This window comes from Cyprinus carpio, chromosome A14, assembly GCF_018340385.1.
Source record: "Cyprinus carpio isolate SPL01 chromosome A14, ASM1834038v1, whole genome shotgun sequence".
In the NCBI taxonomy this organism is placed as follows: domain Eukaryota; kingdom Metazoa; phylum Chordata; class Actinopteri; order Cypriniformes; family Cyprinidae; genus Cyprinus; species Cyprinus carpio.
Genome location: NC_056585.1, coordinates 8,622,422 through 8,730,065, shown reverse-complemented (window position 1 = coordinate 8,730,065; position 107,644 = coordinate 8,622,422). Strand labels below are relative to the sequence as shown.

The 107,644-nt window shown below is 36.7% G+C and overlaps 6 protein-coding genes and 1 pseudogene across 6 annotated transcripts; 4 read left to right on the top strand and 3 right to left on the bottom strand.

The window, feature by feature from the left end:
• The first annotated feature begins 8,367 nt into the window (after nucleotides 1–8,367).
• maea (macrophage erythroblast attacher, E3 ubiquitin ligase) lies at nucleotides 8,368–14,779 on the top strand. The gene is given in 9 exon segments (XM_042769845.1): nucleotides 8,368–8,517; nucleotides 11,138–11,320; nucleotides 11,409–11,612; nucleotides 11,686–11,808; nucleotides 12,032–12,108; nucleotides 12,254–12,362; nucleotides 12,511–12,644; nucleotides 12,831–13,047; nucleotides 13,174–14,779. Coding segments are annotated over 9 exon segments (1,212 nt in total). The 5' UTR covers nucleotides 8,368–8,448; the 3' UTR covers nucleotides 13,270–14,779.
• Nucleotides 14,780–15,713: 934 nt separating this feature from the next.
• Nucleotides 15,714–18,852, bottom strand: aldob (aldolase b, fructose-bisphosphate). Its single transcript, XM_042769846.1, has 9 exons — nucleotides 18,696–18,852; nucleotides 17,908–18,020; nucleotides 17,448–17,659; nucleotides 17,184–17,238; nucleotides 16,936–17,096; nucleotides 16,695–16,778; nucleotides 16,440–16,614; nucleotides 16,137–16,350; nucleotides 15,714–15,949 (listed from the first exon to the last, which is right to left on the bottom strand). The coding sequence occupies exons 2-9, from the start codon at nucleotides 18,017–18,019 to the stop codon at nucleotides 15,862–15,864; spliced, it is 1,101 nt and encodes a 366-aa protein (XP_042625780.1). The 5' UTR covers nucleotide 18,020; nucleotides 18,696–18,852; the 3' UTR covers nucleotides 15,714–15,861.
• Nucleotides 18,853–20,927: 2,075 nt separating this feature from the next.
• On the top strand, nucleotides 20,928–35,978 carry rnf20 (ring finger protein 20, E3 ubiquitin protein ligase). The gene is given in 23 exon segments (XM_042770523.1): nucleotides 20,928–21,068; nucleotides 21,904–22,051; nucleotides 22,328–22,396; nucleotides 22,931–23,029; nucleotides 23,137–23,284; nucleotides 24,119–24,304; nucleotides 24,382–24,497; nucleotides 24,575–24,721; nucleotides 27,197–27,271; nucleotides 27,872–27,991; nucleotides 28,913–29,060; nucleotides 29,063–29,091; nucleotides 30,341–30,476; nucleotides 30,563–30,684; nucleotides 30,763–30,919; nucleotides 32,265–32,541; nucleotides 32,648–32,765; nucleotides 32,898–33,047; nucleotides 33,130–33,363; nucleotides 34,567–34,670; nucleotides 34,672–34,693; nucleotides 35,084–35,188; nucleotides 35,271–35,978. Coding segments are annotated over 22 exon segments (2,880 nt in total). The 5' UTR covers nucleotides 20,928–21,068; nucleotides 21,904–21,910; the 3' UTR covers nucleotides 35,448–35,978.
• A 1,831-nt stretch (nucleotides 35,979–37,809) lies between these two features.
• On the top strand, nucleotides 37,810–44,816 carry si:dkey-74k8.3 (transmembrane protein 109). The gene is made up of 4 exons (XM_019107839.2): nucleotides 37,810–38,022; nucleotides 38,680–38,739; nucleotides 40,690–40,792; nucleotides 44,186–44,816. Exons 1-4 carry the CDS (start codon nucleotides 37,810–37,812, stop codon nucleotides 44,545–44,547), a joined length of 738 nt encoding a protein of 245 aa, XP_018963384.2. The 3' UTR covers nucleotides 44,548–44,816.
• Nucleotides 44,817–47,562: 2,746 nt separating this feature from the next.
• Nucleotides 47,563–82,739, bottom strand: zgc:66433 (uncharacterized protein LOC321250 homolog). The gene is made up of 14 exons (XM_042770522.1): nucleotides 82,635–82,739; nucleotides 71,686–71,742; nucleotides 66,682–66,761; nucleotides 61,239–61,407; nucleotides 59,832–59,964; nucleotides 58,329–58,463; nucleotides 56,989–57,048; nucleotides 53,457–53,615; nucleotides 53,217–53,300; nucleotides 52,386–52,685; nucleotides 50,062–51,325; nucleotides 49,031–49,209; nucleotides 47,814–47,826; nucleotides 47,563–47,731 (listed from the first exon to the last, which is right to left on the bottom strand). The coding sequence occupies exons 2-14, from the start codon at nucleotides 71,733–71,735 to the stop codon at nucleotides 47,568–47,570; spliced, it is 2,790 nt and encodes a 929-aa protein (XP_042626456.1). The 5' UTR covers nucleotides 71,736–71,742; nucleotides 82,635–82,739; the 3' UTR covers nucleotides 47,563–47,567.
• Nucleotides 82,740–93,236: 10,497 nt separating this feature from the next.
• On the bottom strand, nucleotides 93,237–97,592 carry LOC109050554 (annotated as a pseudogene).
• Nucleotides 97,593–98,643: 1,051 nt separating this feature from the next.
• ids (iduronate 2-sulfatase) lies at nucleotides 98,644–105,429 on the top strand. Its single transcript, XM_042769843.1, has 8 exons — nucleotides 98,644–98,965; nucleotides 99,075–99,252; nucleotides 99,451–99,539; nucleotides 101,160–101,360; nucleotides 101,443–101,613; nucleotides 101,802–101,928; nucleotides 103,093–103,266; nucleotides 104,847–105,429. Exons 1-8 carry the CDS (start codon nucleotides 98,741–98,743, stop codon nucleotides 105,371–105,373), a joined length of 1,692 nt encoding a protein of 563 aa, XP_042625777.1. The 5' UTR covers nucleotides 98,644–98,740; the 3' UTR covers nucleotides 105,374–105,429.
• The last annotated feature ends 2,215 nt before the right edge of the window (nucleotides 105,430–107,644 follow it).

Below are 107,644 nucleotides of genomic sequence, written 5' to 3'. Positions count from 1 at the left end.
ATGGATTTTAGTTTTGTGTTATTAAAAATGCATGATACTCTTTTAGAATGGAAAGAGAAAAATACAAATAAAATGCCTGGAAATTATTACGCGACAAACAAACTGGGTGTTTTTTTGGTCACTTCCCACTGTAGACGAATGAGTTAATTAAACGCCTCTGACAGCGATGGTTCTGGGTTATTTAGCTCTCAGAAAACCAATTACTGAACCCTACAGTCTTGATGGGCAGCTCAGAGACGTCTCCTAAAATAAATAGGTACAAAATAAGTACGAACAGGGTTAGGGGCCGCTCACACAGGCCACGCTTTGTTCAAAACAGCAGACAAAACGTAGCTGTCTTGAGACACATTTTTTAAGTAAATTAATAATCGGCACAAATGTGTGAAAATTCAGTTTGAAACCTCTTTTCTCACATTTTTCAAAAGTCATTTTGGCCTATTTCCTTAATGAGTCATCTGCGTTCAGTGGTAGAACAGAAACTGTTTAGCGTCTTTTACTGCTGCAGCATTCATCAGTAACTGGCAAATTCAGCTGATTCATCTGATAAACGCACAAATCAAAAGCATCCATTGACACAGGCCACATAAGTCATGATGCAATCTTCTGCAAATGTGCTCAAATACCATTTGTCAAAGGATGCTATGGCATTGATACAGCTGATAAGCGCTACTGACACCATCACCATGCTGCTGATTACCACAAACCTCAGTAAAACAAACAAATTACATTTACAACAATGCTGTGAAAGTCTAGACATCTTGGAGGCTTAAAAGCAGAAATGAAATTAGATATATATATATATAGCAATATATAACAGACATGGACAGTAAGCAATTTTATCACATTAGTCTCATTTTACAAGCAACATGCTTGATAGGAGTGGGCGCATTGACTCTATCATAATAATTATTTACTGGAAATTCAATCCCAAAATGTGCGTGTAGTAATAACTATGTTAAAAATACTCATATACTATTATTCATAATAATATTGAATCATTATTTTAGCATCAGTGCAAAAAACACTTTAATCAATCCCAAAAGAGTAACACATTATAAATAGGACTAAACGAGTGGTGTTGGAGGCTGTTGTAAATAAATGCGCACACGTGATGCTGTGACCACTCATCTGCTGAATGCAACGTGGAGCTGCTCGGCAACTGTAACCAACCATTACATCATCATTACTCTGGAAATGTGTGGCACAGCTCCTCAAAACTACACCACTCCCATTCAAATCAACAAAGCTGTCTACACTGGAAGTAGCCACCTGCTTTTGCAGAGTAGTTTAATTATTAATTAATTACAGCACACGAAAACAGCAGTATAAACTGCTGTAAACTGCCATTCACTTCTGTAGAATGGAAAAAAAAAATACTATGGAAGTCAATGGCTACCACCAATTATTTGGTTATCTACAATCTTCAATTTTTTTCACTTTTTGGTGAACTATCCCTTTAAGGTACAATTGCTTCAATTTATTATTAATTTGTAATTATTTTAAAATGGACTTAAAGTCGGTAAACTCATTAAAGTGATACTCCATCCCAAAATGAAAATTTTGTCATTAATCACTTACCCCCATGTCTTCCAAACCCGTAAAAGCTTTGTTCGTCTACGGAACACAGTTTAAGATATTTTGGATGAAAACCGGGAGGCCTGTGACTGTCCCATAGAATGCCAAGTAAATTGTATGAAAAGTATGAAAAGCATACATTCTGACGATGTCTTTCACACTTTTCTGGACCTCGATAGTGTAATTTACTTGGCTGTCAATGGGACAGTCACAAGCCTCCCGGTTTTCATCCAAAATATCTTAAATTGTGTTCCGAAGAGGAACGAAGCTTTTACGGGTTTGGAATGACATGGGGGTAAGTAATTTTCATTTTGGGGTGGAGTAACCCTTTAATTAATAATAATAAAAAAAAATACATTAAGAATCATTTCAGAATAAGATTGTGAGGTGTCTACATGTATTTAATGAATTGCTGAGTTTTCACACAGCATTTGTCAGTTAACTCACTCTACATCCAAAGGCTGAAGGCTACATACTGTATGTTGTGTGACGTACTGTATGCTGCATTACTGCTACTACAGTATGTGAATGACAAGTCAATCTGGAAACACATACTGTATCTTGCGTGTGTGCTCTCCAGTGGAGAAGTCAGATGGATTGGCTCTCAAGCAGAAGTGCCCCGTTCTTTATGAATTCATTAGCGCTGGTCAGGACCTCCGGGGAGCGCTGGTTTTGGCAAGTGAAGCGCACAGTATGCGTTACGTATGTGATCCGAGTTCTTCAGCCACATTTAATAAGCTGGCTAATCACGCCAGTGCCGTAAAACGGACGCTCATGCATTGATCCAAAAGGAAAATTACTAGAAAAAAATCCATGATTTGTTCAGAAAAAGTCTAGCTTTCACCTAATTATTATTAAACCTAAAGTAACTAGTTTTATTACTTAATATAACATTCCAGATGACAGAAAATGGCATCTAACGAGTTACAATAATCAACAATAATCGTCACACCACACAAACTTGATGTACAACTTGTTCCCTAAAGCATTCTTTCATGTGATTCAGAAAGCCAAAATAGTCTTGAAACTAATGTTCATAAACAGAGGGTCAGTTTTGCTACTGCAAAATCCTAGTAGGAGTATCTTCTCTAAAACCAACCAGGCATGTTTCCTCCTTGTAAAACAGCGCAAGGACATAAGAAGGTGAAAACCATCTCAACACCAAACCGCACATCCACCAGTCAAATCAATTCTGAGCCGTGGTGAGAGGACAGCTGGGAAAAGAGCCCGTCAGAGGACACAATCTAAGATGAATGAGGAATATCTCAAATGACACCAGTGAAAACCTCAAAAACCCATTGAAAAAGACAATGAAAGAGGGAGAAAATAGAAGTGGGGAGAGGCAAAGAGCATAAGAAAGATGCCTCTGAGAAAGATTATGCTGCCTCACACACACACTGCTGCTGCTGCCGCCTCCCTTCCAGCACACACACACACACACACACACTGCAGTGTGGCGAATGGGTAAACTCCCTCACATCGCCTATCCTGAAGGGAAGGGGGTGCATGGATAACATTTCCCTAAATAAATTCAGTGTGACTGAACGGATCCTATTAAACTTGGCTGCAAACGGGGTGTACTCAGAAGTGAGGGAGTTTGATTATTTAATTGAGATGAGAGCTGAGAGTTAATAGTTAGTTTTTAGTTCATTGTCAGACTGTATCTAAGGAATATCTGGATGGTGAATGCCAGAGAACAGGCAGTGATTCGATCGAGATTATTATAATATCAGCTCGTGCTGTGATTCCAGTCAACCATGTTCTCAACAACAGACAACATTCTACAGGATCCTATAAAAGCACTTCTGCTCAACTACACACCAAACAGACACTAAAAATAGGACCAAAGTAAATTGCACACATTATATCACTGAGTATACAAACATATATAAGACAACTGACTAACAGTGAAAGTAGACTAGACTACTAGGTTAGGTGGCATTAAATACTTGAAGACCCTGACATGTCCTGGTGTAACATGCTAGATTTTCTAACTCTTGTATTATTATTATTATTATTCATGACATTAGAATGACCTCATTAATACAGAATATTTGTAATTTTTAATCATTTGTCACACCACTGGACTTATAGAATGATATATGTAACCCTGGACCACAAAACCAGTCTTAAATCGCTGGGGTATATTTGTAGCAATAGCCAAAAAACATTGCGTGGGTCAAAATTATAGATTTTTCTTTTATGCCAAAAATCATTAGTATATTAATAAAAGATCATGTCCAATGAAGATATTTTGTAAATTTCCTACTGTAAATATGTCAAAACTTAATTTTTGATTAGTAATATGCATTGCTAAGAACTTAATTTGGACAACTTTAAAGGTGATTTTCTCAATATTTATATTTTTGCACCCTCAGATTCCAGATTTTCAAATAGATCCTAATAAACCATATATCAATGGAAAGCTTATTTTTTTCAGCTTTCATATGATGCATAAATCTCAATAACGAAAAATTGACACTTAAGACTTGGGTCACATATGATAAATAGATTTGCGAGAACACTTTTATTCACACACTTTAATATTTTGTATCATTTTGACTTGATGTTGAATTAAAAGTTCACAAACGTTATTTGTTAACTACACTTCAGATTGCACGAAAAACACAAAGAAACAGTAACGTATTTCTGAAAACAATGTTTTTATGAATTTATTCAAATAAGCTAACATGTAACTATTTAGGTATAAAATACATGTAATGTGTTATGAATGAGCTGCAGTTAGGCTTTCGTTAATGCAAATCTCAAGCTCATTCGCAGTCCAATCCGATTTTTATATATTAATCCTCAATCCTTATTAATAATAAACATACAGACAGATTCAATAGCAAAATCAGGAATCATATATTTAATGCATCCTTAAACTTTTAAAGCTATTGTCCGGGTTTAAACTTAATATCTAACGTAAGTGACTGGGAACGCACTTACTCATAGTAACCCTATTACTGCCAGAGAGTTGACAACTAAGTGCCCTTAAATGCAAGTGTGTTAGCTTAGAAAGCCAGCCGCCTTCATCTGCCTGACAGACATAAAAAGAGCAAATGAAGACAGGGCTCTGTCAGCGTCTACTGGCGAGCACACCCGCAGCCCGAAGAGAGAAGCAAAGCAGTCACAAACCTTGCATCGCCCGGTGTGTGTGAAGCCTGAAGTAATTGAATGTGTTGGATCATAGGGTTTGAAGTGCGACGAAAATGTGACCAATCAGGGCCGTGTGACCGGTGAGGCAGCCAATCAGGACAGGCTACGCTTGGACGAAAGCCAATCATATCAAGGCTCAATGCTCCTGCGGACACAGAGGGGTGGGGGAGGGTCCACTCGCGTGCTCGCGCAGAAAACAGAAATGTGAGCGCGATGCGGGGCAAAAGTGAGTGTGGAGGAGGAGGTGCTGAGGAGGAGAAAACAAACTTTGTCTTTATAAAATAGCGACCCGCACTGAAAGCCATGATTGAGACAATGAGCAATACACGACCCACACCTTCACCTTAGTTTATAAAAACAGCAGCATTTCTATTTGGAAATAACTGAGTGAAGATCACTAGAATATATTCTACTGATAAAGACATTATTAAAGGGATAGTTTACCCGAGAAGCATGTGGGTAATTAAACAGTTGCCCCATTGACTTATAAATTATACAGAAAAAATACTGGGACCAGAAACTGATTACATTCTACACATTCTTCAAAATATATTCTTTTGTGTTCGGCAGAAGAAAGAAGTTCATACAGAAGTTTGGATAAACCTGTAATAATAATAATTATTATTATTATTATTATTATGTAATTATAATATATTGTGCTACATTTACCACACCTCACATTTTCTTTAGATGTTGCTTATACTGACGAAAGCCCATGGTCAATTGTTCCTTACTTAAAGGGATACTAAATGCTTAGACTTTTTCTTCAGATGAACACAAAACGAAGTTTTTAGAAAATATCCATCTCTGGAAGTGCATGATTCAAGTGAACAGTAACCTTACAGAATTGGTATGTCTCACTTATAGTTTTGCCTTTAAGAACATGTTTCATCCAATGCTTGTCATATGGGTTACAGTCTTGATCATATGGCTTTTGAATCAACCGTTTTGAGTTTGTAATCAACATGCATTGTATACACTCCCAGAGTGTGGAGAAAATTCCTTTTTGTGGGTAGGTCACACAAAAAAATAAAAAAAAAAAAATAATTCGTAGCCATTTGAAATCTTAAAAGCAACCGCCGCTGCATTTTGGAATGGAAATGCTACACACATGTAACATTAGCTGTTGTTTTTGATTTAAAGTTCGTTCACTACCAGTCAAAAGTTTTGAACAGTAAGATTTTTAACATTTTTTTTTTTTTTAAGAATTCTCTTCTGCTCACCAAGAGTGACCATCGGGTTCTTGGTCCACCTCCCTACCTAGGGCCCTTCTCCCCTGATCGCTCAGTTTGTGGCCGGGCGGCCCCACTCTAGGACAGAGTCCCGTTCCTTAGGAAGAGTTCGTTTTTTACTTTTTAATAAATTTAACAAAGATGTCAAAACAAACTTCTTTCACATTGTCATTAAGGGGTATTGTCCCTGTAGAATTTTAAGGGAAAAATAATCTGTTCTTGCAGTTGTAGTAGCAGAGAAACGAGAAGTTCATACAGAATTTTGGATCAACCCATGTATAATCATAATAATTTTATTCTATGCATTTATTGCGGATTATAAAATATCATCACTGTGCTACATTTACCACACCTCACATTTTCTTTAGATGTTGCTTATACTGACGAAAGCCCATGGTCAATTGTTCCTTACTTAAAGGGATACTAAATGCTTAGACTTTTTCTTCAGATGAACACAAACAAAGTTTTTAGAAAATAATCCATCTCTGGAAGTGCATGATTCAAGTGAACAGTAACCTTACAGAATTGGTATGTCTCACTTATAGTTTTGCCATGAACATGTTTCATCCAATGCGGTCATATGGGTTACAGTCTTGATCATATGGCTTTTGAATCAACGTTTGAGTTGTAATCAACATGCATTGTATACACTCCCAGAGATGGAGAAAATTCCTTTTTGTTGGAGTGTCACAAAAAAAAAAAAAAAAAAAAAAATATTCGTAGCCATTTGAAATTAAAAGCAACCGCTGCATTTTAATCATGGAAATGCTACACACATGTAACATTAGCTGTTGTTTTTGATTTAAAGATCGTTCACTACCAGTCAAAAGTTTTGAACAGTAAGATTTTTAACATTTTTTTTTTTTTTTAAGAATTCTCTTCTGCTCACCAAGAGTGACCATCGGGTTCTTGGTCACCTCCCTAGCTAGGGCCCTTCTCCCCTGATCGCTCAGTTTGGCCGGGCGGCCCACTCTAGGAAGAGTCCCGTTCCTCTAGGAAGAGTTCGTTTTTTATTTTTAATAAATTTACAAAGATGTCAAACAAACTTCTTTCACATTGTCATTAAGGGGTATTGTCTGTAGAATTTTAAGGGAAAATAATGAATTGAATCAGTTTGGAATAAGGGTGTAACATGTGGAAAAAGTGAAGCACTCTGAATACTTTCCAGATGAACTGTGTATATACACATGTAGGAATAATAGCTCTAGTCTAGTTGCTCAAAATAGTATTGCTGACCACAATTACTTACATTTTTTTTAGGTTTTGCATTTGAATGTATATTTAGACATTGTCAAACACTCAATTTTTTTTAGGTATAGTTTTTTAAATGTAACATTTCTAAAGGTGAATTACTCACATCCCAGTGTTATTTTATGATTCTCACATAAGCATACAACACAAGTGAATGTTATAAAGGAAAGCAAATATGGAATTTAACCCAATAAAGAAGTATAAAATAATGTTTAAAAACACAACCAATTGCATTCAGTGAAACTCTTGATTGAGCAGTCTTCACTGAAACTCATTCAACCTACAGTGAGGACGTTAAAGAGTTAGTTCACCCAAAAATTAAAATTATGTCATTAATGACTCACCCTCATGTCACACCACTGTTGATGTACGACGCTGCTGACGTGTTTTCTTTGTTATTGGGCACACCAGAAAACACGTCAGCAGTGTCGTACGTCAACAGTCACAAAAAGACCCCGAAGAGAAGACAATGCTGAATAAAGTCATAATTTTTGTTATTTTTGGACCAAAATGTATATTCGATGCTTCAACAAATTCTAACTGACCCTCTGATGTCACATGGACTACTTTGATGATGTTTTATTACCTTTCTGTACATGGACAGTATACAGTTCATACATTTTCAATGGAGGGTCAGAAAGCTCTCGGACTAAATCTAAAATACTGTGTTCCGAAGATGAACGGAGGTCTTACGGGTTTGGAACGACATGAGGGTGAGTCATTAATGACATAATTTAAATTTTTGGGTGAACTAACCCTTTAAATTAAATTAAATGTGGAGAATGTTAACTGTGACAAGATGATTAACAGGCCAGTTTACAGTGTGACAGAGCAGTGCGTTAAAGACGCAACTGTATGACGTAATATGTCACAAAGCTTCTACACACTCAAAAGTGTGTACATTTTCTTCTCCAAAAAAGTGGCGTAGTATAAGTAGGCACATTGGGACACAGCAGCGGCTCTGGGATCAAATAAATGTAGGCTTGGTGAGCAGAATAGAATTCTTAAAAAAAAAAAAAAAAAAAAAAAAAAAAACATAAATCTTACTCTTCAACCCCTGGTAGTGTATATTTTCAATATTCAAGCAAAACCAGACCGTCTGGCTCCGTGACGCTTGAGAACCGCGCCGTCCGTCACACTAGGAGGCAGTAATGAGCAGTGCGTCACAGCCGCACGAAGACCGAAGCCGCGAAGAAGACGAACAAACGCTCCACAGTTTCCCCAAAGCAAGATGGCGGTGCAGGAGACGGCAGCTCAACTCTCTATGGCCCTAAAGGTGCAGGAATACCCAACTTTAAAGGTCTGTCAAGCCTTTCCTCTCCATACTCTAAACACACAGCTGAACAGATTCAGTCTGCGTTATAAAACCCTCACAACAGATCATCTAAGGGAGTCTATCGGTAAGGTTGGATGTGTTTGAATGTATTTGGATGGTTTTCTGGTTAGCTCTAGGGCTAGATAACTTAGCAAAACAAGTCCCACACAAACAGATCTTAGCGAGGTGATCGCAAACTGTACAGTTATACATCGACGGATCTATAAACGAGAGCAATAAAGATGAATAATGTCAGTGTGATGCCTGTCACCTCGCGTTCCGACAGTCTTAGTTTATTAGGCGCTGTTTATCCCAACACAGGTTTGTACACTAGTGTAACCAGCGAGCAGTGCCGTTGACGAGAATCGTTAGTAACACGAATCGTATCGGATTTATGGCTACTTTGTAACCGAGTACTGGTCAGTCTCGTAAATGCGTTTGATTTGGAGTTGAACGCTGTCGTCGAAGGTTGTGATCCAGACAGCACGATGTTCGTGTGTCTAGATAAATGCTGAAGGAACACACACACACTGGTAAGTCTCGATCGGTATGTATGTGATTTGTGCGATTTGTTAGGTTTGTTTTGTTTGTGTTGTGTAGATCGGTGTTAGTTTGTATAGAGTTTATAGCTCAGGTGTGGGCTCTCGATGAGGGGCTTATTATTTAATAGCTGGCACGCAGCACCTTTGTTCTCTGCGTCACAGATTTTTTCCTGATTGATAGCGTCGAGTTGGATGAATGCTCACGGGAGTCGTTTGATGATGAGTTGAATGCTTTGTAACCCGATTAGCTCATGCATCTCCTTTAAAATGACGCCTGGTTATGTGCACGCGCACTGAATGTCAATAATATATGGTCTTCACTGCTGTGTCAAGGGCATGTTGCATTCTGAGCTGGTCTTGCAGCTTTGGGAATGATTTCTTGATCACTGCATCACGATGAACTAATCACTTTATTCTTTGTGTGCAAAATCTTAAGGGGTTATGGAATTATGAATAAAATGTAAATGTATGGGCCAGTTCTTTGTTGGAAGGCACTGATTCTTGTAATATTTTACAGAGTCATAATGCATTAAAATTGGCATTTATTTATACAAGCAAATTGTGTAATAGTGTACAGCTGTAAAGCAATACATTTTTCTTTTTGACAGTGAGGTGTTGACGTTTGAAAGGTTAAGTTATGCGTAGATTAACAGTAGTTTATCTTCTATTGTTTGATAATGAAAGAAATTAATATCTTACGATTAAAATGAAATATTTGATACGGTATAATTTGATTTGGTTCGGCTTAGTTGTCTGCTTATTTATGCATCATCGCTTTTTTCAGTCTTTTGCATATATTCTGGTTGCATTCACTTCTCGCTGCCAAATTAGGTTGCACCTTGTAATCCCACAAAGGTTAAAGCTGCAATAATAGCACTGACTGATGTAGAGCGTTTATCTACTCTAAAACATCTGTACATGAATAGAGCATTGCAAATGTTGATACTACTTATCTGCCCTGGATGCAAGGTGACAGATGGCCTGATCAAAATAAACGGGCGGATGCTGAGAGATAAGATTGAAGGTTTATGCATCTCGTACAGCCGCTCATCCTGGCCTAATGGTCATGTCCACCTTTATGACCTTTTCTCTCAAACGGACAGCTGAAAGAACACAGTGCACCATTGTTAGACATCTGGAACTAACTTTTTTATGTGTTTGTGTCATTATTTACTTTTTCTTTTGATGTGTTGCTTTATTTAATTGTTGGGTGTTGTTGATAATGATGATTTTTTTATTTTAGAATTTTTGCTTTTTTTAACCTAAACTTTCATGCATTAAAAAGTACCAAAGGTTATGGTAAAAGTAATCCTTATGGTTATAGTAGTCTTATGTGTATATAGCAGTCTTTTGATTTGATTAAGTGATTTGATTTGGTTTTGTATTATTTAATTTAGGCTTTGATTATTGCACGTATATGGAGCAAATCAAATATGATCATTGGAGGCTCAGCTGTACTTGCTTGACACGCAAGAACAAACCTCATTGGTTCTCGTGCATCAAGCAAATACAAGAAAAGGTTTTAGAATTTTTATCATATATTGATGTAAAAAATCTTGTGTAATATAGCTTGTTTCTGGTTTTTATTGTTTTTGTTATACTTGTATTTTTTGAATGGTTTTTGCCATGAAAATAGCTTACATAGCATTAAATAAAAATATACTATTACTAATACTCAAGCATGTACATTTCCATGTTTACCATATTTGATGAGCTCTGTGTATTGCCATTGATCACTGTTTTTACATGAATAATCGGTTTATCATTTAACCTGATCATGTCTCTTCAGAAGACTTTTTGTGAAAGGATGGAAATCTCTGGTTTCATTCAAAATATTTTCATTCGTGTTTGGAAGTTGAACAAAAGTCTTAAGAGTTTGGAACAACATGAGAGGGAGTAAATAACAGGATTTTTATTTTCGGGTGAACTGTCAATAATGGTTCCCTCACGAGAGAATGTAATGATGGATGAAGTGCTTTGTGAACTCACACCATGAAGAATGATATTACTGAGCTTCCTGAAAACTGTGCCTGGTAATGAAATGCAATTGTTTATCTCAACAGGTTCCTTATGAAACCTTGAACAAGCGCTTCCGAGCAGCTCAGAAGAATATAGACCGGGAGACCAGTCACGTGACGATGGTGGTGGCGGAGCTGGAGAAGACGCTCGGTAGCTTTCCGGTGGTGGATACCGTAGTCTCTCTCCTGGATGGAGTGGTTGAGAAGCTCAGCGCCCTCAAGAGGAAGGTATGCTGAGGCATCATGTTGAATAGATTCAATTTTACTGCATTTGTACCATTTACACTAAAGAGTGAAATGGTTTCGCATCTGATAGGCAGCTGAGTCTATCCAAGCAGAAGATGAGAGCGCCAAGTTATGCAAGCGGCGCATAGAGCACCTGAAGGAGCACAGCAGTGATCAGCCAGCCAGCGTCAACGTTTGGAAGAAGAAGCGCATGGACCGCATGATGGTGGAGCACTTACTACGCTGTGGCTACTACAACACCGCAGTCAAGCTAGCCAGACAAAGTGGGATTGAGGTGCGTCTCCACTTTTTCTGTGCAGCGAGTAAGATGCCTGCACTGTTTCTCATGTGATGTTTTGTCTTTGTAGGATTTGGTCAACATAGAAATGTTTCTTACTGCAAAAGAAGTTGAAGAATCTCTCGAGCATCAGGAAACGGCTACCTGTCTGGCTTGGTGCCACGATAACAAGTCTCGCTTACGGAAAATGAAAGTAAGAAACTGGGTTCAGCTGGGTTTGTTTTTCTCTCACTTGCTGTTTTTAAATATGTACTTGTGTTTTAACTGTCATTATGGAGCCACATTGTGGTTATATTTCTCACAGTCTGGGTTTTCACTGGCTCGCTTTTCCTTTTTAATTTTGCCGTTGCCTGAAAACGATGCAATTTAAAAGGTAAAGTTTATTCAGTTTTGTTGAAATATGTCCCTGTTTCCAGAGCTGTTTGGAGTTCAGTTTAAGGATCCAGGAATTTATTGAACTCATTCGACAAAATAAACGGATGGACGCGGTAAGGTATGAGATGTTTTTTTTTTTTTTAATACTGGGTCTTCATGGCTGGACATGACATGACTGCCGTTCCAAGTTTCTCTGAATTACTTGAATTTATTTTTAAACAAAGTATAGTTGGTGTTATTAAATCAAAATGAATGTCCTTTAGACATGCACGCAAACACTTCAGCCAAGCAGAAGGAGGGCAGTTGGACGAGGTACGGCAAGTGATGGGCATGCTGGCGTTTCCCTCAGATACACACATTTCACCGTATAAGGTAAATTACCTTTCTTTTTCATTATTATCTGAAATGTATCTGCCACTCCGGGGAATTGTTTCGATATTGATCATTAATTGTTTTTGAATATGCTTAGATGCAGGTATTTGTCTATTTGATGTGTATTATCTCTTATCTTTCCGCGCAGGATCTTTTGGATCCAGCTCGCTGGAAAATGCTGATCCAGCAGTTCAGATATGACAATTACAGATTACACCAGCTGGGGAACAACTCCGTGTTTACCATTACCCTGCAGGCAGGGCTGTCTGCCATCAAAACCCCGTATCCTCTCTGCAGAAAAACCTTCTAAGACTTTCCAGTTTGCACGTCCAGCAGATCATTCATTAAACTCAGGATTTTGAGTAATATTGGGCGATTTCAACATGCAGTGCTTTGACAGTAGAAGTAGGGTTCATTATTTTAATTGACTGTAAATGATCCTTAAATCAAGTTGTTGAATTGTTGTAGAATTTTATTTTTAGTTTGATGGTATTGTTATTTTGATGGTTGTTTTTTCAAGTTGTTGGGTTGTTGTGTCTGCAGTAAGTCGCTGAACAAATTGGCTCAACATCTTCCCATGGCCCACTGTGCAAACTCAAGGCTGGTATGCAAAATCTCTGGCGAGGTCATGAATGAGAACAACCCACCCATGATGCTGCCTAATGGCTATGTTTATGGATACAATGTGAGTTTTGAAGCTAGTTTTGTGTTCTGCTCTTCAGTATATATACTACCAGAGTACGCCGTTTTGAATTCTATATATTTGCTGTGTAAATATAGTGATTAATGCTCCCTTGCCTCTGCTTTTCAGTCTCTCTTGTCTATTCGTCAAGATGACAAGGTGGTTTGCCCCAGGACCAAAGAGGTTTTCAACTTTTCCCAGGCTGAGAAGGTTTACATTATGTGATGGGAGCTACACATAAGTTTTGGGACGCCTTTGTAGGCTGGGCGAATCTCACATTGACCATTTGTCAAAGGGCGTCAATCCTTCAGCCCTTGTTCCATGCAAGTGAATCTCATTGACAGTATGTCCTCGTCCTCAGCTGGCCTGCAAGACCTTCTCTGAACTGATGGTTCAAAATAACAATGCAGTCGTCCTGCACCAGACGGACTATTGTGACGAGGGATTTTTTTGGGTGTTTTTAAAAAGGTTGATAGTTTGGCATTTATTGAACTGGTTTCATTTCAGTAGTGTAAAACAAACCAATACGACTCCATATCAATCTCAAAGGAGCTTCTTCTTTGTAGTGTGTTAACAAAATGAATTATTCATTGTTGTTGTTTTTTTTTAACAAGGGCACCCATTTAGGTCATAATTTTTAGATGGGTTGTGAGTAGGTAGTTGTAGAGAACAGTCTCCGATGCCTTGCTTTTGCACCTGTGAAATCTGCGACAACTTGCATTTATGTCAATGTGGTATTTTTTTTTGACTGACATCCTCACTTTGGGGCAACATGTTAAAAAAAGTTGTAGCATTTATAGCAATACTGCTCTTTGTCCCATTTCTGTGGGTTCTATAGACTTAGAAAGAAATGGCGGTGTTCTTTGGTGTCAAAAATCACATTAGTTTACACTTTAACTGTAAATACTATACTGACGACTTATGGACTTTTATATAATCATCATTCATCAAATAAAACATCCTGTGTATGACCAAAGTCCTTTTAGGACAAGTATGCAAGATTGGATTTTGATGGATATGCCTAAATTTGGAGCAATTTTTTTAACTAATGGTATGTTGTGTTATATAAACAATATCATATGTTGTAATTAATAACTTCATGCTGCATTTAGTGCTGTTTTATGACTAAAGGTTTCAATGGCAAACCTAAACCTAACCCTAGTTTTTGTGGTTTTGGGTTTCAGGGTAGATTCAAATCTCACACAGTTTTATTACATGGACTGGAGTTTTGTTTTTTGTCCTCCAACGTTAGAATTTGTTATTATCCAGCCTTGATTTTGTGATGTAAATGTCTTGTGTGAGTTTCCTTCTGCTGCAAAATGGATTCAAATGGATCTTTTCATAAATACAGGCTAGTTTTACAGAAGTCTTACATTATTAGAATTTGCAAATTCATTGTAAGTCGTGTATAGACTCGTTTTGAGCACAATTTTCAAAACAGGAAGTTGTTAAGCACGGTTTGATCATGTTCACCCTTGCACACATGCCTAGAAAGTCTCAGGTTTCACAGGATCAACAGCAGGTAATCAGTGAGTGGGATCTTTGAAAGGCCCTCTGGTCTTTTAGTTTCACTTTGAAGTGCACCAACATCTGTTCCTGTTGGAAGTTATTCTCCAAGTATATGTTTAATTGTAACTGTGGAAAGACTTGCTTAGAAACTGCGCATGCATGTGTATTTTGGTAGGGTAGATGGGTTGTTTGTGTCCAATTGCCAATAAAGATTGTTTTGATTATGTATTGTCATTGCCTTAAAAACATGGTTAAACTCCCAGTCCCAATGGAGAAAAACAAATATTTCTTACAAATTTACATTTAGGTGAAAGAGAAGCACTGCTATTACTTATAACGTATCCTAAACTAGGAGCTTTGTGGTTTTGCAGGTATAACTAGTGTGACCATTTAGCTAATATATTCGAATAATAGCGAAAATATAATTTAGTTCAGACTAAAGACTGTCAGCTTTTGCATGCATGGTACTTAGCTGGTGCAAACATGAACCAAGGTGATTATAATGGACAGACTGCTTTACCCACAGCAGTGGAGAAGAGGGACAAGAACATGGTGTCCACATCACCCCAGAGGTATAAGTAGACTTTTGTCAACATATTGTTCATTATGAAAACATATTTTGCTTTATAGTGTTCTGGGGTGCGTTTCCCAAATCATTGTGAACTAACTGGTCGCAGGTTCCATTGAACTCTATTGGTACTGAAGGAACATGTGACCATAGTTGCTTTTGGGAAAAGCATCCCCTGATTGATTGCACTAACACGTTGAATGCCTTATAAGCAATAACTGGCAACCTGTAACATGTATGGTTTGTCTTTTCCCCTATCAGAATAGGAATATGTGGGGAAGGACAGCAGAAGATGAAGCAAGACAGAAAAATCTTCATGACATTGTGGTGCTCTTCAATCAATCTTCATTTTTGTTATTTGTAATTCAGCTTTTTTTGTGTGTTGGATGTTATGTTTTCTGAGTTTGTATGAGGTAAGAATGAATATTTGATTTTGAGTTTTATACGTTTATTACTTTATTTTCATATTAAAGAGAAGCACTATAAAATGGTTGGGAATGATCTTTAAAAGTGGGATTTTTTTAATTTTTTTCATTTTGTAATTTATTCAGTTATTCACATGTATGAAAACTGAAATTAATTTTGGTTACCGTTTCTACTTGAGTCATTTTTGTTAGAACTGCATGAACATATTTAATTTGTACTATTAACATGTGTACACATAAACATGTCATCTGGAATATCCTTTGCCTGTAAATTTTGTACTGTCCAGAACAAGCTGCTGTCGTTTGTTGTTGATCTTAGTAGACGTAGCTGGCAGTAAAGAGGGACTGTGTAGATGCTTGGTCAGCCTGACCTGAGGGTTTGTATTCACCTTTTGATGCAAGACTATTGATCTGAAGGGGAAAAAACAAAAATCATCAATATGTGCAGCTTTGATCAATATGGTAGGCCTATTAACTGACAGTATAATAAAGCACAATATCATTTAGAAGTTTTGAAAAGTTGCACTATCGTTGTAACTTGACTGCCCACATGCGGTATTTTAAGATTAAATCATATTTTCATTGATTACCTTTGATTGTTTGACTTGGGAATTGTGTGGAGGGTTTTTTGTTTGGTATTCTTGTTTGCTGCTTGTCCCTTCCATGCAGCAAGAGCCGAGGCCTGGAGAGCACGGCCATAAGAGAAGCTCAGCTTCCAGGGTCTGTGCAGAGGAAGCTGGTTCATGGCGTTCAGATTCAGAGAGGCCTCCTCCTCACTTTGACCACCAGAGAGGAAGCAGATGCCTGAGAATCAGAAGAGAGATGATTGATCTGGTTTGTGGCGTTCATATTATGGGGAGCATCCTCTTAGGTTCATCGTGTGACTGTCTTACCCGGTACAGCAGCTGGCACTGTGCGTCTGAGCGCAGTGACTGTTGCCATGGCAACCTCCTGAGGGGTGTACTTCTTAGTACAGGATTGTCCAGCGGTGACCATGTTTGGTTTGAGCAGAGTTCCCTCCAGATAAACATGGTGGTCAGAGAGAGCCTTGTACACAGCCGCCAGGACCTTTGGATGCAGTTCGTTAGGAATTATTTTTGACTGATAATTTGGCTTTGCTCAGCTTGTTATTCTGGGAGGAAGTTTACCTTCTCAGTGGCATACTGGCACCGTTGCAGATCATGGTCTCCGTCTGGGAGGATCTCAGGCTCTACAATAGGCACTAGGCCATTCTACAGGAACGAGGACGGGTTAATGAGAAAATAGGACAGTTTGTAAAGAATCTTAAACAAATTACTGACATGCTATCAGTTGTTTAGAGTCGTGTGAATGGCTGCTTATGGACAATTAATAGGATTCCATGAACTAAGCACATTCTTTTAGAAATACCTGTTGGCAAATGCTGGCATATCTGGCAAGAACATTGGCGTTTTCAGCAATTGCAAGAGCAGAGGGGCAGCTGTCAGAGATCTTAAGCACACAACGCCACTTGGCAAAGTCACAGCCATCCTTTTTGTATTGGGCACAGCGTTCAGACAGACCGTCCAATCCTGAGTGAAACGGATCAAGCACAAATAGCTTCCTTTAAAATGGATACAAGTCAGGATAGATTAATATGCATTTAAGTAAAAATGTACCCTGTGTGGTTGTCTCTCCATCGGTACCAGCCAGTCCTGCTGTGCCTTTGTCCACCTTTAGGCATAAAATCACAATTAATACTTTTATTTATAACATTGCATTCCAAAACTAATGAGATGACCTTGTGTATGTATACAGAAAAGCAGAGAGAAGGCTTCTACCAGTCCTTTGGTCTTCTATATGGCTGTCGCAAGCATAGAAATGCATAAACACGTTCACACTATGTTAGAGAAAACATCTTAAAAAGAGCATTGAAATCTCACCTTGATACCAACTACGATGCCCTTGTCCTTGATGACTTTTGGAAATGGAACTCCCTGGTTTGATTTCTGGTACAGTGTTTCATGGAAAAGGATGACACCACCAATATATTCAGAGACTGAATTGTCTACAGAGAAGAGTATGTCGCGAAAGCTGCGACGGTTCTCTTCAGTGTTCTCCACGTTTATCTTCTGAAAATGCTTTGCCATGCTGCCTAAAATATGAAACGCACATCTAAGAACATCTGAAAATGCAAGCTTACCATTATGTCTTCAAAAATACAATTCATTATTACTACAACCATAAAGCTGATAGAGGAAATGCAATCACAACACTGTTAAAAAACAATTATTGTACCTATTCAGCAACATCGGAAGTATTTTCATTGCTTATTGTTGATCACTTAAAATATATAGCATAGAGTTGGTACTCTATCCCATGCAATACTCCACAAATTCTTACCTGTGGACTCATCTGCAGCCAGAATGCCTTTTCCAGTAGCCACAATGCGCTGGGCAATTGTGGAAAGCTCCTTCTTCTGCTCCGTAGAGAGAGCTGGAAACTGATGTGTCATGCTGGGAAAAGAGCAGAAGAAAAATTATTTGCAAAATATTACCAAATTTAAGGAACTTCTATTATTCAGATCACTGGGTTATTCACAGCTGTCTGTAAATATTTGCCCTAACTGCTGAACTTTAGCCCAGAGAAACACACTGGCTCCTCTCACTGAACAAACAAGTCCAGGGTTCAGTCATGTTTTCCTTTTTATTAGGTGCAAAAAAAGTGCAAAACGTTTCACACATTCGTGCAATATCGTTAAGAACTGTACAAAAGTGTCTTTCATACACTGTGTATTTATGAAAGAAGATAAACCTCCTTTTTCGCAGTAAACTAACATGACATTTGCCTGCATTCGTCCCGTAGATAATTTGCATACTGCACAATCTAACCATCATACAACCAAGACAGTTCTGCAATTTCAAAGAAATATTTGGAATATTCTTACAGTGATTTATGACTTGCATTAAAGAGCAGAACCTGAATATTTAGCGATTTCATTGCACTGACACATCTGCAGTGTGTGCATTCGATTCTAAGTGTTCACATTTTAAAACAAGTTTATGCATTAGCTACTCTACCCTTCTAAAATACTACACTGACATATAAAATAAATATTAATACTTTTTTCGTAAATGCGATGATAATGACACACACACACAAAGAGCTAAAACTTAAAAAGCCATGCTTACTTGATTGGTCTGAAGGCGAGCAGCACTATGTATGAACTACAGATGAAGCGGCCTCTCCTCGAAGGGTTTTAGTGAATCGGGACCGAGCGATTCGAGCGAGTCTCTATTTATTCGAGAGCAGAGGGAGGACAAAAGTGATGCAAACGGGCGTGCTCAACCTCCAAGAACGCCATTGGTTGGGATATTGGACGGGTGTGTGAGAATATGTGCGTAATATGTGGATTTTGGAAGAAGAGTTTTAACCTGACCTTAGTGTTACACATATTTAAAATGACTTTACAAAATCTTTTTAAAACAATGAATCAAGTGTGAAGCACAGGGCTGGAAACGTGAGATCTGAGATAACAGAGATGATTTTCAGGTTTCTTGTTTGTCATAGGGATGTAATCTTGAGATTTTATGTGAAAGTTGATTTTTTGTTTTATTTTGTTTCTAAAAGTGTCATGTCCCACTGCAATATGATATTGCATACAATGCATAAACTATAGTGTATGCGAAAGAAAACACAGTGGCAATAATTCTCCTTATAAAAAAAAAAAAAAAAACCAAGGCTATTATGGATCCTGACGACAGAGATATGACATCATACAAGGCCAGCAGTAGTGTGAGGTTTACACAGGGTGTACTATTAACTGTTTAGACGTGCAGAGGTGCCTGCAGTGGGGAATCAATCCAGATGAAATCAGTCATTTGATGCTTTTAAACTATAAAATACATGCTGTGCAAATCAATTCAGTTGAACTTCACAAACATTTCTAGTACGAATCATCTTGAGTTGTGGCACTTTATGTAAAGTATGCACTAAAAGTAAAACACCATATCCAAACAATTACTTTCTGTTGACTTGTGTGTGTGTGTGTGTGTGTGTGTGTGTGTGTGTGTGTGTGTGTGTGTGTGTGTGTTTGTGTGTGTGTGTGCATGCCAGAAGAGTGTGGTTAACAGACTTGTCTGATTGCTATTGACATCAGTCACAAACAGAAATTGAGTGTTGGTTGGGGCGAATTACATCAACAGCAGTTGATATAATCTTTTTGGCAGACAGGCAAGATGTGGTCTGATGAAAGGGTATGAGCAGTCAGGCCATTGATAAACTTGCTGCATGATGAAGACAAAGACGTGTACTGATGCACAGACACTTTGAACCAAGAGAACAAAAATCAAGGGATTTCACAACATGAACTCTGCATTCAAAAGCAAGAGAATCAAATGCATGCTCAAGGACAGAGTCCAAATAGTAGTTTGTGCACAGAGCGTGACATTTAATAAGAACTGCAATGAAGTAAGTCTTTGAGTCAAAGTACACACACACACACACACACACACACACACACACACACACACACACACACACACACACACACACACACACACACACATACCTACCTAGAGGTTGGACTCAATAATGTAAATATTTAAATAATTATTAAAATAATGTAAACACACAGTAAATAGCGTTTAAATTCCTCCATTTGAATGTTGTTTATAAGAACATCTTCTGCAGTTTCTTTTTTGGTTTTTTTGAAGTTTTTTTGTTGTGAATGCTTTTATTCATCAGTTTTAATGCTGTTATTTTTACAGCTCCTGCTAAAAAGGCTAATTTGATTTTGAAAATGATTGTATTGGAAGTCTAACAAGTCACCCGTTAACACCAAGTGCTTGTAAACACCGCTGAACACAACGTATACTACACTTATGTTACAAACGAGAGAATACTGACACCGTAAAGATAAGTAAAAGGTAATGGCAATTTTTTTTTTTTTTTTTTTTTTTACTGTAGTTTAAATGTAATAAACTCCAATGGGTAAATGATAAGCTCAAGCTAATTATAACAGCATCATTACTTCAGTCTTCAGTGTCACATGATCCTTCAGAAATCATTCTAATATGCTGATTTGAAAATACTTAATGCTTAATGTTTTTGTGGAAACCCTGATATATATTATATTTAGATTCTATATATTTAGTTTATTCGATGTTTAGAAAAGTGATGAATAAAAAATACAGCCTTTTTTTTTTTTTTACAAAAATAGCCTAATTAATTTGCTTGAATATTTCATAATGTTTATGCTGAACTCATTAAAGCCATGTCTTCTTTTTAAGACCATTTTGATCCATTTTCTATGCCCCAAAATTAATGCAATAACAAGAGCATACAGAGTTGAGTTGTGTTGTATTGTGAGGAGTTGTTAAGCGCTAGACCTGCAATCAGTCGTACCGCCGAGCGGCGGCGCTGCAGTCCTCGTGTCTCCAGCAGCAGCAGCAGCAGCAGAAGAAGAAGAGAAGCAGCGCTGCTGTGTTTCCGGAGGAGGCTCGGATGAAGCGCAACAGTTACATCCACAAAACCATTTCACAATCAATAGAAATCTAAATTAGGTAAGACATTAACTCAACTGCGAAACCTAATTTTTGAGAGCGTTATTAATAATGCAGAGTGAGTTTTCAGCGCTGAGAGGCTCGCCGCAGTATACCTAACGTTACTGATATATTTTCTTATATTCGCGTGTCTGTATAATGTTTTAATGACGTGTGTGTGTGTGTGTGTGTGTGTGTGTGTGTGTGTGTGTGTGTGTGTGTGTGTGTGTGTGTGTGTGTGTGTGTGTGTGTGTGTGTGTGTGTGTGTGTGTGTGTGTGTCCACTAATTATTAATTAAGAGTGAGTTTTCAGCGCTGTTATTTAATGTGTATTCTGTAAAATTGTTTTTGTTGAGTTAGTTTTATGTTATTTTATTATACTGACACCATGTGATGCGATTACTAGTACTAATCAGGTTAGTTTTAGTGTAATGTTTAGTTCTATTTTAATACTGCTACTACTTCTAATGAAAATGTTGCTATATTATTATTATTATTAATAATAATACATAAAGAAAAAAAAATACCAACTGAAATCTGAAATGTGTAGATCCCTCCTTCAGGCATATTTAAATTGAAATATTAGTATTACTTAAGGTTTTAAAATGAGGTCCCAATAATAATAATAATAATGATAAACAAGCATTATATTTGTTATGCAACATGAATAATAAAATAAAACAACTGTAATTATTATTATTGTTTTACTTGTATTATTATATTAGCTAGTGTGTTGTAACTTAGTCGAGCTGTTTTGATGAGTATCTGAAGGACGTGAGCATTTCTCTGCTCTACATGGACGGTGTAAAGGCGTTTATTTGAACACAGTTCTGACTGTGATGGTGTCTGTCTCGCAGTGAGGGGATGTCAGCTCAGAAGCGGCCCACTGATCCTCCAGAGAAGAAGAAGAGCGCTGAGGATGGAGCGAGAGAGAGCTCCGGATCTGGAGGAAGCACCGCCACCGCTGTAGAAACCGTCATCAAACTGGGCGGAGGCTCCAACCAGGTGAGAGGCTTCTCAGATCTTAACGTGGGATTTGTTTCCCCAAGGTTAGGGTTAGGGTCAATTTTATTTTATATAATGTCTTACATCTTACATTAATGTTTGTGTATGTTGTTTGCACTGCAGATGTCCTGAGTCTGTCTGTGTTAATCGTTTTGTGTATTTATCAGTTATATATTGCTGTTATGGAAAAATGAATTCTAAATATCTTTAATTCTGAATTGTGAATCTGGTCCCTTATTATTTGGTTCCCACTGACATTGTATTTCCTTCTTTCAGGAAGAACAAGATATTAAAGCTCTGCAGATCAAAAACAGGAAGTTGGTAGAAGCCCTTGACCAAAGACAGGTAGATAAGACCTTTATATTCATATTTATGTATGATGTTACAAAATATTGCTATTTTTTAAATAGCCTAAATGCCTTTCTTTTGAAATTTCTATTCATCAAAGAATCCTTAAAAATGTTTTTTTTTTTTTTTTTTGCACGGCACAACTGTTTTATTTTAAACATCGTTAGTAATAATACATGTTTCAATACATGCAGCAAAACATATTAGAATGATTTCTGAAGGATCACGTGACACTGAAGCCTGGAGTAATAATGCTGAAAATTCAGCTTTGCCATCACAGGAATAAATTATGTTTTAAAATATATTCAAATTAGTTATTTTTATTTGTAACAATATTTCACAATATTACTGTAATCTTGATCAGATAAATGTAGTCTTTAAGTGTAGTCTTTTAAAAACGTTCATCAACCCCAAAGCTTTGAATGCGCTGTATAGTGTTTATTATGCAGTTATTGTAATACCTTGTGATTTTTCCACTGAAAAGCGGTGCAGGGAACAGTGATACAGACATAGACTGTTGTGTGGCTGTAGGTGATTGAGGATGAACTGAGGGAGAGAGTTGAGAGGTTGGAGACTCGTCAGGCGACAGATGATGCGAGTTTGTTGATTCTGAACAGATACTGGAATCAGGTGATTTTGGTTGTATTCACAGTCTGCATAAATTGAGGTTCTGTTTCTCTCAAATGCTACCATTTTCAATCCTGGATTTTGTTCCATCTTTTGTTTTTTGTTTTCAGTTTGATGAAAATGTGCGGTTAATTGTGCGTCGCTATGACCAATCAGGGAGTGAGCCTGTGGAAAGCCAACCTCCTGAAGGGCGGAGTTTAAAACCCGGAACACCGGAACCGGATGGAGACTCGAACCAGGAGAGAGCAAAAGACAGAGGTACAAAAAAAAACTGTTGTAGATGGAAATCAATGGATTGTACAAAACTGTCAGATGTTTCTTACTATTTAAAAAAAAAAGCCTCAGTCTCACAAAAGCTAATGTCACAGTCTTGGCTCAGGGCCTCAGACATAACCTCAGTCCACTGAAAAAATATTAAAGGTCATAATTGATCACAGATCAGCACGGTGTCTTCATATAACAAAAGTGTTGATTATCATTTTAATTCGAGGACGGAAAAACAGGAATCATGATACAGCTTAATGCGATTAAAGAACTTTACAAGGGTATATATTATTAATTAATGAATTAATTTATATTGTATTTTTGTATTGTGTACTACTATATTGTTTTTCTAATGTATAGTCTTTGCCATTAAATAGCATGTGAAGCTGATGTGGCAATAAACATACATTAAACTGTAAACACATTATTATAATATCAGCAAAATCCAATACAAGTCAACCTCAAATTTGCATGTATTGATAAATTACTAAATAAACCAGTTAAAATGCATATGCATATATTAAATCAAACATTGTGCAGTATCTTAAACTGTTTTGCAGTTGGATGCATATCCAAGCCTATTTAATGAAGTAAAAGAATCGTATGGGTTTGTTTGTATGGACATATGCTATTAATTTTGTTAGTGTAGGTCTTAAAAAAGTCAGGTCTTAAATTTGATTTCAGGAACTTCCAGTAGAGTCTGAAAATTCACTCTGTATCCCTTCATTAACATGGACAGCCTGTTGTTGTTTTTTTCAAGGCCAGATCTCGGTTTTTGTGTGGGTTTAGTCTTGCCTTTAACTCATTTTGTGGTGATGTTTCATTCAGGTCAACAGGGGGAGGCAGCGAGCTCTTTTCTGGCCATGTTGGCCAGCAGCAGCAGTGAGGAGATAGACGCAGAGCTGCAGGAGCGACTGGAGTGCAGCTGTAAACAGGCCAGACGTGTGGTCGAAATCTCCGAGAACCTGAAGAACACAGTAGACCAGCTAAAGAAAGATATGGAGTCTGGAACAGGTGAGACTGACTCTGCTCTTGTCTTAGCTTTCTGTTCATTCAGCGTTTAAGCTGCATTTTCTTGTGACTTCCTTCAGATGGCAGTCTCTGGGATGTCGCTGTCTGCCTCAACACTCTCCTGACCAATGAGAACGAACGCCTCCGGCAGCTGACCGACAGCCTCCAGCAGAAGCATAGTCACATGACCAGCGAGGTTGGTGGTTGATTTGTTGACATGTTTATCTGGTAAGTTTGTCATATTGAGTGCTTACAATGTCTGTGTATGTTCAGTCTCGTCCGCTGGGCCGGGCGGCTAATCGTGCTGATAACAGGATCAGCGAGCTGCAGGTTCTCATTGAGGAGCTGCAGTGGGGCATGGAGAAGATCCGACGGAGAGAGAACCGTCTTAATACACACCTTGCAGAGGTGCTGGAAAGGGTGAGTGGTTTTACCCTACAAAGTCATCATGAAATCAAAATAGATCCTATTTACCATCTTATAGGCTGTGTTAAATGGAAATTCTCCCTGTGTATTTTCTAAATGCATGTTATTGATCTTATAGTCGTCAATTCATCCATGCATATGTTGGATTTTTGTGTTTTAACTTGCATGGGATATAGTATGGGAACTTACTGTTAAGTTTTTTTAGTTTGTTTTCCGTAGTGTTTTTACAATATTTTACAGTTAAAATTACAAAAACATTTTTTTTTACAGTGTACTGTAGGGATGTTCATTTTGGTTATTTTTCCTAACTGACAACTGACGCTCGGTTAACCGATTATTAACCGTTAAACCACAAGATTATTTTAAATCAGAATTGAATTAAATTAGAAAGGATCAGTGTCTGTGACCCGATAAAAATACTAACATTTGTTTCCCGGGGATGAATTTTACATGTACAAAAAGCAGCAAACAACAGAACATGAGGATTCACATGCATCACATCACGCACCTGCAGCACTTCTGCGAGCAGAGAAAAACATAATAAAGCTAGGCTATATATATATATATATATATATATATATATATATATATATATATATATATATATATATATATATATATATATATATATATATATATATATATATATATATATATATATATATATATATATATATATACGAGACAAATAAATTGGCCTCTATGAGAAATATATTTTTACTTAAATAATAAATTAATAAAATAACATAAAAACACAGATTTGGTTCATTTTTGTTCTGTGTGTATGTATATTTATATTATATATATGGTTAATTTTTGTTTTTTATTTTGAATGTAAACAGATGGTGGAAAACGGTTTACAATTCCGATTATCTTAATGACTAAAAGGAATAGTTGCTTCCACTGTTAGAAGGAAAAAATTCAAGTAATTGTGCTGGTGCCGTATGCGCGCACACAGTTAACCTTATATACCTTGACAATGCAAAACAAAATACACTCTGCTCAGTTTAAATATGTGGTAAAATCTGTGCTGTTTAAGTGTTATCACCGTACTGCCGTACGGAGCCCCGCACATGGCATGCAGGAAAAATAGTAGGTAAAATCGTGTGACCAATTTACTATTTTGTTCCCTTGATTTATAAATTGTGTGCACAATTTACTAATCGTTCCTTCAATTTGCTAAATCGTGCACATGATTTATAAATCGACAGAACAAATTAGTAAATTGTGCGCACGACTTAGCAAATCAAAGGAACATAATGGTAATCGTGTGTACGATTTATTTATTTTTTCTTGCGTGTCTTGCACTTCCTACCGCCGTGATGTTATGCAAAACATTTTGTTTTACGTGGATATTGGAATGCGAGTGAAGTAGGCTTCATAATAAATAATAATTTGGCATTCAAATTTCGCGAATACGGAAACATTTGATTTTGTGTCGAATGAGAGGACCAACGTTGGTTTCAGTTTCGTTTTAGCCTAAATGAATTCGTTTTGGCTTGTTGTTTATATTGCTATAACTTCTGAAAGGCCTATTTTTTTTATTCTTGTTCTTTTCTAAAAACTGTTAATTGAAAGGATTTGTTGTGGAGTTAGGGGAACTAAAATAGCCTAGCTATGTTTACAGTTTATTATCATGTTTGTAAACATTGAGTCAGCATTAGGCCTATTTCTGAATGAAATAATAAAATGCAACTTATTATATGCGACTTTTTTTTTTCTCTAAAAAAAATTTTTTTTTTATACGTGTAGCATATTTTAAACATGCAGCAAACCTTTTTAAATATTTTGATAATTTACTGAAAATAAATAAATCACTTTTTAAACAGTTTAACTGATTGTATTAATCGATCAAAATTCTTAACAGTCGATTAACCGGTTAAAATGAACATCCCTAGTGTACTGTAAAATTTCATTTTATTTCAAGTCTTTCTTTTCGGCTGACATCGCCTGGGCCAAAAATAACCTTAACGAATAGCCAAAAAATTATTTTAATGAGTTAATTAATGAGTGATGTGATGTGTGGCCAAGTATGGTGTCCCATACACAGAATTTGTGCTCTGCATTTAAGCAGTGAGTAGTGAACACACACACACACACACCGTGAACACACACCCGGAGCTGTGGGCAGCCAGCCATTTAGGGTTCGGTGCTTTGCTCAAGGGACCTCAGTTGTGGGTATTTAGTCTTTGAATTAAGCTACTGTTATGGATAATACAGGCTTTATTTATTACCGATATTAATGTCAGTGACCACTAATGTAGTGAATGTTACTGCAATAATAGCAAATGACAGTGGTTTAAAAACAAAAAACACTGGGATATTTCAGGGTTCTCTTAAGAGGGAACTTGCATTCTGTTTTATGTTGTCTCTGATTGACATTTGTAATGGTAAAACCAAGATATAGTATTTCTATTGTTTTACAGTGTGGCAGAATTGATAGATATTGTGCTCTTCCATCATAACCAGGTGAACAGTAAAGGTTATAAGGTGTATGGTGAAGCAAGCAGTGCATGTGGAACCATCACGATCAACAAAAGAAAGGTAAACGAGCAGTCATTTGAACAATATTTACACTTGGTGTCAGTGAATCTCACTGTAAACGTGAAGTAAGCAGTTATTTGCACACTGTAGGATCCTTCTGTTGAGTATTAGGACTTGCAGGTGTATATATATATGTATACATATATTCTATATATATATATATATATAGTTTTTTTTTTTTTCCTGTATATATATATTTTCTCCAGCTCTAGCAAGTGTACTCTACCATTCAAAAGTTTGGTCTTTAAGTCTTTAAGATTTTTCATTGTATTTGAAAGAAGTCTCTTATGCTTACCGAAGCTGCATTTATTTGATCAAAAATAGAGGAAAAATGTCATCAAAAAGTCTCTTTTTCATCAATTTAGTGGAATGTAGTTCTTTGACAGAAATTAACAATAAATAAATATTTTTACCCCAAAGTTATGAATGGTAATGTTAGCATATTTTATTTGCTAGCCTGCTCAAATATATATTGTTGACATTGCTAGAGCCTAAATGATTAGAAAATGTTTTAATACAACATGTTTTGTTTGTCATATGAAGAACAAACCTGAACACTGTCTTAACACTGAATCACAATATGCTATCATCTCTTGTTAGTTTGAGGAGATGAACAGTGAGTTGGAGGAGAGCAAAGAGCTGGCAGATAATCGGCTCGGTGAGCTCCAGAAGCTCCAGCAGGACCTGCAGACGGTTTACCAGGAGAACAATAACATGAAGGTAAAGCCCTCGAGACCACATACATCCTTACCTTGTTAGATCCATCTTATGCTAACTGTGAGTATTGCCTCCTTTTCAGGCAATACCAGCTTAAATCTGATATTTAGAGGCAGTCAGCTGTGAAAATTACAAACCCCACACATTCATATCTTGTCCTTGAAAGAAAGCTCTTGAAGACACAGATACTCTGGAACAGAGTGAATAACTCCTTTAGTATCAGTGGGATTTACTACAGCTTCCCTAAATGAAAAAAAATATAAATTATTAATAACAAAGCATTATAAAAAAATAAATGTGAACTGGAATGGAAACTGTTGACGTGAAATGGATATCAATTTAATGCAGCATTGTAAACTATAAAATAAAAATGGTATGGTAGCAGTAATGATTATGAAATATATCACAGTTTTTCTAAGCATTCTTAGACTATAATATTAAAACCCACCAAATCACATAAACTACACTAAAGTTTGGGGTCAGTCAAATTTTAAAGAAATGAAGCTTTTATTCAGCAAGGATGCATTAAATGAATCAAAAGTAATAGTAAAGACGTTTGAAATGTTACAAAATATTTCTATTTCTATTCATCAGATAATCCTGAAAACATTGATGGTAATAATAGATGTTTCTTGAGCAGCAAGTCAGAACAGAATGATTTCTGAAGGATCATGTGACACTAAAGACTCGAATAATGATGCTGAAAATTCAGCTTTGCATCACTGAAATAAATTACATTTAAAAGTGTATTCAAATAGTAAATGTCATGATGTTTCACAATATTACTGTTTTTACTCAAATAAATGCAGCCATGAGATATTTTTCTGGTGAGAAAAATCATACTGACCCCAAACTTTTGAACCGTAGTGCACTTTATATGAATAATGCTATTAGAATGGTTGAGATTCATTAACTCTCTCTCAGGTGGAGCTGTTGTCCAGGGCTGAGGAGGTGGCCAGAGAGAGCGCTGAGTATCGCTGTCTGCAGTCTCAGTTCTCTGTGGTCTATAATGAATCACTGGTGCTGAAATTTCAGCTGGACGAGACCAAAGCTCGACTCAACACGACCAGGACACCCGCCTGCGCTGGCTGGACCACATGGAGGTACATGGAGCGATGATGTCAAACAGTGAATGAAATGATGTTTGATGATGCTGCAGGCTCAAATCTAAGTATATGTTGGTTGTCTGTATACTTCCCCTCAATAATGGGTCACAGTTTGTGGATGTTATTAGCCGGGTTTCCATCCGAAGATGCGAATTTAACTTATGTGCAAAATTGGAATATCGCATAAAACATTTGCGAACAAGCACCGTTTCCATCCAACGAGTCAAAGAGAACAAAATCTTCACTTCCTGATAAACTGGCACTATACATCACTAAGAAAAGTAGGAGAAGCTACTGAATATAATAATTTTATCTCACACATTTTATCTCCCCAACAGATTAATTTGAAATAAATTTATAATGCATGTTCAATATTCCCAATTCAGAAGACCGCACACACAGCCTATTATGTCTCTGAATAGACCGGAAGTTAACTTGGGGCCAGGTGCATGCACCCGATGAAACCGTCTATAGAACCCATCCCAAAACATAATTGAAAATTGAATGGATTTCAGGGTTATAATGGGAATTGTATTGGTTTTATTGTGAACTATAATGGTGTCTATTTGATGGATTGTATTGGTGGGATGTAATACGGCAGATGCCAACCAATAGAACAACAGGACAAAAAAAAACAAAAAAAAAGGAATTTTGTAATGGTTTAATGGAATCTGTAAGAATTTTTTTTACAACAGGGTAATGATACTCATACTCTGCTGCAAAATATTGACAATATTGAGCTGAAGCTTGACTTTGCAAATTTCAAATCGCAAATGAAATCGCAAGATCTGTAAAAAAAAAAAAACACAATTAGATATTTTCCTCATATCGCACAGCCCTACTGCTTAGTCAGGATTTACCGTCCCATAGTGCAAAGTCATATGACTTTTTTATGAGCTTGGAGGAATTTATTCGCAAAATGCATTTCCATCTCCCATTATTCACATTAACCCTTTTTCGCACTAGTCATAAACCACCTCAAGCGAGCGTAAAATCTTCAGTGTTTCCATCACTCGATTCTGATGCGATACTTCAAAATGCGCATAAAAGCAGGGTGATGGAAACCCAGCTATTGTCAAGTCACCTTTATTTATATAGCGCTTTATACAATACAGCCTGTGTTAAAGTAGCTTTACAGTGTCAAACAGGAAAATCGTGTGCTGATAATAGAAAACAGTCAGTTTATCAGTGAACGTCATCGTCCAGTCAAAAAAGTCAAATGATGTCTTGTGTGTGTTTATTTCAGAATGACGAGGTATCCTTGCAGCGTAAGGTCCGTACTGAAGTGATTCAGTTGGAAGACACGTTAGCACATGTGCGCAAGGAGTACGAGATGCTCAGGATCGAATTTGAGCAGACATTAGCTGCTAATGAACAAGCAGGTAACCCTCCTCTGCTCTCGGTGTTGGTCCCTTTTTGCTCAGATCAGCATTTGAATTGACTATATTACCCTCTGGTTCTTTTTCAGGCCCTATAAACCGTGAGATGAGACATTTGATCAGTACACTGCAGACTCATAACCAGCAGTTAAAGGGAGAAGTGGTTAAATATAAACTCAGACTGAGAGAGGCTCAGCAAGAGCTCAACCAGGTTATAGCACAGACTTATTGAACTAAATAACACAACAACAAAAAAAGTGATTGCTTACGTTTCTGTCCTCTCTTATAGCTGCGTGCTGCCAAAGGCAATGCTGCTGTCCAATCACAGTCCAGCACAGAGATGGATGTGAAGGAAGAGATCGCCTCCCTGCATCCATCTACCCCGACGGGTGACGTTACTATGAAGACAGAGCCAGATAGTGGCTCCGCTACACCCAGCACCACTGGTACAGCCTCAGTTTTTATCTTTACCTAGTGGTGTTTGCTAAGGTATTGCTATTGTGTGCGCTTAAGGTCAGGGATTTGAACAAACTGCAAGGTATTAAACTTTTGTGCGTTTTTCTTCCTGTGCCATCTGTGTTACGGATATTAGTAATTTGTGCAGCTTGGACAGGTGTGCTGTCTTACTTTTCTAAACGGTCAAAATCAATATCTTGATGTGGCTTAAAGGGATACTCCACCCCAAAATAAACATTTTGTCATTAATCACTTACCCCCATGTCGTTCCAAACCCATAAAAGCTTCGTTCGTCTTCAGATCACAATTTAAGATATTTTGGATGAAAACCGGGAGGCCTGTGACTGTCCCATAGACTGCCAAGTAAATAACAGTGTCAAGGTCCATAAAAGGTATGTCGTTGTGAGAATACTCCATCTGTATCTTCTGTCTCATCCGCGCCACAAGAATGTGCTGTTTCTACGTGTATTTAGCTTTGATTTGAAAGAAAACAGCGCATCCTTGTGGCGCGGAATGACACAGAAGAGCATATGCAGCAAATGGTGATATGGAGAGACGCAAAGGAGACTATTGACAAAGGAATTGTTGAATAAAGTCATTATTTTTGTTTTCTTTGTTGCAAAAAGTGTTACTGTCGCTTCATATAACCCAGATTGCACGTCTGATGGCAGATGGAGTATTCTGACGATGTTGTCTTTCATACCTTTTATGAACCTTGACACAAGGCTCAAGCCTCCTGGTTTTCATCCAAAATATCTTAAATTGTGTTCTGAAGACGAACAAAGCTTTTACAGGTTTGGAACGACATGGGGGTAAATGATTAATGACAAAATTTTCATTTTGGGGTGGAGTATCCCTTTAATGCAATGGTCAAATAGCAAAGGCTTTAATTTAATAAGTATTAGTGCTGTGGGTTTTCCAGTGTAGTGAGTATGTTTGTTTGGTTTAATGTGTTGGTCTAATAGATACAGTGCCACACTTCACTCTGAAACCGGCAGCTCATGTATTTATTTATTTACAAAATAAAAGGTTGATGCTTTTAATGTTTGAAAATGAAGAAATTAAGATTCTTGATTTTACAGTGTAAAAATAAATGTATTGCATTGTATTTCTTGTTAAAAGTATTTTAAACGTAATCTTAATAAAAATGATATTATTTTAGTCGTATTGACAACATAAAGTGTGGAAAGAGATTTTTCTTTTGTTAAACTCCTGTATTTTTTCGCAAAGTTTTTCCCCGTATTTTGCAGCCCTAAAGACATGTTCTATATCGGGTTGTTATAGTTGGACTGATCTTTTTCTTTTATTTTAAGAATTTACATATTTTCCCTTCAGGTGTAACAGTGAAGACTGAACCGGGTACAGACACAGAGACTGTAGTGAAAGAGGAGGAGAAAGAAAAAGAAAAGGACAAGGAGAAAGAGAAGGAACAGAGAGAAAAAGAGCGGGTGACTCGTGGGAGTTCTGGAGGCGTAGCAGTGAAGGAAGAGCGGGAGAAATCCAGCACCAGCAGCAGCCAATCAGAAGACATAGCAGCTGAACGCTGCGCTGTGATTGGAGGACCCAAACGCAAAGAGATGGAGCAGCTGAAAGTAGTGCGGGTGGACCTAAAGTAAGTCATTCTGCTTGATATGTTGATTATAATGATGAAAGTGACTGTGGGAAGTGCTTATAATGACTATAAGGAAGCTGATGTTAATGATGTGATTATGCTACAGGAAAGCCCAGGAGTCCCAGAGGGAGATGAAGCTGTTGTTGGATATGTACCGCTCGGCACCGAAAGAACAGAGAGATAAAGTACAACTGATGGCTGCGGAGAAGAAGGCAAAGTCAGAGGTACAAACCATATAGAGCTCAATTTGGAATGATGGATGTTTAGGAGTATGAGATTTATTGGGTAGATTATCAATTTGTTGATTGTTTATCGAAGTAGTTCAGCCATAAAGTGTGTGTTCTTATACTGTGCAGGCAGAGGAGCTCCGTCAGCGGGTGCGAGAGCTGGAGGAGAGGGAGCGGAGGGAAGGAAAGAAGATGGCAGATGAAGAGGCCCTGAGAAAGATCCGCTCGGTGGAGGAGCAGATCGATATACTCAATAAGAAACTCTCTCTTGCTAAGCAGGTAGAGCTCTGATTCATACAAAATATGAAACCGACACTGAGAACATGCTGATGGAAATCCTGAATCAGTCACACTCTCTCAGGAGGAAGACGCTCTGCTAAGTGAGATGGATGTCACTGGCCAGGCGTTTGAGGACATGCAGGAGCAGAACATTCGTCTGATGCAGCAGCTCAGAGAGAAAGATGATGCCAACTTCAAACTCATGAGCGAACGCATCAAATCCAACCAGATCCATAAACTCCTCAAGGAAGAGAAAGAGGAGCTAGCTGACCAGTTGCTCGCACTCAAAACACAGGTGGCTGGGCTTGGACTGTTTGGATGATGGTCTTTTATTTTTACGATCTTCAGATTGCACCATTGTTTTGGGAAGTTGAATAGCTGTGTATACTGCAGTACACAGCTATGCAGACAGTCACGCTTCCATCCTGTAACCAATGAAAAACATTTAATGTCACATTCCAGGGGTTCTGTTTTGAATATATAAAAAATGTTAATATAATCTATCACTAGGCGCTTTTCCATTACAGATTTGCACAAAAAATATTTAGCTGCTTCAGAAACGTGCGTGGTGCGGCTGGATTAAACACAAGCATTGACTAGAGTGGCCGCAGTCAGCTTCAGTGGCCGTATCAGAGCCACACTGCGCCGCAGACCTGTATAGTGTATAATGTCTCAGTATTAATGGTAGGGGAAGCCCCTTATACTGGAGAGCGGCCACGTTGAAGTGTTTCTTTGAGGTTTCAATACACTGAAGAATGATCATATGAGGTTTTACATACACCATGTGACCTGTAAATGTGAAAAAAAAAATCAATTGCAGTTTTGCGAATTATTCCTGTTTCGCAGTGCCTGAAAAAAACAACCTCATGACAGAAATTAATTTAAGAGGTGATATTTGGCTGCTTAAAATTGATTTTTTTTCTTTTTGAATGTGTACATCATCTTTTATGTGAAGTACTTACAATTAATCAATAAATTCACTTAGCTCAGTAAGACACTATAGGGATGTTACCAATCAAAAAGAGATCAAAATCCATCTTTGCGCTGCAGAAGTGGCACAGATGCTGCACCTGAAGTGACATTTATGTGTATTTACACAGACTGATTAATGCAGCACAGAGGTGGCATGCCTGCAGTTTCAGTTGCATAAAAATGCTATGAAATTACTAACTAAAATTAACATTTAAAATGTGTAACTATAAAATTTTTTATAAAAAATAAAAATATTTATTATTATTTGGTTTCTGTTCTCCATGTGCAACTGAACAGAACATAAGATGTGATTTTCGTCCTGTTTTTTAGGTTGATGTGCAGCTGAACGGTAGGTTATGTGGTTTTTGTATTGATATTGGGTGGTTGCGAGGGTGCAGTTGGTTCTGAGGAGAGGGAGCTGGGGCTTTATTGGTTGGAAAACGCAAGGTACAACAGATGTACTCACTTATGTGCAGTGTGTATACTTGCAGCATCATAAATACTATCTGGGGGAAAGTAGCAATTCCATTACTTCTGTGTGTTTTAGGTGCAGGAGTCGGTGCTGCTCTCGGAGGAGGTGCGCACTCAGCTGGAGGGGGTGCAGCAGAGGTTGAGTTCGGTCAGAGAGGAGGTGGTGGAGAACAGCAATGCCTTTCAATGCTCGACGTGTACAGGTGCGTACATGAAGAACTTCTCAAAATAACAAAAGTGGTCAAATTTTTGATTAGAATAAGTATTCAAAATGAGAGAGTTCACCCAAAAATGAAAGTTTTTTTTTTTTTTTTCTGGTTATAAATGGATAATAAAAGTCCTCTTAACCTTCAAAGTGGTTATTAAAAGCAAAAAATGCTACGAAATGCATCATATTTTGTAAGATAATCATTGGGTGTGATCAGCACCCCAAAATGAATAAGAAACTAATATTGGATTTCATTCAGCAAAGATGAAAGCGCTTTAACTTCATACTGTTGGTTATCTGTCGATATACAGTGATAGACTTTGTGAATATAAATGGCTATTTCGTATAACTTTTGTTTAACCTGATGTTTCTTTTACCTCATTAGGAGGACATATCCAAACTGCGCAGGAAGATAGAGAAGGCCAAGAAGCCTGCGGAGAACATCCGAAATGGAGATGAGATCCTGAATGAAGAAATAAACGATTACAAGGTCATTTATGTTGATCAGTTGTACGGGGGACCAGGAATAGTTTTGTGTACATGTCTTTAAAGGATTCTTTTTTCTGTTACAGGCCCGGTTGACGTGTCCATGCTGCAATTCACGTGTAAAGGACGCTGTTTTGACAAAGTGCTTCCATGTTTTCTGTTTTGAGTGCGTGAAGACGCGCTACGACACTCGTCAGAGAAAGTGCCCAAAGTGCAATGCCGCGTTTGGTGCCAACGATTTCCATCGCATCTACATCGGATGAGATTTATGATTCATGGTATCAGCATCTGTTTGGTCCAGTTTCTCAACGTTGTTTGGAGGGTGGAGCTTGTCCTGTAACGTTGGGCGAACATCAACAGTTTTGCATTCCACTTGTTTTTTTCTCTACAAAGAAATGCAGAGTTTTCAGCAGATGTTCCAGCATCGGTTTAGCAGAACTAACCTGGTCACATTCCACAAGTTGTCCTAGCCAACGTTTCTCACAACATTTCTGCTGCTTGCTTCCAGGAGTGTCCTGAATGCTCGCTGAAGTCTTTTAATACTGCCTCGACCAGATCTCCCATTCCACCTCAACTTTACATTTACAACCCAGAGCCAATGTGAACCCTCGCACATGAGACAGACCTGACACTGAAAACAAGCTGCCTAGTTGGCTAGGAAATAGTTCATTTGTGTTCAGTTTGCTTAGCAGTTGGTATTGTAATTTTTGTACTGTCTATTAATATATATATTTTTGACTGCCTTGTGCGACTGCTTCATTGAAGTCCATTAAAATATTGAATTGTATTGACAATTTATTTTATGCTTTTGTTGAAGTTGTCACTAATATTTGATTTAGCTGTGGCTTAAAAAACTTTTATAGTATATTCTTCTGGATTTACGTTAGATTAAGAATTTTGTTCAATGGCAATTCATAAATCAAACCATGGGGGGTTTAATCTTGCAACAAAGTTTCTTTAAATTGAGAATGGTATGATTATAATTGAGGAAAGTATATTAAGTTTATTACAAAGTTAAAAAAAGTTAAAAGAAAAAACAGTAGGCTAAATAATAGGCTAAATCCAAATGTATTTTTTTAAGTAATGGACTAGTAAAAAAGCAAATGTGATTTTCTGTTACATTGTAATTTAAAGTGTCCTTGTTACAGTGTAATTATACATTCAAGTACTGAGTAATATTAAAGAAAGGGTTTGGGTTGGGGTTAGTTGCATGTAATTACATAGTTTACTGTTATTACTGTAATGCATTGCCGAGTAATTACTATAATTTAATTTTCCCTTGAAAAAATAAGGGGTTACACTTAATTTAATTTAACATCGTGTTAAATTAGTATTTTTTTTTTTTACTTATTTGCTTCTGACGTAATTGCATTAAATACTGTATAAACTATAGAAAAATATATATATTTTAAAATTAGTTTATTTTAACATTTTAACATCGAAAGTTAGAATATGTTTTTGTGTGTGTGTGTGTAACCTTGTCCCTTTAAATACTTTGGTCAGTTCAAGAATAATTTAAGGGACTTTATATTATTTATTTGAAATAATTAAAAGAGCGTGTCTATCCTTGTTTTGTTCAAATGGTCGAGATGACATATATATAAAGTAGTTAGTAATGCATACCTTTGTAATATGTACAGTAATCCACTGAATATATAATTAATAGCTAGTAATGACTTTTTAGTATATTTTAATATATGATGAGACTTGCTCCTTCTGTCATGTGCCAGTCGAAACGCTCATTGTGACGCTTTAACTCTTTCTGAATTTGCGACTCTCTACAATTGAATTATATTCTCATATTTTTTCTCTTTTCATAATTGGTCTTCAGTGCGAGGCTATGTGAAAGCGCATGTCCCGGCGTGCAGATCCACGCACCTCGGGCGCTTCTGTAAATCTAGTAAACAGCGCGCGATGTCGCGTTGAAGCGCCAGCACACCGTGTGAACGGCTTTCTTTCTCGTGCCTGGCGCAGGAATGCAGGAGGCGGAGGCATTACCGTATGTCTGTAGCCAAACAGTCGTATCCAGACCTTCCTCCCTCGTGCAGCCCGGAGCTCCTCACCCAACTTTACCATACACACAGATCCTCACGAACTGGATTCATTTCGGATCCTCGCTCAATAAAACGCGTCGCGCTCGGCAGAAAATAGACTTCTGCGCGTTTTTCTAAAAACATTTTTTGCACTAGATGGTCTCTAAATTAAATTGTATCTTATTTTATCTTTATCGACTTAACGCTTTGTTGTATGATACCATATACAGTCATCCAGACGCTATTTTTAAGTGCCCTTGGCAAGCGCGTGCCAGACTGTTTTTGAGAACTTAATTTTAGGAGCCTATTATATATGAGGAGCGCAGCGTATGCCATCTAATTGTGTTTGTTCGGTTAGGTTTTTGTGTGCTTATTGTTTTTTGACACGCATGAACTTGTAAATTTGCTTAGCTATAAACTAGGTTTAGTTTTGTCAGAAAGAACAAGCAGTTATTTTTTATGCATATTTTTTTTTCTAGGGTAATAAACCCGCTAGACAAACTGACCGGCTATTTTTGAGTTACACATCGATTATTCAGTGTCTTTTTTCTGATCTCTCCTTTGAGCAGAGTGGTGATCTTGGTTTATTATTATGTGTGTTTTTATCTTTGTCTCGAGAAGTTCTGAAAAGCTGCTTTTCTTTGTGTTTCTGGTTCTGGTTCGGTCGGTCTTGTGTCATGGGTTTGCTGAAGAGTTCACCTCGGGCTCTTATGATTTTGGGTCTGTTATTCTGGAGCCTCTGGACAGGTTGAGAAAGTACGTGGAGTCCATTGTCGGCACCCATGTGATTGAGATTGGTGCTGAGGTAACTTTTTTGTTATTTGTGAAATAATCTAATGACTTATTCTACACTTCCCACAGGAAAATTATGCTCTTATTTGTTCAAAATATTCCATCGAGGTTGCTCTTTCATTGCTTACTTAACAGAGGTCTTGATTATTTTTCATTGAAGTATCAACTTTGCCTCAGATGTTTCTACAAAAAAAAAAGAAAAGAAAAAAAAAAGACAAAAATGCAAGGTTTGCTGAGTATGAATACAATTCGATGAGTAATGTATGAGTTGATTTTTATTTAGTTAGTGAAGTGTTTGGTTTTTTGGCAAATCTGTTTGGTGAATCTGTGGAGGAGATGAAAGTGTTTACACAGGGTTTTTTTTTTGGCCTCAGGAGAAACATCTGAGAAGCATGATACATGCAAAGCAAAGACGTTTAGGTGAAACAATTGAGATTTTGAAGAGATCTCGTTTATGATGGTTTTAATTTTTTACATATAGCCTATTACTTATTCTCTAATACATGCTTATACTTGTGGTATTCACATTTCTCTCCCCACTTTTATCCCTCTCTCATGTTGCCACTTGACTTGTTAATCCTCTTTTAACCCTTTCCTCTCCTCCACTCATCCTTTGCCCTAATTTCCTCTGCTTATGTCCCGCTCCCCCCCCCACCTCTCTTTGACCCAGAATGCTGTGTTGTACCTTGACTCAGTGTTTGGCCCAGAGAACATCTATTCTGTTGCAATGGTAAGAACAAGTAAAAGTGTCACAGCTCATGTAAGAGCAGGGCTGATTTGTGCACTTGTTTTGACACGCACATGCTCATCCTTGAAATGTTAATGTCTGTGTGAAAGCGACAACTGCTGCTGAGGAAAAATGCCAGAACAGGTGCGCAAGTGCTTGGTGGCTCACGCCTAGAATGGCAAACAATGCTGCTTTGTACAGAGATTATGTTCGCATTGACTTCCTCCATGAAGTCACACACACACACACACACACACACACACACACACACACACACACACACACACACACACAGGTGGCTCACGCCCAGATGGCTGTTAGTGCTTCTTTATTTTTGGTTTCCTTTTTGATGTGATTGTGTATTTGTTTTTATGTATTTTTTGTTTGTTAGCTGTGTGTGTTTGTGTTTTTTAATGTTGTGTGTTATTGATAGCTGTCACTCTGGCAGCGTTGCTTGCATGCTTGCTTTTCCATATGACCTTTAACACACACACACACACACACACACACACACACACACACACACACACACACACACACACACACACACACACACACACACACACAGACACAGCTCTATTTGTATCGTGATGTGCGCTTACACAAATACTGGTAAAGATTATAGCCTGCCTCCTTAGCCTTTCAAACTGGATCCCAAACTTGCAAGTTTGCACCCTTTGTTTGAATGTTCTCAAATTAATTTTGAACAGAAGTCTTCTGAAGTGTTCTCACACCTTAAAAATAATGTGCCGTTCAGTGAGGCTCTGTGTATCTGACTTGCTGTTTTCACAAAGTCATTTCAACTCATCCCTCCATATGTAAAAACATGTAAAAAAAATCATATTTTATGCAATACAGTGGAAATATGGCATCCTGGAAGGTTTAAAACCAGAAATGCACAGCTCATGTCTCTTGAAACTCTTACATTGATTGTTCCATAAAAAAACAATGTTATTTGAGCTGTAAAGTTGTCCAAATTGTTGTCTGGAGTTGCAAATTTAAATTAAAAATCAAGAGATGAACAATAAAGTACCACATTAATACTATTATTACAAGGAAATGCATATTATCAACAAGATTCAAAATGATTAATTTTATATTGGTTAAACTGAAGTGTAACAACTTTAAATGTAAAAGTATCAGTGAAAATGTTATTTATCAGCCTAAAGTATAATAAGCTATGTGCCAAATATTGTATTAGAGTTAGTGACATGACACTCATTTTGTTTGGATCTATTAATTTATTTCAAAAATACATTAAAAGTGCAATTTATACACAATGACTTCAAACACAAGTTATTATATAATTATTAGTTTAATTATTATAATTTTTGGGGAGTGTATAAAGGAGAAAAAATGTAAAAATGTCCTGAGATCAGAATGAAAATTAAAGTAGTTCGGTATAAAAAAAATATTATTTCTCATAAAAATGCTAGTTGTGAAGCATATCTGGAAAAACTTTCTTTTTCTTTAGTCAAAGTTTAAAAACTGATATGCCTATATTTTTGTTTTGCTAACTGTGTATGATCATATAGTTAGCTGCATTTTGTCATTTGCAGCATTTTTCTTGCTGTCTGTGATTCCATCAGAACAGAACTGAGACCATCTGCGACTAAATAGCTTACTGTGCCTCTACTGTTATGTTACAGTGTTGTGCCCCATAAATACAAACATTGTTAGAGCATTTATGAAAGCATGATTTTTGCAACCAACAGCATGTCACATACGCTGCCTATAGAATTTGCATTGAACCCGAAACATTGCTTTAATTAAATCATGTGTATTGTGTGACTCTTGTCAGTCAGTGTTGGTTAATGATCAGCTATGGCCAGAGATCTATGAGTTGAGTTCAGATATAGCCCCCCCTCTCTTAGAAAAACAACAATGCACACTACATAGACACATTCTGGAGTCAAATCACTTTTCTGTTCCTTGTGTGTTTTTTTTCTTTAGTTTGTCGAAATGTTGCTGCAGTTTGTTGCTGAAGGAGCTGCCAGTGGACTGAATGTCATTGCTGTGTATGTATCTGAGATTCTCAGAGCAACTGGAGTGAACGGTGAGTAAAGGTTGTGTCTCAGGTGTTAGAACTAAATCTAAATATGTTGTTTAACTTAAATATGCATATATATCAGTGATTAATGCAGTGTAAAGAATTAAAATGTAATCCTATTTTCTGGCAAGCTCATTACTCTGCTGAGTACTAACACAGAAAGTATGTTACTGCAGCCCCTGGGCCTCGTAATGCTGATATAAATGACTGTGTGGCTTAGTATGTGTGGAGTGCTCAAATGACAGTATTAGGAGAAAATGAGGAGAAAGAAGGTAGTATTTCATCTCAGAAACATATAGGCCTGTTTACAGAACATTTAACCAACTCATCAGTATATTAGTGGTTCCTAAACCCCAACTCTAAAGGCCTCTTCATACCAGTGACGATAAATAAAACTATAAAGTTTTAATAACCGTTTTAATCTATGAGATTCACACCACAGCTATAACAATAACAACACATATAAATTATATTGTTGGAATCACTTTAATTTTTATTATTATTATTATTATTATTATTATTTATTTTTTTACAGCTGATGAATGTTAAAGGGGTCATATGATGCTGCTAAAAAGAAAATTATTTGGTGTAATGCAATGTTTATATGGTTTAAGGTTCAAAAAACACATCATTTTCCATATAATGTACATTATTGTTTCTCCATTATGCCCCGCCTTCCTGAAACGCGTCGATTTTTACAAAGCTCATCGGTCTGAAAAGCGAAGTGTGCTCTGATTGGCCAGCTATTCAGTGCGTTGTGATTGGCCGGATACCTCAAGCGTGTGACGGAAATGTTACGCCCCTTACACATACTATGCCATCTCTCAGGCCAGCAGCACTTCTCGTGCTCAACCCATCATCGCTTTCTTTTAGCAGTACAGTCAATGTAGTGACGTGACATACAGCCAAGTATGGTGACCCATACTCAGAATTTGTGTTCTGCATTTAACCCATCCAAAGTGCACACACACAGCAGTGAACACTTAGCAGTGGGCAGCCATTTATGCTGCAGCGCCCGGGGAGCATTTGGGGGTTCGGTGCCTTGCTCAAGGGCACCTCAGTGGTGGTATTGCCAGCCCGAGACTCGAACCCACAACCTTAGGGTTAGGAGTCAAGCTCTCTAACCAATTGGCCATGACTGTACTGTTAGGAGTAACTGAATAACTGGGGATATTGGTTTATTTCGCATCAGAGGGAGTGTAAGGCATGTCTATAAACCAAATAACTTAAGTTATTTGTGGATTAGTGCGTACTGGAGACGTGAATGGTTTCAAATGATTCAGTTCGATTTGGTGAACTGGTTCGACTAAGAAGATCCGGTTAAATAAAAAGATTTGTTCGCGATCCGGACATCACTAGACGAGACAAAACCAATAAAACCCATTACAAACGAGGCATTTGTTGAATCCAGTGGGGACATAATTACTGATTATAATGACTTATACTGTCTTTTTACGCATTGCATTGCGTATCGCGCTGCTGTCTGTATTTGTGATCTGAGAAACAACAAACAACAAGCCTACTCTACTGCTCAAAACTCACGTTTGAATCATCATTGGCAAATTATTTAAATATAAAAAACGTACTTACAGGCTGTGAGTCAGGAGCACCAGACTGTCCTTGCAAAGTTTGAATTGCCCAACTTTATAGAAACAGCCGTTGTGCCACAGACACATTGCAGGCTACTGGTTTAGGAAACAGTCCTCATCCTCCATAAAATGCGCAGCACACATCTGAATTTTTGTGTTGGACTGTTCTGGAACAGTGTTGAAATACAACTTAACCACTGATTTCTAGTCGTGTCCTCTTTTGGAAGGTCAAACAAAGTAGTTTCACTTTCTCAATGAAACACTGCGTCTCCACAACATGGCAGCGGTGGCAACAGAGAGAAGAAAAGTCATGCCTTCTTTCTTTGCGTGTACATTTGGATGGCGTTATGCAAATCTTCCCACATCATGATGTAGACATGTGGGGGGGTGTTAGAACGAGCCATTTTAGGGGTGTGTGGTTGACCCTTAACCTTTGGATTTGAGACTTTAGTCTTTGCAACTTTACAGATCTTCTTTATGCACCAAGAGCTTGTAACACTCCAAAGAGAAAGGAAAAATTTAATCACATCATATGACCCCTTTAAAAACATAAGCTATGTCCCAATTCAGGGGCTACATCCTCACAAGGACGCAGACTTAAAAGGCTGTGAAGGTTAAACTGAGCATTGTTACATGGGATGGTCTAGAGACTGTGGAGGATTGCTCGTCAACAAGCAAATGTCAATTCTAAATCTAATTATGTTCACCATGGTCCATGTATGTACATAATAAAAAAGTATATATTATCTATAAAATGGCATCTTAGTAAGATACATCAACGTTTAAAACAATTCAAAGTGTTTTTTTTTTCCTATAACATTTTTATCGTTAAATATTCTAGCAAGCTGAAACCCAATACTCACAATTAAAATTGTAATCTAGCATTTTCTGTCAAAAAAATCCTGCTGTCACAGCGTGCAGTGAATCTTGGGATAGTCTGGGGCGTGAAGGATCCATCAGTTGTAGGAGCATTTCAAGGCTGTATTTGAAGGAGCTTTCGAATAGGGACAGCCTTTGTTGCGTCTCTGTGATGCATCCATTCTTTGAATCCTCCCTTCAAAGGATGAGGAGATATTGTCAGTAAATCAGAATCCATTCAACTACCTAGTCATGCCCTAGCAACCACCTAGCAACTAACCAACATGCCCTAGCAACCACCAGAACACCCTAACAACCACTTTTAAACCACACATAGGTGGAGTGTGTGTAAGGCTGGCCACGGGTCAGATATTAACGGGGGCTTGGGGCAAAAATACCACCAAATTGGACAAAAATGTCCTTGCATAATTAAATAGATGTATTACAGCTGTCGTTAATAAAGAGAAAATGAAATGAAGTGTCGATTGTGGCATTAATTTTAGATCATGTTGCATCAATTTTTTTTTTTTTTTTTTTTACGGATTTGTACAGCATTGTGCATTATAACCAATCACACACGATTCTGTTGAGCTTACGAAAGCAATGGCCAATCAGAGGCGTTCAGATTAGTCATAGTTAAAATGCCAGATATAATTTATTTGCTGTTAGAATAACAGTGGAAATGAAAGCATTATAATTAGTAACTTACAATGTTTTTTTTTTTTTAATTGATCACAAAGCCACATACTAGATACCATTCAATAGTGTACCTAAAGGATTCCCCGAACTAGGTTTTGTGAACTCATGGTAGTTTGAGGGAAATGCACGGGGTTTGAGACAAAGAAATTAATCTGACAAAAAATACCTGCTGTTGCAACTCACATTTTCTTCTGAAAATGCTTCACCCAATTAACGTCTGTTCTTTTTTTCTTTCTCTTTGTCTTTTTCAAAGAGACAGTATCAGTGCCTCATTTCACTGCTGAGGGCGTGTCTGCTGTGACCAAGTGGGCTTTGCTGGCTCTGATCGCCTACTGGCTCTTGTCCTTGTTGCTGCGAGTCACGGTAATGCTTGTAAGGCGAGTGTTTTGGCTGATTAAAGCGGTTGTAGTGCTGTGGCTGTTTGTGCGGATCATCGGGGACCCCACTGCCTCCAATCAAGTCACTACAATGAGACTGATTTTACTAGTGCTCATCTGTGCTGTGTTTGGAGTCGCTACGAGCAGCGGCGGAGGGACAGGAGGCAGTCTGGAAAGCCGAATGCAGACTGGAGGGACAATTCAGAGGGCTGGAAAAGAAGAAAATGAGCAGCAATGAGAAGCGATGAGCAGCTCAAAACAAGTATATGGACTCATGATAACAGGAGATGAGGACTCAGGGATGACGTGTTTTATGCAACTCAGAACAGCCTTAGGTATTAATATCTGATTTTGCCAGTTCTTTCTTGTTTTGAATACATTTCATAGTTAATTGGGCCACGGAGACTACTCACATATTGTTTTTATTAAAATGTAAAGCAAGAAGAAAGAACTTCATCCTACAGCTCTTTGAATTTCATGTGGTACCATTAAAATCCTTGATGTTTTCGTGTTGTTTGCCTGTTTCTTTGAGACTGTCATTGCGTGAACACACAGATGATTTCAGTTGCAACAACAGTAATAATACAAAAGCAACTGGATGAAGGCAATGATTAGGAAACACGGAGATATGTGTGTATGGCAATATTCATAAACTTTCTGACTGGACTAGACATTTTAATGTATTCCAACCTTATCTGTTACAAAAAACAGACAATCAAATCTACTGTGGGCAGCAGATCCTTTTCCTATTAAGCACCCAAGCTCTGGAACAATCTCGGGGCTTCGTGTATCCCATCATGCATCATGTTGTAGAAATAAATCATGAGACTTTTTGCCGAGATCTCATGAGAGGTCGCGGAAATCTTTCCAATGTATGTTAAATATTAATAATAATTAGATAATATTACATATAATTTGTTAGTATAGGGACTACTGAACAGACACTATAAGTGTGTCCCATCAGGTAATGGAGAGTTCTACACACACTTGTGGTCTTCATGCTCACTTGAAATACATCAAATGTCACATTTTCAAAACTTGGATTTCTCCTGACTTTCAGATTGGCACAGAAGCTAATTTCACATTAAGAACGCAATAAAACCACCAAAACACTACATACAAGTCTTAAATCAAGTCATTATTCCATAACACTAGCAAAGCTCGGCTCTTAACTAACAATCATAAAATAATGACATGAAGTAGCCTACCAACAACAGGTAGCATTATACAGTGATTTCTTTTGCTAAATTTCTTTACAATACAAGAATGAGACCCCTCTACTGATGAGAATTCACTTAAGTATATGTTACTCGGTCCATGTTTACTTTGCAGTATTCCTAAGTTTCCCCTTTTGTGTTCGATGGCAATGAAATTGATTATAGCCTATGAGTTCAGCTAAATCTATGACAGTATTTCATGTTTTAGGTGTGGAATATATTTCAGTGTAGAAATATTGCAAATGTCTCTCTTATTCAGATTTGAATTATGCAGTTTGAGTATGAGAACGTGCAAACTGGCCTGTAGGTACATAGTTTTGGCCGTGTTTGTGTCTGAGTGAGAAAATAATTCATATTATTTGAAAGTTCCCACTGAATGCATTTTGTGCCAAATGATCCCGTTTGAAACCTCCACTGTGTGAAGTTCTGACAAAGTTACCTAAGTGTTGAGTATAGCAATTGTAAAGAACTGATTGTGAGAGCAGCCACTTGTTTTAGACAGGTGTGTGTTTTTAATTCATGTATAGTTTATAGAATGCTATTCTTTGGTTTAGTGTAATTTTCTTTTTAACATTCAAATGTAGGCCTATAAAGGCTATTACAGGTGGCATGATGAATACAGCTGTAACCTTTACAAGCACTTTACACACATAATTAGAGAGTAGAAATTTCACCTGTTTTGTATTCATTTCTCATTCAGTGGTCAGTAAAATCAGTGCTCATCATGAGATTCTGGACATTAGAACAAGTTGTCTTTGTGTATATATTTTATACTAGTGATCTCTATCCAAACCTTAAACAAATCTTAAACAGGAATATATATAATTTTGTTAATGCTTATAAATGTTTAGCACCCTAAACATTTTACTACAGCACAGACTCAACAGGATAGCATGCGTTAAAAGTCAAATAAACAGACCCCCCCCCACCAATATCACCGTGTAGGTATTATAATTTGCCATCTTATTAAACAAGTGTAACATTAATTAAAGAACTTTTGTCAACAACATTAAAAATACATTTTATTAAAAGAATAATTCACCCAAGAGTGAAAATTGACTCAACCTAAAGCTATTCAAGATGTAATGAGTTTGTTTCTTACAGCTTTCTGACGGCACCCATTCACTGCAGAGGATCCACTGGTGATGCAATGCTACATTTCTCCAAATCTGTTTTGAACTATTCATTATAATGTATAAGCATTATTGTTCATTCAAATGATTAGAAATGTCCAAACATTAAGTGACGTACATGAACTAATGATAATGTTTGTATTGTAGTCTCGGCATATGTTGGGTTTTACATAGATTAGAAAATACTGGATGGTTTAATGTTATCTTTTGCCCACACTTTATGCTTTTATAATGAGAATTAAATGCATTAAATACTACCCGGATAAAATATTTGATAATAAACAATACTACAATCCTGAAGAAGCAGAAATGAATGAAAAATGAATATAAAGAAAGGAAATCTGACATCTGTGTCGGTGGATGGATAAAATAAACATGGCTCCATTTTATTATTTTTCTTGATTTTTTTGTACTTCACATTTTATGTACAAGTCACAAAACTGTGCACGTAAATACAAAAATACATAAAACATACAAGAGTGTGATAAATAAATACAAAGACACCTTCAGCTCCATTCATGATAACTGTGTTACTGTGTTCTTTAACGGCTATAACAGAACATAGCAAAGTTACTTAATAAAGAGCAGTGACCGTCTCCACACAAAACACCGCTTCGATAACGGCTCATCATTTTCAAATTTTTGGAATGTTTTTTTCTTTTTGTAAATGCAAAAGCATTCTGAACTCTGACCTGTCAAAACAGTCTGTTTGAAAAAGTGTAAATGTCTTTTGTTGCAAACCAAATTACAAATGCAACGTATTACCCATAAGCCCCAGTCTACTGTGCATCCGTCTCCTTTATGACGTCAAAAAACATAAATGACACTGGGCTGATTAAGCAAAGTTTTGTTCATGTGTTTGTATGTATTGTTTATGTGTTTTGAAGTATATGTGAGAGTTGTGATTTTCATTGGACGATCTGGGGCATTTCACTCCATGCTTTGGACTTCTTCTTAGCGAGAGCCAGCCAGGGAGGCTCATCTTGGGCCAAAGGTGCAGCGGACGGGTTAGCACTTCTCTTACTTTCCTTCTCTACCATCGATGTGTTGTTCAGTTCAAGGGAGCAGAACACTGTTCATTCAAAAACAATGGATAACAGCTTATATATTCATCTTCATTTACAGTTTATTCCTTTAGTTGATCACATTTATGCAATTAAACAGATCCTACACATAAAAAAAAAAAGTTTTCAAACAAGTCTTTTATGCTCCCCAAGGCTGCATTTATTTGATCAAAAATATAGTAGGACAGTAATACTGTGAAATATTATTACAGTTTAAAATAACTGCTTCCTATTTTAATGAATTTTAAATTGTAATTTATTCCTGTGATAAAAGCTGAATTTTCAGCATCATTACTCCAGTCTTCAGAGTCACATGATCATTCAGAAATCATTCTAATATGCTGATTTGCTGCTCAAGTAACATTTATTATTATTATTATCAATGCTGAAAACAGTTGTGCTGCCTCATATTTTTGTGGAAACGTTGATACACTACCATTCAGAAGTCTGGGGTAAGTCCAATAAAAGAAAAAGAAGAAGAAGAAAAGAAATCTTTATAGAAAATGGTTCTTTAAAACTGTATTCATATTTCACAAAAGTATAATTTTTACTGTATTTTTGATCAGTACTGACACGTTTGGTTAGCCTTGGTGAGAATAAGAGACTTCTTTCAAAAAAATAAAAAATAAATAAATTGTTATTATTACAAACTTTTGGCTGGCAGTGTAAAATAAAGAAAAAGTACTGTATGTTTGTAGCATTTGTTTTGAATAATATAAGAAATGTAGACAGTTACAATACATATCCGCTAGGGGGCAGACATCGACAATTTTCCTTTTCAATCTGCGCTTAAACCATAACCTCATGCTATTAAAAGATTAAAACTGTATTTTGTGACTTTGCAGGTCACTGCACTTTTTAGAGCAAACAGAACAAACCTAAATCCATAAAAGCTTTGCTATGTTAGCAAATGACACTAATGGAAAGATGACTTAAATGTTTTGGTTTGTATGGCCGTGACGGTTGATGTTTTGGGAATGTTTTTGATAGATTTGCTTTTTAAGGCCATGACAGCGAATCCCCCTGAGAACAAGTCAACACATTTTAAAAATGAGGGAAAATAAACAATATTTGAGAAATGAACACAAAAGATCCATGAAGGAATAAAGCATTTGTAGAATCGGTTAAAACAAATCACCACAAAAATGAGTCAGCATCATGAAATAAAACCTCCCGTGATTTAGTGTTGGTTTCATTTCACCTCATTAAATCTTTTTAAGAACACTGTATTTTCCCAAGCTGCAACATGCAGAGATGAATACACGTGTGAATATGATTGATTCATGATGCTAAGACAGTTTTCAAACCAGGCAAGATTTAACATGACATATTTGTTCGTTATATAAAGGAAGAGCACAAACCTGCGCGGGAAGTTTCTCTGGAGAGTTTTCTGGTGAGTTCTCGATGAAGTTCCTCTGCTTCTGTCTGGCCACAGAGATCCAGCTCGGAGACTCGGTGCTACCAACAGATATTCTTCCCACTGTGTCTGAAAAAGGACATAAAACATGCTTCATATTATTTTTACGATGCTTTTTTTTTTGTTAACATAACACAGAAGAACAAAAAACTATGCTAAACAATAAGATCCAATCAAAAGCTGATCAATATAATAAAATACAGCCCTGCCCTGTATTATTTACAGTATTCTCTCTAAATATTCAGTTTTGCTCTGTGATGTCACATTATGCAAGTTAAATGCATTGCAAATTCCGATCAATGAAATAAAGCCCTGCCCTGTAATATTTACAGTATTCTTTCCAAATGTTCTGTCACATTATGTAAATAAAATTATTTTTTTTCTAAACTTAATGCACTATCAAGCAGTATAGATATTGCAATTGTCCTATTTTATATTGTAAAAATATAATTATTCAATAATAAATTTAACAATTATTATAATTTAACTAAATTTTAAATTATTAAAATAATTAGTATTTTGTCCTGTTTTACAGTAAAAATGTTCTGAACATCCCTACAAGATAAATGAACACCAGAAGCAAAATATTTTTTTTACATTTTATTTTATATTATTTTTATTTTTAATGATAATCATTTGAATTAAATGTGTAATAATTTTTTTTAATTTATAGTAATAATATAGCATAATAAAAAATTAAATGACTTTACATTTAACTTTAATTTAGTAAGGAAAATAATTTATAAATTATAAGAAAAAGTATTTAATTTAATTTGGCAACTTGTTTGAGGATTTAAAATATATTTACTGGAAAACAAGACAAAATACTGATTACAAATTTGAAATATTTTTTAAAAAAGTATTTATTTATTTGTTTGTTTGCATATGTATACACACAATCAGCTTTTTAAGAATAGGTACCTGGGATTTTTCTGGCCGACATCACAGTGTCAACTAGCAGATCGGGCTTCTTTGGCAGGATGGGCTTCCTGCTGCTCTGCTCATGGTCCAGGGTCTCCTGCGCCACTGAAGACTCTGTTTGCACGGCGGTCCAAGGCGATTCTCCATCTAAACCATAGCGGTGCAGGACTGGAGTCTTTCTCAAACGCACTCCAAACGGGTTCTCTGGGCCCGTCTCTTCTGGAGCATGGGCCGTCTCTGTTGGGGAACTCTGAGTTCGGGCTGCTTTGGGCAGTTCTTCTTTTACAGGAGTAGTGAGTTCAGTTGTTTGGGGAGATTCATTAGAAGCATTAGTCTCTGGTGGCACCGGTGAGATGGTCTGGGACTGCTCTTGGGCGTCTCCAGAAGCTAATGACCTTTGCCACGCAGGGGTGATGGTGAACTGAGGTTGAACTTCCTCGATTCTCATCATTTCTCTTGTAGCTGACTCAAAAACTTGCTGGTCTTGCTGCTCAGAAACAACCTCAAGTTCTTCTGAAGACACCTCCTGAGGCTCACCAGACACATCTAGCTTGTTGGGCTCTGGCTCCTCTTCCTGCTCTACAGGAGACATCAAAGCATCCGAGAACTGAGAATGGAGAACTGGACTCTCTAGCACAGGACACACAGTAGAAAGAAAGACCTCAACGGGCGTCTCTGGTGGAGCTTCAGAGGCTTCAGGCTCATCGCTGGTGTCTGATGAGCTCCAGACATCATCACTGACTGTCGGATCAGACTCGGGAATGTTCTCCACATCGATTACAGATGATTCTCTTTGGTCACCTGAAGTCTCTTCTTTCTCAGGCTCTAGAGAACCTGTCTGACCTCTAACATCATTAGTAGAGTCCTCCCTTTTCTCAGGTGCCACCACCGTCAATTCATCATCTTCATCTCCAGCGTCTTCAGTTTCGGTCTCCATTTCATCTTCATCCTCAACAGCATCTTCATCTTGTTCTGTCACATTTACTGCAAAAGCTTTTGGTGATTCTAATAACTCTTCATCCTCTTTGGCACTCTTAGCCTTGTCTGCTTGTTTCTCGTCATCAGCAGACTCTGGCACCTCCAGCAGCTCCTCTTCCTCTGTGGTCTCCTCGGAGATCTCTCCTGAATCTACAGATGACTCTGAAAGCGAGTCTGGCAGAGGAGCCTGCTCCTTTGTGGTCACCATAGGCTCTGAGGAATCGAGAAGATCTTTGTTGTCTTCCTCAAGCCGAGAAACTATGCTCTCACTATTTATGTATTCCACCTACAAAATAGAAGCACAAATAGTTCAATTAAATTAATCTGTAGATCAATGACATAATGCCATTTTTAATGTATTAAAAATATATAAAAAATGCAATTCATACATCAGTGTCATAAACATAAAATTTCTAAAATAAAATTCATTAAATTTTCTTATTTTTGGGGGCATAAAGTAAAAAAAAAATTCTTATTTTTGGGGGCATAAAGTAAAAAAAAAAACCTTGCATGAAACAAATGCCTAAATAAAAAATATTAAAATCATTTTGAGCAGTTTGACATATTCCTTTATTATGTTATTTAATTATGTATAATTGTTCTACATTTTATAAATTATAGGCTTTAATAATAATATCTGTTGCACCCGGGGGTCTGAGGGATAAAAAAATTTCGATTCTATGTAAATAAAATTTAATGTGGAAATATATAAAAAAGACTGACTTTTGACTAAATCAAAATATTAAATATTTTGTTGAGCAGTTTGACATATTTATTTATTGTATTATATACATATATAACATAAAAAACTAATAGTCAAAAATAAATCTATAATCAATGAAACATTTAAATATTTGTCGGCCAAATCAAAGTTAATTGTATTTATTAAGAAATAAAACACAAACAACAAGTTAAAATATAATAATCACAAACACACACAAACAACACACACACACACACACACACACACACACACACACACACACACACACACACACACACACACACACATATATATATATAATTATGATATTATATGATATTTATGAAAAAATGTTGTGTATTTACTTATTACTATTTTAAAACTCATTTGAAGTACATTTTTTAATCATTTGAAAATAATTATTAAAATATGCACATGTATTTAAGGTATATGAAAAACTTGATGAATACACCACATGACTATTTTACAGTTATAATATTTAAACATTTGATGAAAATCATACAAAAGTTTTTCAAAACTAACATGAATGCAAACAGTACATTTCCAGGAACTTTGACTTTTATTTTTGTCTCAGAAAATGATTGTTGCAATCTTCTTGAAAATGTCACTGAATGTGCTGTACCTCACTCTGAAGAAGCATGTTCTCATGCTCCAGTGCTAGTCCTGATGCAAGAGGGCTCTTCAGGGAGCTCAACACTTCCTCCAGCAATGACCCCTGCTCCTCAGGAACGACCTCACATCCTGTGTCCAACAGGAAGTCATCGGCCTGCAGCTCGAGTGTTACTGGACTCTCCCAAGAGGATTCTGGGACCTCAGACCTGGAGACGTGATGTTCCTCTCCTTCAGAGACGTCTCCGGCTGAGATGGAGGATGTTGGAGAAGTTTTCTGACACTGGCCAGAGTCGCTGCTCTTTTTCTCTTCCTGTTGTTAAGAAGCTGATTAATGGTGTTATTAATTATTCTGTTGTTCTGGGGGATATTGTAGAAATTGAACAATAGAAAAACTATTATTGAACTACTAACAATAATTATTGAATTACTTTACCACTCAAATGTTTGGGGGTCGGCAAGATTTTTAAATGTTTTGGAAAGAAGTAACTTCTGCTCCCCAAGGCTGCATTTCATAAAAAACACAATAAAAACACTAATAATGTGAAATAATATTACAATTGAAAATAACCGTTCTCTATTTTTAAATATTTTAATTTATTCCTGTGATCAAAGCTAAATTTTCAGCATCATTAATAAGAAGACATTTACAAAGAAACATTTATTAATATTATTATCAATGTTCAAAAGAGTTCTACAGCTTAGTATTATTTTTGTGGAAATGGTGATACATCTTTTTTCAGGATTTTTTGAAGAATAGAAAGTTCAAAAGAATAGCACTTTTGGAAAATTTAATGGATACTTGCTGAATAAAAATAACCTAATATTAATAAAAAAAAAAAACCTTAGTGACCCCAAACATATGAATAGTTTTTTGCTTGATAAGAACTCTTTCTCTCAGGTCTCTTCTCTTGTCCAACATTTGCTTCTAAACATGAATAAGCACAGCTCCGTTCAATCGCTAACACAAACAGATTACGTTTTTTTAAACTAGAATATTTGATTACTAACAGCTTGTTGGCCTGATATGATAAGACTCCATGGATAATTGAAGCGTATGAATGGCTAATGTGAAGAATCTTACGCTGGCAGGCTTTCTCTTGACACAAGCGTTGGCTTTGACAGCGATGCGGTGATGGGCAGCTGAGTTGTCTAAGCAGGAGACGGAGCTGGCGGGCAAACTGAAGTCTACGAGGACGGAGCCCTGAGGTGTGCCGGGTCTCGAAGAAGCTTCATAAGACATCTTTATATGATGGAGGGGAACAAGGAAGACGGATGTTAGTGAGTCTAAATAAGTTGTGCAATTTGTTTACAACTTTAATTCCAAATAACAGCACTCTTAAAATTCTTTCAAAGCACTTCCCCACCAAAACCTCCATATTTGGGTTACAGTTTCAAATAGACGGTTGTATTCAAAGTATTTCTTTCCATCCCTTAACCACCAGAAAACCAGAGTGGCATCATGATGGGAGATAAATTCTTCTTCGAGGTCACTCGTGCATACCCAGCCACCTTCACCACCACTAACTCATCATGACTAATTATGATGATTGTCCTCAGCTATTTCCTTTCAGAATGAAATGTAAACAAAAGCCTCTCCAGCAGAAACAATTGAAGGTTATGTTGGAAATGCTGCGACTGCTGGTCCTTACCGCTGTATAAGCACCATTTTTTTTTTCTCAAATCTTCATCTCTAATTCCAAGTCTTTATTTTTAAAACTTTTATTATTTCAATAATTCTCCAACTGAAGGAACAGTTTTGTGGCAGCATAAATAAAGCAGCCATGTGTGTCTGGAATTATTGCCTACTACTGTAACTTAAATATTATTCATGAAGCTTAAAAAGTATGGAAGCTTGTTTCCACCATGTTCCGCTCGTTAAAACAATAAAAAAAAAGGTAGTTGCGACTTTTAATCACACAATACGGACATTCTTTTTTCTTGTATTTCTGAGTTTGTATCTCGCAATTCTGTTTTTCTTGAAATTCTGTAAAAAAAAATAAAAAATTGAATTGTGCGATAAAAAGTCACAATTACTTTTTTCATTATTTATTCCGTAGAGGAAACAAAATACTGAATTGCAAGATGTAACCTTACAATTCTGAGAAGAAAAAAAAAGTTTATATTCTGACTTTTTTCTTGCAGCGTTATGTTTATGTCTCACAACCCAGATTTTTTTCTCGCAATTCTGAATTGCAAGATATAAAAGTCAGTACTGTGATACACAAAAAAAGCTGCTATTACCTATTCTTTTATTCTGTGGCATAAACAGGCTTCGATCAATAGGTGAGCATTAACCTCGGATTAACACTTTTGAAAGTGAAGAAACACACATCAACATGCTTTTAATGGTGCAGTGTGTCAGGAACTGGTGTGAATGAGTTCTAAGTGAGACAGCCGTGTGTTTGTGCTGTGCTCAGGTCCAGCTTGGCAGCCGTTTTGACCCAGATTGCTGGGATATCCCATTTCCAGCAGACAGCCAGGCTGCGAGGGTGAACCGCTGGAATGCTTTTCAGACCACACGCCTACTTCACTCGTAACCCCTGCAGTCAAGGACAGCCAGCATTCAACAACACTGTCAAATGTCACTAGTCATTAACTAATATGGGTTTTAATGGCCATTACTGATATAATTTCTAAAGAGAAGGGTGCCAATAAATACATCAACTGTAAAATGGAAAATCTGAAAAATTCATGGAATGTAAACACTTGTTTTCACAACTGTATCCACTTTTTTTTTAAAATCAACTTCATCATTTACTTGCTTCCTTTCATGTTTCATCGTCCCCAAGCTGTTCATTCAATAGTATTTGTGCACCGCACTCATTACACTACTGTTTAAAAGTTTGTGCTCAGTATCATTTTTTACAATTTGAAATTAATACTTTTATTGGAAAGGATGCATTCAGTTGATCAAAAGTGATTACAGACATTTATAATGTTAGATTTCTATTTCAAATAAATGTGGTTTGTTTAACTTTATATTAATTGTTTTTCTACTTTTTGTATTTTGTATTACTTCATGGTTTTCACAAAAATATTAAGGGGCACAACTGTTTTGAATATTGATAATAATGAATGTTTCTTGAGCAGCAAATCAGCATATTAGAATTTCTGAAGGATCATGTGACACTGAAGACTGGAATAAGTTACATTTTAAAACAAGGTTCTCACAATATTACTCCTTTTACTGTATTTTTGATCAAATAAATGCAGACACGGTGAGCATAAGGGACTGCTTTAAAAAAATATTACAAATCTGAACCCAAACTTATGAACATTAGTGTATAACAAAAATGAATCCCCATTTAAAATATCCAACTGTACTTTTCTCACTGAAACCCAATTTCTCAAAAAATCCTATGGTCTAGCTCAAAGCTTTGCATAACACAAACACATGATAGCTATTTTAAGCCCTGGCAACAAGACAAATCCAAAAGTGCATGTTTTTCAGTGGTTTGAGATTGTTTTGGAGCAGTTTTGGATAGGCGATGGTGTTGTGCGTGAGATGCGTGTACACTGAGTCAAAGAAATGCCCTTTCAATGAACACTAGTTTCACTTTTATTTGAAATTCAAATGTAACTTTCTACTGGATACAAGCAGTGTCCTGCTCTCTAATGTCTGTTTCAAACTGCCTTTGACTGTGAAAGCACTTGTTCTGAACTTGATCCAAACTAGCAGATAAAACAACAGCAGATAAGCACACTCTTAATATGAATCTCTCAGCGCTGGACTTCATGGGAACATTCCAAACATGTTACTAGTCTAAATCCACACCCAGAGGTCGATTCAAATGATCTGCAGTGGTCCAAAACAGAGACGCAAGTCACATTTAAATGAATGAATATTAAGTGATGCCCACAACCAAATAATTATACACCATTTCTCAGAAAATCCAACTACAGGTTGTTAAAAAAAACAAATAAACTACAGTCAAGCTACTGATTTGTTTAGTTAGATTAGTTAGCTACGAGACAAGCTACAAACAAAAGTGTGTTTCTAATGCTGGATGTCTCCCTTATTCGACCCATCCGTTTCAGAGTCTCTACAAACCAGCTGATGAGTTGATTCAGGTGTATTTGATTAGGAATTCAAATCAATTCAGTTCAAGTTTATTTGTATAGTGCTTTTTACGAAACAAATCGTCGCAAAGCAACTTTAAAGAAAATTAAGTTTCTACAATATTTAGGAAAAGTCTGAAAAGTCTGTTGGTGTGCCTCAAGGAACAGTGTTGGGAAACACTGTATTAGTGTGTTTAGTTGGATCACGAATGCCTACAAACAATTTGTCTAGGTGTAGGTTTGGGAAACATTGTTTTGGTTTTTTTTGTTTTATATCTGCATTCAAAGCATGCAATTGTGCTTACTCTTAAAGGGATAGTTCACCCAAAAATGAATATACTGTATATCATTCACTCACCCTCATGTCAATCCAAACCAATAACTTTCATTCATCTTTTAGCCACAAATTGAGATCTTTTTAATGAAACCTGAGAGATTTCTGATCATTTCTGTACAGATTTATCATTTTTGGGTGAACTGCTTAACATAAGCCTTCCACGGACCATTCAGGCATTTCTGATATGTGGCGTGTGATTTATGTGTTCTTGTGTCACCTGATCATCTTCACTGTCTGAAGCCTCAATGCTCAAAGAACTCTGGGTCAAATCCACCAACTGCAACATAAGAAACATATCACAATCATTTCCTCTTTGAATGTTTGACATAAAACACGTTTTCCTTAATTAACTCACAAATCAACAAAATCATTTTACCTTACCGATTACACGAAAATTTGATATATAACACAGTCATATTCTCACCTCAAATACAATTTCAGTTGTTTGATAGTCTGGACTAGAATCTCAAAACTCACTCTCACTATATGAGATTTTATAAATTAAAGAGCAGCTTTGGTCTCGCTGTGCTCAAGTTCAGGGAAGGTGAGGACAGGGACTGTGTACATCTTTGGAGAGATTTGAGGGGAGGCAGGTACAGCGAGGGGAACGGCACGGCAACTAATCCTGTTAGAGAACTCAGCAGGGAGCTTCCTGTCTTTTCAATCATGCCCCGTGATGTCTGAGGCTCTTACACACTTTTCACAGAGCCAAAAATACCCAGGCATGCAGAACACTTTCATCACAGTGTGTCTTATTACTTGACTTTGTATATGGTTTTATTTCTATATGGTGATGGAAGCACAACGTGGTTATGAGATAACTGCTTCAAAATGTATATGTAAAAAATGATATTTCAGTGTATGTGAGTGTATATAATGTTTCAGTTCCCATTGATGTCAATGGGAACCAAAACTATTTGGTTACCAAAATTTTAAAAAAATATCTTCTTTTGTGTTTCACCGAGGATAGAAAGTCATTCAGGTTTGGAATGACATGAGGGTGAGTAAATGATGACAGAATTTTTATTTTTGGGTGTAGTCACTTAAAGGGACGGTTCACCCAAAAATTAAAATTCTGGGAGCAAGTAAAGGCCTTAAGACATAATCGTCAGGGATCAAAATTTCCTTCATCTTTTCATATAAAAATGCTCTACTTGCTATGAAAACATACTTTCAAAACTCTCAACTTCCATCCCAGGGAATATTTATTGAAACCAGTCAGTCACAGTAAGCTAATAAGAAGCAATTAGGATAGATATATTTTATTTTAAAACACCCATACAACTAATGATAAGAGTAAAACATGTCAAAGGCTGTCAAACCTAGTGCTGTTTCTGTTTGTGTGTAGCACCTACAGCTCTGCAGATCCTTCTGAAGCATCTCAACATTAGACACAAACGACTGAAGTTTATTTTTAACAAGGTTTCTGATAATTTCAGTCTTATTTTTTTAAAGGTTTGCGTGACACATTTCAGCGGTTTGTGAATTTTACAGATCAAAGCTATATCTGTGCTATATCTATATCTGTTTATAAGTAAAAAGTGAGGAGAGGCGTACTGAGTGAGGAGGTGTGGCCAGCACAGTGCTGCAGGGAAGACCATCATCTTCAGAAAGAGCCCCTCCGTCCTCTCCTTTCCTCCCGCACAGGAGTGATGGTGGAGAGCCCAGACGAATCGCCTGCTTCAGCTGCAGCTACAGACAGGACAGAAACGTGAATTATCAATAACTGTTTAATAACAGATTAATCATACTCTACTACTACTGCCTACTATATTGTACATTAATGTGTTGACATGAGACTCTCCCATTTACAAGTTTAAGCTCAGTATGATTTTTTTAAGAGAAAATACCACTTTTATTTTGCTAGGATGCATTAAATTGTTAAAAATACAGTAAAGTTAAAGTTACAAAAGATTTATATGTATTTCTATGTTCTTTTGAATTTTCAATTCATCAAAGAATCCTGTAAAAAAAGGTTAATGGTTTCCATAAAACTATTCATATTTAGAAATCAAAAGAAAATAGATGACAATCAGAAATAATAAGAAATGTCTGTATCCAGTAGTAAATCTTCAGCAGCAAATCAAGCATATTAGAATGATTTCTGAAGGATCGTGTGTCACTGAAGACTGGAGTAATGATCACAGGAATAAATTGCATTTTAAAATATATTACGATACATATCAGTTATTTTAAATTGTAATAATATTGCACAGTATTGATATTTTGACTGTATTTTTGATCAAATAAATGCAGCCTTGGTGAGCATAAGAGACATTTTTCAAAAACACACACATATATATATATATATATATTCATTCTGCTTGGTGTCAGCTATTTTTAGATGATCTGCTACGGGTAGTACGCTAACCACATCAAGAAAGCTACACTAAGTAGCCTTTAATCAATACCAAGACACAAGTGAGACAAACATATTTGTTTCTCCATATTCATAACAGTCTGAGTAATTCTGAGTCTTGAGCAGTAAACTTTTAAGTGTCAGTTTTGTAAACGTATGTTGATTATGTATCTAGTCGTACCTAGTCAATGATGCCTGCTGTCTAGATTGTGCTGGTGGCAAAACATCAAGAGTGAAAATCTTAGGCTCTGTGTCTTGAGGCTTAGATCTGCTAACTTTATACCAAAGTCCAGTGCCTTCACTAATGCTCTTTGAAGAAAGAGGACAGGAAAGAAAACAACTTATACACTCCATCTGAGCACACGGATGCCACTTTCCATAAAAATGGCACAAAACAGAGCCAGAAAGACTTTTTTTTTTTACACAGCCACGTTAACTTTGCTATTAATTTGTTTGTTTGTTTATTTTTACATTTATTTTTATTTTTTTTAACAGTGTGGGGTTTTGGAATTTGGGGCATTTTGAATAACATTGAATACAATTTATTTTTTTTAAAAGTAAGAGCAGGACTATATTAAAATATTTTTGATGATATTAAGTAACACAAATTTGAACATGTCTGACAACTGAATCATGCTAATAATAAAAAATGGGCATAAAACACAATCAATATATGAATAAATCATAACAGACTGGAATACCTGTAGAGATTTCACTTTCCCATGAATGCTGTCCTGGGACGCCCCCAGACCCTCATTAGTCTCTGATGAGGGCGAATCCGACACAAAGACACTATCATGTGACATGGCTTTGCTTCCCAAGTTGATCTTGGATCTTTGAATGAAGGAGAGAGAAGTTTATGTCATATATAATTGGCAAAGTGTAAAGACACTATCATGTGAGATTGTTTTGATTTGGGAGTTGGTTTTGTGTGTATATATATATATATATATATATATATATATATATATATATATATATATATATATATATATATATATATATATATATACAAATTCTTTTTTTATCTAATATATTACATGATGTGGCGTTTTTTTATCATAACATTTGGCTGAGAAATTACTCCCGGAAGATAATTTAAAGTCATTGTTCTGTAAAGCATCAAACGGACATTATAAAACGTAGATTCAGCAAGAAATATTTTGTTGAATTGAACATAAAATTTATTGCATATACTCTTTTGGACCAAGAGGATGAGTTTGTTTGTTTATTAAGTTTTTTTACGCTATGTTAGCATCATGGCTATTTACATGGCAAAAAAGTTCAGTATCATCCATAAAATTTAAAAAATATAAAACATTTCGACTTAACATAAGATCTAAAATACATTCAGGTGGCCCATTTTCAAATGTTCCATGCAAGCATGTTTCTGAATAAAAGCGTTTTCTAGCAGCATCATAAAAATTCCAAGAGGATAAGTAAATGATTACAAAATTTTCATTTTTGGGTGGGTGAACTAGACCTTTAATAATTTTTATTATTATTATTACTATGGAAATATGAAATTATTTCTTTAATGAAATGATACTCTAAATAAGAAACTAAAACTACCAGTAGGTGGTGGTAAATGTCTTAAATGATTAAGTCATCGAGTCATTCATTTGATTCGTTCAAATGGCCGATTCATTCAGGAGTGTAGTGCTGTTCTCTTTATGAATGGTCCATTGAATCTTCAAGCTTGTTCGATCAGACCGATCATTGTGTGAGGTACCACAAGAGCGATTAGAGAGCAGACAACTCTACATGCTTTTGAATTGCTCTCACGGTACTTTTATGTCATAAACCGATCGGTCGGATTTTAGGGATATTCTAACTATGCTCTCTAGGCTCCATCACGCAGTTGAAAAATTGTTGCCCTGCATCATATTTGTCATCAATCAGCTGTATGAAATGTCAGATGACCCACATAGGTCTGGTGTGGGGCAACTGCGTTAAATGCGTTAATAATTTTAATGCGGTATTTTTCACTGTAATTAATCTAATCAATGCGTTAAATAGACAGCCCTAATATATATATATATATATATATAAAACAGAAATGCAGTATAGTAATAAAAATGGAAGTGATTTTAACTGTATTCCCTCACCCGCGGTCATTGTCGCTGTTGGCGTGGCTGATGGTTGGCTCTGAGGTGTTGACATCATCACTCGATTGACTGGCCTTTAAATCACTTTCACTCGATGGTGCAGGACTTTCCTTCCTCTTTTTCTTCACAAAAAAATTCTTGAACGTCTGGAATTTGGACTTCTTTTTCCCTGGATTAAAAACACAACAGACACATATTTAAATGAGTAGCTCTTTTGAAGGCATCTCATAGGAGAATCTTGAATTCTGAAAGGCTTGCATAAAGCAAACACTGAACATGTGCTTACAGTTAGTCAGTGTTCACGTATCTAAACTAAATAAGTTCAACTGGCAGACGATCATGTTTTCTGGCCCTCAAGTCTTAAAAATTATATACACAGCAAATTTAAACAATCACGTCGTAGATTATGACGCAAATACCATTGCACTGGGGTCAAGATTGTAAAGTTAGGAGTCCTACTGACCGTCGTAAAGTACATCTGACAGCGAATTGCTGTGGATTGTATAATACTATAATCAATGTGTTTATATAATAACTATTTAACAAAATGTCATTGTAGACCCATAAATATTCCCTCCTGGGTGCTTATGTTAAACTAATTTATCTTTAGTTGCCAATAAAGTACTAATTGTATTAGTGAAATGGCTGCAGAATTGATCCACTGTTACTTTCGTTTTAAAAACTCATTTGTTAATAGGCTCAATGAGGTTTAATATTAAATAACTTCACACAACAATATTGTTGAACACACAACTGAGCCCCAATAGCGCATTTAGTGTTAAATCAAGTGATTTCTTAGTTAATCAATGATGCAGTTCACTGGAATACAATGAAATGTTTGTTTTCATCATATAGATGTCTCTATGTATAGTGGCCAATAGAAACGGTGTGTATTTTTCATGCATCATGACATGTGACTATAACATCACCTTCAGTGTACAGCTTAAGATGCAGTGTTGGGGATTTCAGCCGGTTTTAACAATTAGATTACAAATTAATTTTATTCATCCCAAAGGTTAAGAGCCAGAAAGGCTTAAAAAGCCAAAACAAACATTAAAAGGTCAATCTCAGTGGTCTTTTAAAGAAGGACAGCTGCGTGAACAATACTGGGATGACGACCTTTACTAGTAGAGTCACACACTAGTAGAATTGTGAGAACAAACACAATTCACAGTGATGGCTTTTAGAGTTGTGTGTAAGAAAAAGATTCAATGTGGTGTGTTAAACTTGTTGAAATATTCCTGTTCTGACCTTCTTCAGCCCCTAGTATAACTGTATGCAGTTAAATTGTTGTGTAAATCCATTTATGGCACCTTTGAGCAACATTAAACAGTCTGTTTAAAGACACCTAAATAGCACTTCAGAAGCACTTCTTTTTCACAGTGCATTCTTGAATCACCTTCTCAGTGAAGGATACATGCAACAAAAAAAGGTATTTTGCTGCCTACCTTTTGGAACAGTCATCATGTTTGCAGGGGATCCCTTCATGGGCTATTTCAAACATTGCTATGTTGATAATTATGAGGTTAATCCGTTAGATTCTCATATAATGGTATAGGTATATTGATGACATTGATTCTGTATTTTTTGTGGGAGATCTAGAGGAAGCTCAGGAGTTTGTGTCTTTTTTAAACTTTTTTTGTGGAGGAACTGGAATTTTCCCTTGAAGTTAGCCCCTCTAAGGTTCATTTTTTGGACATGTGGGTGTGTAAAAGGAAATTTGATAACTATTTTGTACACTAAAGAAATTGATCATAACACCCTTTTACTAGCAATGAGTTTCAACCCATCCTCCTTAAAAAAAAAAAAAAAGGTTTACCTAAGAGTCAGTTTTTCAGACTACGAAAGATTTGTAATTTAGATTCTGATTTTATTGAAAAGTTGGGGATTATGAAAAAAAATTTTGGATACCCTTACGGTTAAATGATAAGGCATTATTTAATATAATGTTGTAAATTGTTTTTGCTGTATATCTAAGTGACAGTGTGATTAAATCAAGGGGATGATATTAAAACCTTGTTAAGATGTGCGTTTTCTGATAACCTATTGTGATTTTATAAACAATTCTTTTTGTATGTGAATAATGATATATTTTCCATTGAGGATGTTGTAAAGTGTCTTCTATTGTATACTTGAGCCATTGGTATCTATTATACATGTGTTTATAATTAGTCCACATGTGATTGTCAATTATACTTATTGGTTGCGAAAGTATATAATTATGTCTTGTTTTTAATTCTATACATTTGCCTGATGAAGGTCCGTGGACCGAAAGAGTTCTGCGTTCAAATGCACGCAATAGGCTAACGCTTGCTGCAAAGCATCGGCAAAAGTAATCATTATATATCATTATTCATTCATTCATTCATTATTTATTTATAAAGCACATTTAAAAACAACCCAGGGTTGACCAAAGTGCTGTACAGATCATGGAAATCAAATAAAAATACAACTTTATTTACCATAAATGTGTCAGAGGGAAACAGTAAGGAGATATTTGAAATATTTACTAATAAATAGTGTTTTCTGAGTCGGTGTCGTAAGGATGAAGTTGCCGATCCTGACTCACCATCTCCTCATTAGACGCGCCTTTAGAGAGAAGTGCATCTTTATGGATTATGATGAAAGAGTTTTTGTTTTTTATTTGTTTTATTTCGTTAAGTAGTAATTTAAAGCTTTCTATAGATATATTTATCATGTCTGTGAGGCATGTATTCGCAGAGTTTCAATTCATTTTTGAAAAGCGCTCCTGTTCAAGACCGAGACGGCAGAAAGCGCATCACATTTGTTTTCTTTATTTTATAAAACCACAACATTTTGTTGATATTGTGAATGCACACAAATAAAATTAGACACTTTACAGTTACAAAATATGTATTACTTTTGCCTTTATGAGCAAAAATGATGGCGTATCAACTGAAAAAAATGCAAGTGATCGCGCTGGCGCATCCATGTCCTGCAAAATGTGCTTTAACTTCCACTCTCCGCACAAACTACTGGATATAGTGCACATTTATCTAGGTTTAACGTTTAAACATTGTTATATGCATGAACTGTTTTATATCTATAGATTTTATTTTAGGCAAGTCGTGATAATTTGATAAGGCTAAATTGATCAAACATAGGCTCACTGTCTGCCACTGGCCGCTTGGTTGTTACTTTAAAAAACAAAAACTTACATTTAACGAACAAAAAATGCTCCAAACGTTTTCCAAACGAAATATAATCACTTTGCCATTACATACAAAACTGACCTATTTAAATAGCTGAAACAGTAGTATAAGCTGTCTTTCAGGAAAAGGGTGAAAAAAGACGGCCTCGGGCTGGTAATTCTGATAAGCCGTCAGACATGGGCCGGGCTAGGACCTGAGCGTCTCAGGCCAGGGCCGGGCTAAGGCCTAAATTTGAGGCCCGTGCAGGGCTCTACTCTCCATACAGTCTTTGAGGACTTGATTATGACTTTAGGCTTTGTGTACTGGTTTTCCCCTGCTGCCTGACATCCTGTCTCTCTCACTCTTGTCTTGAGGAAAGTCACATGATGTAGCTCTACTGGCAAAGCTTACAGTCTCCAGCTGGGGCCCGTCTAAAGGCAGTAAACAACGCACAGAGAAAGAGATCTAACTGTCTCTTATAAACCACTCAATGCTCGGTTATTTGATTACACAGTGAGGGATGCTAAATATTGCCTTCTAAGAACAGAGCCTCGGTATGTTTAAATGCAGCCACATTAAACACTAAGTGCCCTAGGAAAAAGGTTTGCATTGTTTACGTCGTGGTTTTATTTCAGGGATGTACAATAAAATTGTTTATGCTAGTATATCACAGCAAAAGTCATTTTCAAAATAAAAAATGAATACAATTCAAACTAGTATCAAATTAAAAATTAACTTTTAATATATTTTAAAATCATGTCTTTTTCCCAGGGTCTGCATTGCATCTATTCAACTCAGTATTTCAGAATGAACCTTTTAAGTGAACAATACAGTCCCGTTTACAACCATGACTCATATTTTCCATTCAAGCCTCTTCCTTGTAGCAGAGAGACGAGAGTGCTACCTTCAACGACTGACTGCAGCATGAGTAAACAGACTTACAATGGAGGCTTTAAAGGACATATTATTGGTTAGATTAAGTTATTTAAGATACATGAACCTAACACACTTACACAGGAGTCTATGGGAGTTTATCAATGTGAAAAAATATTGACGATGACCACAATTAAAGGCATAATCATGAAACCTACAGGAAGAGTTACTGAATGAAACAGTGAATGAATCTGAATCTGATTAAGATGACTTGAATCACTTGCAAGAATCAATGTTCCATCAATTAGCTTGTAACTTTGGATGAACAATTAAAAACAATCAAAGTGCAATATAAAATCTGCAAACTCTAATGTAGCTTACAGGAAGGTTTAGTGAACAAATCAATGAACGAATCTCAATGAGCTTCTTTGTGAAACTGATTCAGAAGATTTGAGCCAGTAGTACAAATCTAGCCTCTATTTTTGGATAAGCAATTACAAAAATCATTTCAAAGAGTGTAATAACCCACCCTACAAGAAAGGTTATTAAACAAATTCATGAATGAATGTGAATGAGCATTTTTGGTGAACTGATTCAGAATATTTGAGTCAGAAGTAATAATCTAGCCTCTGTTTTTGAATCAGCAATTCTAAAAATAGTGTGTAATAATGTAGCATACTGGAAGGGTTACTGAATGAATCATTACTAAAGTCTAGTCTCTATTTTTAAATCAACAATAAAATATATGCTTAAAATGTGTAATAATGCAGGCTACAGGAAGGGTTATTGAAATAATCATTGAATGAATCTGTTTTTTTTTTGTAGACAGGTTTTTAAAGTAGAAGATTCAGATTCAGAAGTCATCGAAAGTAGAAATCCTTATAGCTGACACTCTTAAAAAATGGCTACATTCACGCCAACTGTATTTGGATCCTTTCATTCTTTTTTAAGGTAACAGCCATGAATTTAATGAATGTGACCCTGGTCATGGATCAATCATCAACATCCTGTGGTAAAACTGTACAAGATTAACACCTCCCAAACACACCCTCTTGAATTTAATGGATTAACATAGACCCACAATCCAATAGAGGAGATTATCGGGCCTCTGTGAGCACCCTATTTTGTGAGGAAATGGCTAATCCACATCACCACGCAGGCCCGCCGTCTGCGCTGCAGGATCTGACTCTAGCAGTCTGGGCTTCCTCTTCCCACACTAAACTGGAGAGAAAGGTCAAATGTCTGATGCTCTTATGTGTGCAACATGACTTCCTGTCAGTGAGATCTAGCATCTTGTATCTCTTCATTGAGTTCAGAATGTCCTAATACTTCATGTCTGATCTCTATGTGGGGAAAAAAGTGTGACGTTCTTGTTGTTCACATGGATGCTAAAACACAGGATGGGACTTGAACGTTACCTGAACACTCTTCTGCTGCTTCTGATGGTTCAGTAGAGACTGTGACATCTGGAGATCCTGAGGCCATGATGTCACAATCACTGTTGAGACAAAAAAAAAAAAAGAACAAAAGAAAAAAGAGTTTGTCAGATAAATAATTCCTGAACAGTTATTCTGAAAATCAAGAAACATTTCACAAAACCTCACATTTAACAAACCATTTAAAACTGAGGTATTTGTAATTGTGAGCTCGAATGGAAAACTAAATCTCATAACCTACACATGTAAAACTTCTGATTTTTAAAAGTAAACAGCATTCTTCTTCTCTGGGAATGAAAAGATATGAGCGTGAGTAAAGGATGACAGCATTTGAGTGAACAATTGCTTTAAATAATAAAAGCATTTGTCACTTGTTCTTTGAAGTACCTTGGGTTCAGCAAAAAGGGTTCATTTTAAACTTTATTAGGCATCTTGAGTTGGCTATATTGTTCTGTAATGTATAAAACATATTGACAGCACTTTTGGTGCTTTAGGACTACTTATAGGATTATAAACGTTCTACTTTCTTTTCTCTTTTGATTTATTCAATTTTTCTTTATTCTTATATGCAGCTCTGCTATTTCTGTTGTAATAAAAAAATAAACTTAAAAATTTAATGTCATTTTAATGTTTTACATCTTTATTTTTAGTGTTTTTTAAGCATTTAAATAAGAATTTTAAATAAATCAAATAATGAATCTTAAAGGGATACTCCATCCCAAAATGAAAATTTGGTCATTAATCACTTACCCCCATGTCGTTCCAAAACCGTAAAAGCTTCATTCGTCTTCGGAACACAATTTAAAATATTTTGGATGAAAACCAGGAGGCTTTTGACTGTCCAATAGACTGCCAAGTAAATTACACAGTCAAGGTCCAGAAAAGTGTGAAAGACATCGTCAGAATAGTCCATCTGCCATCAGTCGTTTAACTGTAATGTTATGAAGTGACGAGAATACTTTTTGTATGCGAAGAAAACAAAAATAATGACGTTATTTAACAATTCGTCTCCTCTGTGTCTCTCCACGTAAACTCTGTGTTAGCCACGCTGCACGGATGCGCTGTTTTCATTCAAATCAAAAGTGTAAATACACGTTGAAAATGTATCCTTGTGTCACGGCTGACACAGAAGAGCGTACGCAGTTCGCGTTCAGCAGATATTCTCCTAAATGGTGCTACAGTGATTCGGAGGAGAGAGGAATTGTTGAATAAAGTTTTTTTTTTCTTTGCATACAAAAAGTATTCTCGTCGCTTCATAACATTACGGTTGAAACACTGATGGCAGATGGACTATTCTGACGATTCTTTTCATACTTTTCTTGACCTTGACACTGGTATTTACTTAGCAGTCTATGGGACAGTCACAAGTAGGGCTGGGCGATATAGCTAACGATATGATCATGCGAATTTAGTCAGTAAATCTGGCTCTGTGATTAGCGCTAAATCGCCATCCCCTGCTTTCAAATGGAGCGGCATTTAATAGACAGAGCCGTAGATCACTGGTATGGTGCTGGGCGTTGTGTTTATTGTTGTGATCGTTTGATTTTAGTTAATGAATGCGATATTGTGTAGCTTGTCAGTGATCTACGGCTCTGTCTATTAAGTGCTGCTCCATTTGAAAGCAGGTGATGGCGATTTAGTGCTAATCACGGAACCAGATTTACTGACTAAATGCGCATGATCATATTGTTAGATATATCGCCCAGCCCTAGTCACAAGCCACCCGGTCTTTATTATATTGTTTGTTATATTGTGTTCCGAAGACGAACATATGTTTTATAGTTTTGGAGATACATTGTGGTAAGTGATTAATGACAAAATTTTCATTTTGGGGTGGAGTATCCTTTTAACAAGTAACAGAAAATAAACAAAATAATATAAATAAATAATAACAAAAATAATAAACAGGAGCTGTTTAGGTCTGCCTTATACAGTATGTTTGTCTATATTGTCCTTCATGAGAGTGTGTCCACACCCCTGTCAGAGGGTTTGTAACACCCAAGGACGAACAGGAGGCGTTGGTGATAAGCCAATGCAGACTCATTTAGATTACAACACTGGAGCCGAGTCACTCCAAGTGGATCCACCCTATCTGAAGTAGCAGACTTGCTGATACTAGCAGCCCAAAACAGATTCCAGGCTGGCCTCAGTATTTGTCTTGATGAGTGACTACTGCCTAATCCTGGATCAGACTCTCCTCTGGAGCAACTCCAGCTCTCAAGGAGGAAACTCTCAAACAGTATCTATGACAGACAACTGCAGCTCCAGGCCGGAGGAATGGCCAAACAGGATGTGGAGACAATTTGCAGTCTAGTTTGACAAGGATTATTCCAGTTTAAAATAATCCTCATAATTGCTTGACTGGTTCACTTCTCTGTTGATGGCAAGCAACTATTACAATGACCTAAGTCAAGTCATTTTCAAAGCCTATCGTTTTAATTTTCTCCATCGAAAGGATTTGTTTTACATATTGCATACCGCATAGTTTCAGTTTCATTAAAATAACCATGCATTGTCTTAATTTAGCTCATGGGTTGTATAAGTATTTACTGCTACTCATCCATTTATTAATCCATACACTCATGTACGCATCACATCTCATTTTGTTATTGAACATACATTTATTTGTACATATTCTTGTATTGCAATCATATCTGGATTTAGTTACTGTGAGAGTAACATTCTGCTATATTCCTTCAACAACATAACAATGGAGGAAATTCCCAAATAGTTTCTACTCAAAATTCGTTTGAGTTAATGACTGTGTTTTGTGATGTGACACTCTTCGTAGCAGAACCTCAAATGTGTAATATGTGTAAAATGTAATAGTTATAGCTAAATATAATTCTGATCCGTGTAACCTCTTATTTGCCTGTAAAAATTAATCATTTTTGCATGTTTTAAACATTATTTTAAAAGTAGCATTGTACTGACATTTTTATTTACACAGAAGACAATCAAAAATAATAGTCCCTTTGACAAACTATTCAAAGAGAACAATATACTAAAGTACATCCAGAAGAGCAGAATGAGTAAAACTCAAGTCATCAGTGATTTCTATCCGGCATGTCTGCCAAACATTGCTCAACAAATCTTAACACAGAGCAGCTGAGCCAAATATCATTCATCTTCACATTTAACAGCAATACAAAAACAGGCTATTTCACAATTCAAGCACAATCAATATTTTCTTGGTCTCTCGTTATTTTTCCACAAAATTATTAGGCAGCACAACTGTGTTTTCAACATTGATAATAATCAGATATGTTTCTTGTACAGCAAATCAGCATATTAGAATGATTTCCGAAGAATCATGGGACACTAAAGACTGGAGTAATGATGCTGAAAATTCACAGGAATAATATTTCACAATATTACTGTTTTAACTGTACTTTTGATCAAACAAATGCAACCTTGGTGAGTTCACAGACATCAAACGTTTGTATGTTAGTGTATCTAGCGACTATAACATTATGGACTTATGACTGATGGGCTCAATCAACTTGTTCCAGTTAGCAACACTTCCCAGAAACCATCCACAACACCCTAGAAACCACATAACGACATATTAAAAATAGTCATAGAACAACTTATGGTTCTGCATAGCAAAATATTGTTCTGATTTGTTTAGTTGTCCTCACATTTCCTTCCTTGCAGTTTATACAAGAAGCCCATTCAACAGACTGAGGCCGTTCTTGTTTGAGCTTAACTGCGTGCTGAACATCACATGAGACCAGATAACAACAGTCAACTAATGAGAAACAATCCTCCTTACCATTCCATGCAAGCACTATCTGTCCTCCACTGCTAACAGACACCAGACTTGCAGTTTCTTACACACTGCTGCTAAACGTGTTGTGCAGATTTGTTCCAGTGGTTAGAGGGGCTGGTGTGACATCAGAGCACATGGATGAACCATACTCGATGTCATCAGATAGCGCTCATTCATTTCCTCTGTTTATCTCAGGGGAAGTGGATATAAAGTCTGCTTCACAGATTCACAGACGAGTGATTCACAGATAGCTTATGTTGGCATATGAAAGAACGTGACGAGAAAAACCACAGATACAAAGAACAGTCACGGCTAAAGCATAAACACACACACACACACACACACACACACACACACACACACACCATAAAGCACTAATGATGAGGATATTCAGAGGAATGATAAATGCATACACTCATACATAGGGTCATTTTGTCCAGTTATTGCCTAAGGGTGCGATTATGAAAGTTATGCGAGTCATGTGACACCATGTGCAACATCTCTCTGTTTTCATTTGGGTGTTTAAATGATTGTTTCTGGCCGTTTTTTTCCCTCATTGTTCCACAAAGGATTGTAATTTTGATTGAGAAAGTATAATATAACTTTATGTTTTTTTTTTTTTTTCAAATTCCAGAAACTCTTCGACCTCTTACAGGTCAGCATTGTGTGGCCTGTGTCGAGCACTAGATGAAGGACCACCTGGGATTGTCCACACAGCTGGTCTTGTGTCTAAAGCTCTCCTTCACAGACAGTTTTAGGTCACAAAGAAAACAACCCTTACAGCAAAGTACTGTGGCAGTACCATGGTACAGTCATACTTTGGAAGTGAATACATTTGTAAGTACAACATTTGAATTTGGGCTTACTTTGCATTAAAAAAGGTATGTTTTATGGGTAGTATGAATGAAATTCGGATGTACTATGTCCACCATGTTGTTTCTATCACATGACCTACCAGCGTCACTTCAATGCAATTTACAAATCCTCTCCCGTGGCCTCATGGGATAGTAAAGTGTGCACTGTAAACTGTGCACTTCAGAATCCAGGTGGAAGTAGTACGTCATCCGTGTACCTTTCGCTTACTGTTTTTCGAATACTATGAATCTTTTGGCATACTGTTTTTTGCAAGAGCCTCTTCTGACTTATCATTACCCAGTGCATGACTATGATAGCAGAGAGGCCTTTCAGAGCTCTAGAGGGACTAATGGACTGACCTTGGAGTGCCTCCAATGCCAGAGTTCTGTGATGACGTCCGACGTTTCATGTCTTAACTTTTGGACATGGGGAGGAAGGGAGGAATAAGGGAGAGAAAGAAAGGGCGAGAGTTAGTGGAGAGAAGTGTTCAAGCAGAAGATATTAACAAGCATGCTAGCCGTGTCTTTAGAAAACAAACCAAAAAAGGGAGTTATCAAACAGGAGACTGTAATACATTTAAACAAAACGTGCTTTTGTTAAACAAAAAAAGACTTTAAATGCACAGTGTAAATTACGACAGCAGGTAAGGTTGAAGAAAAATCACACATTTTCTATTTTTTTAGTGAATTTAGCAAAAATAATGTAAAATTACAAAATGTTGTCATGGGATACATCAATATTAGTTTTGGCCTTTAATAACAGACCATTTCCACACTATTTTGAATAAATATATAAAAAATATAACACTAAAAAGTACACATGAATTTAGGCATCACAACATTTTAATGTACATTAAGAAAAATGTTCATTTTGATACATGCTAAAGATTACACTATGTGAAATGATTAATGTTAAGTGTTAGTTTGGAAAGTGAATTAGAGGGAAATTATTAGTGTTCTTAAAGATTAACTTAGGTAAGATTAACAAAGGTAATATAAATCTTAATACACAGAAAATGCACAATTAAATATCAACCTGATGAAAAAAAAAATTATATATATATATATATATATATATGTAATAAAATATTATTTTAATTTAGAATAAAAGATATGTATCTAATTTTGTGTGCATATTATTTGCTTTTACATTGTTCTATTAAATTATATAATTAAATCAGGGGAGCACATAATTTTTTCAGAAGATTTGGTTTGGAGATTTGGTTTGGTCCTCACACTGCTTATAGCGTGACCCACTAAATATAACAATAAAAATAATTATTAATAATAGTTATAATATTATTGCACTTTATTTAGTTAGTTTTTTTTTTAAACAAAATAATAAACTAAATAATGATGTGATAATATTATTAAAAATAAAAGGTAAGCCTAGTATTAAATACAAATACAATTATTTTATAGTATATAAATGCTAAAAAATGCTATAAAATGCTAATATTTACTACTACTTTATTATAAAAGGTAAGACTAGTATTTAATACAAATAAAATTATTAATCTATCTGTCAGCTATCTATGTTCACACTGAGTAATACAGTATAAAGATTACATGACTCAACATATAAGCATCTACTGGTGCAGCTGTGCTAGGTTAGGTAGGTATGCTAAGATTAACTGTAAGTTACAATCAAAATGATTAGTTATTAGAGTGCCAACCCTCATCATGCAACATGCTATTAGAGTGAGTAATTTTATGATGTGATGTTTTTTAGTGTTTAGGTAGTTATGATGAGATTTTCTGACAATGATATTGCGATGTACGAATCCACGATAGTCACATTGCAGGATGTGCGATGTAGGCTGTCGCAGTTGATCCGTTATTCATTAACCGTACGGGCCAGCTGCGTACGTGATTCGCGGATTAATTGCACGGATTAATTGCACATCTTAACCATCATAGAGTGAAAGTTTATCATTTGCATGTGTTTTTAAGTCCTGTCAGTTTAACAGGGCGCATATAAGAACGAGAGAGAGAGAGAAAGAGAGAGAGCGAGAGCGAGCGAGCCGCAGCCGCGCGCGCTCACCTTCACCTTCAAACAACAGAGCGCTGTCTTGCTCTCTCTCCCTCGCGCATTTTAATCAAAATCAATTGACACGATGGTGTCGAACAAACAAACAAACAAACAAACAAAAAAAACTATCAAGTGATGAAATGTTTTCTGTGTTGTCAAATCTTGTGCGATATCCTAAACTGCCGAGATAATTACACACCGCGTGCGGTACACGTCTGATTCGCGAGCTAATGATTCCTTTGAACCGATTCAATTTAATGAATGGTTTAAACAACTGACCTGTCCAACACTGAACTCACGAGACGTCTGAATTGGTGTATAAAAAAAATGTTCTATTTATTAAACTATTTAACTACATTATTTAACATTTACTATTACTAAACTGCACTTCTACAACATTGTTAATTTTAACATTTAGGCTATAGCCTTCATTGTTGAAATCAAAAGTTGTACAGTATTTGTTAACATATAGTTAATGCACTGTGAAAGTAACATTACCAAAACAATGAAAACAGTTGTGTTTTTATAAACTAAGATAAACAAAGATTAATAAATATAGTAACAAAAAGTATGCTCGTGGTAAGTTCATGTTAGTTAATATGTTAACAATTCAAACCATATCCTAAAGTTACAAAACAAATAATTTTACTTTAATTTAAATAATACTCTGATGTTTAAATCATTTAAAATGATAATGTAAGTGTGCTCACCCCATTTTTGTTTGTAAGAAAAAAATAGATTAGATTTCATATCGCAATATATATCGCAGAAAAAATAAAAATATCGCAATGTCACTTTTTTTTCCCAATATCGTGCAGCCCTAATTAGACTTGAGCTTTCTCTCACGGTTATTAGAGTGCCAACCCTCATCATGCAACATCCTGACAATCAGAGTCATTTTATGCAATTCTGAATTTGTGTTGAGTTTCTCAGAAAATGTCAAAATGATGTTCTCTTCTCAAGCCGAAAGGACAGCCGTGCTTTCTCCAGACACTAGTTGAAGTGAACGACATATCTGGCGAGAATGTAAATCAGGCAGAAGTCTGTGTAGCTTGCCAAAAGGGCACATCGAGTAATAAAGTGGCAATAAATGAGTGTCTAATTATGCCTTCCTTTCTTACTAATTCTACCATTTGGGGTCAGTAAAAGGCGGCATTTATTTTGTCAAAAATTGAGATGCATTACTGGAAGTTTTACTCTGCACATTCTGGAGTAAACTACACTATAATGAGTTTATTAAACCAGCTGCAGTCACCATTCAGCTCAATCAGTTGACAGCATTATTCCCTAAATTATATTTAGTTATATCTGAAGAGATAGAACATTTATTGGAAATTTTATTGGTAATTAATATGTGTGGTTTTTTTTTTTTGCTTGCTGGTTTTGTTATGAGACAGTAGCAAAATGAAAGCAATCTTCTGTGACTTACCTTGCAAATACCATGCAATTTAAACAGCCACCACACCTTCATAATAGAACTGATAAGCAAGTTATTTTGGTTAGATTCTAACATCTAGTAAAATTAGTGGTTTTAAATTATATATAGTTCCTCATGAATAGGAAATTAACCTTTGGGAATCAAATTACGCATCCAAAATAGGAAGTTGTGCACATTTTTAAAATGTACAATGGTGAAGTTACTTAGACTTTATATCTTACACAAAATGTGGGAGCTTTTTGTGAATAAAACTGCTCAGCTGTGTATTTAAAGTACCCTATGATTACAGATACAGAACATTTATCAAGCCCTGAATTTTCTATCATTTTTTTTTTTCTTTCTTTCCATACAGGCAGATATTTAAGGCAATATCACCGCATGTGTTTGGAAGCCCTTTGCTGTTGGTATTGATTGATGGATTTAAAAAAAAAAATCAAAGTAGTTAGCAGGGGCAGCATAAATCCAGACATACTATAAAGCCATCTGTACTTCTGTGGTTCTTCTGAACTTTAACCACAAAGTACAAAACTCTTTTAGCCATGGCTGAAGCAGTAGAGAAAGAGCAGAGCATTCTGGCTATCTGATACAGTGATGATTCATTATTAGAGAATCCATGAGTAAACCACAGCAGAAACATTTTTACAGATTAAAGGCGAGTGGGGTAAGATCTTGACACTTCTTACCCCACTCACCACAATATGCAAATGGCTCACACTTTAATAACACAGTCTCTCACTGACTTGAGACTCCTTTGAGAATACATGTCTTAAAAGATAGCAGAAGCCTGCTAAAAACAACAACCTCGTCAACTGCAGAAGACGATGAGAAACAAGGAAGAGTTTGAGCGCAACATCAACAAGCTCAGAGGTCAAAACGAATAGGGTTCAGAACATTAATATTTGGACTCTTTTTTTCATGGGATGCTCAGGTTTTTTGCCAAATTAGATACACTGTGTATATATAAACAAAGCAGCACTCTCACAGGAGCACAAGGACCATAAATGGAGGTAGGTCAGAATGTAAGGATGACGCAATCCTTTTGTTTTTATTCTCTTTGCATTTATATTTATACCTGAATAAGGAGCATTATGTTTCAATAAGTAGTCTAAACTCTCTTATTGTACATTCATTTAGTCTCTTGGGGGCTGGACTTGGAGAATAAAGAATAACGGCAAATTCTGTGAAAAGAAATGATAAACAAAACAGTCTCTTTTCTAAACTTGCAAAGAATCTGGACGAAACCCAATGGTAAACAACATGTTCTCTCAGCGGTCTTGGAATACCAACCAGTGGTGATGAGTACGGTCTTGTTGGACATGTCATGAGACCATTAGATAGAAGAGCTTTTAAAGAGACTCTAATTGAAAGAGCTCAGCTATAACAGCACATTCACAGAGAGACACAACAGAAACCTTATAGAACACAAGACTTCAACTGAGTATGTACTCACACTCTTAGAAATAATTTACAAAAGCTGTCACTGGGACAGTACCCTTTTACCCATAAAGGTGCATTTTAATAACTTAAAGGTTCATATTTGTACCTAAAGTGTACGGTGAATTTTAGTACCTTTTGAAAAAGTACTGCCACGGTGACAGCTTATCAAAAAGAAAATTTTCACCAGTGCTCCACTAATAAACAACAACAAGCCACTAAAATGCAACCTCAAGCATGTTGCCGAAACCATTTTAGAACTACAACAGAAATCATTTTAAATTAAGTTTGAATAAAAAAGGCTCCAACTTACTTTTGGCCCCCAAAGCAGCTGTAAAATCCAGCCATGGTGTCAAAGTTCACCCCAAAAGAAGAGTTTCCTTAGTGCATCCTTTGTAAAAATCTGTTCAAGGTCCAATAGTGAATTTATCAAATCACCAACATCTCCTTGTGCATATCTTCACATGGGGTGTTCGTAAAAGAGTAGAAAGCTCATCACAGGGAAGGTACGTGTGTGCTCCAGTAGCCTGTCTCTCAGGACTGAGCATGCTCTCTGTCTCTTCCTCAAAGAGGATTCCCCCTCCTTTCCTTCTCCAACCCCCGTCACCTAATCCAGAGATGCAGCTGCTATTGTCTCAGCCCAGTGGCTTACCGCCGACAGGCAGGGTGTCATTTGATAATTAGATGGGGCAGCTCCCTGAGGAGATACCACCTTTGTGTTTGAAGGGGGTGTGCATTCTGGCCCATGAGAGGGGGTTGGAAAGCCAGTCAGCTGACGGCCAACACAGTTTGAATAAATCATTAGCAACTTTTTAACCCAATATATAGTCAGTTAGTAGAAACCTAACACTTACTGCTCAGAATGACTTCACTTACACTCTTAAAAATAAACTGGCATCAATAGTTCCATGAAGAACCTTTAACATCAATGTAACCTTTTTATTTCACAAAATGTTTTTCTAAACCCGAAAAAGTTACTTTATGTCATCACTGCGAAAGTCCTCTTTTAGAACCTTTATTTTGAAGTGAATGTGGTTCATGCATGTAAATAAAAGTACTTGTTTACTGTAGGAGAGCAGAGTCTGTTGAAGAGCCTGATTCAGGGTTCTAGGTGGCAAATGATGATATTTCACTCTAACGGAAGTGACAGGACATTTGTCATATTCCCTATTTTCTTTAAAAAATGTGTTGTGCACACAACCTCAAAGTCCACTGCAGTCTCCACTACATACAAACATCTCGCCTTCCTGCCAGTTTTGAATATTTTCCTTCCCCCCAGGCAAATCATGCAGGAGTATCAGGCAAAAGTGTAAACAAAGCTTTGCGCCGGCCGGTTCTTTTTCTTAAATACAAACAATAGCGAACGCTGGATTTCGAAAAAGTATTTTCTTCCGGTTGCGGTTGGGGAGATTCTTGCTTCATGCTAAATGGCACAGACAAATATTGGCAGACACAGACGTGAAGTTCACACTCTGTGATAGCTGTCAAACCACTTTATTTTTGCCTCACACATATGGAGAACAGAGCCTCTGTGGAGTTGCACTGCAGGTGAACGTATTACAGTCCTTTTTCTCAAAGCTGGGTGGAATGTCGGTCAGTTTTCCTTATGAAAAAGCCAGGCTGGTATTTGTTTTTAGTTTTTTTTTTCTGCCGTTGAGGTGAAGCATATGTATTTCAGTTTCTTAAGAGGGCCATTAGACTGAGCATTATCAGTATAGATTCATTCACGTATGTGGTTGCTTGATAATCAGCAAAACATTCTCCTTCAAACGTCCTTCTAACTGGCTTCCTTCATATTTGGGGGCTAAATAGTTTTGGAAAGCTGACAAGTCCTGTCATGCTACATGACTTGCCACAATTGCTACAATTCGTTTTTTAATAATCATGCGTCTTTTTATGACAATTGTACAGTAGTTGACAGACTACATTTTAGAAATTCACTTGTTTTGATTGACAAATATACGACCATTTAAAATGACCTAGTTAACGCAAAAAGGAAATTCAAATTTATAAGAAATTTAAGATATACACTTTGGCTTGTTCAAAAGTTTGGGGTCAGTAAGACTTTTCTTTTGTTTAAAGATGAAAATGAATATGTTTATTCACCATAACATTTATTTAATCATTTTGGATATACGTTTTTTGTGATTTTTTTAAATATAAAAAATATTTAAATTATTGATGTTCTTTTAGATTAATATGAATATATCACGTTTTTCAAAAATATTAATTATTTTTAATTATTATTTTTCTATTCAGAAGAAACAACAACAACCTATAATAAAATAATAACAATAATAATAATATATATTTTTTTCAATAAACATTTTGAAGGATGTGAATATTTTCTGATGGTTTGTGAAGGTTAGTGAAATTTGAGAATTTATGTGATTTTTACTTTGGTATAATTTATGTTTTAATATATTTTAAAATAAATAAAAGAGACTTCTTGCTAAAAAATTCAAGGTATATAAAAAAAAAAAAAAAATCTTTTTTTTTTTTTTTTTTTTTTTCAATAAACATTTATGTGAGTTTTAACCCAAAACCATTATTTAAACATTTACAGTATGCATTTGGCAGACACTTGTTATTCAAATTATTTGGTTTTTTACAGTATGCATTTGGCAGACACTTGCATTCAAGGCATACTGGTTTTGCATTCCCTTTGTTATTAAAAGATTACATTTTTGTCATTCCCTTGGAACTGAACCCATGAATTTTGTGTTTTTTTTATTGTGTTATATTGTTTCACTTGATAGGTTTGTTATACTAAGGCAGATCAGCCAGAACAAATCAGACCACATTCTTTTAAAGACCTAGACACATGAATATTTAACCCTAAAAAGTGCCAGAAACCCCCGCCCCCCAATTCAACTCTGTCCATTCCCTTCAACAGTTTTCTCTGACTCGAGTTTCTTTAGGCATCTCCTGCAGAGCACTGTTTCTTTTCTTTACAAAGCTCTCTGAATTCCAGCCCACATCTGGAACACATCTTCTGAGGCAGCGCTCTACACACTCTAATTAAGGCCATGTTTGCCAAACTGTAAATAACCCAAGAAATGATACCCCTCAGCTCAGAGGCCCGACAAGCGGGACCGTGCCGGCTGAGATGGTTCGAAATAACCTGAATATACAAGCTCCTCTAATCATGCAAAGTCTCCTGAGAAAAAACAAAGCCATGAGCAGGCCAAGCTCTCCATGTGTCTGTTAAGTCCTTTACTCTTACAATAAAAAAGCATCCAGCTGGGTCCACACAGCTTGACCATTGAGCACAACACATTCAGCTGCTCTTTCCCTCTATCTGTGACCAGTTAACTTTGTACCCCTGTTTTCCAGGCTATTTAAATATCGGTGTGTGGCATTTCGGGAGGGAGGTTTCCGAATGGAGTATCTCAGTAGTTTAATGAGATGATAATATTGAAATAATTGCACCCTGGGTTTTAAGATGCTTTTCTTTCCAAAGTTCCTTTACAGTCACAACAGGACTATTAACGTGGCTCATCATCAGAAGAAACCTCACAGGACAAAAGGCGCTGTTAACACATGCTCAGAGGGGTTCAATTAACTAATAAAATTCCAGTTCAGCTATTTGTCTGTTTACACAACTCATGAATAATACAGAGAATGTTAATGAGTGTCGTAATTTAAATACAGATGTTGCGGGAAGTGTCATCTATTCAACAAGGTATCTTTCTTTCTTTCTTTTTACTTTGTTAATTTTTATTTTAATTAAAGTGGTCATATTATCCGATTTAAATTTTTTCCTTTCTCTTTGTAGTGTTAAAAGCTCTTGGTGCATAAAGAAGATCTGTAAAGTTGCAAAGACAAAAGTCTCACATCCAAAGAGATTCTTTCTAAAAGTTAAGACTCGTCCATGCCCTCCTAAAACGCCTCGTTTAAACACGCCCCCACGTCTACGTCACTGTGTGGGAAGATTTGCATAACACCGCCCAAATGTTCACGCAAAGAAAGAAGGCGTAACTGTAATTCTCGCTGTAGTATTGTCGTTGCCGCACCGCCATGTCATGGAGATGCTGTGTGATTCATTGTGAAGGCGAAACTACTTTGTTTGGCCTTCCAAAAGAGGATGATATCTGCTTCGTCATGCCTAGAGCTGATCCGTGCTGGTCGCTTGGGAAATACATCAACTTCGTGCTGTGGATCGCCGATCAGCTTTCACCGTGGACGAAGTGGAGTACAGCCCGGGGACGTCACATGTGTCTTTCATAGAATCCGCCTGACGTTCCTCACTCAAGCCTGCAGTGTGTGACGCATTTTATGGAGGACTGTTTCCTGAACCTGCAGACTAGCCTACAATGGGTCTGTGCTCAAAGGCTGTTCTATAAAATGTAGCAGTTCCAACTTTGCAAGGAGCTTCTGACTCACAGCCTGTAAGAAATTTTTTTATATTTAAAGAATTTTCCAATGATGATTCAAACATAGCAGTAGAGTAGGCTTGTTGTTTGTAGTTTCTCTGATCACAAATGCAGACATGGTTTTATGCTTACGCCACGCGATACGCAACTCAACATGTTGTAGTTTCTCTGATCACAAATGCAGACACCTGGATGCAACAAATGCCTCAAGCATGGGACAGAAATGTGAAGCCCCTTAACATGCTGTGATGCTGTGTCCCGGCCGGAGCGACGTGACAAAAACATTAAAACCCATTATAAACTAGGCATTTGTTGCATCCAGTGGAGATATAATTATAATTACTGTTTTTATTGTGTTTTATTGTGTTTTTTTGATTTTGATGTTGATGTGTAAAACCATGTCTGCATTTGTGATAGAAGAAATGACAAACAACAAGCAATACTCTATACACTGCTTAAAACTTGCGTTTAAATCATCAGTGGCAAATCCTTTAAATATAAAAATGTACTTACAGTCTGTGAACAGCTGGCAGATCAGGAAACAGTCCTCCATAAAAAGCGCTGCACACATGTGATGACCTTGGGCTGGACTCGCTTCGTCCACGGTGAAAGTCGATCCGGTGATTCACATCACGAAGTTGACGTATTTCCTCAGCGACCCGCACGGATCAGCCCCAGGCATGACGGAGCGGATATCATCCTCTTTTGGATGGCCAAACAAAGTAGTTTAGTTTCACAGTGAAACACACAGTGTCTATATGACATGGCGGCGGCGAGAACAACAATACTACAACGAGAATAAAAGTTACACCTTCTTTATTTGCGTGAACTTTTGGGTAGCGTCATGCAAATCATCCCACATTGTGACAGATGTCAGGGCATGTTAGAATGAGCCGTTTTAGGGGGGTGTGGTTGACTCTAAACTTTTATAAAGAATATATCTTTGGATTTGAGACTTCAGTCTTTGAAACTTTACAGATCTACTTTATTCACCAAGAGCTTGTAACACTCCAAAGTGAAAAGAAAAATTTAAATCGCATCATATAACCCCTTTAAAAAAAAACATTGCTTGAAATTTCATCTCAACTTCTCCAAATACTTTCCAATTCTTTGATCTGAACATATGGACAAGGACATTGATCACGAGGTTGTACTGTCTGTACAGTAATCAACAAACACACCACTGAGAGCAAGAAAAGGGTCATTTGACTTTCTCTGAGCAGCAGGGTGCTGCCAGGACCAGGCGCCACAGAAAATGTTAACACTTAACACAGAGAGGGCATAACCCCTAAAGAATAGAAAAACCTGCTAGAACCCAGTTTTATTTCTTGTAACAGTTTAATCGTAAAGGCCTTGAGAAGTCTAAAACTAATTTCCTAGACATGTAGGTGGTTAGATCATACTGTTAAAAATAAAATAAAAATACAAAAATAAAAGTTACATCTAGATTTACATGCAGCATATATTATAGATATATATATGTGTGTGTGTGTGTGTGTGTGTGTGTGTGTGAGTGTAATCTATAAGTTATATATGTGTGTGTGTGTTTATAGCATATCTTATTTTTATTATATCTTATGTTATTAAAACAATACAAGAAAACAAAGATATTACGTAAACATGACTTGTAAACACTAACATTAACAACTTAAACGTTTAACAAAAAAATTAACACAGTTGTTAATGTAAAAAAAAAAAAACCCTTCTTAAAATTTCAAACGGTTTGTCAGCTCGATGCACTGAATATTTACATTATTAGAGCACTATTAAAATGTTCTGAAGTCATCCTCTTTTACAGCAGTCATTACAAAAGATTACCGAAAAAGCGATACTATTGTAAACTACCAAAGAACAAATCGCTAGTTTCCGGCGTAACATTGTTAACTGGACTTAGCGGAAAGTGATGGAGATGTTTGCTTCCCAAACTTCACAAACAACCGCTTTGTCCAGCGCAGTGAGCTGAAACGCGACAAAAAGCCGCAACAGAAACAGATTCACTCATTAATGTTTACCGCAGACATGTACTTACAAAGTGAAGAAAATCCTAGAGATATCTGGTCATCCTTCAGCGAGCGAAACCGAGATTTTCACTAATGCCATTCTTGAGTGTCATGTGTGTGAGTGCAGGATGAGGATCGCCCTCTGTCGTCCAGAACAACAACACGGTTCAACATGTGCTTCCAGGAGCAATGAAGAATGCAGTATTTGGAAAGACTTTTCATAAGGATAAGGCCGTTGTGATGAACAGCAAACACACGATTTGAGTAAATAAATGAGTTTTATTTAATCAGATCTTTATTACTATCATCACAGGAAATGCACAGTGTAGATTCATTTTGAAAATACCACGCACTCTTAAAAGAGAAAGATTACATCAACATCTAATACCTATTTTTAACTACTATAGCAATACAGTAGGCCTAATTTTAAGGAATGGGGGTTTGTCATCATGTAATGTAAGGGTTTTACAGGTTCATATATGTTCTTCAGTAACCCTTACTGTTGAACCACTGGGCTCTGGCGACAACATCATTAGCGTAATCATCTCCTGTGGTGCCAATGTCCATGCGCTCATATGTTTGGACATTCTTCACACCTGCGTTGTAGGCTGATATTCCCCCTGAAACAGACATTATACTACAACTGAGATATGAAAGTTAAGCAATGAACTTCTATTTGCATTTAATTGTCTTTGTTATGCTAGTTATGTTTATTTATGTCTCAGCGTATAAACCTAACCTACCTTTAAAGCATTGCTCTTGTGTCCATTTGGGAAATTTTACTTTAACTTCTTTAATAAAGCCAATGAGGATCTCAGTAGCTTGTGTGACATGCAGCTCACTGTCCCATGCACCTTTTGGAGTGTGGTAGCGTTTGTCAACCTATAAGAAACATAATCAAAAGAGAAACATTTGAAATGTTCACAGTTACTGAATGTACTCTGCTTATTATTTGCAACTTCTTGCTGGTATGAACATGTTTTGTATGTGATATCTATAACAAATTCCATTTACAAGTCAGTTTTAGTTATTAAATCTTATCTCATGTGCTTTCTTACATTATTATATTTTGTAATAGAGTAAATCAGTTATTCTGACCAACCTGCATGAGGCCAAAGCCATTGCCTTGGTCACCTCATCCATCCTTCAGGAAGGCTCCAGCTCTGGACTCTCTGGATATGATGGCAGCAATCACAGCTGGGTCCATCTGCTTTGTTCTGCCAACTTTGATAATTATACTTTTGTATTTCTCGATCCGGGCCAGATCATGTTCAGCCAGTTTTTTAGAGGCTTCAACTCCTATGACAAGTTTAAATCATTGTTAATAGTGTAACAGTGTGCATATTGCATATAATAAGTGAAAAAGTGATTTGGATGCATGCATTCTTACCCTTTATGGTTAATTTGTCTTGTTTTGCTGTCCTCTCTGATGCACCGGTGGTGTCTATTTTCAGCATGTCTCCATAAAGGTATGCTAGAAACAACATGGAAAATATCACCTGAAACCCTTAAATGTTTATTTGTGTTGTTTTTGTATGCAGTGCTACAGTATTACAAAATGACAATATCATAAAATCACCTGATATTATATGACTTACCCATGATGTTGATGCAGAACTGCTGTGAAAGAACAAATCACAGAGTTTGATGAGCCTTGTTACTAAATCTGAGCTCAGAAGGGCCTGATTATATATGATCACAGAGGGAGTGGTTTCTCTGTTTTCCCAGATGATCTTCCACTAAGGTGTGGAGAAATAAAAGGTTACACAATTTGCAACTGTTGCAAAATTTAGATTTTTTTTTTTTTTAATCTGATCTTATTATTAGAACACACCCAAGCAAGTGAATCATAAGTGGGGAAATGTGTGAGGTGGTGGTTTGTAAAAGTTTGAGGTGGTATAATCATTAATGATGAATAGGTATTTTTGGTTATGTTTGATGTTGACAATTTATAATGAAAGTTTTTTTTTGAACTCTTTTGATGAATGTAGTATGCCACATCTCAACTTCCTTGATTAAATCTTAACTCTTTTTTTTTTTTTAGCAAAGCATCAGTGAGGGTAGGTGTTTAAACTACATTGTTAAGCTCAGGAGGTTTTTTTTTTTAGAGAAGCTTTAGTGTGTGTAGTTTTATTATATAATATTGCAGTTATACAGTATCTTTAATCAAAATAATAAATAAACATAAAAATAAACAGCAGTTATAAAATGGAAAATAATAACATATGATTTGATCAGATTACTTAATTCTAGTCTGTATGGTTTGTGAGTTATAAGCAATTAAGCATAAAATTACTTATTATACTGCCAGCTAATGTCAGCCAGTTTTCATTGCGCTTGGGACCATCCAAATCTGATTTGTTTGTGTTTTACAGTTACTGTTGCCAGGCACGTTTAGGACAGAAAATTAATAGGGCAACTGAGAAGTAAAAGAAAGCAAAGAAGGTTAAAACAGCTGTGCTGCCTGGACCCCTAACTAAATAATTTAAATATGAAAATGGGAAGACTATTCATTAGATTTATGTGTTTAAAAAGACAAATGAAAGACACACTTGAGTGAATAAATGGGTTTTATTTTATCCCAAAAAATAGAAAACAAAATATAGAACAGTGAACATGATTAGAATTAACAAAAAAACAGCAACAACATTATTGGCATAGTCACCTGTGGTGCCCATGTCCATGTGCTCATATATAGGCTGATATTCCCCCTGAAACAGACCTAGAAGAAGGACCTAGAACTCTCTAGGTCTGGACCTGCTCACAAAGGGCGTAGACATGTGTGGAAAATGACCAATAGGAGGTCAGTTGTCCCCTCACTGCACAGACAAAACATTCTGTGATGAATGAGAATGAACAAGCTTTTATTGCCAGGCATGTTTACACACACACAAGGCATTTGTTTTTGTGATAGAAGCTTCCACAGTGTAACAGAATTACAGTGACAGAACAAAAAAAAAAGTAAATAAGGAATACAAAATATATAAAATAGGTCAGATTTGGTAGCTGAGCTGAACCAGACAGTTATTGAAGTGCAGAAGACAGATTCAGTGATGGCAGAGTAGAACTGTTTCAGCAGCTCCTGTGGCAGGTTGAACTTCCTTAGCTGGCGAAGGAAGTTCAACCTCTGCTGGGCCTTTTTCACAATGGACACAGAGTCTATGTCAAGTCAAGTCAAGTCACCTTTATTTATATAGCGCTTTATACAAAACAGATTGTGTCAAAGCAACTGAACAACATTAATTAGGAAAACAGTGCGTCAAAAAATGCAAAATGACAGTTAAAGCAGTTCATCATTGAATTCAGTGATGTCATCATTTAGCTCAGTTCAGTTTAAATAGTAACTGTGCAATCATTCGCAATCAAGTTAATGACATCACTGTAAATGAAGTGTCCCCAACTAAGCAAGCCATAGGCGACAGCGACAAGGAACCAAAACTTCATTGGTGACAGAATGGAGAAAAAACCTTGGGAGAAACCAGGCTCAGTCGGGGGGCCAGTTCTCCTCTGGCCAGATAAAACCAGCAGTTCAATTCCAGGCTGCAGCAAAATCAGATTGTGCAGAAGAATCATCTGTTTCCTGTGGTCTTGTCCCGGTGGTCGTCTGAGATAAGGTCTTTACAGGGGACATGGGGCTCATCTAGTTGTCCTGGTCTCCGCTGTCTTTCAGAGCTGTAGAGGTCCTTTCTAGGTGCTGATCCACCATCTGGACTGGATACGTACTGGATCCGGGTGACTGCAGTGACCATCTGATCTGGATACAGACTGGATCTGGTGGCTACAGTGACCTCGTAATAAGAGAGAAAGGTACTTTTTTTGTGGTAGTTGCCATTCTTCTAACGATGTAGCAAGTACATCGGGTGTTATGGGAAGTGTTCCCGGTTCCGGTTTACCTAATTAATGCAGCCTAAAAATTCTTAAACGGATTTGGATATTAGAACCGTATTAGTGTGTTATGTGTAAGCGAGGTTAAAGAGATGGGTCTTTAAACTAGATTTAAACTGCAAGAGTGTGATTGTCTCCCGAACAATGTTAGGTAGGTTATTCCAGAGTTTAGGCACTAAACAGGAAAAGGATCTGCCGCCCGCAGTTGATTTTGATATTCTAGGTATTATCAAATTGCCTGAGTTTTGAGAATGCAGCGGATGTGGAGGATTATAATGTAACAAGAGCTCGTTCAAATACTGAGGTGCTAAACGATTATGGGATTTATAAGTAAAAAGCACGATTTTAAAATCCATACGATGTTTAATAGGGAGCCAGTGCAGTGTTGACAGCACCGGGCTAATATGGTCATACTTCCTGGTTCTAGTAAGAACTCTAGCTGCTGCATTTTGGACTAACTGGAGTTTGTTTACTAAGCATGCAGAACAACCACCCAATAAAGCATTACAATAATTTAACCTTGAGGTCATAAACGCATGGATTAACATTTCTGCATTTGACATTGAGAGCATAGGCCGTAATTTAGATATATTTTTGAGATGGAAAAATGCAGTTTTACAAATGCTAGAAAGTGACTTTCTAAGGAAAGATTGCTATCAAATAGCACACTTAGGTTCCTAACTGATGACGAAGAACTGACAGAGCAGCCATCAAGTCTTAGACAGCATTCTAGGTTATTACATAACAGAGCTTTTAGGTCCTATAATAAACACCTCTGTTTTTTCAGAGTTTAGCAGTAAGAAATTACTCGTCATCCAGTTTTTTATATCGATTATGCATTCCGTTAGTTTTTCAAAATGGTATGTTTCGTCGGGCCGCGAAGAAATCTAGAGCTGAGTATCATCAGCATAACAGTGAAAGCTAACACTGTGTTTTCTGATGATATCTCCCAAGGGTAACATGTAAAGCATGAAGAGTAACGGCCCTAGTACTGAGCATTGAGGTACTCCATACTGCACTTGTGATCGATATGATACCTCTTCATTCACTGCTACGAATTGATGGCGGTTATATATGTGGGATTTAAACCATGCTAATGCACTTCCATTAATGCCAACAAAGTGTTCTAGTCTATGCAAAAGAATGGTGTGGTCGATAGTGTCGAACACAGCACTAAGATCCAATAGCACTAATAGAGAGATACAACCACGATCAGATGATAAGAGCAGGTCATTTGTAACTATTAGGAGAGCAGTCTCATTACTATGATACGGTCTAAATCCTGACTGGAAATCCTCACAGATACCATTTTTCTCTAAGAAGGAATATAATTGTGAGGATACTACCTTTTCTATTATCTTGGACAGAAAAGGGAGATTCGAGATCGGTCTATAATTAACTAGTTCTTTGGGGTCAATTTGTAGTTTTTTGATGAGAGGCTTAATAACAGCGAGTTTGAAGGTTTTTGGGACATATCCTAATGACAATGACTAATTAATAATAGTCAGAAGAGGATCTATGACTTTTGGAAGCACCTCTTTTAGGAGCTTAGATGGAATAGGGTCTAACATACATGTTGTTGGCTTAGATGATTTAACAAGTTTATACAATTCTTCCTCTCCTATAGTACAGAATGAGTAGAACTGTTCCTCAGGGGATCTATAGTGCACTGTCTGATGCGATACTGTAGCTGACGGCTGCATGGTTACAATTTTATCTCTAATAGTATCGATTTTAGAAGTAAAGTAGTTACTGCTGTGATGTTGGGAAATGTCAACACTTGTTGATGCTTTATTTTTCGTTAATTTAGCCACTGTATTGAACCTGGGGTTATATTTGTTTTCTTCTAAAAGAGACGAAAAGTAATCAGATCTAGCAGTTTTTAATGCTTTTCTGTAGGATAGGTTACTTTCCCACCAAGCAATACGAAATACCTCTAGTTTTGTTTTCCTCCAGCTGCGCTCCATTTTCCGGGCTGCTGTCTTTAGGGTGCTCATTATACCATGGTATCAGACTGTTTTCCTTAACCTTCCTTAAGCATAAAGGAGCAACTGTATTTTAAATGCTAGAAAAGGGAGAGTCCATAGTTTCTGTAACATCATCAAGTTGTTCTGAGGTTTTGGATATGCTAAGGAATTCGGATACATCAGGAAGATTACTTACAAAGCAGTCTTTTGTGGTAGAAGCGATGGTTCTACCATACTTGTAACAAGAAATAGAATTTACAGTTTTAGCTATATGAAGTTTGCACAAAACTAAATAATGATCTGAGATATCATCGCTTGGCTGCATAATTTCAACACCATCAACATCAATTCCATGTGACAGTATTAAATCTAGAGTATAATTTTGACAATGAGTAGGTCCTGAGACGTGTAACCCCAATAGAGTTCAGAATGTCTATAAATGCTGATCCCAATGCATCTTTTTCATTATCAACATGGATATTAAAATCACCAACAATTAAAACTTTATCTGCAACCAGCAGTAACTCGGATGTAAAATCAGTAAACTCTTTAATAAAGTCTGTATGGTGCCCTGGTGGCCTGTATACAGTAGCCAGTACAAACATCACAGGGGATTTATCATTAACATTTGAGAAATCCTGAAAACATTGTTATAAATTGAAGCAACACCTCCCCCTTTACCTTTTGGACGTGGCTCATGTTTATAACAGTAATCTTGGGGTGTTGATGTAGAATAATGTAATCATCAGGTTTTAGTCAGGTTTCTGTCAAACAGAGCAGATCTAGATTATGATCAGTGATCATATTATTTACAAAAAGTGCTTTCGTAGAAAGGGACCTGATATTCAATAAGCCAAGCTTTATCATTTGTTTTATCTGTATTGCATCTGTTTTTTTATTTGTTGAACCTCAATTAAATTGTTGCTCTTTAAATTGGTTTGGACGTTTTTTTTTGTATTTTCTAGTTTGGGGAACAGACACAGTCTCTATAGTGTGATATCTAGGTGAAAGAGTCTCTATGTGCTGAGAATTAACTGACTTCTGTGACGTGAGGGCGGCCAGCAGACGGTCAGATTTAGCCAGTCTGTCTGCTTCCTGACCTGGGCCCCAGTTAGTCAAGTACAGACTCTAAGACTATGTGCCATATTTCTAGAGAGAAGAGCGGCACCACCCCAGGAGGGATGAAGACCATCTCTTTTCAAAAGGTCAGGTCTGCCCCAAAAGTTCGTCCAATTGTCTATGAAACCTATGTTATTCTGCAGGCACCACTTAGACTTCCAGCCATTGAGTGTTGACAATCTGCTATGCATCTCATCATCACGGTAAGCTGGGAGGGGACCAGAGCATATTACAGTGTCTGACATCGTGCTTGCAAGTTCACACACCTCTTTAATGTTATTTTTATTGTTTATTTTAACAATCTTACTGTATTTACGTTTAGCATTAGCCAGCACTTTTAAATTTGCCAAGATGTCAGGCGCTCTGGCGACAGAGATAGATAAACTATACATGTGGCAAGCAGTGCAAATAACAATAGCAGGAGAAGCCATTACTCACTGTGCTTGATGAAAGATTCTTACAACAGTTGTTTGATGAACTTGTGAAAAACCGGAGAGAGAGAGTAGCGAGAGAGAGGAGAGGAGAGGAGAAAAGAAAACAGCGATAGGCAAGGATGGAAAAGCTAATGACAAGCTAAAGAGTGCTAACACGATCACAGGTGGGCCAGCACCAGTTTTTCTAAAGACTTCATGACCACAGACGTTAGAGCCACAGGCCTGTAGTCATTTAGTCCTGTAATTTTGGGTTTCTTTGGGACACGGATGATGGTGGAGCGTTTGAAGCATGAAGGGACTTCGCACAGCTCCTGTGATCTGTTGAAGATCTGTGTAAAGATGGGGGCCAGCTGGTCAGCACAGGATTTCAGACAGGCTGGTGTAACACCGTCTGGGCCTGGTGCTTTTTTCCTTTTCTGCTTTTGGAAGACCTGGCACACCTCGTCATCAATGATTTGAGGTGCAGGTGTGGGGGAGAGGGGGGTTACAGGAGGTGTGAATGGTTGTGTGAAGAGGTGTTCAGGGCGGGTGTGGGGTGTTTTTTCAAACCTGCAGTAGAACGCATTCAGATTGTCTGTCAATTGTTCATTCTCCACAGTGCTGGGGGATGGTGTCTTGTAGTTTGTGATCTCCTTCAGATCTTTCCACACTGATGCTGATTCGCTGGAAGTGAACTGAGTCCTTAGTTTTTCAGAATAATTCCTCTTTGCAACTCTGATCTCCTTTTCCAGTGTGTATTTAGCCTGTTTATACAAGACTTTGTCCCTCTTCCTGTAAGCATCTTTGGCCTGACGGAGCTGTCTGAGTTTTTTGGTGAACCACGGTTTGTCATTGTTGTAGGTTAAACGAGTCCTGGTAGGAAGGCACATACCTTCACAGAAACTGATGTTACAGTCTCTGTGAGCTTGTCCAGATCGGTGGTAGCAGCTTAAAAATCACTCCAATCAGTGAGGTCAAAACAAGCTTTTAAATCCTGCTCTGCTTCATTAGTCCATCTTTTTACAGTCCTTAATACAAGTTTAGCTGATTTCAGTTTCTGCCTGTAGGTCGGTTTAAGATGAACCAAACAGTGATCAGAAAGTCCTAAAGCTGCCCGTGGGACAGAGTGATATGCATTCTTTATTGTGGTGTAACAGTGATCCAATATATTACTGTCTCTGGTGGGACATGTGATGTGCTGTCTGTATTTTGGCAGTTAATGGGAGAGATTGGCTTTATTAAAGTCCCCGAGAATGATTAATACAGTGTCTGGGTGTTGTTGTTCTGTGTTTGTGATCTGATCAGCAAGTTTCTCTAAAGCTGAGCTCATCTGCGCTTGTGGTGGAATGTAAAAACTCACGAGAATGTATAAGTGAAACTCCCACAGCTAGTAGAAAGGCTTACATTTAATGAAGAGCACTTCTAGATCTGAACAGCACATCTTCTTTAACACTGTTACATCTGTACCCCACATCTCATGGATGTAAAAGCATGTCCCACCACTGCACGATTTCCCCGTTGATTTTGCGTTGTGATCTGTTCTGAACAGCTAAAAGCCAGGCAGATGGAGCGCACTGTCGGGAATGGCGTCGTTCAGCCAGGTTTCTGTGAAACACAGAGCAGCAGAGTGTGAAAAATCCTTATTTGTCTGAGAGAGCAGAAGGAGTTTTTAACGCTCACCCCAGCATGCTGGGTCACTAAAATTTAAATGGGTCTGACTTTTCTGTGTGAGAGTTAAAATGTGTTAAAAGACTGACATAAAACAGAAATATGGTTAATAAGATTGGTGTATTTACAGGTTCACAATAAAAGATTATAAAACAACACAAAAAAACAGGTAGACTCAGTCTGTTAAAAGAACGCAGTTATTTTGTCCATACCCTAAAAACAGCCCAAGAATCCCTGTGTGTTGTTGAGTCCCAATGTGAGTGTCCAGCAGTGTATCTACAATCCAATCTGAGTGAAATCCAAGTGGCTGTAAGTGTCCGGAAAGGTAAGTCCAATAAAACTAACTCCACAGTCCAGGTGTGAGTGGAAGATGTGAATGGCCTCCCTGTTTGTTTTCCATGCTGCTCTTCTTATAGTGCTCCTGCTTCCTGTCAGGTGACTGATCACCTGACAGGCCAACCATACAGTTCTTAAAAGACATTCGCACACACAAAAATATTTAAGAGGCATAAAATGGACATAATAAACATGAAAAACAATTAAAACTCTATAATACATAAAATCACTGTAATAAATAGACGCCCGTCTGCGCGTCCTGAAGCTTTTGAACAGCGCCGCTGCTCCCCTGACTACAATGTCCAGCAAAACATCCGAATAATCGAAAACCGGTGAAATATCAGGTGGTGTGTACTGTCGAATGTCCAGCAATTAGTCTCTGGTGAAACTGATTGCAGGGATATAACTAAAGACAGGAAAACCTAACAAAAACATAAAAACAACTGCGGACGACACCAGGGAGGCTGCCATGATCAGTTGTCAGGAGTTCCGTCTTCTCCAGAAATCATGGTTGGTTGGGCCAATTCAGTGCAACCAGAAGTACAGTTTCCTGTTCCTCCATGACCTTGTTCAGCACCAATGGCATGATCTTGACTGGGGGGAAAAGCGTATTTGTGCTTTTTTGGCCAGCAGCTAGATAGCACATCCCCTTCCAGGGGGCACTTGTTAGAAGAACAGGGAGCAATGCATGTTCTCCAAGGCAAACGACTCGACCTCTGCTTCCCTAAACAGCCTCCAGATTATTTAGGTGATTTGTCACCAGCATGACAGCATGTCCGTGCTGCAGTTAAGATGGCCGGGAAAATAGACTGACTGTATGGATGGATGGTTCCTGTCCATCCACAAGAGGAAAACTTCTGCCAGCCACTGTAGCGAGCGTGAGCAAATACCCCCTTAGTGGTTGATGTAAGACACTACTGTCGTGTTGTCCATCTGAATAAGAACATGACGATTCTTTACCAACGGAAAGCTGCAAAGCTATAGACACTGCCTTCAGCTCTAGGCAGTTTATATGCCATACTGACTGCGCACTTGTCCAAGTGGCACAAGGCTGTGGAGCTGGTCTGTCATTGCGAAGGGCTCATCAGCCCGTTAACAACGCATCTGTTGTCACTACTGACCACTCTGTCCATCAAAATCCCTTGTTCGTACATTGTTCCGTTGAACCAGGGAGCCAGTGTATTAATACAGCCACAAGTCACTAAGACACGACCATGTGCTCTGTGGCACACAGTCTTTCAGCTCATAAGTTGAAGCTCAAAACTGGCACACAACTGTATTTGCAACCATCAGTCCCAGCAACCTCTGAAAACACTTCAGAGGAACTGATCTCCTCAGTTTGAATGAGGTGAGAGTGCTCAGTAAAGACTTTACATGCTCCTGAGAAAGACGAGCTTGCATTGCTCGCAAGACTAGGGTCATATCCAAGGACTTTAAACTGATAAGATGATAAGACAGGGCTTTCTGGAAATGAAAATAAGCAACTTTTAAATCAACGGACACAAGCCAGTCCCTGGCCTGAATATCTGGATCTGCTTTATGTTTTTTATTTTGAATGTACACTTTGCCAGTGTGCAATTTGGAGGTCTCAAATCCAAAATGCGGCTTGAGACTGAGACTTTTTTGGGACTAGGAAATCACAGCTGCACAGACTGCTTTCCCTTTGCTCCCGTGGCACTCTCTCTATCGCCTGTTTTGCCAGGAGAGAGTGGATCACTGCTCACTGTTCGAATCGGGCGTGTCCCGATCTGGCAAGTGGGGTGGTCCGCATGCAAACTGAAGTGTATAAGCGCTCGTGATGATCATACTCACCACCCTATGTTGACATCTGCACAAGCTGGACCAACAGAATTGAGAATGAGAAAACACACAGGGCTCACACCCTGCCCTGTGTAATGTGCAAATGAGAGTAAGAGTGATGAGAAAAAAAGCCCCGTTGTTGAGACATGTTTGGTTTTGTTTTGTTTTTTATAGAGAACTTTTTTATTGGCAACAAAGAACCCAAACAGTTCCCAAGACTGTTACCTGCATCATGCAAGGGAACAGGTGGGTGCAACACAGCAAGGTGAACTCTCTTGCATGGTGGCTCTTCATCCATTTCACCAGGCAACAGTTTCCTCCTCAGGCCATAGCAATCAAGAACAAGGCTGGGACCTAATATATCGAGAGACAGACTCGAAAGTGAGCACTAAGTTCATAGAAGGTTCTGCAGCCGTGCTACAGAAAACTGATAGAAACACTGATGTAAACAGTAGTTGCCATAGAAACAATTCATCGTCTTGTCTAAACCACACGGACCACATTGTCGTGTCAAAACCATATAGAAGCCATTATAATATTATAAACTTACATTATTCTGCCAACAGAGTCTGCATGCAGACCCTCTCACTGTAACACGTTGTTTGAATGTTGCCAACAATACTCTTTTGCAAGTAGTTACAATGTTTCATCTCATCTTTTAGTGACTCTGGCCAGTGGTTTTTAATCCTGGTCCTGGAGACCCACCTCTCTGCACATTTTGTATGTCTCACTTATCTGACGCATTCAGTTCATTTCATGGGGTCTCTCCTAATGAACTGATGATCTGTGTGTTAAATAAGGGAGACATGCAAAATGTGCAGAGTGATGGGTCCTGAAAACCACTGCTCTAAACAAATACCCTCTTTCCAAAATATTGCTTCCTGCGCCCCCCAGTGTTCTCTGAATGTGATTTTATGTGTGAAATTTTTTTCTAATTGAGTTTTTTTTGTGGGTGTAGGGTTAGGTTGTAGATCGATATTTGTCGTGGAGAACAAGAAGCAGTTTCATGATGTGTTTTAATGTGAATTTGGGTTGTTTTTTTGTATTTTGATTGTGTTTTATTATGGACACGATTTGATTGAATACATGAATTTTATTTAATAAGATCTTCATAACTATCATTACATGACATTAAAATGGTCATATTTTGAGAACTCACCATCACTGGAGTAGTCTTGTCCTGTGGTTCTGGCATCGATATTCTCGTATGTACTGACTCTACTCATACCTTTGTTGTAGGCTGCTATTCCCCCTAAAACAGACATGAAACACTCAATCAGATTGATGACATTCTATTTAACTTAACTTAATTTTTATATGAGTTTTTTTGGACAATTTATAGATTGATTAATCAATTTATTCATTAATATTCATCTATCAAATCATTCTTGCGATTATATTTTTTACATTCTATTTAATTTTTGTATTTTATGGAACATTTTTGTTTTATTGTTTTATTTTTATTTCATTGCTCTTGTGTCCACTTGGGAAAATTTACTTTAATTTCTTTAATGAAGCCAATGAGTATCTCTGTAGCTTGTGTGACATGCTGCTCACTGTCCCATGCACCAACTGGAGTGTGCTTTTGGCTTTCATCAACCTAGAAAAAATAATCATCAAGCTTTGAAACAGCAGAAATATTTAGTAACACTTTGCATGGATGATTATTGTGACTACTTAAACACAGTGAACGTGATTTCACCCAGTACAACATGGTCCTGGATCAACATCCTTGTTGATCCTGGAAAAACATTCCAATCAACAAATCAGAATGAAGGGATACATTTGTCAAGAAATGTCAGTTTTAGGCTTACAATCAGGGTTACATGCAGGGTTATCATTTCTCTCTGATTTTAAGAATAAATTATGGGTAGGGTTAGGTTTAGGGGTAGGGATTGGGTTAGGTCTATATTTTTGGACAGTGACAGTGATGTCTTACTTGGCAAAATCACAACAACCACTTAAACACCTTGAACCTTATTTTATGTGCACACTCATATACCTGTGAATTAAATTTTAAATAGAGTGTATTGTTGTAATGAACCTGCATGAGGCCAAAGCCATTGCCTGAGGGATCCCGCCCATTCTTCAGAGCGGCTATATGATGGTATGGATCCCAGCCGGGTCCATCTGCTTTGCTCTGCCAACTTTGGTGATCATGCTCTTGTATTTCTCCATCCGGGCCAGATCATTCTCAGCAAGTTTTTTAATCAAATTTAAATAATTGTTAACACATACTGTACCATGGTGCACATTACATATATTGGCAAATGAAACAAAAAAAATCATATGTGATTTGTATGCCGTCATGCATTCTTACCCTTTATGGTTAATTTGTCTTGTTTTGCTGTTGCCTCTGAAGCACCGGTGGTGTCTATTTTCATGATGTCTCCATAAATGTATGCTAAAAACAACATAGAAAATATCAAGCCCTTTCAAGTCAATAAATAATTATTTTGTCTTCTTGTCTTGTTGAGTATGTTTTTCTAGGTAGGGCGCCACATCCAACAATTTTAGCATACATCCTGATATGATGTATCCCAGTATAACAAAAGGAAAAGACTTTTATTAAGACTTGAAATATTTTGCCACATCCAACAATTTTAGCATACAACTATTTTCTGCAAGCTTTTTTTCAAGACTAAAATATATTTTTTTTTAGTTTTCATAATTCATAATTTATGTATTTATCTAAAATATATTTTTTTTTTTTTTTATTATTTAGTAATTTATTAAATGTTACATTTGTTTAGTCAAGTCAAGCTACGATTCCAAACAGGACCACAGAAATGCCAACATAATGAAGAAACTGCCCGTTCATACAGAATATTTAAGCTGTGTTACACTATTACAAATGGCGAGACATTATTGTATAATAACAGTTAGTACCAGATATTATATAACTTACCCATAATGTTGACTTAGAACTGCTGTGAAAGAGCAAATCACTGTGTTTGCTAAGATGTTTTACTAAATCAGATCTCAGCACGGCCTGATTATATATGATCATAGAAGGAGAGGATTCTCTGTTTGTCTCAGATGTTCTTGCTCTTAGGTGTATGTCTTATGTGTTTTTTGTATTTGGTGTTAAGATTATTGTTGCATTGACTTTTCAATTTGAGTAAATTCGTTTTTCTGACCAACCTGCATGAGGCCAAAGCCATTGCCATGGTCGCCCCATCCATCCTTTAGAGCAGCTCCGGCTCTGGACTCTCTGGATATGATGGCAGCAATCACAGCCGGGTCCATCTGCTTTTCTCTGCCAACTTTGGTGATCTTACTCTTATACTGCTCCATTCGGGCCAGATCATGCTCAGCCAGTTTATTGGAAGCCTCGACACCTTTGAATGTAAATTGTTGATATAAATCGCAACGCATATAACTTAAGTTACTGGACAGACCAGTTAAACAGTTATAGGCCTACCCTTTACGGTTAATTTGTCCTGTTTTGCTGTTGCCTCTGATGCACCGTTGGTGTCTATTTTCATGATGTCTCCATAAGTGCATGCTAGAAAATACATGGTAAGTATCGTCTGAAGGCCTTTAAAAAAGTCTGTAAATAATTGAAAAGCATTATCAATGTATTGCTATACTATCACAGTATTCTATTAATTAAGGTATTATTTAGCTCAGGATAATAATCATCTTACACATGATGACTCAAAACTGCTGGGTACAAACAAAACAAGACACTGTACTCAAGTCGTGACTTCAGCCCACTGAATGTGTGAAGTTTTGACTGCAGTGGAAATGGTTTCTCTTTCTCTTTTTCACTTCTTCCTTGAGGAGGGACACACGCGTCATGTTCAGTGATGTCATAACTAGACGTTGCGAAATTAGGGAACTTCTGTGCTTTGGTCATATTAACACATCACACCGAGGCTTGCATCTAGGATACACTGAAATTAAATGCATGTACTGCAATTTAACTACATTTAAATGTCTTAAAATGTTATAGAAACAACGGTCAAGCTTACAGAAGCTTAATAAGTGATTCACATTAATTCAGTATAACCGCTGCACCTGACTGAGAAATGCTTCAGGGTGCGATTTGCCGGGGGGAATTTCCCCCCTCTGGTCTATGCATCCCTGCCTCTGCTGAATAACTTTTATCCCCGGTGGGGATAAAAACATCATGCAAACCCGCTCTGACGTCCCGATCTGAATCAAATGATTCGCGATACACGCTTTGAAGTCCAGATCTGAATCAAATGATTCGCGATACACGCTCTGAAGTCCAGATCTGAATCAAATGATTTGTGATACGCGATCCGATTGGAGCGCTTCGAAACAGTGAATCATTTTGCTACGCAATGGTTTAACTGATTTGGAGTTTAGTGGAGCTCCGTTGTGTTTTTTGCTCGCTTTCTCTATGTAATTTGTTGTTTGAATAACCGTGGACATTAAATCATTACAATTAATAGGCCTAACGTAGGCTTACAATGTTTTTACTTAACTGAGATCACACTAAATACAATTTCCGTCGTATTTAAAACACTTCATAAAATTTTTCAAAAGCATCCCCCCCTCTGTTTTTTTTTTCACAAATCGCACCCTGCTTATGATCATGAAAAGTACTGTTCATAACTGTCATTTCGGTTCAGTTAAAAGAATCGACTCACAAGAGTGATTCGTTCGGGAATCGAACTATACACCGTGTGAATTGATTCACTAATAAGAACCGACTCATAAGAATCAGAGTACACTGGTATCGCTGTATATTTATTATTCACTGGATCCAAGTCAAAAGAGTTGTTTTTTGTTCGCGCTGTCAGCAGCGCTACGTACAGTAGACAGACAAAAGAAAAAGTGTACTGTGTCTTTAAGGTCAAACCCACCTATCACAGCCAGTCAATGAAAACCAGGAAACAAAACACTAGAAGTAGCTTTACGTGTTACAACCAAGATGCTGATGCGATAGTTTTAATAATATAACCTATATTCTGCATGAACATAATGTTTGTAAATACTTGGATGTGGTTGTTTCTTTTGATTTTACACGCTTTGGAAGCAGGTGTTTTTGCAGTAGATAGCAAACAGGTCAACATTTTGTACTTAATTGCTGATGATTTGAGACCAACTTTAGGCTGCTACTCTGATCCAGTGGTTAAGTCTCCAAACATTGATCAACTTGCATCAGTGAGCACAGTGTTTAGTAACGCCTATGCACAGGTATGTTGCTCATCAAAAACATAAATATGTATTATATATACTATGTAAAGCTTTGTTGGTAGTGTGCATTTAAGTTACAGGTGCACACTGCTGTTATGTTCTTTTAAAGCAAGCTGTTTGTGGACCTAGTAGGGTGTCTTTCCTAACAAGTCGAAGACCAGACACCACAAAGCTGTATGATTTTAACTCTTACTGGAGAGTTCATGCAGGGAACTACACTACACTTCCTCAGTACTTCAAGTCTAATGGATACACCACTTTATCAGTTGGCAAAGTCTTCCATCCTGGTAACTAGTCTACCTGATGTATGGCAAAAATCCTAAAAACTTGACTTTGCTATGCCTTCATTTTTTCCCTTTTAATTCTGATGTTTTTGACTTTGATGTGAATTTTTTTTTGGTTGTTTTTTTTTGATTTCATTTTTTTTACTTTCATTTTTTTTGTTTTAATTTTTAATGTTTCTCTTTCATGTGCTCGTCCTCAAGGCATTGCCTCCAACCACTCGGATGATTACCCGTACAGCTGGTCTGTACCGCCGTATCATCCACCCTCTTTTAAATATGAAAAGAGGAAGGTCAGTGTGTGAGTTAGTGTGGATATGTTGTGTAGTATTGTCGTCAGTGTTTGTGATTTGAAAAGTGTTATGTGTTTTTTTGATTTAGTTTGGTTATATGCCACACCAGTCCTAGAAATCAGAGGTATGGATTTGGTTTTATATCTGGGATTTATTTGGAGGTTGGAATTTTGACTTAATTTTAGGTTCAGGATCAGATCATTATAAACAATTCTAAACCAGTAAGCCAATGTCCAACACAATATTCAAAGGCCATTTATATAATATAATATTATCAGAAATATAGCTATAATATATTCGCACTACCGTTCAAAAGTTTTAGATTGTATGTTTTTTAATGCTTTTAAAAGAAGTTTCTTGTGCTGACCATTTTTTGATCAAAAATACAGAAATAAAAACAGTAATATTGTGAATTATTTGTATAATTTAAAATACCTGTCTTCTATTAGAATATATTTTAAAATGCAGTTTATTCCTGTTTTGTCAAAGCTGAATTTTCCACATCATATTGTAATTTTGTTAATATTTCCAGCATTTGAAGTTAAATATTGAGTTCTGTATATACATACATACACAGACACACACACACACACACACACACACACACACACACACACACACACACACACATTTATATGTACATGTACATGAACACACTCAATGTTTAACTCAATATTTTACTTGAAATATTGCAAATCTTAAATATTGTTGTTGATTTAGATTATGATCATGATTTATGAGTTTGGTCTATTATCATTTGAACCTAAAATGAAATGTTAAATAGCAAATATTAATGGTTATATATAAATACATTTTATTTATATATTTTGTATTTAAATATTTGCATTTATTTTTAATAAATGCAAATATTTAATGTAAAACCTTTTTATAATAATTAATGTAAAACCTTTTTACAGGTTTTATTTTAATATAAATATATATATAAACAATTCACTTCAATAAATAAATAAACAATAAATAAACAATTCACTTCAAGTTTCAAGAACTGTATGCTCTTAAAAACAATATTTTTTTGGGGGGGGGGGGGTCAATTTACATTTTGATTGCAATTTTAATTATTATTATTATTATTATTATTATTATTATTATTATTATATATATTTTTAGTTAAGCTAGATTGTTTTAATATATTAATAATAATTTAATTTAACATTATTTATATAACAATAATTAAGTAATCCTGAGGCCCCCATGAGAACCACATTTGTGAACCATTATTTGCTGTCTGATCTCTCACACTTTATACAATTCTGACACCTGCTGGTTAATCTGTCTCATAATTATTTGACAGCTTCTTGTGTTTCCAAAATCTGATTAGCAAAATAAGGTAGTAAAAATAAATAAATAATTAAGATAAAGAATAATAAACCAAAATAAAAATACTGAAAGACATTATACTAAGTTTATGCAGGGATAATTTCCAAGTAAAATATTTAATATAGAAATATTACCCACATTTGAAATGAAATATAAATAAACAAATAACATTTAATAAGTTTAAAAAAGTAAGTTACATTGTATAAATAACATGCGTGAAGTACAAGTAGATGTCTACATGACTGTAATGTTTATTTCCAGTATCTCATGTTCATCTGTTAGGTTTGCAAAGATAAAGATGGCACACTGCACAGTAATTTACTGTGTGCCGTGGATGTGTCTGAGATGCCTTTAGGAACCCTTCCTGACATGGAGAACACAGCAGAGGCCATACAACTCCTGAAGTCTATGAAGGACTCTCCCAATCCTTTCTTCCTGGCTGTTGGCTTCTATAAGCCACATATTCCTTTCAGAATTCCACGGGTAAGTGCTTTTCAATGATGCGTGACACACAGTATGAGCACCTGTTAAATCAGTACATCTGGGAAATGCTGTGTTTTGATAGGAGTACCTAAAGCTCTATCCTATTGAGAGTATGACGCTGGCTCCAGACCCAGATGTTCCTAAGAAACTTCCTGATGTGGCCTACAACCCCTGGACTGACATCCGCAAGAGGGAAGATGTTCAGGCGTTAAATCTGAGCTTTCCTTATGGCCCCATTCCTAAAGACTTTCAGGTACCATGCAAAATATACAATGTTCATGCTTAGAGATTTTGTACTAGTATACCATGTTTGTTCTGGATAATTTGAAGCCTTGGTATGAAGTTATAATTTGGTTTTAGTAGTTAATGTTTGGTCCTACGTAAATGGACCTTAAATCCCATTTCTTGTAGAATCTAATGTTTTATTTCCTCATCTTTCAGCTGCAGATCCGACAGCACTACTTTGCCTCTGTATCATACGTGGATGCTCAAGTCGGAAAAATTCTGCAAGCCCTTGATGATTTTGGCCTCGCCAAGGACACTATAGTGGTTTTCAGTTCAGATCACGGTTTGTTCAACAGAATTCTGTCCATTCAGCCTGTTATTAAATATTACATCCATTAGGTGGCAGTATTGAAGCATTGGTTTATATTGTAGCTCAGGTTTTCAGTGTTCTGTGGGCTTCCATGTTATTCTGAATTCTTCTCAGAAATGATGCTGTCACTTTTTTTTTTTTTTATTAATTATGATTTTTTATTGATCTTAGTTGTGTTTTTTATTTTTTGTTATGATTTTGTTTTTTGTTCTTTTTATAATGCAAACATTCAAGCATTGCATTAAGGAGCTCTTATACATAAAAAAAATAAAAATAAAAAAAATTAATATGCTCTCTTTTTTTGTATGATGAGTTTTGTTGCATTAGGGGTTTATGCTGAATTGGGGTTAATGCTGAACTAAGATGATAATTGAAGTGACAGAATGATAAAATTATTGCATTTATTAAATTGCGGCGCAATTAAATTTAACACTGGTATGAACATGAACAAAAACCGATAACCTCTCAAAAAGATAGAAATGAATTATGTATAATGTATTAATTATGATTTCATACTATATACTGTATAATATGCTCATTTTAATGCATGAAAAATTTCTCTTGAATTGGTCCCAAATTAATTATGTTTTTATGTTTTATTTTTTATATATTGATCATTTTAATGCATGAAAAATTTCTCTTGAATTGGTCCCAAATCTATCTATCTGTCTGTCTATATATAGTATGAAATCTTGATTATTATTTTTTTTTTATTTTATTATTATTTTTTAATTATTTTAATATGCAATTTAATTATTACAGTTTTAAATTAAATAATATATTATTTAATATTGTAATTAAATCAATTTAATGAACACAATTAAATGCATATTTAAGATTTTTGGTGCCATTTTAAATACCTCAATTATTTATTATTTAATATTTCTGGATTTAATTATGTTGTTTGATTGCATTTTTTTGTTTTTTTGTTCCTTTTTATTTTTGTTATTTTTTTTTTTTTTTTTTTTTAGTCCTTTTTATTTGTGTTTTGTTTTCTTTTTTATATATAAATTCTGAGTTGTTTTATTTGTTATATTTAAATGTTATGCTTTAAATTCAAGGTTTAATTGTTTGGTTTGATTTTTATTTTAGGTTTGGAGTATTTTTGTAATGGTTGTTTTGTGTGATCTCTCTTAGGTTGGTCATTAGGAGAACATGGCGAGTGGGCCAAATACAGCAACTTTGATGTGGCCACCCGAGTGCCATTGATCGTGTACAAGCCAGGTGTGACCTCACCTTTCCCTCGGCCTGGGGGGGAGAAGTTGTTCTTCTTCGTTGTTTTTTTTGGGGGAAGTTGGGAGTTTTTTGGAGGTGATGTTACTCAGAGCAGCTGTCAACACGCAAAGACCGCAGGATCCTTCACGAGAATCTGAGACTCCGACCGAAGTTACTCAAGCATGTGATATCAACTTTCTGGAAAGATGTTATGGCTAAAGTATCGGCCCATTTAGAGCTTTGATTTTTATTTTGCTTCAGTGTTTTTGTGCAATGTGAAGGTTTGACTGAGAGTGTACCGTGAGCACATGCATCTGCTGATGGTTTTCTTTCTTTCAGCTCTCAAGTGCACATTTGTGGCAATCTTTAGAAAACACCCAGCATAAGCAGCCAGAGTAATGACTGTAACGATAATGCCACAGCATAGAGCAGCTAATAAGTCCTGAGAGTTATTGCTCTCATAGTGGGCTCTGTATTGTTGCTCTAATGAACTGTGCTATATTCAGTAACCGTATCAGTAAATTTAATGTAAATTTCAGAACTGGGGCCTCTTACCTAAGAGAATACTGGCTAAATTCAGTGTGAGGATTTCATGCTCATTTGTTTGTATTTTATTTTGTGTGTTAGAGCAACACTTGGGTTCCCTTTAAAATAAAATCATTAATTTACTCCATACAGACTTGTTTTAGCACTAATGATGTATAACGCTTCAAAAAGTACCTGCTATGAGCTCCTTGGAAATCTAATGTGGCTTTTGCGAAAGTATATATAACATCTGACCACCATGATTTCAGCTTCTTTTTTATAATTGTGTTTTAATCAGAAGAGTCACTCTCACCATAGAGGCGGGAAACGTGGAAAAATAGGTGCTCTACTTTTGAATACTGTTTATCAAAAAAAAAAAGAAAATAATAATAATTCACAAAAATATTAAACAGCACAACCATTTTCAGCATATATTATATAGATGTTTCTTGAGCAGCAAATCAACATATTAGAATGATTTCTGAAGAATCATGTGACACTGAAGACTGGAGTAATGATGCTGAAAATTCAGCTTTGCATCATTGGAATAAATTACATTTTAAAATGTATTATAATAGAAAACAGATTTTTGAAATTGTAATAACATTTCATATTAATTTTTTTGGCATGTTTTATCAAATAAATGAGTGTAAGAGACTTCTTGAAAAACAAATCTTATCTGAAATCTCTACAAATATCAATGATAATAAGCATACAATTATACATAAATTAGACATTAAAATGAAGTCATTGATTTCATATGCATGGTTTTATATTGTATTGTAGATTCAGATTTAACTGCATCAGTGCTTTATGGGACACATAGTTCATTCCCTCATAAAAGAAGTTTGGTACACAGACTTGTATACTCTAAAATCTTTATCGAAGATTGTTTTCAAATGCCTATGGTGAAAATAAATGGGGAAAAAAGGCTGCTGTGTGGGTGGTTTCGTTTTTGGAAGGAAAAAAAGCCAGCCAAGCAAAAGCTCTATTTACACTAAGTGTGATGCAGTTAAACAACATAAGTGTAAAATGTTTGAAAAAAATGATGGTACAGAAGCCATTCACATTAAATATTATGCTAAACATTGCAACTTTAGATGCATTATTGTTTCTCGAATGCTTCTGTATCTCAGTTTTCCATCTTTCAGGTCGAGGAGTTGAAAGTGTGGTGGAGCTGGTGGACGTCTTCCCCACGCTGTCGAACCTGGCTGGGTTGCGTCCCCTGCGCCGCTGCCCATCCTCATCCTTTAAGATCGAGCTCTGCACCGAAGGCTCAAACCTGGCCAATCTTATCCGCAACCCAGAGAGAGACACCAACAGAGAAGCCTACTCATTCAGCCAGTACCCTCGGCCCTCCGACTCCATCCAGGAGAACTCGGACCTGCCCGACCTCGCAGACATCCGCATCATGGGCTACTCCATTCGCTCCAATGACTACCGCTACACCTTGTGGGTGGGCTTTGACCCCATCCGCTGTCAGCCTAACATGACGGATATCCACGCGGGAGAAATGTACCTCCTGGCAGAAGACCCTGGAGAGGACAATAACGTGTTTGATGAGTTCTATCAGGCCACAGTATTGTGTAAGCTCGGGATGTTGCCGTCATGGACAGATAGTTTAAAACATCATATAATGTATCTCAGCAGCAGTTTGAAATCAAAAGGGATTCTGTGATTCTAGTTTGTCATGATATGACAGTAAAGGGAACATGAATGAATGTTACAAAACCATGTCCGGTCATACTTCATCAAAAATCAAAAGGCAGAATTAAGAAGTTTAAACTTGCTTAAAGAAAATAAAGCCTATTTTAGGGATTTATTATTAGTGTATTTTTGCGTTCTAACATAGTCATGATAAGTACCTCTCAATTCTCATATTCAAAATGCTAATAATCTTGTATTCTCATTACTGTAATTTAAACTATTATTTATTATAACACCTTTCATTTATTCTGATTTAAATAAAAAATATATTTTGCACTAGAATACACAGATTAGAACATTTTTATTACTAAAATGCAGTAAAGATACTTGAAAGTGACGTGACACGTGGCCAAGTATGGTGACCCATACTCAGAATTAGTGCCCTGCATTTATCCCATCCAAAGTGCACACACCCGGAGCAGTGGGCAGCCAGGGAGCAGTTGGGGGTTCGGTGCCTTGCTCAAGGGCACCTCAGTCGTGGTATTAAAGGTGGAAGAGAGCGCTGTACATTCACCCCCCCACCGACAATCCCTGCAGGTACGAGACTCAAACCTGAGAGTCTGACTGTCTAACCATTAGGCCACGACTTTCCTGACATACTTTTAGGTTTTTTTGTTTTTTTAATCTTTTTCAATTTGGAAGTTTTTAGGAATTTATTTTGATTTGTTTATTTGGATTTTTATTGTTTTTTTTGTGTTGCAGTAATACATTCCAGGAAAATAATAATTAAAAAAAATCTAAAGTAAAATTTGGGCTAAAATGTGCTAATTCCACAAGGCAAAATATATATATTGAAATGTGCCTAGGACATGGTTTTGTGAGGTTCAGTTAAAAACAAATGTATTTGTAGGCCTACCTGTTTTACACAGATATTTGCACTATTTTAATCATAAAGATTCCTTAAAAAAAAGTCTTCAAACCTCATATTTAGATTATTGCTACAAAATAGTTTTGGTTGATTTATTTAATAATGAATAATGTACCTCACAATGTTCTAATGGAATAACTTGCACAGCACTTTTCTTAAAAGAATAAAAGAGGGTTGTTTTCACATACCGTAGCACTTTTTTTTAAGTATATTTGAGGTAGTATCCTGATAAATTTGAGTCATATTTCTTTATTTAATTATTCTTTTAAGGATCTTTTTTTATGGGAATGAAGTGGGATGTTTTTAAGTGATGTAGGAGTTTTATTTTGGTTTAATTTAATTATTAAGTTCTGATCGTGATACACTCTGCTTTAGCAATTTATCAGGTCACTAAGTCGTAATTGTATTTTGTCTTGGAGGCCGACGGAGACTGCCAGCACTAAGCTCTTGTTTTCCCAGGCAGTGTGATGAAAATCAACTTAAATATAGAATTTCAAGTCATGCGCTCCCACTGCACCGTTGCCAAGGTAATTAGATGCTTAAATGTGAAAACTTGCAAATGATGTTGCCCGGATACACCTCAGAGAATAGTTTAACACTGATGAATGTTTTTGCCAACATTAAAAAAATGGGGAAACGACTGCTGCAGCATCTTCTGTTGCTCACATGCTGTGATGTCAGCCAGCGTTTTCTCCCCAGACTCATTTCATGCCATGAGTCTGCATTTTAAACACTCCTACCTGTTTTCTCTTTTCAGGTTTATTTTGGATTCGCCGCACTCTTTCGCGTTGGATGCCACATTGTTTACTCCTGCAGAGTATGAATTATTTTTGAAGGAATATATTCAATATTTATGTGGCAACATAAATATATTTTCTCGCTTTCTCTCAAAAGGAAAAACAACGAAACAAAGCAAGTGCATTATTTGTGTGTCTTTGTGTGTGTCCCTTTTCAAGTGTGTTCTTATAAGAGTGCAGCAGGAGTGTTATAGTGAGGGGTCCTTTGGGACCTCCAATATATTCAGCTTCAGCAGACAGGCTTCATTGCCAGCTGGTCCGGAAAATTCCACTGCTGTCTCTTTTTTTTTTTTTTTTTTGTGTAGTTGACTAAAAGCAAGGTCAGGGCAGGCAAAGAAGGCTCCACAGGCTGGTTGAAGCTGATATTTTAATTGCTTATACTAAAGTAGCTTTGCTTTTGTCTATGAGCTGATTGTTTTGCTTGCAAAGTCTTTACCTAATTAAAACAATCAAGAAATGTTATTCTTAAAGGGGCTAAATGTGAGAATTTCCATGTATTAATCACTTTTATTGCCAATCTATGGCTTGTAATGAAACATAAAAACAAGACTTTTACTGACTTGTCTATGAAATCATG

Excerpts from the sequence above, each read along its gene's own strand:
- aldob (XM_042769846.1), bottom strand. The coding sequence starts at position 18,019 with ATGACACATCAGTTTCCAGCTCTCTCTACGGAGCAGAAGAAGGAGCTT. Across the intron at positions 17,239-17,447 it reads GCATCGTAGTTGGTATCAAG|GTGGACAAAGGCACAGCAGG; the intron begins GTGAGATTTCAA and ends TTATGCCTAAAG. Across the intron at positions 16,351-16,439 it reads AGTGCCAGCTGCTGTACCGG|GCATCTGCTTCCTCTCTGGT; the intron begins GTAAGACAGTCA and ends TCTGATTCTCAG.
- si:dkey-74k8.3 (XM_019107839.2), top strand. The coding sequence starts at position 37,810 with ATGTGTGTTTTTATCTTTGTCTCGAGAAGTTCTGAAAAGCTGCTTTTC. Across the intron at positions 38,023-38,679 it reads TGATTGAGATTGGTGCTGAG|AATGCTGTGTTGTACCTTGA; the intron begins GTAACTTTTTTG and ends TCTTTGACCCAG. Across the intron at positions 38,740-40,689 it reads ACATCTATTCTGTTGCAATG|TTTGTCGAAATGTTGCTGCA; the intron begins GTAAGAACAAGT and ends TTTTTTCTTTAG.
- zgc:66433 (XM_042770522.1), bottom strand. The coding sequence starts at position 71,735 with ATGAAACGTCGGACGTCATCACAGAACTCTGGCATTGGAGGCACTCCA. Across the intron at positions 57,049-58,328 it reads TGGCCACACCTCCTCACTCA|TTGGTGGATTTGACCCAGAG; the intron begins GTACGCCTCTCC and ends CTTATGTTGCAG. Across the intron at positions 49,210-50,061 it reads GTCGGCCAGAAAAATCCCAG|ACACAGTGGGAAGAATATCT; the intron begins GTACCTATTCTT and ends GTCCTTTTTCAG.
- ids (XM_042769843.1), top strand. The coding sequence starts at position 98,741 with ATGAACATAATGTTTGTAAATACTTGGATGTGGTTGTTTCTTTTGATT. Across the intron at positions 98,966-99,074 it reads TTAGTAACGCCTATGCACAG|CAAGCTGTTTGTGGACCTAG; the intron begins GTATGTTGCTCA and ends GTTCTTTTAAAG. Across the intron at positions 101,614-101,801 it reads CCATTCCTAAAGACTTTCAG|CTGCAGATCCGACAGCACTA; the intron begins GTACCATGCAAA and ends CTCATCTTTCAG.